General features: G+C 38.6%; 2 protein-coding genes across 12 annotated transcripts; one reads left to right on the top strand and one right to left on the bottom strand.

Moving 5' to 3' along the window:
* Window positions 1-66,409: 66,409 nt before the first annotated feature.
* Window positions 66,410-91,180, bottom strand: Tmem68 (transmembrane protein 68). Of its 8 annotated transcripts, none has more exons than XM_076924274.1 (8): window positions 91,038-91,144; window positions 85,512-85,581; window positions 84,613-85,001; window positions 79,482-79,646; window positions 75,677-75,870; window positions 71,237-71,297; window positions 68,933-69,072; window positions 66,410-67,736 (listed from the first exon to the last, which is right to left on the bottom strand). In XM_076924274.1, the coding sequence occupies exons 3-8, from the start codon at window positions 84,935-84,937 to the stop codon at window positions 67,632-67,634; spliced, it is 990 nt and encodes a 329-aa protein (XP_076780389.1). In that variant the 5' UTR covers window positions 84,938-85,001; window positions 85,512-85,581; window positions 91,038-91,144; the 3' UTR covers window positions 66,410-67,631. The 8 variants fall into 8 exon arrangements, with proteins under 8 accessions (XP_076780389.1, XP_076780391.1, XP_076780388.1 ...); XM_076924276.1 differs by lacking the exons at window positions 85,512-85,581; window positions 91,038-91,144 and adding exons at window positions 86,453-86,510; window positions 90,751-90,938; XM_076924273.1 differs by lacking the exon at window positions 91,038-91,144 and adding an exon at window positions 90,751-90,938.
* Window positions 91,181-91,184: 4 nt separating this feature from the next.
* Window positions 91,185-129,280, top strand: Tgs1 (trimethylguanosine synthase 1). Of its 4 annotated transcripts, none has more exons than XM_076924269.1 (13): window positions 91,185-91,475; window positions 96,928-96,992; window positions 98,440-98,597; window positions 98,864-99,677; window positions 102,628-102,745; window positions 104,797-104,883; window positions 107,182-107,356; window positions 109,135-109,432; window positions 111,896-112,051; window positions 115,293-115,436; window positions 117,090-117,306; window positions 118,227-118,305; window positions 126,491-129,280. In XM_076924269.1, exons 1-13 carry the CDS (start codon window positions 91,372-91,374, stop codon window positions 126,632-126,634), a joined length of 2,559 nt encoding a protein of 852 aa, XP_076780384.1. In that variant the 5' UTR covers window positions 91,185-91,371; the 3' UTR covers window positions 126,635-129,280. The 4 variants fall into 4 exon arrangements, 3 of the variants coding, with proteins under 3 accessions (XP_076780384.1, XP_076780383.1, XP_076780382.1); XM_076924268.1 differs by having other exon boundaries at window positions 96,907-96,992; window positions 111,899-112,051; XM_076924267.1 differs by having other exon boundaries at window positions 96,907-96,992.
* Window positions 129,281-144,179: the final 14,899 nt, after the last annotated feature.

The raw sequence follows: 144,179 nt of genomic DNA, 5'->3' as shown, positions 1-144,179 counted from the left end.
TTGTACCTCAGATGGATTTGTTTTGTCTTCTCTTCTCTCCATCTCTGTTTTCTGGCAGCCATAAGCTTTCCTCCAACAGACCTTTCTGCCATATAGTTCTTCTAGCTTTCCAGAGTCCTGAGAGCTGTGGAGCAAGCTGATTCAGGAAGTACCTGTCCAAAAGGCAGCAGAGAGGATGAGAGAAGCACTCACTGTGTTTCCTTTACTTGCCTATTTAAGATGTTGGTGTGTAGAATTAGTCTCATGTACATGCTAGGCAAGTACTCAGCACTCCAAGACCCTTGCTGTAGCTTTTGAGGGAGGAATGGGACATACAAGGTTAGCAGGGCAGGTTTGGGACTACATATTTTGAGTAATTTCCATGGATCTGAGTTCCAGGAATAATTCCTAATTTTTCAGTGCCTGACCTTGGGGTAGCCCAGGGCACTCAGATGGGTGTTCTGGACAAGGGCCTGAACAGTAGAGTGGGCTGGGCATAGACTGGGCTGTTCCAGCCCAACTGTTGACCAACTGTCAACAGCTGTTCCTTTCTGCTCCTTCTGAGACTTGGTGCACTTGTATCAAAGGTACCAGGCAATGGCCATTGCCCAATATCTGTTGGTTTAAATGTCAATGTGGCTCTAGGAATAGTTTTTGCTATTTCTAAGGTTACTTGGCCCTACAATGAAAGGTTACTCCCTTGATCAGTTAAGGCTGATGTGTCAGTTTAGTCTCCTTACCATCAGGGAACATGTTTCATGTATACCACAGGGTGCTCAAAACTGCAAATATTACAAATCCTGTGTGCCTGCTTCACTTTATATACAATTACTTATGATAAAATTTAGATATTAATCATGTTAAGATTGACCACAATAATTCACCATAAAGCATAATAATTATAACAATACACTGTAAAAAAAAAAAAAGTATGTCACTCTAGAGTCTAGTATCTGCCATGGTCAAATAGCTTTCACTACAGTTACACTAGGCACAGGGTGATTCATGCCCACAGCAGGATCAGCAGGCCAGTGAAAGATGCCAGCACACTCTTTAGAATAATGCAGTTTCAAACTTGTGAATTGTTTATTTCTGAAAAATGTGTGCTTAATATCTGTGGATTAGAGCTGACCTAAATCAATCAAATATGAAACTACAGCTAATTAGGTGTGGGGTGGGGACTATACTGAGAATGCAGAAAAAGAAGAAAATACAGTTAATTTGTTGTCAGTACCTTGTCTCTGAGGATAGCGTCTTGCCCTGACTTAACAATACCTTAGGTAATGGCATTCACCTGATCCTCAGTCTGAACTTTCACCACAGGTTTAATGGGCAGCTTTCTAAGGCAGAGAGTTAATCTTGCGAGACTAAGAATCTGCAAGATCACAGAGAATGGTGTGTGTGTGTGTGTGTGTGTGTGTGTGTGTGTGTGTGTGTGTGTGTGTGAGAATACCAGCACCATGAAGAGCAGTTAGGCACATTGGATCTCATGCAAACTTCCCACAGGAATCACAAGCCTGTGCAAGCCTCTGTGCCAGGAGCAGCATTGTAGAAAGCTTCCTTCCTGGAACAGGTTTCTTGTTTTTTAAGGAAAGAAATGTGACTTTCAATTGTCTGATGTGTCTTACTAAATGTTCCCTGACAAGCATGGGGACTATGATAAGTTCCCAGGTTTCCAAGCAGGGGCATAAACAAAAAGAACTGTCACCACCAAGGGTATCCATCTGTGCTCTCAGCCCAGAACTGCTGACAGAGGATTGGAGCTGGGCTCATCCTGCATGTAAGAATATGACTGGTAAAGCCCAGAAGTGAAGGATCTGTCTGCAACTCTGACTGTGACTCTCAAATTTTTCTTCTCACCCACACTTCTGGATAAAATCTCTGCCAAGATACACCACAGGCAATAAAGAATGAGCCCAAATTGTCACATGTGCCTTCCCTTCTAATTTATTACCTCAAAACCTGGAAAATCAAAAAGTAATAGTTAGAAGCAAATGATGATCGGACTCATTTATTTCTAACTGTAGATGTGACCCTTAACTTGCTTGGCCATCATCAGAAAGGAGGCATATAGAAGACAGAGCAGTTCCACCTGTGTGCAAACTGTACCCCAACTCAAACCTTGCTGGGGTTGTTACTCAGTGAAATTCTTAACATACACAATTGCATGTTGAACATAAAGACAAATTTTTAACTAATAGAATATCACTTTCCTCCCACATTCCTTCACTAAGTGTTATATACAGAGCGCTTACCCAGCACACATAAAGCCTTAAGTGTTAAGACATATGCAGAGTGCTTACTTAGCATGCTCAAAGCCTTAGGTACAATTTATAGCACCACATAAGCCAGTGTAGTAGTGTACACCTGTAATCTCAGCACTCAGGAGATGGAGGCAGGAGGATCAGAAGTTCAAGGATATCGTAGGCTATATGGTGATTCCAAGGTCACCCTGGGGTATTTGAGACCCTATCTCAAAAAATTAAATGAATGAATAAAAGTTAGAATTAAAAAACAAACATGCAAATATAAATATAAACTTCAGGGAAGTAATGTTGTTAGTATTTCACAGAACCCCACAGGTGCATTACAGCAACTGTATGTGACTCTTATTGTTGACCCTGATCAAACAAAATGCATTTACTCTCAATAGGGGAATTCACTAAACCAGCCAAAAAGGGTTTGTATGTAAACTTATGAAACAAAGAGAGTGAAATGGCTCAGATGATAAAGGTGCTTACATCCAAGCCTGATAACCTGACTTCAATTCCCAGGGCCTACATAATTGGAGAAAATCAACCCTATGAACTGCCCTCTGTGCCTGCACAGCATGTACACACACACACACACACACACACACACACACACACACACACAGAGTCAGGAGTCATAATGGGACAAGCTAATAACAGGTGATCATACTGAAATGGCCTGCCTTGAATTATTGAATAATCTGCGACAGGTGCTCCCTTATTCAGCAAGGCTGTAAAGGATTCGTTTTAGGAAAGATTCCTGCTATTAATATGCTTTTCCTATTATTATTAAACCTATATAACAATCACTAAGTAATAGCACGCCTCTTTGGAGCAGATCTCTGCAGATCCACAAAGATGCACTGTCTTGTAGTGATGCTATATAGACAAATAGATGACTTCTTAATTCTTAATGATAATCCTTATTCCTAAAATTATATCAATGATTATTAAACTCTTTTACACTGGGACCTTTTCTGATAGTCAAAACTGTGATGAGAACTCAGCCAGTCTCCCAAGTGTCACCAATTAATTGCTCTTAGCTAGTAACCAGACTTTCTCCTACTCAGAGCACATTCCAAGTTGTAAAACAACTAACCAAAGGTCATTAAGAGGGAACTAATGATTTATTATAGGTGCTAGAACAGAAGATAAAATATTGACTGGGTTTATCTATACAAAACTTCACTAATAACTCAGTTATGGTTTTAAACCTTCAGTGAACCTGTGGAGCTAGACAGGTGATGGATGTTTAGCCAGATAATTACTTCTAATGGATGTGCATATAAACATTCCGTGTTGTAAACTTCTATTTCAATTTATGATTTCATTTTTTGTGTGAACTTGTGATGAACTTTGCAACATGTGATCACATATTCTAAAAGATGTATAAATACTGAAGACAAAGAGAAGAGAATTCTCTATCTCTATCTCTATCTCTATCTCTATCTCTATCTCTCTCTATCTTTTCCTCCCCACTGCCCTGCCTAGGAGAATTTTTCCCTTACTAGAATTTTTTTCCTTTCCCCACTTAGAAGAATTTTTTCTTTTCCCCAGTTAGGCTCTTTCTGCTTTTCCCCTTAGCTTTCATAAGACACTTTTAACAACTTAGTAATAAATGTTATAACCACTTCTAAGTGTCTTTTTCTTCCTGTGACTTCCAACTAGCAGGTTGAAAGTTAGAGCCCAGCAGTGCCTGCTGAGATAGTACAAAGGCTATTTACTTAACCCTTTGCTGTTTTTAGGATGAGGTGCTAAGTGCCAGAAACTGTAGTTTCAGAGGATCACAGAAGGCAGGTCAGCTACAGTAGCAAAGTAACTTAGATTTAGATACGTAAACTTTTATTATACAGCAACCCTAAATATCTTGTAAGACAAAGTTTTACCATGAATCTTGTAAAGCCAAGCCTTACCTTCCACCAACGCTCTTCCATTGCCTCAGGAAGAACCGACAAGAAAGAAGAACTCTTCACTCCGGGGCTGGCCCCTGGCAACACACACTCATACACACAGAGGAGTGATTGACTAACAGTGTTGGACATAATGAGGCATGATGTTAATCTCAGCACTGTAGAAATAGAGATAGGGAAATTTCAAGTTTAAAGCCAATTGGAGCTAGAAAAGGAAAACAAGGAGGAAGAGGGGGAAGAGGAGGAAAAAGAGAAGGAAGAGGAAGAGGAGGAGGAGGAAGAGGAGGAGGAAGAGGAAGAAGAGGAAGAGGAGGAAGAGGAGGAATTAACTGATGAATAGATTGTAACAGGCTCAATCAAGAAAGAAAGAAAAGAAAACTGAGGATCGATAAACATGGAGCCTGGACAGTAAAGTCTTTTAAGTTGAAGATTTTATCTAGGACCATTAAATACACAGAAATTGCACTGGTGAACAAGAACATGCCTACCACCAGAGACCCTGCTTTTTCATGTAGGAGCAGAACTTCATCTCAACTCACAATATCCTGGAAAAGCACTTCCATTTTAAGAACCATTCAAAGAGTATTTAAAGCCTAAAGTCAAGCGCGATAGTCAGTTTGTAATCCTAGCACGTGGCAAATGGCAGCAACAGGGGAAAAAGTTCAAGGTCATCCTTAACCATATAGTGAGTTCAAGGCCAGTATAAGCTCTGTGAGACCCTGACTCAAAAACAGAAAGGACAACTAAGTGGTCTGCATTTCAGCCTCATCAACTGTAAAATAGGTATGATAGTGTAGCCTTCATAAGTTTGCTGCAAATATTAAGTTTAAAAAGTGCTATACTCAGAAAAGGTCAAGTATTGCTATTATCTTCTTCCTCATTTCTAAACCAGGAAACTTCTGGATTAATTCAGTTTATGGAATTATCGACGGCATGACTGACACAGTGCACCTTCCATTCGTGCCTCATCCTAGCCTGCAGATCCTGCAGATCCTGCAGATCAATAAATCAGCTTCCAAGCACACATACTAGAATCCTGTGAATGCTCATCTAACAGTTTTGTTTGCTTTGAAACATTAGTAAAACTATATGGAAACATTTAAAACTAAATGGAGGTTTGAGAAACATACACTCTATCAGCTTTTATATTGGCCTCTTTTCTGCTGCTATAAGAAAATACCTGAGGGCTGGAGAAGTGGCTCAGCTGAAAGGTTGGGTAATTACAGACGGTTTTTTTGGTGCGTTATTCTAGAGGCTACAAATGGGGAAAGGATTAGAAGGCAGGGTTGATCTGGTTCTCTTCATAATAGCCCATCTTCAAGATCAACCCATTTAGATTAATCTTGACTTCATGGTTTCTTAGAAATCTTACATTTCAACTCCTGTAATTTGAGAAACAAAGCCTCCACACATATTTAGCAGAACAACCCATACATTCATGTCCTAATCACTGCCACTGGGTGAAGTTAAAACCCTTGCCCTTATGTTGCTCTAATATCCCACTGTCTGGTGACAGATTCTGAAGACACGGGAGCAAGGGCTAGAGGAAAAGCAACCATATTTCCATCAGCCCTCATGACACTAGATATTTGATGAGATCATGTAACGGGGCTCCAGACCTTAGTAGATCTTGACACCTTAGCACTATTGAAGCCATGATGAATAAACCATTCAGGCTGTAAATCTGACTACCTGCCAAGACAAAACAAAGGCCTAGTGTATCAAATAGTTCTGGGAAAGTCTCTAAATGTACTAATCTTGCTTTTGGCATTTGTAATTCTGCTTCTGGCTAACTGTTCATGTTAACTGAAATATGTCAACATAGGACTTGGCTTTGAAGCTTAAAAGCTCACCTAAGAAAGATTCAAAGCTACACTGGGATCCCAAAACATCCAATGTAGTCACTGGCCAGCTAATAAAGACAGTCTAGAAGTTGTCTCTGGTGGACATTCCCCACAACAATCAGATGAAACTTTCCATAATTGCTTTCATTTTCAACTGCAGCTAAGGGTAGCCTATCACTTGATCCTAGCAGCAACCTTGTGGACACAGAGATGAAAGGGAGGCACTACCTTTTGTACAAAGAAAAACGTAAAACTCAGAGAAGTTAAAAGTCTTGCCTTTAACTGCACAGTTGTCTCACAGAGTAAAATTCAATATAAATTATTCTACCATAACTTCTTACAAAATAACATAAGGCTACATTTATACATGCACAACTTAGACATCTGCTTAACAGTGACTTTTTTCTTTCTTTTTTTTTTTGAGAAAACATTTCTCTTTCAATCACTTCTGATGTTAAAGTATTAATAAACAATAAAACATTATGTTGTTAAAAAGGAGAGAAATACATATTATGGTGAATGGGAGAGGGTATGCTGAACTCTTGAACCTACAAAGATTAGCTGACAGCAACAATAACTCCTATGGGACCAATATTTATGCAAGCAACACCTATTAAACGCTGTATAAACTGTAAGAACAACCACCTGAAAACACAGAAGAACAAATTAAGGAAGAGCATTCTTGAGACACTGAGTTTCCCGTTCCTATGGTTACAGCCTTGAGGAGGAGGGTCTAATACATACTGACCTGAAGACTAACAGAAATAAGATTATGAAGCAACTGAAAGGTGGAGAAATAAGCCTCTGAAAGGAGAGAGGAAGAGAAAGAAATTTCAATGTAAACATTCAACACCACCTACAACCTCTGAGTCACTTTTGCCCAGCACTAGCCCAGACTAAAGCAAAGCAAGCAGTCAGCACCCACACACTACACACAGGCTTCTGACCCAGACAGAGCTTAAGTGCTTGGAGAATAATAGCAGAACCCAGGAAACACATAAAAGACCATTCATGGTGGTATTCAAAACACACTCAGAACTGTTTGACATGCAGAGAAGGCCAGTGATGCATACTTAAAAGACAATGTCCACACACTAATTCTGAGATAATGTATAGGCAGGGTTAGTAAACAGGGGTTCCAAATCAGCCACAAACACTGTACTTGGAACACAGGAAAATATGTTCATTGTTGATGCAAAGAAAAAGTCTCTGCAGAGAAAAGGGAAAATACCAAAAAAAAAAAAAAAAAAAAAAAAAATTTAAAGGAACATTAGGCCTGAGAGTTTAATACTTGACATTTGAAATTCATTAGATAAACTTGAGAGGATTCAAAATGTCAAGAAATAAACAAGGACATAAAAATAGAAATCATTGACCTGTAAAACAAAGAGAGAAAGATACATTTAAAAGTACATGGAGCCACAGAGAACTGTGAGCCCTCCCGCGTCAGTGAAAAATGAAACTTCTCAGTACTTGAATGCACATAAAATTTTTTCAGGGTGACAACCTAAATCCTTCAATCACTTGAAATGAAAACATTGGGTGGCCTTGATAGATATAAGGCAAGACACTCACAAATCCCAGTAATACTAAGAAATTGAATCACAACGGCAAGATAAGCTTTGAGATGGACCTTCTTGGAGAAACACAAAACTTGAATTTAAACCAAAAAGCATCCTGAAAGATGTGGAATTAAAAGCCATTAATTTAAAAAGAGAAGCTGAATTACAAGAAAAAATACTAAGCCTCTATGGAAACTCCATAAAACTCATGGCCTGACAGTGGATGCTGGTTTCTGGCCAAGAACCAGTAACTTAATAAATCTGCAAGCTCAGCAATATGTATATCTCCAACCCACTCTTTATGAAAATATCTGCAATTTCAGGAAAGCAACTATGGAAAGATATTCTCAATGAACTACTTTATCCAGGTGTCAGTAGATATAATCAACATTTTATATATATATATATATATATATATATATATATATATATATATATATTAATTACATTTCTCTCTGTCCCTTTATTCTTTTTAAAAATATGTTAAACTATATTATTTTGTTTTTATTTAATGAGAGTTTGGTTAAATAAGTTTGTAATCAGTACTAAAATATCTGGGTAACTTAATTTTCAAAACAATAATTTTGTATTATTTATTTTATAAAATATGAAAATACTTAAAGGACATGTTATATATACCTGATGTTTATGATATATAATATGACATGAAATACAACAAAAGTAGTTGGCAATGTACTGTTTGAGGTGACTTTTCCCATGGAGAAGAACAGTCAACCTCTTCTGAATAAAATTTTACAGAAGAAATGTAAAATTTATGCATACTTGTATAACATTACATTGATTCCAACTTAAGATGCTTGGCCATTTCTTTTAAGTCTCCATACCTGTTCATCTGACAGGTACTCACACATAGGTAATGGGCAGTAACTGCTGAACAGGAGTAATGAAAGTACCTTGAACGTTCATTGAGAAATAGATCATAGATACTATTTCACAAGACAAGAGAAAGGTGAAAGTCCTGGTGGGAAGACACTAAGACACTCATAGATTAGTAGAAATAATATTGTGAAAATGACCAAAAGCAATGTACAGATTCATCATTATTTCAGTCTAAATTCCATGACACTGGCATTCTTTACAGAAACAGAAAGAAAAAAAAAAAAGAAAGAAAGGAGAAAGAAAAAAACCTTTATAAAATTTATAAAATCTTGAAGAACCAAAATCATCCTGAGTGAAAGAAATAATTAAAGAGACATTTCAAGCTATTTTGTATAACTATAGTAATAAAAATAGTATCATATGTGCTGGGGATGGCTCAGCAGATTAGAGCACTGGCTGCTCTTCCAGAGGACCTGAGTTTAATTCCCAGCAGCCCACAACTATCTGTAGCTCTAGTCTCATAGGATCTGACACTCCTCTTGCCTCAAAGGACACCAGCCACACACTGTGGTAAACAAACATACATCAGACAAAACTCTCATACACATAAAAATAAATAATTTTTTAAAATATCATACTAGCACAAAAACAGACATATAGACCAATGGCGCAAAATAGAAGAATTAAATAATATGGGTGACTTAGATAAATAAACATTTAATAAAATATGGAAGAACAAAGACCCATATGGATTTTTTAAAAGGGGAGTTTTTGAAAAAAATAATCAAGCAAAAAATTTGAGGTTGAAAAAAAGGACACGGCTACATTAATGAACTAAAATGGCTGATCTGTTTCACAACTGTTTAGACAAAGATGAGGGCAGAATTTCCCTCTTGGATAATCCTTCCAAATTCTTCTCCATTTAATTTTAAATGTGTGATAACAATTGATAAATAAAGACACAGCACAAAGTATGTGAACTACACGGACATACATAACTGAGTGTTTTTAGAACTAGTCAGTAGAATATCAACTCAGTCATTGTTACACTCAGGTCATTGTTACTTCTTCAGCACAGGACTACACCCTAGTAGGCTTCATAGATAAAGTGAAAACTTGTCTCAGAACTGATCAGTATTCTTCATCAGGTAATCAAAGTAAACAATAATAATAGATAAAGGTATCTTAAAGAAAAAAGTGAAGAAACCAAGTGTCATGTACATGGTCCTAATCAAAACAAAAACAAATTAGAAAGCATGTTGCCAAGTCCTGCCATGGAGAAGTGCTAACGGTATGCGTCTCCACCAATGCTGATGGGTGCTAGGCATAAATCTTGTTTGTATAATAATATACATAATTTACTTTATGTTCCTCCTTCAGAAAATATTCTCCCCGCCAAGGTCAATGACTATGATAATTAGAAACAGCTTGAGTACAGGAGGCGAGGATGTATACGTGTTCTTCAGCAAGGTGATGAACACTGTGATCTTCAGGACAGCCCTAAAAGTTGTAGGAAAGAACTCTGGAAACATGAGTTCAAGAATATATAATTTCTCACAATATGAATTGTGTGAGGGGCTTCGCTGACCTAAAAGAACAAAGGAGCTGCACTAAAGAGCCAGCTTGTCAGAAAGACACAAAGGCAGGCAGATTCCTGAGTTAAAGGTCATTGAAAACATATGATCTTTCTCCAGGATCTAGTCCAGTAAGTTGGTGAAATGAGAATAGATCATATGGAGTGAAGTAACCCAAACCCATAAAGAAAAAGAACACCCCATGTTCTCCCTACTAGATCCAAATCTTCAGATGGGAATATAGATCCTGTAGTAACTGCTGAAACCAGGAAAGAAAAAAGGGACCACTGTGGAGTGGGAGTTGAGGGGAGTCACAGAGAAGGTCATAGATGATTACAAATGATCTAATTGGGGAAATGAAGAAAAACAGAAGTCTCTAATTAGGGAGGAGACAGGAAAATTAAAACACTGAAAAATGCCTGAAAAATCATAAGAGATCATACTATTAACTATCTAACATAGTCGGGCTCCTGCCCCTAGCTGTGGAAGACTCTGGCTGCTCAGGTGTAGGACACACCAGTGAGAAGAACAGGTGATAGACCTATCTGGCAGTAGAACTGTCCCACAGCCTAAACTCAGTTCCCAAAGACCCATTCTACCACCTCCTCCTCCCACCACACCACCTACCTCACTGCTGGGCCCCTACCCTCAATTCTGACAGACTTTCCTGCTCAAGTACTGGCCACACCAGTCAGAAAAACAAATACAGGCCATACTACTCAGAACAGAGATCCCCTCTTGCACTAAAGGCTAAGCTATCAGCCAGTAGAAGCCCCCAGTGTGGTCAAAGATTCTCTAGTCATTCAGAGGTCACGATGGTCATTAGAAATCCAGGTCACAAAGGTCAGAAGACCAAAGAGGAAACAGAAACCAAAGAACAAATCACCCATCCAACAAAAACTCAGAAATCATCACCTAGACCTAGAATGATCTGAAACCTAGATTGCTAACCGCCGGTGTAAGAACACAATCAACAACAGTCAACAATATGGCACCACCAGAACCTATGACAGCAAGACCTGAATATTTCAGTCTGCTGAAGGACAACAAAATGGCCTTAAAAGCAAACTTTATGAAGATGATAGAGGTTCTCAAAGAGAAATGAAAAGGATCTTTTAAAGAAATCAAGAAAAAGACAAATTAAAAATTGGAGGAAATCAATAAATCCCTTAAAGAATGCCAAGAAAGCCAGGGAGGGAAGGAAACTGTTCAAAACCTGAAAATAAGCAACAAAGGCAACAAAGGGAATTTTGGAAAAGGAGAATCTAAATAAGCAAACAGGAACTACAGATGCAACCATCACAAACATTATAAGAGAAGGAAGAGAAAATCTCAGGCATTGAAAACTATGATAGAATTTATTTTTTCTATAATTATACTACAATTATAGTACATACATGTATATACTATATATACAGTACATACTATATTATATAATATATATAAATATATTACAATTTTGATATATACAATTATAGCTACAAAATAGATTTATCCTTGAAAAAAATGTTAAATCTAAAAAATTCCTAATATGAAACATCCAGGAAATCTGGGACAGTATGAAAAGACCAAACCTAAGAAAAATAGGAATAAAAGAAGGAGGAAGCCAGGCGGTGGTGGCACACGCCTTTAATCCCAGCATTTGGGAGGCAGAGGCAGGTGGATTTCTGAGTTCAAGGCCAGCCTGGTCTACAAAGTGAGTGCCAGGACAGCCAGGGCTATACAGAGAAACCCTGTCTGGAAAAAAACAAAGCAAAAAAAAAAAAAAAAAAAAGGAAGAAAATCACAGCTCAAACACCCAGAAAATATATTTAATAAAATCATAGAGAGAAAAAAAACTGTAACCTAAAGAATGATATACCTACAAAGGTACAAGAAGCTTACAGAACACCAAATAGATTGGACCAGAAGATATATCTTCCTCTCAGCTTTCATGAGGAATATACCTTTCCTTTCATAAAAGTTCCTCTCATGGAACTTTCTGAAAAACTGATCACATAATCACTCACAAAGCAAATAACCCCCTGCATCCTATCTATCAGATCATCATAGATTAAGGCTGGATATTAAGAACAACAGAGACAACATAAAGCTTACACACTCATGGAAACCAAACAACCCTCTACTGAATAAAGATGTGCCAAGATAGAAGTTAAAGTCTTCTTAGAATGAAACGAAAACAAATTACCAATTCACAACATACCCAAATCTATAGGGCCCAATGAAAGCAATACTAAGAGGAAAGTTCATAGTTCTTCCTAAAGAAATTAGGGTGATCTCATACTAGCAACTTTGAGGAGGGATAAATGTGATCCAAATATATTACCTGAATGGAAAAAATTTAAATAAAAAAGTTTGTATAGTGTGTACTTTAAAATATTTTTAAGAAAATATAGAAAGCAGACATCAAAATGTTAATGTAATATAAATAAGATATAGGAATATAAACCTTCAGTCTTATACAAGTTAGCAGCACAGAGAGCAAATAGCTTTTAAGAACTCAAAAATTAATTAAGACACCTAGACAAAAATAAAACAAATATTTCTAGAAAAAATGGAGAGGAAAATTTCTGGTGTTGTGTACAATACCATATCTCTCCCAATATCCAACCTAGCACATTGCCACTTAGAGAAAATCTCCCTCATCAGAGATCTACCCGCAAGTCAGAGATAAACAGGTAAATGAAGCGTGTACCTAAAGTCCAGGTTAGCCTGGAGACTGCCAGAAGGACTACATCTGTCTCACCTGATGGGGACCACTAATAGACCACCGACAGGCACTGGATGCACTGCTGATGGAACAAGCAGCTTTGCCTGGAAGCCGCTGAGCATCTACACTATGACCACAGCATGTTAGAATTGTAGTTCCTCAGGCTGACAGCAGGCAAAGCAACAGATTACAGGTTTCTAAAAGGAAGCAAAGGTAAGCTGCTTAAGGAATTAAAACTGGTGGAAAAAGGCACACTCAACCCTAGGAAAAACCTCATCTCGGGAAAGGCTAGAGGGATCCGAGAGTCTCCCGATAGGCTTGACGGGATGAAGTCTTTGCCCACAGGAAGTCATTCCATTCAGACTACTCACTGCTTATCTGTTTTCAAATAAACAAGTCTTAAAAGGAATCACAAGGGCGGGCACACACACACACACCAGGCATGAACAAACTGAGAAGACTGATGAAAAGATGGGGACTGTCAAAAGGAACGGATTAAATTCTGAAGACAAAAATCCACTGATGGAACAGAAAATTCACCAGTGAGTTCAACAGCAAACTAGACTTGGAAGAGTTAAACACCTATAGTTCATTTGAAATTGAATCAGAGGCAGAAAAGAAAACAAGAGAAAAGAGAATGAGGATCTAAGAGGAGCCTGATTTACACGTGAGGAGGTTGATTTACATATGTAAATGACATTCACTAAATTATGTGTGGCTCTGAATGACCCAAGGCTGTGTCAAGGCAGAACAGGGTTTGTTACCTGAACTTTGATATTTTAAAAGGAAAAATCAAAGGGTAAAAAAGAGGGCTTTTTTTTCCTTTTTGTTTTTGTTTATCTTTGTTTTTTCCCATTCTGTTACTCTTTTTTTCTATTTTTAAGATTACAATATAATTACATCATTTCTTCTTTTTCCTTCCTCCAACCCCTCCCATATTTATTTTCATGTTCTTTTCCTTATCCATGGCCTCCTTTTCACTGTGTGTGTGTGTGTGTGTGTGTGTGTGTGTGTGTGTGTGTGTGTGTGTATTCCTAAATATAATCTGCTTAGTCTGTATAATATTGGTCCTATGTATGTTGTCTGGGCTAACTATTGGGTATTGATTAGCCAATTGATGTGATCTTCCATAGAAGAGACTATTTCTGCTGCTCTGAGCATTCCTTAGATGCCTGTAGTTCTTTATACAGGGCTGAGGCCTCCCAGGCTTTCCCTGTCCACATCAGCATCTCTATTGATGTCCTTGTTCCTTGTTCAGTTCTTGTTTAGGCAGTCATGTTGGTGATACTTCATGGATGTAGTTTCTGACTTTACTGAGAGACAATCTTAAAAAACTCCCTGATCCTGTGGTTCTTATAATCTTTCTACCCCTTCTTCCACAATGGCCCCCAAGGTTTAGGTGTAGAAATTGTGTTGCAGGTTTATCGGTTGTAACTGTACTTCACAACTCTGCATTTTGAGCAGGTGTGGGTTCTGTTTTAATGGTCTCTCTTTGTTGGGAAGAGAAGTTTCCTGGAAGAGAGATGAGGAATATACTTATTTGTGAGGATAAGGACAAATATATAGGATATAATTAAAGATTATGTTGGTTCATTAAAGCAAAAGTTGTAGGCTCCTCTCCAAGACCCAGGGCATCACTAGCCCTGGGTAGTAAGTCCAATCAGAGGGCTGTTGGTTACTGCATGCCACTAGTATACCCGGAGGGTTATTGTGCCGTGCTAATCTTTGTTGTGGTCCATAGGTGCCATAGCTGTATTGGACTATCGGTGGTTTCCCTTCTATGGAAGCTTGCATGACACCTTCTGGTACCATGAAAAGTAATCCTCAAGAAGTAGACTTTCAAGTTAATTCCAGCTCAGGGGACTCTGACCTCTGTATCTAACGTGCATGGTATCTTCATGAATAGGAATTTCTCGTTGACCTCTTGGGAACAACTAAGGGTAATAGCAATAGGCTGTATGATTTGATGTCTCATGAATAGCTCTGACTAGAAATTCTAAAGAGGGCTTCTCATGAATGGAACTGGAGTTTTATGTTTGGTTGGTTGGTTGGGTGGGTGGGTGGGTGGGTGGGTGGGTGTTTTGTTTTTTGGTAATCTTTATCTCTTAGAGGGAGCAGTGACTGCCTAAGAAAAGTTCATTTTAAAAAATTATATATATATATATTATAAACTATATATATGAATGAACAGAACTATATAGTTTTTAAATAAATAATATGATCCTTATGGTTTTTTAGACATCCTTATTAAATGATATGACCATTATGGTTTTTCTTTTAAGACACCCTTGTTATTTTACCTTCCTTCCCCCACATCCCTCACTCTTCCCTAATGAGTATCCCTCCCCTTTCCCATTTCCCCAGTCAGATATCTTATAACCTGTGATTCCTGTCTTCATTGCCCATCAACCCTGCAGTCCCAGCAATGGTCCATTTTTAATTCCCTGCTTTCTGGAGTTACTGTGGATATGTATTCATAATGAAAGGTTTAGAGCTAGGAACTTCTGATGAGAGAGAACTCGTAATATCTTTTCTTTCTGGGATTGGATTACCTCACTCAATATGATCTTTGTTAGTTCCATCCATTTACCTGCAAAGTTCATGATTTCATTTTTCATTACAACTGAATAATTCCCCATAGTGTATATTACCATATTTTTATTAACCATTCTTCAGTTGAAAAACACTTTAGGGCATTTCCATTTCCTGTCTGTTGTACAAAGAGAAGAATGAGCATAGCTTAGCAAGTATCTGTGGTGTAAGATGTCAATTCTTTGAGCATATGCCACAGAATGGTATAGCTGAGTCATATGGTAGCATTTGAGGGCTCTCCACAGTGATTTCCATACTGGATACATCAGTTTGCCATCATAACAACAGTGAATTAGGGCTCTCTTCCTCTCAACCCCCCTCTAGTATTTATTGTCAGGTTTTTTTGTTGGTAGTGGTGGTTTTTTGTGGTAAAATGAAATTTCAAAATTTTTTTGATTTGCATTTCTATAATTTCTAAGAAAAATGAACTTTTTAAAGGTTTTCGTTGTTGTTGTTGTTTGCCATTTTTATTTCTTCATTTGGGAATTTCCCAGGACCATTTTTTAATGACTCAGCTTTTTAAAAAAAACTCTTTGTTCTTTATATATGCTAGATATTAATCCTCTCCCTTTCATGGGCTTCCTCTCCATCCAGTTGACTGTTTCTTTAGCTGCACAGAATCTTTAGTTTTATGATATCTTAATTGGCCTTAATTCTTGGACAAATGGAATCCTGTTCAGAAATTTTTTTTTCTATACCTCTATCATACAGAGAACTAATTATATTTTCTTCTAGTGGTTTCAGTGTTTCATGTTTAGGTTGTTGATCCTTTTAGAGTTAAGTTTTTGGGTAAGGTAATATATACAGGTCTAATTTAATTCTTCTGCACATGAACATCAGTTTTCCCAGTATCATTTTCTCCAGTATGTTTTTGTCAACTTTGTCAAATATTAAATGGCTAAAGATACATGTAGTCATGTTTAGTTCTTCTATTTTTTTCCATTCGTCTGTCTCTCGTCTTTTGTGCCAGTGCCATACTGTTCTTATTACTGTGGCTCTTTAATATAGCTTAAGATCTAGAATGATAATCTCTCCCACATTGTTCTTTCTACTCAGGATAGTAGTTTCTTGTGGTTCCTTGCAAATTTTAGGACAGTTTCTTTTCTGTTTCTGTGAATAATGGTATGAGTACTTTAGTTATGATTGCATGGAATCTATAAATAGCTTTAGGTGAAACTGCATATTTACAATATTAATTCCACCAATCCATGAGCATAGGATGTCTCTCCATTTTCTAATGGCTTTCTGTCTCTTTCTTCCGAGGTTTATCATTTTCACTGCAGTGGTTCTTCACTTTCTGGATTATCAACTAGACTATATCTGGAATTAAATATACATAAGCAGCTGGACACACAAGAGAGATTTTTTTTTTCTTGATTGAATCACTTAATATGCAGAGAGCCATGTTAAATCTGGAACTGTTGAGGTCACAAGACACACCCTAAATTTGGAACATGCTTTATAATGGAAACCTAAATAAAGACCATGGAAGAAGGAAGATTTTGCTTTGGGGCTGCTTGCCCTTATACTCTCTAGCAAGTCCATTCCTTCATTGGTATCAAAAACCACTTCTTGGTGATTCTTTCTAACCTATATTGAAGACCAGCTGACAAATCCAGGCTCCTGCACCAACAACTGTTGGATTCTTGAACTTTCCATTAGGACACACACAGGATTGAACTAGCTATAAGCTGCTCTAATAAATCTTCTTTGTGTGTTTCTATCAATTCTGCTACTCTAAAAAACATTGACTAATAAACTTGATGAGATTCATTCCTAGATTTTTAACTACTGTGAATGGGAGCATTTATGATACCCTTCTCTGTGTGTTTTGTGTTGGTGTATAGATAAGCTATTGATTTGTGCAAGTTGATTCTGTATTCTGCCATATTGCTGAACTTATTATCTCTAGAAGTTTTCTGGTACAGTCGTTGGGAATCTCTAATGTATACCTTCATGTTATCTACAAACAAGGATAACTTCAGATAGTACCTCTAGTACAATTCTGAAAAGGAGTGGGGATAGTGGACATCCCTCTTTCATTCCTGACTTCAGCTAAACTGCTTAAAGCTTTTCTCCATTAGGTTGATATTGGCTGTAGGTTTTTCATATACTGTTTTAATTGTGTTAAAGTATGCTTCCTCTAGCTCTACATTCTCTTAAACTTTTTTCATGAAGGTATGTTGGATTTTGTCACAGGCTTTTTCTGTATCTATTAAGATGAACTTGTAATTTTGTTTTTAAATCTATTTATGTGGGTTTTTAAATTTTTATTTATTTATTTTTTACGTTTATTGTCTTGCCTATGTTGGAACATCCCTACATTTCATGAATAACACTAACGAGAATGGTGAATAACCTTTTTGATATATGTCTGTTTTCGTTTGCAGTTCCTTTATTGAATACTTTTTATAGTATCTTAATCAAGGATATCAGCCTGTAGTTTTCTTGTGTTTTTACCTGGTTTTATTATTAGTGTGACGTTGGCATCAATAGAAAAAAATTTGAGAGTGTTTTTCCATTTAATTTTGGTTCTTTTTTATTTATTTTTTTTATTGGATATTTTACTTACATTTAAGACGCCATCCCCTTTCCCCATTTCCCCTCCCTAGAAAACCCCTATCTCATGCCCCCTTCTCCTTATGGCTTTCATATAATTTTTTAAATGTTAACCAAAGGCTTTATAAGTTTGGAAATGCTCAATATCAAACAAAAATGTAACCTAATACCCAACCTAGATATATCAACTACATTTGACTGGTGGAGACATGTGAACATCTGCCTCCATGTCTGGCCCCCTCTCTTTCTCTCTCATCGCCTAGGTCCTCCTCTCCTTCTCCTCCTCCTTTTCCTTACTCCTCCTCTTCCTCTCCATACTCCTCCAACCTTAGCTCCTTCTACATATCACCCTTCCTGTTAAAATAAAATTTTTCTCTCAAAATACAGTTAGAGCATAACTATACCAATTTATGTCAGTAAGGTGCAAGATAGATCTAATACCCAGTCCATCATTTTGTTGACTAAGCAGAACCTCTGTCATCTCTCCTAAATAAAAGACTTAGTTCTGAATCTGGCTTTTTTTTTTCTTGGCTTTAGAATAAATTTCAGCTGAAAACCATCCTCTCAAATCTTTTCTCTCAAAGTAAATAGCAAGGATTGGCTGTGAGACTATAAGTTTTCAACCCCATCAGAAACCCAGAATGACTGAGTTAACTGGAATTATGGGAAGCACAAAGCATAGCTTCTAAAACTTAGCCAATTTATAGACACTGCTGAACACCTGGACAGTCCCTATACTATAAAACACTGGAGCATCCGATCTTCAGCCTTCTGGCCCAGGATCATCTGACTGACCTAGTGATGCAGAATTGTTAAGGGCTGATTACTCTGTCTTGGCAGATATAATCAGTCAACTATTTCTACTACAAGTGTGTCCTTTTCAGGACAGTCTGTAGATAGAAAGAGGCAATTCTTGCCTAGTGGCTGTCTCACCACAACTGAAGTAACTCCAAAGATGCTCAATTTCTTCTTAGAATCCAAGACAGGAAGCTGTCAGGAGCAGACAGATCTCTAATCAAAATGAACATTAATACAGAAATGTTTGCAACCTCAATTCTGTGGATTTCTGATGTTTTGAAAACCAACTATCCATGTAAGGCAATCTGGAGTGTTGTCTGTTAACTCCTCTCAGCTATTTCTAAAGAAAACATAAAAAACAGCCTAACAATAAACTCCAAGCCATGAATTTGCTATAGGCCCTTAACTCACAGTCTAACCATCTCAAATCAGTTAAAAAAGTTAAAGGACTGGGTCTAAGCCTTGTATTCCTAAATGTGTTATACAAGCACAATGCCTATGAGAGTAACAATATTCGTCTCACTTTTATATCAATAAGAAGCTCATACCAATGAAAACCTTAAATTTGAAATTAAAATAAATTTTGTACCATTTAAGAAATTATAATTTCATCTTAATAACAATTAATCATATTTCTACCAATAGGTTATGGCTATGCAGTAAATCCTGGCTAATCATCCCTGTTCTAACAAAACCACTACTTTTCCCTAGAAAGACAGCCCAATATTAACCACCTTGGTCCCCAAGCCCAGAGAATAGGGGTGCCGACTCTTCATTAACTTCTTCAAGCTGATTATGGGTGTTGAGATATTAGAAGAGGGGTTGGGAAGAGTAAATTGGTAAGCCTCTGACACTGTGTCTTCACTGCATCCATCTGGAATTCCAGGACATCAGAGGTTTGAGCAGGTCTGCTCAGCTTGCCTGATGAGTAGATATACCAAGGCTATGTATTCTGCAATATACAATTCTCAAAACAAATTTTAGTATCAAGATAATTTTTTGTTTGAATTCTGGAATCTAGTCTTCTGGCAGCCTGCCTCTGTCATGTCTAATCCATATAATTCTGTGAGTTTCTATGAGGGTGTGCTCCCACCAACCTCCCATTTTCACCTTCCTGCTCTCAAATTTCCTAACATTAGGGAACCCAAACTTTCAGGTACCAAGGCTGTCCAGTTCCACTGATGCCTGGAAAGGCCACCCTCAACTACCTATACAAGTGGAGCCATGAGTCCCGCCTTTTGTGTTCTCGGGCTGGAGATTTTAGAATGGCTACTCCAGCTTGTTTCTTAGGACCATTTGCTTGAAAAATTGTTTTTCAGCCTTTTACTCTAAGGTAGAGTCTGTCTTTGCACTGAGGTGGTTTTCCTGTATGCAGCAAAATGCTGGGTCCTGTTTATGTATCCAGTCCATTAGTCTATGTCTTTTAATTTGGGAATTGAGTCCATTAAAATTAAGAGATATTAAGGAATAGTGATTGTTGTCTCCTATTATTTTTGTTATTAGAGGTGAAGTTATCTTTGTGTGGCTATCTTCTTTTGGATTTGTTGGAAGAGGGTTACTTTCTTGCTCTTTCTACAGGGTAATTTCCCTCCTTGTATTGGAGCTTTCCTGCTATTATCCTTTGTAATGCTGGGTTTGTCGAAAGATATTGTGTAAATTTGGTTTTGTCATGGAATATCTTGGTTTCTCCATCTATAGTAATTGAGAGTTTTGCTGGGTATAGTAGCCTGGGCTGGCATTTGTGTTCTCTTAGGGTCTGTATGACATCTCTTCAGCATCTTCTAGCTTTTATAGTATCTGGTGAGAAGTCTGGTGTAATTCTGATAGGTCTGCCTTTATATGTTACTTGGCCTTTTTCCCTTACTGCATTTAATATTCTTTCTTTGTTTTGTACACTTGGTGTTTTGATTATTATGTGACAGGAGGTATTTCTTTCCTGGTCTAGTCTATTTGGCGTTCTATAGGCTTCTTGTATGTTTATGGGCATCTTGTTCTTTAGATTAGGGAAGTTTTCTTCTATAATTTTGCTGAAGATATTTATTGGCCCTTTAAGTTGGGAATCTTCATTCTCATCTATACCTATTATCCCTAGGTTTGGTCTCCTTATTGTGTCCTGGATTTCCTGGATATTTTGTGTTAAGAATTTTTTGCATTTTACATTTTCTTTGACAGTTGTGTTGATATTTTCTATGGTATCTTCTGCACCTGAGATTCTCTCTTCTATCTCTTGTATTGTGTTGGTGATGCTTGTGTCTATGACTCCTGATTTCTTTCCTAGGTTTTCTATCTCCAGGATAGTCTCCCTTTGTGATTTCTTTAGTGTTTCTACTTCCATTTTTATGTCCTGGATGATTTTGTTCAATTCCTTCACCTCTTTGGTTGTGTTCTCTTGTAATTCTTTAAGGGATTTTTGTGTTTCCACTTTAAGGGCTTCTACCTGTTTACCTGTGTTCTCCTCAAATTCTTTGAGAGTGGTAATTATGTCCTTCTTAAAGTCCTCTATCATCATCATTAGAAGGGATTTTAAATCGGAATCATGCTTTCCTAGTAATACAGGGAATTCAGGACTTTCTTGTGTGGGAGAACTAGGTTCTAATGATGCCAAGTACCCTGGGTTGCTGATGCTTATGTTCTTGTGCTTGCCTTTTGCCATCTGTATCTTCTTAGTGCTTGCTACTTGCCTGGTCACTGACTGGAGCCTGTCTTTCCTATTATCTTGGTTGTATCAGAACTGTGTGGGGTGGGTGTAACTACTGGGATAAGAGCTGGGGCCCAAAATCTGTTCAGGTGCAAACAGGATACTGCTCTGGTTAGAGCTCTGGGAGTCCTGCTTCCCCTGTGTTCTTAGAGATTGGGGGCAGAGCTGCCGCCCAAGATCTGGTCAGTGCTCTGGCCCAGACTGAAAGGAACTAGTGCTCCAGGCCAGGAGTGACTTCCTGGGTCCTTGTGGGTTCCAGTTACTCTCTGTTTGGGGTGGACGTTGCTGTCTGCTTACCTAAGATATTGCCTGGGTTAGAGCTCCTTGGAGCCCTGCTTCCTCTGGGTTCTGTGTGATTGGGGGCAGAGCTGCTGTCTGGAATCTGCTCATTTCCTGGGCCCAGACCGGAAGCTCATTTTCTGTTTCTTTTGAAATGGTTTAAGAAGAAGTGGTTGGTTGTAGATCTTCTTTGAATGTCTAGTCGAATTCTGCTGTGACTACAATTTTATTACCTGGGAGGCATTTTATTACTATTTCAATTTCATCGTTTGTTATGGGTACTCTTCTTAGTCAAGGTTTCTATTGCTATGCAGAGAAAGTATGACCATATGTCAATTATTTAAAAAAAAAAAACATTTAATTGTGAGATTTAGCCCATTGTTATTATGCCAGGAAGTATGGTTGCACACAGACAGACATGGTGCTGAAGAAGGAGGTGAAAATTCTACATCCTGATCTGCAGGCAACAGGAAGAGAGAGACTCACTGGGCTTGCCTTGGGCATTTGAAACCCCCACCCCCACCTCCATTACAGACTTCCTCCTACAAAGCCACATCTACTCCAACAAGTCCACACCTCCTAACACTACTCCCTAACCATTCAAATAGGAGTCTATGGAAGCCATTCTTATGCCAACCACCACAGTCTCTTTAGGTCATGGATTTCTTGGTTTAGTTTTTGTGGTTTGGATAAATCTAGAAATTCATACATTTCTTTTAGCTTTTCTAGCTTTTTGGAATACATTTTTGTTTTTGTTTTGTTTTCTTCTTCTTTTTTTTTTTAATTCTTATTTTGTATATTTCTATTCTTTCTCCTGGTCCCCCCCCCCCCCGACGCCATACCTGATTATGTTCTCCCTTTTCCCCTACCCTTTTGATTGAAAATTTGAGGGAATTGACATTTAAAGTGACATTAAAATGCATGTGTTAATTATGGTCATCATGTTGATTTTTAGAGGTGCTGTGTTCTCAGTGTTATTTTGTGTTTTAATAAATTATGACTTTGTATTCTTTCCACAGTATCTCTGCTATGCTTATTCCTATCTTCAGCTCAAAATACTGCTCCCTGAATTTTCTTTATATTTACTCATTTGGATCTAATTTTTTAGTCTGTTTATATCATAAGAAGTTTTTCTTTCTCCTTCAGTATAGGCAGATAGTTTTCCTGGGTATATTAAGCTAGGCTGACCATCATATTCTTTTAAGACTTGGAACACATTTTTGCAGGCTCCTCTGGTTTTCAAAGATTCCATTGAGAAATCAGCCATTATTCTGACAGTCTTCCCCATATATTTATTTGACTCACATTTTTTTATCTTGCAGCTTCCAATATACTTTCTTTGTTTTGTACAGACAATGTTTTATCTATGTTTTGTTGTGGAAATTTTCTTTTCTACTTTTGTTCAGGGAGATTCACCAAGCTAGACCCTATCTTAATTCTTGGAGAAGAATATGGGAAATTTGACTATGTAAGCTGGTTGGAAGCAGAGCAGAATGGATCTGTGGGTAGTTGCAAGTAGGGCAACCTGGTGATTGTCAGACCACCTGCACTGCCAACCTCTGGGTATCTAAACCAAAAGATTGGCTGCAGTATATGCAGGAATGGCCAGATTAGGCTGGAGTACCTGTGGAACCTAGGCTAGACCTAGCAGGCTGGGTAGAAGATGTGGATCTGGAGAATTTACCTGGCTAGAAAATTTACCTGGAAGAGACATGAGAAGTCTAGCTGTGTGAGATGGTTGGAAGAGATCTGCGTGGTTTGCATCTTTTTTTCTTTTGTTCTTTCTTGCTTGCTTTCTTTCTTTGTTACTGTGTTACTATCCTATTCTATTATGTCCCTCAGAATTGAGAGCAAAGGTGAAAAGAGACTTTAAAGCACCCATCAGTCACTGTGTAAGAGGACAATTATTACTCTCTTTGGGAACCTAATGTTTTCTAGTATAACTTAGTCCTGAATTTAGAGCAACACTTTGCCAAAAGTACCATGATTTATTTTTTTCTATATCAAAGAATGTCAAGGTTTAAAGTTAACAAAATAAGTCCTCAGTGGCATACACATGCTCCTTCTACTAAATTAAGCCCCTGATCAATGTGTCAGACTTTCTTTTTGTTTTCTGTAATCCCAATGTTCATCTCTATTTACTGCCCCAAGCATTTGTAGCTACGGTACTGCAGCAATGAAGAACTTCAAACTAATAATCTGCATCTCCAGATGTGGCTAGTTTGTATTCTTTATAATCCAAGGAATTGACACATAAAACCCTGAACCAAGATGAAGTCACTGGAGTAACAACATGAGCAGTGCTTGACCTTTTCTTGGTGCGTGTTGCTCCGGGAAAGTCATAATCAGTTTGGAAGTAAGGTGATCAGCTCTTGTAGTTAAATAGCTCATCACTGAGTCTGTGGGACTCTTGGGCTTAAATCTAAAGTCTGCTTCTTCCCAATTTTTTTATTTCAAGAGTTACTTACCTCTTACATATTGTCTTAGTTTAGGTTTTATTGCTGTGAAGAGACACTATAGTGAAGGCAACTCTTACAAAAAAAAAAAAAAAACATTTAATTGGGGCTGGCTTATAATTTCAGAGGTTTAGTCCATTGTCTTCATGGTGGGGAATGTGACAGCATGCAGGTAGACATGGTGCTGGAGGAACAGAGAGTTCTACATCTTGACCTGAAGGCAGCTGGGGGACACTATCTTCCACAGGCAGCCAGGAGGAGACCATCATCTGCTCTGGGGAGAGCCTGAACATAGGAGAAGACTTCAAAGCCTACACCTTCCTCCACCATGACATTCTTTCTTCAACAAGGCCACATCTACTCCAGCAAGGCCACACCTCCTAATAGTGCCACTTTCCATGGGGAAGCATTCAAACAGTCTATGGGGGCCAACCCTATTCAAACCACCACACATACATAAGCCTATGACATTTCTCTCATCTATAGAAGAGAAATATGAACATGTCACACTAACTCTAATATAGGGATTTAATACAATCATACATGTTAAGCTGTTGTTATTATGCCTAGAACATAGAACAAGTTTTCAATAAATCATAGCATTGCTGTAATTATTGCTAATTCATCATCACCATTATCATTATCCAGATAGCAGTTCCCCACTGTATCCACAGATGACATACGCTGATGGAGTGATGGAGAGATCATCTTGTATTCATACCTAGGCAGCCGTTGAACTCCTTATTTGAGAGTCAAAAAGACTATCCTTGGGGTCACCTATAACTGTCCTCTCTTCTCACAATCTGTCACAGCTCCTAACTTATGAAGACTTACAGACTCTACCTCCCTCCAGGGTTCTTTCTCTTCAGGTAGCCCTAATAGAAGACTCCACACTCACCTTCCAATCATGACCACCTCTTAATATTTTCAATCTTCTTCCTCAATCAAATACTAACCACTCCCTATCCCATTCCTGCACTGAAACTTTAGAACTATTGCCTCATCTTCACACGTACAGGAGGACACATTGCCTCAAGCTATCTATACCTGGTATACAGATGCCAGGTCCTTTCTATATGAAGGGGCCAGAAAAGCTAGCTATGCCATAGTGTCAGACGCCAAGGTGGTAGAGGTATAGGCCCTTCCTGCTCACACCACTAATCAACAGGCTAAACTAATAGCCTTTACCTGTGTCTTCCAACTGGCACAGGGACAATCCCTCAACATCTACACAGATTCCAAATATGCTTTCCATATCCTCCTGTCTCATGCTGCTATCTGGAAGGAGTGTGGGTTACTTACCACAAAAGGAGGGTCAGTAACTAATCCAAACCAAATTATGGCCATACTAAAGGACTCCCATCTCCCAACAGCTATTGGGATTGTCCACTGCAGATCTCACCAGACAAATGACTCTATTGTCTCTGAGGGAAACAACCAAGCTGACGAGGCAGCTAGAGCTGAACTCTTAGGGGCTTAGACTCGTTTCACCCTTCCCAGGACATTCTTACACTACAACCCACATCCCCTCTCTCACCCCCTGACACTCATCAAACTCTGTCCTATCTTTACCAACACTTTCATCTTAACAGCCAAGCATTGTCTTATTTTGTTAAGACCCACCTACAGCCTACTCCTGAGGACTTAAGTTTCTCAAAATCTATCACTGTTTCTTGCAAAATCTGTCAGACGTCAGACTCCAACTCAAGGTATTGTAGCACCCCTTTTCATACCCATCAGGCTAGAGGTTCCCTTCCTGGACCTGACTGGCAACTTGACTTTACCCACATGCCCACTGTCAAACATGCCAAGTACTTCCTGGTCTTGGTGGACACCTTTTCAGGCTGGGTGGAGGCATTCCCACAACTAACAAAAAGGCTCAGACAGTCTCTGATCTCCTCCTCTAAGAGATCATCCCCTGATTGGGTGTCCCAGACTCCCTCCAGTCAGATAATGGTCCTGAATTTACTTGAATTTATTCTCTCAAATTCTATCTAAGACCCTAAACATCCCCTGGCATTTTCATATTCCCTACCACCCTCAATCTTCAGGTAAGATGTAAAGAATTAACCATTCTTTAAAAACAACTCTTGCTAAGCTGTCTCAGAAACTTCACCTTGACTGGGTAAAACTCCTACCTCTGACTCTTTTCAGGCTAAGAGCTCTTCCTAGGTGACCTCTCCTCGTCTTACCCTTTGAACTCAATCCTAACTCCTGGTCTTTCACCTAAATGCTCTCCCCTCCCAGACCATCTAATCACCCCATTATTTTGCCACCTCCAATCTCTCCCATGGAACTTTGCTGACCACCATCTACTGCAGCCACACACTGTCTCCTATCCACTGCCTGTCAACATTGGAGACCAAGTCCTTCTCTCTCCTCCAGATCATCGGTCCTTACCCCTCTCTCCAAAATGGCAGGGCCCTTTTAAGGTAATTCTCATGACCCTTACAGCTGCTAAACTCAAGGGATTCTCTTATTGGGTCTACCCGTCTCATCTCAAACCTTTCATCCTTCCACCTAAAACTGACTGTTTTTCATACACATCGACCCTAACAGGACTGTCTTCAAAAAGTGTCTGAAACCATACTTACTATCCAGAAACAGATAGATTCTTTGGCAGCTGTGGTGCTTCAAAACTAACAGGGGCTAGATGTCCTGACACCTAAGGAAGGTGGTCTTTGCCTGTTCCTCCAAGAAGAATGCTGTTTCTACGTCAACCAATCCAGAATAGTTAGAATTAAAATCCAGGAGCTACAATCAGACATTCAGAATTTTAGGGAACGTGAGGCCTCCAGTTCTGGGATTTTTGAAAACCTCATATGGTGGATACTCCCTTTCGTAACGCCTTTCCTAGTCATCTTCCTGGTGTTATTATTCACTCCCTGCCTCATTAATCTTGTTTCTACATTCCTACAACAACAAATACAAAAAAAAAAAAAAAATTCTAACCACACTATTAATCAGTTCCTGTTACAGGATTACCAGCCACTGTCCACAGAGGAACCTGATTCAAATGCTTATCAAGTGGAGCCCAATGGTGAAAGTCAGCTACACCCCAAAATTGACAATGCCCCTAGACAGCAAGAAGTACTTAAAGAGACACAGTGTCCCATTCCCCTTTCACCATCGGCTTCCCACTTCCCTTTATGATAATAAAAAGGGAGGTATGTTGGTATCAGGGTAGGCTCCAAACCCAGTGACATCACACCTAGGCAACAGTGACCCCCCACATCTACACATCCATTGCCAAGGCAACCACCACACATTCCCAGAATCCACTTGGCTCACCTTCTACTTTAACCTGCCAGAGGCTACATCACTATCCAAATAAATAGTCAGAACTCTCTGATATATCTCTCTCTCTTTCTCTCTCTCTCTCTCTCTCTCTCTCTCTCTCTCTCTCTCTCTCCCTTCTTCTTCGTAGCCACCTTCACCCTTTTCCCCAATAAACCTCACATGGAACTGTTTGGCCTGCTGAGATCTATCTGGACCAGAGCTGCCGCGCCTCAAATACAACATGTTCAGTTACCAAGATAACTGAAGAGGAATAGAAAAGCCACTGTTGTGCTAAAAACAGAAATCACTGTCCTGCAGGCATGGGAAAGCAAAGAAAAAATAACGCATCAGATATAGGAGTAGTTTACGTGGTCCGAGATATAGCCCAATAAGGGAATGCAAAGACAAAGCTAGGCATGGACAAGCCCGAGGGTCAGCAGCTTCTGTCTCCTCCTACTCCTATGTGTCTTGCTTATATTCTGATGGCTAAAATTATAAAGCAGGAGGTCTAGAGAATGGCTTTCAGGGCAGAGGACAAGCAAGGAGTGACCCAAATCTTCAGGAATGAGGATCTACCTAACAGCAGTGTCGTGAAGGAGGACTAAGGATGAGACATAAAGAAGGCAGATAGCTGGGGCCAAAGGGTCCACATAAGCCCATGACTTATTTGAGCAAGTTTTTCAAGTACAGCATCTTATCTACTATTTGTAGGGGGAGAATGGGCCAAGGCCGGCTAAGTCAGATAATATCAGCAAAGAGAGCACAAGATTTCTCAGACACACCTGCTGCCTTGGTACTGATGACCGTAGCCCTTCAGAGGAGGAAGCCAGGTTCCCAGAACTCAATCTAAAAAAATCTAAACTACTTTGGCACCCAGTCTCCAGCTCCACACTGGAGCTTGGAAAGTCTGTTCCTGGACAAGGACATAGAACTTACATTACATTTGTCCTTTTATCAGAGCCCCTGAGAAAGTCATAAGTCAGTCTTAGCTTTTAACAGGAATGATAAAATATTACTCTTCAGAAACAAATCTGCTCAGACACAGTGGCATTCCCATTTAAAACAGACAGGGATACAGGAGTAAAGATTAGGAGAAAAATGTATGAGTAGAGAGGTCTTTATGGGTGGTAGGATAGTGGTGGGCATTCTAAAAAATAAAAGAGACATTTAGAATCATTTGAAGACTGGGCCGATAACTCACCTGTTGGATCGTTAGGCAGTACGGAGAGTCTAGCTGATGCCAGGGACTACTAGTGCCCAGTTTACACAGAACACTCACTGCTGACCAGATCAGCAACATCAGCAGAGAATTGAAATGAACGTCTTTGATAGGAAATGCATAAAGAGTAGCAGGCGCTGACAGACATTGGATAGGTGCAGGATCCTTGAGCTCTTTGTGAAACAGAGCCAGGTATCAGGAGAAAGAGTTACGTGGCTGATGACATGCCAGTATGTAGAGCATGTGGGAGCCAAACATAGGGTGAAAGCAGCTCTTCTAGGCTACGGCTAGGACTGCAGAGTGGTCATTAGAGAAGAGTCTGAAAGCATGGAGGCAAAGAACCAGAAGTTAAAGAAGTGCCATCAGTTCCTACAGCACTCCATACTGTAGGACATACTGAGATGTAAATGCATGCACATTGCACAATGCACGATGCAATGGCTAATCAGGCAGACACCACACAGATTACAAACTGGAGGTCATCGACTTTTTCAGTGTTAGATCGTGCTATTTCTTCTCAATGTCATTATCTTTTTGAAAAGCTGGGTTTTCTGTAATTGGTGACAGCAAAATAACACCACGAGAAAGCAAATAAAAACAGGAAATGAGGACAGAGTTGAGTAATCAGATTTCAGTTTCAGAAAAGTAATGTGCCATAATACACAAGAATCTTTTTTCCTGCAAGAGACAAGCTTTTTAAATGATCTTATTAAGCAGGTGAGAGCTCTGCAGGAAAGCAGACAGAAACCACTGTGAGGTGACATAAATTAGCACCCAGCTGAACAAAACTGTGTGAGAACATTGGGAAGCAGGAGAAAGTGCTTCTGAGGAAACAGACAAAATCTAACACAGAGTGTGAAGGGCTGGCTGAAGTCTGTGGGAATGATTAACCAGTGACTTACAGATATGCACGTGCGGACACACAGAGGGGCGGGGGTGGGGGGGGGGGAGACAGAGAAAGGCAGAGAGAGACAGAGAGAAAGAGAGAGGCCTCTGGGGGACACTAAGACTGCTGCTAATGTTAAATCTGCTGCTTGTCCCTCTTGCACATGGCACTGAGCAAAACCAAATCAGGAAAACACAAAAGTTAAAAAGAAAAAAAAAAAAGGGGGGGGGGGAGACTCAGACTAACAGAATAGGTTAAAAGGAAATCTATTTTTGTTATCTCAAATAAAAGAAAGATGCTTCATTAGGATGAAGGATGGAAAGTTTTGCCAAGCAACTAAAAATAAGGCACAAGGTATCAGTGTCCTAATAACTGACAAAATAGGCTTCCAGCCAAAACTAGTAGAAAGAAAATGGAGGTCAGTTTATACTAAGGAACCAATTCTGGGCCGGAGAGCTCACCCAGTGGTTTAGAATCTGCAGTGTTCTGCTAGAGTCCCAAGTTTAATTCCCAGCATCAATGTCAGTGCTTTCAATTGCCTATAACTCTAGCTTTAAGGGAATCTCATATCTCTGGGCTCCTTGGGCACACACACTTATGTACATATACCTACACATAGATACATGCATATAATTAAAAATTAAATAATTAAAAAAAAAACCAACTCATCAACCAGTCATCTTATTCTAAACATATATGCATCAAACATAGGTACACGCAATGTCATAAACAAATACTACTATATATAAAGTCACAGATTGAGCCCAGAACAAAAAGAGGTGACCACAACACCCCATTATCACTCAGTGACAGATCGCCGTGGAGGGAGAGAGGGAGAGAGAGAGAGAGAGAGAGATCTGAGGTTAAATGGCATTGTAAATCAAAGGGACTTAACAGACATCTACAGAACATCCCACACAAATACATTAGAATTCTTTTCAACAGCCAATGGAGATTTTTTTTTTTTTAAATACAGATTGTATGAGGGGGCATAAGGAAAGTCTTAACTTATATAAAAAATAAAATATATTTCTTGTATTCTCTCTGACCACAATACAAGTAAGTAGCCATAGAAAATATAGAACATGTAAAAACCTGTGAAGATTGGACACACTGTTGGATAAAGAATGGGTTGTTGAAGAAATCAGGGGGAAAAAAAAAAAAAAAAACAACAGAGGGGAGTCTCAGTGGTTAAGAGCACTGGTTGCTCCTCCAGAGGACAGGATATGGGTTTGAACTGTCTGCAACTCCAGCTTGAGGGCATCTGATGCTCTCTTCTGGCATCTGCAGGCACTGCATGAATGTGATTACACATGCTGGCAAAATACTCATACACATAAAATAAGAATAAATAAATCTTTAAAAGAAATGAAGAAAAAGTTAAATTCCTAGCATTAAACGAAATTGGGAACATACCAAAATCTATGGACTATAAAGAAAACAATACCAATAAAGTTATAGCTTTAAGAGCCTACTTTGTAAACTCAGAAGAAAATCAAATATCTTAATAATACACCTTGAAGAATTTGGTAAAACAAGAATACATAAACCCTAAAATCTGTAGATAGAAATAAATAATTAAGGTAAGTGTAGAAAATAATGAAATGTGAGTACAAAAATAAATGAAGTTGAGTTGATTCTTTGCAAAGATAAACAAGATTGACTAACCCTTAGCCGAATTAATCCAAAGAAACTAACCTTGCAAAAACTAAATTAATATAATAGAGACAAAAATAAAGCATTACAACAGATAACAATGAAATTCAAAAAATCATTATGATAAATCTTAAACACATACTCTACTAAATTCTAAATTTAATTTCTTAATTTAAATTCTAAAAGGAATAAATGAAATTTTACATACATACAATGTACCAAAGTCAAACCAAGAAAGGATAAGCAGTTTAATTAAATCTGTAGAAAGCAATAAGATGAAGTTTGTGTTGTGTTATGAAATTTATGAAGCCAGTATTATCCTGATGCTAACTAAAAGACACAGTGAAAGGGGGGAGATACAAAGGAAGAAAGAAAGGAAGGTAGGTAGGAAGAAAGAAAATTATAGACCAATATTTCAGTTGAAAAATATGCAAAAAAAGCTCAACAAAATACCAGAAAACTGAACTTAATAACACATAAGAAAGATCATTCACCATGATTCAATTTCGCTTTATTCCAGAAAGTCAGGAGGGTTTCAACATACATAAATCAACAAATGTACGTAACAGGCATTGGGAGCATAAATCACATGATCTCAGTAGACACCAAAAAGAGGTTTTGACAAAGTGTAACATCTTTTCTTCATAAAAGTTTTGAAGAAAATGAGAATAAAGGAAACAGAGATCACCATAACAAGGTCATATACGACAACCTGCAGTCTACATTGTACTGAATGGGGGGGGGACCTCAAAACATTGCCAGTAAAATCAAGAACAAGACAAGAGTGTCCACTTTCTCTAGTCTTCTTCAATACAGTGCTGGTAATATTAGCTAAAGTAACATGTCAAGGGATGTAAATAAAAAAATACAAATAGAAAGAAATAAATATGTCCTTATTTGAAGATGATATTATTCTATACATAGGATACCCTAAAGACCACCAGAAAACTCTTAGAAATGATAAATACTTCCAGAAAAGTAGCAGGATACAAAATCAATATACAAAAATTCAGTAGCCTTCCTGTTTACCAACAAACACGCTAAAAAAGAAATTTAGAATCACAGAATTGTTTTTTTAATCCTAGACTCTATTTGGAAGAACAAAAGATCTAGGTTGTATTCCATAACAGCAAGAATAATAATTCTGCAGCCATTGCCACACCTGATTTCAAGCTACATGACAGAGCCATAGTTAGAAAACCATCATGGTATTGGCACAAAGACAAATGTGTAGATCAATTGAAAATAAAGGAAGATTCACATACAGATTCACATAGCTTTAGCCACATGAGTTTTGAGAAAGATGCCAAAAATACACACTTGATAAAAGATAGCCTCTTTTATTTTTTAAGGTGCTAGAAACACTAGATCTATAAATATCGAATACTGAAAGTATAGCCTTATTTCTTACCCTGCGTAAGTATGAACTCCATACAGATGAGGACCCTTATGTAAGACTGCAAAGTGTAAAGCAGCTAGAGGGAACACATGAAGAAATAAGTGTAGATATGACTTTTTAAAATAGAAACCTAGACATTAGAGAATAGAACCCAAAACCAACTCATAAAATTGCTAATCTACTGCACACCAAAGGAAGCTAGATATTCCAGTGAAAACACACCCACAGAAATCAAACAACATAGCATTAATATCTAGAGTACACAAAGAATTGGAAAAAAACTAAACAAGAAAACAAAAGAGCCAATAAAAGGGAGAGACGCCTATGAAACTGCATAGAGAATTCTTAAAAGAAAAAATACAGAGGACTGATAGATAATTTTCAAGGTGTTCAACAGCCTTAGCCATCGCAGAAAAGCAACTTAAAGCTACTTTGAGATTCCACCTCACCTTTGTCAGAATAACTATCATGACAACAAATGATGGCAAGGATGTGAGGAAAGAGACCCTAGCCACTGTTGGTGAGAGTGTCAGCAAGCACAGACACCACAGAAACCATGGTGTTCTCAAAAAACTAAAACCAGAACAACTATATGACCCAGTTGTACCACTCCTGAATACTGAATATATACCGAAAGGACTCTAGATCCTGCTACAGAGATACCTCACATCCGTATTCACTACACATCCGTATTCACTACTTCCCTATTAGCAAAATTGTTGTGGAATGAAATTATACTAACAGGGGAAAAACTCAATGAATTTCTACTAAAATCAAGAAGAAGGCAAGAGTGTCCACTTTCTTTATTCTTCAATATGGTATTGGAAGTCTTAGCTAGAGTAATATGACAAGATGTAAATGAAAGGATTAAAAATAGGAGCGAAAGAAATCCAAATATCCTTATTCAGAAATAGAAACAGGAGGTGAATTCATACCTGGTACTTTAAGCCTGGTCTAAGTCTGTGGCTGAAGAGGCACTAGTGGTAAACTCCTCCATGTTAAACATTCTATGCCCATTGAACTACCTTCTGAATACTTATGTTTAGTCCCATACACTAGTGCTTTCTGTTTTAGTCAATGAAAATTCTTTCTATTTTGGACAGTGATTAATGTGGACTCTTACTTGGTCAGAGCAAAGAAAATAAATGACTGTTGAATTCTGAGCCCTAAATCAGGCATCTGTATCATCCTTCCCAAGGCTTGAGCAACGCCATGAATGAAGGGGATGGAGATAATGTGAGAAGCAGAAGAAAGAGGGGAGTGTTGTGCAGCAGTCTTCCAGGAGTGGCATGGCTTGCATTCTTGAGATCACAGCAGCTATGACTGCCTAAACAACACCTGTACAAGATTGGGTCTGTCAATATTTCAGATGGATAAAGAAAACTGCCACAATGCCCTTCCTTTCCTCCCCTGAGGCTTTATAGGCAGCTAATGCTTGTATGGTCAATGTTCTTATAAATAACTCCTCTCCTTATAAATAACTGCTCATGTAAGAAAGCTTAGTTTAACTCATTTGGGCTACACACACACACACACACACACACACACACCATGAAAGTAGCAGGAGGACTCAGTGTGAAGTGGAAAAGGGTCAACAAAGGTTGGGAGAGGGACAAAACAAAGTAACTGGGAGTATGAACAAAATGCATTAAACAACATGTATGATAATCATCATTATATATGATTGATACTTGCTAATAAAAATTTAATTATTAACATGTGCTTCTTTATCATTTATACTTAATAGTTTGTCGAATGGTTCCTTAGTTTAGGTATGAATACTCTTACATATGTAGATACTTAATAACTGGCATCATCAACTATCTCTACTGAGTTAGGAGGTCCCATGAAAATTTACTAAAGGTCCTTAACCTAAGAAAGTTCAAGGATTGCACAGCTGTTTTCAGCTCTATTGAAAAGGAAAGTTTGTTCCTTTAAACAACTGAGATGTAAAAATGAATGCCCACATTAAAAATAAATAAATAAATCTGGCCACATATGCAAAAAAAAAAAAAATTTATCCTGAAATCAATCAAAGATCTGAAAATCAGAGTAGAAACTATAAACTTCCTAGAAAACAGACAAGAAGAAAGTTTCATAGCATTGGATTTACAAGCCATACACCACCCACTGACACAGCACAAAACACAGACCTTACTTCACAGTGGTGAGTAAAAGAAAGGCTGGAAGGTAGTTCAGCCACTACAATCACATGCTGCTCTTGCAAAGCACTTAGGTTCAGTTTCCAGTACCCTCACTGCAGTTTACCACTGTTCATGAGGATCTGATTGTCTCTCCTGGCCTCTGCTGGCAGCAAACACATACAGGGATACACATGCAGGCAACACACTCACCTAATAAAATAAAAATAAATAAATCTCTTTTTAATGATGAATAAAATAACACAGATCAAAAAAGACATCATACACATGCTAGCTATCCTTTAATCCAAACACTTGGAATGCTGAAACAGGGGATCGTAAGTTTGAGACCAGTCTAGGGCCAATCTAACACTACATAGAGAGTTAGGATAGCCTGAGCTATTTAGCAAGACCCTGTCTCAAAGACATACAAAAAAAAAAAAAAAAAAAAAAGACAGTCAGAAGGAAAGAGAAAGGAAGAGAGAAAAAGAGAAAAATAAAAAAGAAAGGAGGGAGAAAAAAAACAAATTATTTGCAAATCAAATCATCTTGTAAGGAGTTGACATTTAAACTATATAAAGAACATGACCAAGCTACACCGCTCTTGGAATATACCCAAAGAATTTTATATCTTACTACACTGACACTATTCATTCATGTTCATTGCTATTATATTCACAATTGTCGGGAAATAGAAACAGCTTATATGCTCATCAACTGATGAATGAATAATGAAATTGTGATGCATTTACATAATGAAATATTATTCAGCTGCTAAGAACCAATAAAGTTATAAAATTCACAGGTAATTAAATAGAGCTGTAAACAACCACACTAAGTGAAATAGCCCAGACATAGAAAGTATTACATGTTTTCTCTCATTTCTGGGTATTAGTGTAAAATCTTTAGATATATATGTTCCATTTGAATTACCCACTGTAGTCAGGAACTTACTCAAGGACCATTGAGGGTAGGGGCGGATAAGGAAAGGCAGCTAGAACACAGGAGTTCAACGGTTTAAAGAAGAACAATGGGAAAAGAAAGGTTTAATTGGTGGTGTCGGGGATAGGACTGCAAGGTAGAAGACAGAATGTGGGGAAGGATAGCAAAAAAATCTTGAGGAACCTATACAGAAACCCATTACTATAGAAGTTTCATAAAATATGTATATATACATATGAATACACCAACCAAACACTATATATATGGATATTTCTCCAAAAATTATATACAAATAGCCAAAAAGTGCATGAAGAGACACTCATCATCACTAGGCACTGGGAAAATATAATTCAAACTACAAGATTCTGCTCCATATCTATTAGGGTGGCAATTTTTCAGAAACATGATACGTGTGAAACAGGTAAGAAAAATATGTGCCAGATTCATTGCTGTTAAAAATAAAATGATGTACCACTGCAGAAGACACAGTGGTTTTTCAAAACACTAAGTTACCATATAACTCAGTGGTTCCTTTTCTAGCCAAATACCCAGAATACTAGAAAGCAAAGACTTAGACATGTTTTTGTACAGCGTGTTCATAACAGCATTGGTTATAGTAGCTAAAAGATGACAATAACCTATGCATCCAAGCATATAAGATATAGGTATATGGGATATTGCTCATCTCTAAAGAGCTATGAAATTCTGGCATGTTACAGTAGGAATAAACCTTATAAGACTATGCTAAGTGAAACAAATCACAGAAAACATACATATTTTTCATAATTTTATGAAGGTACAGAGAGTTGGATCCTTATAGAAAGAAAATAGAAGAATACAGTTAGAGGATTGGGGAGGGCAGAAGACAGATCTCTTGTTTAATAGGCACAGAGTTTCATTTGAGGATGATGGGAATGTTCTGGAAATAGATAGAGGTGGTAGTGACCACACTGTGAGCACTTAACACACCTGACTGTACACTGGGTGGGTCAGAATAGTATACTTTTTTCCCCACAATAATATTTTCCTTGAAAAGCCATAAGCTTTTAGCCACCATCATAGTAAAAACTGATTCAAGCAACAGTCATCAGTAAAGACAAAGACCAGTGGATAAAAGTTCAGTGAAGAGGAGAAGCTCTCAGTGCCAAGGTGAGCTGCAACAGCGACATAATTCATTTTCATGCTTACTATAGGGGACATCAGGTCACAGTATGGCAGAGACGGGGAGGGGCTTCAGTCCTGCCTGGACACCGGGAGACAGTAACAACAAAGAAGGGGGCAAAGCGTAGGATCCCCGTTTCACTTTTCACCTAGATGTTTATAGTGGATTCGGGCAGCACCAAGTAAGTCCAGGAAACACATAAGGAATCTTGCGACACGTTGTGTCACATCAATAACATCATTGGTATTAGAAAGCAGGAAAAGGAGATGGGAGAATACATAGTTAAACAACATGACTTGGGAGGATAAGGGAAAATAAATTTTTTTAGAAGATGGCAGGACATGGTTTTCCTTTGACACTATCTTTTCTTTGTAACACTTCTTTGGTGTTACAGTTCCCTGTCTGTATTGTCACTCTGCTTTACAGACAGAACTTTGAGAGGCAGCATGCCACCATGGCGTACTACTCCATTTCAGTCTTGAACATTTGTGAATTAGCTGTGCACTGCTCGGTTCCTTATAGTGGTTATTCACATGAGTTCTGCAAAACCAGCTCAATTGTGTCGTAGAATGACTAACAGATACCTCTTTATCACATTTCCTGATGGCAGAACTAATCAATATAACTCAACTCTTCCTAAGTTCGACTCACAGAAAGCTCGATGCACTGCACTGTAGAGAGTGCTCTGGATCACTGTGACCCTGAACGTTGATCTTTAGGAAAATTGAGTTGCGTTGATTTATGGCCAGGGAAAAGCATTTTTAACTGATTCTAATTTCCTCACTAGCAGGGCTTGTTGTTTGAGATGTATGTACTTTAGCACACTTTATTAATCAATTAAATTGCTTCTTATATGAATTCCGTCAAAAATTTAGCACAATAAAATGTTTTAATTCTCCCTATGCTTTGTTTATTCATTTATCTATTAACTGTGTACAATTTGGTGATTATCTTAGAACCAAGGATACAGTGGCCTGTAAAATAATAGATATTGATACTGGTAATTAATAGTGATAAGATGCAGTATTCATCTAGTGTGTGTTGTATTAAGAATGTAAGTTGCTGAAGAAACAAGGGGCAGGCTCAACTAGGTCAGCTCTAGAAAGCAGGCTGTTAGCCACTGACTTCTCTGTGGTGCTTCTGGGACTGCAAATATTTCTGTGAAATAGATAGATTCCTATCCTTGCAAGAAAGTAGAGATGACTACCATGGTAAAAAAAAAAAAAAAAAAAAAAAAAAAAAAAAAAAAAAAACCACCTGCTACAACCAAAGAGTATTGTTAATGTGAGAAAATATCATACTGAAACCCACTGTTTTGTGCAATTAACATTTACTAATAAAAGTAGATTCATGTGGCTAAAACCTAATAGTGGAGGTAAAAGAGAGAACAGTGATGAGTCACAGAGTGACTTGTGACCTCTTCCCTCAGGACCTTATCCTGGTTCAGTCACACGTATTGTTACCAAGTGAGACATTCATGCATGTTCTCATTTCCTTGCATATTTGCATAATCTTAATTTAACATTTCAGTCTTTTAGTTACAAATTGAAAATTATTAAAATGATTTCCCTATTTTGGGGGAAGGCAGGACTTGAGAAAAGTCTTGCTGAATATCTCGACCTGGTCTGCCATTTGCTATGTCTCAAATCAGCAATCCTCCTGCCTCTGCCTTCTGAGCTGCTCGACTGTCAACATACAGGTGCTCCTCATGATGAGGTTATAACCTATATGTCTATCGTACATTGAAATAACTGTAAGTTTGAATTGCATTTACACCTAACCCAGTCTCACTATTTGCAACACAATGCACTGGAATCTCAACAGTTGGTTCATTTTCAAGATGGGATTCCCTTTGTGGTTCACTGCTGCCACCTAGTGTCAGGAGAGAGTATCAAGCCTGGGAAATGATCAAAATTAAAAATGTGAAGTATAGTTTTAATTGAATGCATATTGTTTTCATGCTATCGTAGAGTCAAAAATGACCTATGTAGACAATTAAGTAGCAAAGTAGCTTGGGTGACTAGTTTTTTATTAAACTTTCTAATTCCTCTTCTTAGTAGAACCCTTCTGTGCAAAAACGTTTACTCATTTTGCAGTTTGAGTAAGAAGGAGATGGAAGCATCTCAGCTATTTGTATGATAGGCACAACCCGCTTTGTACACCACCCTTTGCCACTGGCCCCATGTTGTCACCTTTGCTACTAAGAACCATGCTTCCACCCTCCGGGGCAGTTTCCTCAAAGCCACTAGCTTTCAACGGAGATCTATTGCATCAGAATTTAAAACATTATGAAGACACAGGATAGTGGTCCAGATGCTTTTAGATGAACTAAGAAAAGGAGTTTGCATAGAGAGACGATTCTCAGCATCTTCTGTTATGTCAACTCTGTGCCCATCTTGAATGGTCAAAAGCAGCCACATTTACTGTTTTGTTTCCTTAAGCTTTGCTTTCTGTGTTACTAAGTCCTTTTCTTTATTCATCAGAGAATTTGCCACTTTAACCTGATGGGGAAGAAAAGGCATGTGAACCACAATGGCCTTCTTTTCAGCAGTACCTGTAAGTCAGAGTCCATGGAGAAACACAAGCAAGGAAGCAAACCATGCTAATATAGCACTCAGAGTAAGAGCTAAGGCACAGCTCAATGGCAGAGCATCTGACTAGCATCACCGGGAACAGGGTTCTGTCTTCAGTCCAAAAATAACAAAGCAAGAGGAAAGAAAAGGGGGAAAGAAAAGAAGAAGCCTTGCACAATGAATGAACAATCATTTTCAAAATCTGAAGCCTCGATATGTATGTCAGGACTAGTTTTGGGATTTTGATAACAGTGGCTTCAAAGTATCATGAGTTTATTGTCATTCCCTTTCCAAGAAGCCTATGTCTGGGCCTTTGAATTATGACTCTTTGCTGATCCCAGAATGGGACTACAGTTCACAATCGGGCTTAAGGTTTAACCATTTAATTGTAGTCCTTAGGAAGAGGGGCAGACAGATTGCTGTAACTCACTGTCTTTGTCTTACTCTGGGGAAGAGCAAGCACAGGATGTTACTCAAGTACAGGATGTCCTTGAATTCTGTCTGGGATAAAACTGGAAAGGATAGGTGTCCAGTCTAGTTCTTAATCCAAGATTCAGAGATTTACCAAAAACCAAAGTCGGCTGTCAAGAGGCGATGTGGGGATTGGGTGCAAATGAGAAAGAACTGCTGTCAGCAATGCTAGTGGAAACTTTTTTTTAACAGACAGAGGAGCAGATCCTGGAAAGAAGAACCCTATGCAAGAACCAAGATCAAAACAAGCATGGGATATACACCTAAAGTCCCAACTACTTTGAAAGTTAAGGCAGGAGGATATCTTAAGTTCATGAATTGGAGGTCAGGCTGAGCCACATAGCATGAACCCTATCTCCAAAAGAGAAAAAAACTTGCATGCTCACAGCCTTGATTTGTTCAGAACTCCTTCCTTGGAGATGGTCTTTGTTTTTATATAGATGTAAAATTAAATAGGAGTTCTTAGGGCAGGAATATTTTGGGTTTGGTTAAAATAATTTTCCAACTGAAATCTTACCTAACAGATTTCTAAAATGCAAAAGTGAAACATGCTTCATAACAGGTTGATGTAATGGTACCCAAAGAGAAATCACTGTCTCTGTGCATCACCCTCTGTAAACGTGTGAAATATACAATTGGACTGTCTTGCCTCTCTCCTCACACACTCACAAACAGATTCAAATACACATGCTTACAAATAAGACAGCTGTCCTCTAGAGGGTTCATTTCCCAAACTAGGACCTGGCCCCTACTAGCATCTTGAAACTCAAATAGATAGTTTTTCAACACACCACCTGATTTAACACCTCTAATAGAAGAATGATGTTTTATAAAATACATATTCTTAAACCCTTTAGTTTGTGAAACAAGCCACTCAGTAACTCGCTTAGCAGTCATCTCTATCAGGAGTTTTACAAAAGGAGCTTGCAGGTAAACTCTAAGTACCAAGCGAGTGAGTCAGACCTGAACAACAGACAGGAAAATTCTCACTTCTGAGTGTGGCAGTCCTAACAGACACAAATTTCACTGACAGTCTTGGAGGATAGAAATGCCACAAAGTCAGCAAAGAATTCAGAAGTTATCAATCATACAACTGTGAGGACATGCTTTAAAATACTGAACTCAAGCTCCAATGCCCTGTCTGCGGCAACAAGCCATCCACCCCACTGCCCAACATGGGGCCCACACAAAAGGCTGCCGTTGCTGAGTACCCCCCACCCCCAGTAGATCAAGATATACTGGGCACAAGGAGACAGAAGCTTTTGCAGGTGATAAAAGTTTCCACAAGAAATATGTCTGTCCTCATGTGTCAGTTATGCCGTCACATTAAATATTTATATGGCTATGCCTTCTTGGTGTGAATTGTTGGACTTATATCAGATGATGACTCTGGAATCAAACAGGCAGCAGAAATATGTAAAAGTTTTGATAGATCAAGAACTGAAAGATGGCATTCCACTTAACAGTTATTTGGGGAGGTATCTTTATTTATACACTGTTCTCAACACCCAGCAAAAACGATGACATCACTGTATTCACTAGCAGACCTCCACTTTGGGCTTCATTTTTTTTCAGGGTTCTATCAATATCTCTGATAGATGTATTTCTAGTCTCTTGTGCCATGGAGATTGTGATATTTTACTTCCCCTAAAATTTGTTTCTTTTAGTCTTGCGAAACTAAAAGCACTGGCAAAATCGCCTGTGTAATTTTCAAAACCTATGAAGGCTCATGTCAGCAGGAAATGATGGACGTGAGCAATTTGATGATAAACTCCTACCTCTGACTGATTGACCTCACTAAGAGGCCTGTGTTCGCACCATCACTGTAGCAGAATATAAACTTTTCCTGTACCTGATCTTACCCTGCCTGATGTTCACAGTGTTTAATGATTTACAAATACATACCAATGATACAGACTAAATGATTATATCCATCATAGAAAACCTGTGATCTTTTTAAGTTTCCATACATATATTTGTATTATACAACCCAGAATAGAGTAGTTTAAAGTAAGTGAAGGGCAGCACCGACCTTCTTTTTCTCAAATTAATTCAGAAAAAGTAAAATACCACAAGCAGAGTCTTATTACATCATCTGAAAATTACTAGTATGCTCAGTGAAACGTTGTTCAGGTCTAAACAAGCTGTTAAGATGTAAAACACATTAATGCTGTGAGTTAGACTATAGTTTTACTCCAAAATCATTTAGTCACTATTCAGTGTCCATATTTTTATATGTGTATCCACATATGTGACTGTAACATATAAGAATTAGATGGTATTACATTATCCCTAATACTACAGACAATGCTTTTGTAAGTTATCAAAAAAACAGTACTATCAATTTTCAATTAGTGAACCTTTTTATCTGGGCACTGGGCTTTTTTTTCCTTCTATTTATTTATTCTTCTCCTCTCAAGAAACAACAACCAAAATCAATGTTCTTTATTAATTTTCCACAGAAGACCAATATTACCTCTCTGACATAAAAACTTGTCAATATGTACTATAATTTGACATTCTGAATCACAGACATGTGGTATTTCCAATCTAGGTGCTATAAAAGAGAAACCAAACAATACTTAAGCTTACATATTTCAAATAACTGCATCTTAGTCCAACCTTAGGCTGTAGAGTTATCAGGATTGTCAGTCCTGGAAATAATTTTGTGGTTTTATTTTTCTTTAAAAAACAAAAAAAAATGATGTGATGAAGGGGTAAATGATAACTTGGCATGTTCAGAAATACTTGTGACTGATTTTAAAATATAATTTCTTAAATATAGCAGAGTTTAAGTTAGCATTTTTGTACATGTGTTATTGTTGAAACCAAATACTGTTCAAGATTAGTAATCAAAAAATTTTGTTTTGTTTTGTTTTTATCTGATAACAAACTAATTTGAAATTAGTTTCCTGTGCAAACATTAAAATAGAAACAATTTTTAGTTGTGAACCTTTGGTTGTGAGCCTAGCCTTTAACAGCTGAGCCATCTCTCTGGATAGCCCAGAGCCCTAGACTACAACCAAACATGACTGGCCAAATACAAAAAGTCAATGAAATGATTACTAATAATATTCTGCTGTACTCGTAGACCAGAGCCTAGCATAATCGTCACCACAGAGGGTTCATCTGGCAACTAACTGATAGGAGCAGACACAGAGACCCATGGCCAAACATTAGGCAGAGATCAGACAATCTGGAAGAAGATGGGGAGAAAAGATTGTATGAGCTGGAGGAGTCATTTTAACACAAAAACACAGCCACCAGAATTAACTGAGCAGGGCTCATTGGGCTCACAGAGACTGAATCAACCATCAGGGAGCCTGTATGGGTCTGGGTTACATTCTAAGAAAATATGGTATGGTTGTGTAGCTTGGTGTTCTTCTGGGACTCTTAACAGTAGGAGCAGGGGTTGTCTCTAAATCTTTTGCCTGTTCTTGCTTCCTACCAGGTTGACTCACCCAGTGTACCTAGTCTCATTGTAACTTGTTATGCCATATTCGGTTGATATGGCAAAAAAGGCCTGATCTGTTTTGAAGGGAAATGGGCCAGTGGATCTGGGGAGAGAGGAGGTGGTGGGGAAGGGCTGGGAGATGTGGGGAGGAGGAATCTGCACTTGGAATGTAATACATGAAAGACGAATAAATTTTAAAGATTATTTTTAAAAAGAAAAGAATGAAGTAATTTGATTTTAAGTTGTCAAAGTATCCAGAATACTGGTAAAACTTATGAAAATAAATGCATGTGGGTAGCCGACAGCAGGCAGATATCATCCTTGCAGCCATCTTGAGCCATATACCCTGAGAAGAGACTTGATTACAATAGCCTACAACAGCTGAGCACACTCTGATAACATCTTGTTTTAGAAACCCAGGATCTTCCCTTGGGTGTGTGAGACTTAAGGGCGTGACTTAGAGATCAGATCTAGAGACAAGGCCTAAGGGCATGACTTAAAGGTGTGACCTAAAGGCGTGGCTTAGAAGTGAGACATATAAAAGGCGAGAGGCAGACAGAAGAGTTCAGTACAACTTAGGAGTAGGAATTAGGCATTGAGGAAGAAGACACTTGGACTAGAGAAGTCAGAAGAAATGATTATTAAGTATTATGCACTTGTAGTAGGCACTTGAGACTAGGAACTTGGAACTTGGAGGCACTAGAGACTAGGAACTAGGGACTAGGAACTCAAGACTTGGGACTTGGATTAGGAAGAGAGACTGAAGAATAAATGGGATTGAATCACACTCTGTCTCGTCTCCATTCTTTAAGTCCATCCTCACTCTCTCTCTTGCTGAACCCTGACCCACAGACCAGAGCAGTTTGAGGCACTGTGGGCTCTAACAATTTAGCCCCCAAGGCTTTTGGCAGTGCAGGTTCCAACATTGACAGAATGGTCCGAGACATTTGGACCCCAAACGTGGGATAGAGCAGTTCTCAACATTTCTGGCCCCCAAGCGTGGGGCAGCTCGGGCCACAACAAATGCATGTTTAATAAAAACTGATTAGAATTCTTATACATATAGTGTAGTTACCACAGAGTTGAGTATGTAACAAAAACTATTGTTATTTCTTAATTGTTGATCGTCTTGATGTTTTTCAATTGACCACAACCATGCTAAGAGGCATCTTTATAAAGAGGTGCTAACTAGCATGGAAATCTCTTGGTATGGAGAGAAACAGGATGTGAATAATGAAGCCATATGCTTATTTCTGGATTGAAAACAATTTCAACCAGTCAATTACAGTTTTGCTTTATTTCAAATAACATAAACTTCAGTTATACAGTTTACTATACCTGTAAAGTCCTATTTTGGGGCAAGAAATATCCTACTGAATTCTTATGCTATAATCTGAGAAAATGTAGCATTTTGCACTGTTTCAATCAATGTCAAATGAAGTTTAATTATGGTTTCCCTGGGGAGCTAACTACTGAACTCACAACATCACCAACAATGGCTAAGAGACCACATTGCTAAGGAAAAACCTCAGTCTTTACATGGAACTATTAATTAAAACAACAATTAATTAGTTAATTAAAACAACAATGTTGTGTTTTAGTTAGCATAGAAATTCTTACATTGTTAGGCAGGAGGACAGAGGTGATCTAAAAGCAATAGCTCCAGGATGTAGGTTAAATTAGAGCTACACCTAAAATCACTAGTCCTATAATCAATACTTCACTAACAAGACATCATACCACATGGGCTCTCCACCATGGCCCATAGCTGTGCTGAGTCTGCAGCAGTGTCAGGCTCTTCTAATGAGACCCATTCATAACTGTCTCCCCACACTTCAGTGAGTGCCTTGGTTACCAGAAGCCAGACCTACCTTGTAAATTATACAAGACCTCTGAAACTTTTCTAGAAGCCTGGACATGCTGTAAGTTTCAATGATCAACATTGTCAATGGTCAACATCTGAGGACATCTGGAATTAAATTAGAGGCCTAGCCTACATTTCACTTATCCCCACCAGACCCCCATCCTCACACGACAATCACTGGCCATTGTGCCATGAGGTAATACTGCAGTATCTCACAGCATGTCACATGGTAAGAAAGATGACCAGGTCTGTGTTCACAGCTGCTAAGAGAAGCACCTCCACCTCCGTGCTGGAGCAGATTGTGCTACATGCTGCCTCCCAGTATGACAGCCTGACACTGGCTGGCTATTTACTGAATCTGAGATCATCAACCATACACTTTTCTAAACTAACTAACAAGACAGAACCCAGATTCAGCAGTAGCAGTGGTGGGAATGTCATACATAGAACTTGTAGAGTTCAACTCTTTGCTAACAAGCTATTTAACCTCTTTGGACTTTGTGGCTCCCTCTATGTTAATACAACACTAGGGTGACGACTAAGGCATAAAACTGAAAGCACTTAGCCCTGCACCAACTATACACAAGATACTGAATTTTAAAAAAAGTTAGTCTTCTTTGGGCCTCCCAGCAAAGACAGCCAATTGGTTAACTCTACCACTGAGATCTGCTGGCTTGAGCAACAGACCATAAGATAGTAGGCTTGGCATCAAATCAGGCATGAGACAACATAACAAAGCAAAACTCTAGTGCAGGATGAAGAGGGCCACCAATCTGTTTACTAACTTGGATTAAGCTCAAAAAAAGATTTGCACTGAGTCTGTAGAGATATCAAAACTTAAAAAGGACAAAACTGATAAAATATGTTAATAATTACAATTATATTAACAAAATAAAAATTTCAGCATATTGAATGAGTCAGAGATCAACTTAGAATGAAAAAAATGAAATAAAGAATATAAAATTTAATCAGAGTTAAGGTAAAATATTTATGTTAAACTGGGTGTGTTCATGTGGAGAGAGAGAGAGAGAGAGAGAGAGAGAGAGAGAGAGAGAGAGAGAGAGAAACCAATAATAGGTAAAATTTACTGAGCAAGCCCTACACTTGGCTCTTTAATAATACTTCATGCAACTTCTTGCTGGGGCAGACTCAAAGCTGATCTGCTCACGGGAAGACACCACATTCAGACCCATTCCAGAGGATCTGCTGCACTCAGAGCAGTTGGTAAGAATGCTCACCTCATGACCCAAAGTCCCAGAGCTGCAGCTGGGAGACCAGCAGCACACTAGGGACCCATCACACACCAAAACCCCACCCTCCCAAATACCACTCTCCTTCAACCCCCTCCGCCTGGCCCTTCCTTCAGGGACAGGCTCATAGCTGGTCTGCTCCTAGGAAGACACCATATTCAGACCCAGAAAAAAGGATCTGCTTCACTCAGAGCAATTGAGAATCCACTGCACGCAGAGCACTTGACTCCTGGATGGTTTGCTCCCAGGAAGACACCATACCCTGACCCATTGGCACGGATTCCTTCCATTATGAGCCAGTGTATTGAGCAGACCTTGAGCACTACCTCTGCAACCAATCTCACAATATCCAGAGGAAGCTGGACTCCCAGGAGCTCTAACACCCCCAAGATCATAGAGAAACCTGGACTCTCAGGAGATCTAACATAACCAGGCCCATAGGATTACAGGATCCCAAAGGCAGCCTGACTCCCAGGAGCTTTGACACCCAGGATCACTGGATCACAGAGAGAGCTAGACTCTGAGGATCTCTGACATAACCAACATAACAGGAGACATAAGCTCCAGTCAGAGACAGTGAGTGCAGGTAGCACTAGAGATAACCAGATGGCTAAAAGCAAGCGTAAGAATGTAAGCAACAGAAACCCAGGTTATGTGGCATCGTCAGACCCCAATTATCCCATTATAGCAAGTTCTGGATAGTCCATCAAACAGAAAAGGCAAGATTCAGATTTAAAATCATTTCTCATGATGATGATAGAGGAATTTAAGGACATAAATAACTCCCTTAAAGAAATACAGGAGAACACAGGTAAACAGGTAGAAGTCCTTAAAGAGGAAACACAAAAACCCTTCAAGGAATTACAAGAGAACACAACAAAACAGGTGAAGGAATTGAACAAAACCATCCAAGATATAAAAATGGAAGTAGAAACCATCAAGAAATCACAAAGGGAGACTACCCTGGAGATAGAAAACCTAGAAAAGAGATCAGAAGTCATTGATGCAAGCATCACCAACAGAATACATGAGATAAAAGAGAAAATCACAGGTACAGAAGATACCATAAAAAACATTAAAACAACTGTCAAAAAATGCAAAATGCAAAAAGGTCCTAACACAAAACATCGAGGAAATCCAGGATACAATGAGAAGACCAAACTTAAGGATAATAGGTATAGAAGAGAGAGAAGATTCCCAATTTAAAGGGCCAGTAAATATCTTCAACAAAATTATTGAAAAAAAACTTCCCTAACCTAAAGAAAGAGATGCCCATGAACATACAAGAAGCTTACAGAACTCCAAATAGATGAGACTAATAAAGAAATTCCTCTCATCAAATAATAATCAAAACGCCAAATGCACAAAACAAAGAAAGAATATTAAGAGCAGTAAGGGAAAAAGGTCAAGCAACTTATAAAGGCAGACCTATCAGAATTACACCAGACTTCTCACCAGAGACTATGAAAGCCAGAAGATCCTGGACAGATGTCATACAGACCCTAAGAGAACACAAATGCCAGCCCAGGCTAATATACCCAGGAAAACACTCAATTGCCATGGATAGATAAACCAAGATATTCCATAAAAAAACAAATTTACACGATATCTTTCCACAAATCCAGCACTACAAAGGATAATAAATGGAAAATTCCAACACAAGGAGAGAAACTACACCCTATATAAGGCAAGAAAGTAATCTTCTTCCAATGAACTCAAAAGAAAATAGCCACACAAACATAATTCCAACTCTAATAACAAAAATAACAGGAAGCAACTTTCACTTTTCCTTAATATCTCTTAGCATCAGTGGACTCAATTTCCCAATAAAAAGACATAGACTAATGGATTGAATATGTAAACAGGAACCAGAATTTTGCTGCATACAGGAAACACACTTTAGTGACAAAGACAGACTACCTCAGAATAAAAGGCTGGAACAAAAATTTCCAAGCAAATGGTCCCAAGAAACAAGCTGAAGTAGCCATTTTACTATCAAATACAATAGACTTTCCACTAAAAGTTATCAAAAAAAAAAAAAAAGATGAGGAAGTACACTTCATACTCATCAAAGGAAAAATCTATCAAGATGAACATTCAAATTCTGAACATCTATGCTCCAAATGCAAGGGCACCCACATTCATAAAAGAAACTTTACTAAAATTCCAAGCACACATTGCACCTCAGACAATAATAGTGGGGGACTTAAATTCCCCACTCTCAGCAATGGACAAATCATGGAAACAGAAACTAAGCAAAGATACAGTGAAACTAATAGAAGTTATGAACTAAATGGATTTAACAGATATATATCTATAGAACATTTCATCCTAAAACAAAGAAATATACCTTCTTCTCAGAACCTCACGGTACCTTCTCCAAAATTCACTATATACTTGGTCACAAAACAGCCTCACCAGATACAAGAATATTGAAATAACCCCATGCATCCAATCAGATCACCACAGAATAAGGCTGGTCTTTAATAACAACATAAACAACAGAAAGCCCACATACAGGTGGAAATTAAATAACACTCTATTCAATATTAACTTGGTCAAGGAAAAAAGAAAGAAAAAAATTAAAGACTTTTTAGAATTTAATGAAAATGAAGGCACATCATACCAAAACTTATGAAACACAATGGAAGCAGTGCAAAGAGGAAAACTCATAGCTCTAAGTGCCTACAAAAAGAAATTGGAGAGAGCATACACTACCAACTTGACAGCACACCTGAAAGCTCTAGAACAAAAAGAAGCAAGTGCACCCAAGAGGAGTAGATGGCAGAAAATAATCAAACTCAGGGCTGAAATCAACCAAGTAGAAACAAAAAGAACTAGACAAAGAATCAACAAAACCAGAAGCTGGTTGAGAAAATCAACAAGATAGATAAACCCTTAGCCAGACTAACCAGAGGGCACAGAGACAGTATCCAAATTAATAAAATCAGAACTGAAAAACAGAAACTGAGGAAATTCAAAATATCATTAGATCCTACTACAAAATACTATACTCAACAAAACTGGAAAATCTGGATGAAATGGATAATTTTCAACACAGATACCAGGTACCAATGTTAAATCAAGATCAGCTAAACCACCTAAGCAATCCCATAACCCCTAAAGAAAAAGCAGCAGTCATTAAAAGTGTCCCCACCAAAAAAAAAAACAAAAAACAAAAAAAACAAAAAAAAAACAAAAAAAAAACAAACAAAAAAAAAAAAAGGATCAGATGGTGTTAGTGCAGAATTCTATCAGACCTTCCAAGAAGACCTAATATCAATTCTCTTTAAATTATTCCACAAAATAGAAACAGAAGGAACACTACCCAATTCATTCTATGAAGCCACAATTACGCTCATACCTAAGCCACAAAAAGACCCAACAAAGAAAGAGAACTTCAGACCAATCTCCTTTATGAATATTGATACAGAAATAAAATTCTTGCAAACCGAATCCAAGAACATATCAATAGAATCATTCATCATGATCAAGTAGGCTTTATCCCAGGAATGTAGGGATGGTTCAATATTCAGAAATCCATCAACATAATCCACTATATAAATAAACTCCAAAAAAAAATAAACCATGATCATCTTACTAGATGCTGAGAAAACATTTGACAAAATTCAACACCCCTTCATGGTAAAAGTCTTGGAACGATCAGGAATTCAAGACCATACCTAAACATAGTAAAAGCAATATACAGCAAACCAGTAGCCAACATCAAACTAAATGGTGAGAAACTTGAAGCAATCCCACTAAAATCAGGGACTAGACAAGGCTGCCCACTCTCTCCCTACCTATTCAATATAGTACTTGAAGTCTTAGCCAGAGCAATTAGATGACAAAAGGAGATCAAAGGGATACAAATTAGGAAGAAGTCAAAATTTCACTATTTGCAGATTATATGATAGTATACTTAAGTGACCCCAAAATTCCCACCAGAGAACTCCTAAACCTGATAAACAACTTCAGTAAAGTAGCTGGATATAAAATTAACTCAAACAAATCAGTAGCCTTCCTCTACTCAAATGATAAACAAACTGAGAAAGAAATTAGGGAAATGACACCCTTCACAATAGTCACAAATAAGATAAAATACCATGGTGTGAATCTAACCAAGCAAGTAAAATAAAAGATCTGTATGACAAGAACTTCAACTCTCCAAGAAAAGAAATCAAAGAAAATCTCAGTAGATGGAACAATCTCCCATGCTCATAGATTGGCAGGATTAATATAGTAAAAATGTCCATCTTGCCAAAAGCAATCTACAGATTCAGTGCAATCCCCATCAAAATTCCAACTCAATTCTTCATAGAGATAGAAACAGCAATTCTCAAATTCATTTGGAATAAACAAAAACCCAAAATAGTGAAAACTATTCTCAACAATAAAAGAACCTCTGGGGGAATCGCCATCCCCGACCTCAAGCTGTACTGCAGAGCCATAGTGATAAAAACTGGTATTGGTACGGTGACAGGCAGGTAGATCAGTGGAATAGAATTGAAGACCCATAAATCAACCCACACTCCTATGGTCACTTGATCTTTGACAAAGAAGCTAAAACCATCCAGCGGAAAAAAGCCAGCATTTTTAACTAATGGTGCCGGTTCAACTGGAGGTCAGCATGTTGAAGAAAGCCAATTGACCCATTTTTATCTCCTTGTACAAAGCTCAGGTCCAAATGGATCAAGGACCTCTACATAAAACCAGATACACTGAAACTAATAGAAGAGAAAATGGGGTAAAGCCTTGAACACATGAGCACAGGGGAAAAGTTCCTGAACAGAACACCAATGGCTTCTGTTCTAAGATCAAGAATTGACAAATGGGACCTCATAAAATTGCAAAGCTGCTGTAAGGCAAAAGACACTGTTAATAAAAACAAAATGGCAACCAACATATTGGGAAAAGATCTTTACCAATCCTACATCCGATAGAGGGCTAATATCCAATATATACAAAGAACTCAAGAAATTATACTCCAGACAACCAAATAACCCTATTAAAAATGGGGTACAGAATTAAACAAAGAATACTCAACTGAGGAAACTCAAATGATCAAAAAGCACCTAAAGAAATGTTCAACATCCTTAGTCATCAGGGAAATGCAAATCAAAACAACCCTGAGATTCCATCTCACACCAGTCAGAATGGCTAAGATCAAAAACTCAGGTGATAGCGGATGCTAGCGAGGATGTGGCGAGGATGTCCATTGCTGGTGGGACTGCAAGCTGGTACAACCACTCTGGAAATCAGTCTGGAGGTTCCTCAGGAAACTGGAGATATTATTACCTTATAGTATTACCTTAGTACCCAGCTATATCACTCCTGGGCATATACCCGAAAGATGCTCCAATATATAACAAGGACACATGCTCCACTATGTTCATAGCAGCCTTAAAGATAATAGCCAAAAGCTGGAAAGAACCCAGATGTCCTTCAGCAGAGGAATGGATATAGAAAATTTGGTACATTTACACAATGGAGGACTACTCAGCTATTAAAAACAATGAATTCATGAAATTCTTAGACAAATGGATAGAACTAGAAAATATCATCCTGAGTGAGGTAACCCAATCACAAAAGAACACACATGGTGTTCACTCACTGATTATTGGATATTAGCCCAGAAGCTTGAAATACCCAAGATTGAACTCACAGACCACATGAAGCTCATGAAGAAAGAAGACCAAAGTGTGGGTGCTTTGGCCCTTCTTACGAGTAACAAAATGCTCACGGAAGCAAATATGAAGACAAAGTGTGGAGCAAAGACTGGAAGAGAGGCCGTCTGAAGACTGCCCTACCTGGGGATCCATCCCATGTACAGTCACTAAATGCAGGCACTGTTGAGGATGCCAGGAAGTTCATGCTGACCGGAACCTGATATACCTGACTCCTGTGAGGCTCTGTCAGAGGTGGATGCTGGCAGCTAACCATTGAACTGATCACAGGGTCTCCAATGGAAGAGGTAGAGAGAAGATTGAAGGAGCTGAAGGGGCTTCCAGCCCCATTGGAGGAGTGACAATATCAACCAACCAGAGATACCAGGGTTTAAACCACCTGCCTGGGAACAAGCTTGGAGGGACCCATGGCTCCAGCTGTATATATAGTGGAGGATGGCCTTGTCAGGTATTGGTGGGAGAGGAGGTCCTTGGTCCCGTAAAGACTAGATGCCCCAGTTGTGGGGGGATTCGAGGGCAGGGAGGGAGGAGTGGGTCAATGGGTGCGGGCACATCCTCACAGAAGTAACAGGAGGGGAGACAGGATAAGGGGTTTCTGGGGCAGGGGAAATACGGAAAGGGGATAAGTGTGAATGGGAAAGTATGCTTTATGTTGTCCTCATGGTACTGAATTTTGCAGGCACAAAAGCCATTGAGGACAGACACCGTGTGGCCAGATCAGAATCCCTACAAGGAGGCCTTAAAAAGCCATTGCATGAAATGGGTAAAGGGAAGGTTGGGGGACTATGAGATATCTGCCAAGAATAGCCACAGGTGTGGAGTGGATGCAACTGGCTCAAGAGGGCCTTTATGTGCAACAGGTAACAGAGCTTGATGGTCAGGGCCACCCAAAAGTGTCGGCGCCCTAATGATGCAACAAGAACTCCAGATATGGGAGCTGGAGCCACAAGATGATTTGTTACTGTTGTTTTGTTTTGTTTGGTTTGGTTTGGTTTTTGCTTTTTTTCCATTTTGTGTTGTTTCATTTTGTTTTTCCAGTCTTGCTTTGGCCCTGTATTTCCCTGGCTATCATCTGTTCTTCCTTTGGGAATAAGAATGTTCATTGTGTGTCATTATATGTACTTTGATTTTTTTTTCTTTTTTCTTTTCTTTTAATTTTGGAGCTCACAGTTAAAAGATTGTCTAAATCTCAAAAACAGACAAACTTAACTAACAAACAATTTAGTACTCACACTTTTGAACTGTTGGAACTTTTAGATATGAACTACATGCTTTCCACTGGGGATGGGATGTTATGACTATCAACTGTGTCTGCTCATCAGGTTGGTAATACGAGGGTATTTTAATAGCTCATCTGGATTAAAATCCCTCAAAATATGTCTGTGAGAGAACTTCTGAAGATTTAATGGAGATGGGAGACTCTATCCAGATTGTGGGTGGTGTTCCAGGGACTAGAAACTTTAAGCAAGGACAGAATATAAGGAAGTGGGGAACAGCAGATTGTGTCTTGTTCTGTTTCACGACCATGAAGACAGTAGAAGCAACTGTTTCACACTTCTGACCTCCTTCTGGGTCGGACTCTGCTCTCAAACTTCAAGCCAAAATAATCCTTTCCTTCTGTACATGGCTTCTGTCAGACACTTTGTCAGAGCAAAGAGAAAATAATCTAACACATCCCCATAAGGAGAATGCAGAAGTGTGTCTCAGAGGACAGCTATCTGTTTGTACACATCCTGCAGGAGGAACACTTTTCCATCTTCAGCACAACTGTTAGAAGTGGAAACACAACCTGACCTTCCTTTTTTTTTCTTTTCTTTTATGAGAAAAAAGACAATCACGTTTTCAGAAAACAAAACAACATAAAAATAATAGTAAGAAAAAAAACAGGGTGAGAAAGTTGGAGGTTCCTTAACAGTAAAATCCCTAGGCAACTGGCAGATGCTAAAAACCTGTTAGAAAACAAAGACCAGACCTCTCAGAATGCTTCACACGCAAACTTCCAAGATGTATAAGCTCAAATTAGAAAGCACATATCTCAAAAAAAAAAAAAATAATAATATATGAGCCTCAGCCTTACCAGTGTTGGATCAGGCAGTGCATTGGGTGGCATTCCAAGCACTGCCAGGTGTTTGTATCTTTGGCCTATGCAAAAGAATATACTTCTTCCCTCCATTACCTGGGATGCCAGGCTGAAATATTTTCAGACTGAGCTAAATGTCCTCTCAAGGGTAAAATTGAACCAATTCATAAGTACTAGGGTAGAGCAATAAGAACACAGCAGAACCAGACTCTGAAAAAGAATGATGTCACAGCTCAGTCGGAAGGAAGGGGATAAGAAGGAGAGAAGAGGAGGAGAGAAAGATGAGGAGGAAGAGGAGAAAGGAGGAAGAAGAGAATGGAGGAAGAGGAGAAAGGAGGAAGAGGAGAAAGGTGGAAGAGAAGGAGACCAAGAAAAGGAGGGATGGAGAAGAATAAGAAGGAGGAGGAAGAAAGAAGGAAAAAAAAGGAGATGGAGAAGGTAGCTCTTTTTCAGGTGTTGGGCTGGGGTGGGGGTGGGGAGGACTCAGCAAAGTAATTCCAGTAAACAAATGGTAATATGGAATCTGTAAACTCAATGGATATATCAAGGAGCAATATAAAACGTCACTAAAAGTAGATGACACATAAAGAACACTACTCAAAATGAGAGAAATGAAGACAGAAAATAAAAAATGGAAATGAGTCACACAGACAGCCAAATCACAAGGTCTCTAACTCAGATCTGCTCTTTTGTAGAAGGCCAACAATAAGGAGAAAAGGGTTCAGTCAGATTCATGAAGGTGTTGTTTTAGTCTAAGAAGTGACTAGAGAAATGAGATTAAGGACTATAAAACAGGGTAGAATTTTTTAAATTAAATTGATTAATATATATTATATATTATACATATCATATTAATATATAGATGTAGATATAGATGATATCAATATAGATAGGTATAGATATAGATGGCCCAGCAAGTATATCAGCATCTTTTTTTTTCATTAAAATAATGAAATAATGCTAGAGAGATGGTTCAGTAGGTAAAGACACATAACACCAAGCCTGATGATCCGAGATCAGTTCCCCAGGACCCAAATGGTGGAAGGAGAGCCAACCTCCCTAAGTTGTTTACTGACCTCCACACATAGGCCATGGTAAGTACACACACACACACACACACACACACACATATACATACATACATACATACATACATACATACATACATTATATATATACAAAAATAAATGAACTGAAATATACCAATTATCTAAATATATTTTCAGACAATTATTTTCTAATTATTTTATAATGTTGCTTACAAGAAACACATGAAAATTCAAGGATACAAATAACTGTATGTTAAAAAAATAGAAAGTAAAGTAAACATTAACCAAAAGAAAGCTACTTTGGGTATACCAGTAACAAATTCCATTTTATGGGAAGAAATGCCACTTAAGATCATGAGTGATATTCTATGATAAAATTATTAGTTCCTCAGGAAAGTATGAAATCCTCAAAGCATGTGAACTTACAACATAATTTCTGGGGCTTGAGAGACGGTTCAGTGCTTAAAAGTATTTACTGTCCTTGCAGAGATTCAGCTCTCAGCACTCACATGGTGGCTCACAATCATCTATAATCCCATTTCCAAATCAGATGCCCTCTTTTGACCTTTCTGGACTCCTGTATGCACATGTGGTACACATAAGCTTACATAGGCAATATGTACAAAATATTGATATACATATTAAATAAATAAAATATAATATACATATTAAATCCCTTTTAAAATATAACTTTCAAATATGTTAGGAAAATGGAGAAAAATGAGAAGTTAAAAAGTCCACTTAACATACAAGAGATACAAATAGCAGTTACGAAAGTTGAACTTAATGACATATACATACAACAAACACTTTCTTTGGAAATGCTCATGGAACATATACCAGACTACTCTACAAACTTAAGATGAGTTAAAAAAATTCTCCTACATTCCCTGATCACAGAGTAATTGAGCTACATACCAACTGCAAACAAAAAATAATCAAATTAATTTAAATTCTTGGAAACTAAGCAATGCATTTCAGTTACCCTCCCAGTGGTAAAGGAAACAAAAATAAGAGATACTTTCATTTGAATGTTTTTAAAGGCTGATTTGGGAGCTGGTAAGTCTCCATGGTAGAACTCATGCTTGGCTTTAAAGAGGTTTTCAGAAAAAAAAAAAGAATTTAATGCATATAAGAAAAAGGAAAGGCTAAAGTGTGATGATTTGAATAGGAACGACTCCCATATACTCATGTGTTTGAATGCTTGACCCATAGGGAATGGCATTATTAAGAGGTGTGGCCTTGTTGGTGGAAGTGTGTCACTGTGGAGGCAGGCTCTGAGGTCTTCTATGCTCAAGCTAGGCCTAGTGAGACAGTCTCTCCCTGATGTCTTCAGATCAAGATAAAGAACTCTCAGCTCCTTCTCCAGCACCATGTGTGACTGCCATCTCACCATAACAATATGAAATAAACTTCTAAAATTGTAGCCAGCCCCAATTAAATGCTTTCCTTTTTAACAGTTGTGGGAGTCATGTTGTCATGGTGCCTCTTCGTAGTAATAGTAACCCTAAGACACTAAGTAACAATCCAAGGGTCTAACATAAGACAGTATAAAGGAACTGTCTTTTTTAAAGCCACAAAAATAGAGGTGAGAACAAAAACTACTGAAGCAAGAAATACAAAGAAAGTGGACAGCAGCAACAAAACCAGAAACACTGAAAAGAACAATGAAAACCTCAGTTTTGTTTGAGGACACCTGATAGAACACAGCCTAATACCTGTTTTTTGAACACCTATTTGCGTATGATCTATGAGCCAAGAGTGGTTTTTATAATTCTATTTATTTTATTATTCATGTTTGTGTATGGGTCGGTGTTTTCATGGTTTGCATGTGTGCACCAAGGCCAGAAAAGAGTGTCAGAACGCTAGGAGCTGGTGTTTATAAACTTCCTGATATAGGAGCCAAGATCCAAATCTCTTATAGGATATTAAGCACTCTTAACAACTCCAACATCTCTCTCTCTCTCTCTCTCTCTCTCTCTCTCTTTCTCTTGCTAGTTTTCACATTTTATAATATTTGGAGAAAAGTAATCAGAAGAAAATATTTTGGGGCATAAGACATTCTGGAGTTTCCAGTTATTTTTGTTTTACTTGAGATAGGCTCTTGCTATTTAGCTGTTGCTAAACTGGTATTTGGCTTGTAGCCCAGGCTAGCCTTGAATTTGCTCCAAACCTTCTAGCTCATCTCCCAAGGGCTGGGATTACAGGTGTGCACACCACCAAGCTCCCCAAATTTTTTAAACTCATGAGACACAGCAATACCCAAGTACAAAATACACAGGTTTTTTTTATTGTTTGTTAGTTTGTTTGTTTGTTTGAGACAAACAAAAAAAAGAAAGCTTTTCTCTACAAAGCTTTCTTAGGCTTTCCAACTTACTCTGTAGACCAGGCTGGCCTTGAACTCACGGAGATCTGCCTCTCGAGGTGCTGGGACTAAAGGTGTGTGCCACCACCGCCTGCTTGACCATAATACACATTTTTAAACTACCTGATGATTAAACACTTGAGAATGAAAAATACATGTCCCAAAAGTCTATAGAGTTTGAAACCCACTATATCCGGTAGGAATAGTTTGCAACTAACAGTATCTAGAATTTATTACTATAAAGAAATGCATTGACCCTAAATAAAGGTAGGGAACCCTGTTCTGTGGTATCAAGACAAAAACCAGAGGGAAAAAAAGAACGGACACAGCCAGACATTCACAGGTACAATGGAAATACATAGACTATTATTCTCAACCACAAAAGAGAATGTCTCCATACAAAGCCTGCAGAACAGAAACAACTACATGAAAATAAATCGGAAACTTCAGAGAAACAAATTTCTTGATATATATCAAATATCAAAATTTACCAAGAAAAAAAAAAAAAAAAAAACAGAATCTTACCAAGAAGAAAACAAACACATCTATTACAGAAAACAAAGTTGCCACAAAGAAAACTCTAAGAGCAGACAGCCCAACTAATGATTTCCTCCACTTTTTAAAGAGAGAAATACCTCGAAAGTAGAGAAAGGGCTCGTTTTTATTAGTTCTATGAAGCTAAAATAACATTGATTAAAATCTGAAAAAAAAGTAAAATTCAAGCCAGATGAACACATATGGCCATCACACTTGGTTATGTTTCACTGTTTTAAAATGTTAAAGACTAAAAGAAAAGAACAAAGGTCCTTTAAGCAATGAATATACACATCTCCAGGGTGAAGAGCACAATGAATGAAATACCCAGCTCACATTAGGAAAGAGGAAATGAGACAGCAAGCAGATGGCTGCTGTGGAGAATGCAATGGGATGGCAAACACCAAAGAAATGCACCTCAGATATTGAACTAACATCTAAAATAATACCACACAGCCACCCAGAATCCCAAAGGAGCTGCAGAACCACGCGGCAGTGTGACATCTGGGTGTCACCTTGTGCAATACAAAAGGCTTAAGGCTTCCTATTGATTCTCTCGTTCTAAATAATAATCCAAGAGATTCCCAGCAGTACATTATTGATTTGAGAATAAACTAGAACTGCAAATAAGAACACACATTCCTCATTAAGTTCTGTGCATATTCAAGGAAGTTGAAGAGCAATCTTTAAGGGCAAAAATAAGAAGAGACAGAGAAACGCACACGGTATTTTGAAATAATAATCCTGGACTGCAAGGACTAATAACAAGAGTGCAGTCAGTCCAAGGTTGAATGACAGTTTCTAGGCAAATGCCTTCACAGAAATTGTGTGTGTGTGTGTGTGTGTGTGTGTGTGTGTGTGTGTGTGTGTTTGTATAGATCTATTGGCTTTTATGAAAGGCTATGGTTCTGGTAGAGTCTTTTGTGATAGTAACTATCAGTCAATTATGCACGAAAACCCTTCCTTTTTATTTTAATTGTTCTACTAATTTATGTACATGAAGGGAGGAGAAAGGGAGGGAGGAAAGAAGGGAGGGATTCAGAGACAGACAGACAGACACACACACACACACACACACACACACACACGTACACACGTACACACACACACACGTACACAGAGGCACATATGCAGAGAGAGAGAGGCTATGTAGTTGACATGAAAACCAAATCATTATGTAGACTAGTTTAGCCTTAAACTTCTAGTGATTTAGTTTTATGTTAGCATAAACCACTCTTATTTTGATAATGTTTATAGTTCTTTCAAACATGCTAACACTAGCTGGCATCATCTCTGAAAATTTAAAAATTAAGTAAAATCAATAATATATGCTTTTATAATATTTATTCAATATAAGAAATCAAAACTTTTCATAACACTAAATTTCACAATAATTATCTGGCTAAGACAACAAAAGCACAGAACAAACTAGAAAGAAATATTAAATTGGATCTCACCAAGTTAAGAAAAACCCTGAAACATCAAAGTACACTATAAAGAAAATAAAAAGACTCAGAAAAAGGTATTTACAAATCATGTCTGATAGATTAATTTTCTGACTACTTAAGGAATTCTGGGCTAGTGAGATGGCTCAATGGGTAAAGTATCTGTCACACAAATGTGGACCTGAGTTTATAAAGGCTGGCTGTGCCAGTGTACCTCTGTAATTCCCTACTTTCCCTAATTCTACTTTCTACTGCAAAACCGAAGGCAGAGAGCAGACATTCCATAAGCTGTTACAACAAACACCTGAGGTCGTCCTCTGATCTCCACATGAGGCATGCCTGCAATCACACATGCACACGTGCACACACACACACAAACAGTGGGTGGTATTCTATAAACTAAGAAGACCAGATGATGATGATGGTGGTGGTGATGGTCGTCGTGGTGGTGGTGGTGGTGGTGATGATGTTGCTAACTGTTCAAAAGTAAAGTGTACAAAACCCCACACTCAGGAGGATTAGATACAAGTAATAAGAGAACTTGGGGGAGGAGGGGCTTTGTAGGGTTCTTAGTCTCATAGAAAGAACTCAAATAGAATTTCAAGGATGATTATTTTAGTTTAAAATAAAAACTCCAAAACAACATTGTTGTAAATCTCAGCAACTTCCTCTCAGCATGGAGAAGAAGAAAGTCATGTGGTTTGAGTTAAGCATGCATGATGGTCCACTACACAGTGGTCAACCAGCTTCATGGCACAGAGAGGAGCTCAGAGGAAGGAAGGAAGGAAGGAAGGAAGGAAGGAAGGAAGGAAGGAAGGAAGGAGGGAGGGAGGGAGGGAGGGAGGGAGGGAGGGAGGAGGGGGGAGGGGGGAGGGAGGGAGGGAGGGAGGCAGGCAGGCAGGCAGGCAGGCCGGGCAAAGTATTAGAGGGAAAAATAAAGGAAAAAAAACATATTTAGGCTAGCACCTGAGAGGAACAGAAAAGAAAATGTTACAACCAATTCAGGACACAGAAAGGTGAGCAGACACACAGAACTTCATAGTGTCTTGTAGGGATTGCCTTAGGAGACTTCTGGGAAAGAAAAATGCATTGACTCAATAAAGGAGTAATTGTTTTTCCTATCTATTTGGCATGGCATATCCTGATGGGTGGTCCCTCGACCAGATGATAGACCAAATTTTTATATATATTTATATGTGTATGTACACACACACACACACACAATCAAGATAGATGTCCTCTTTACATATCTAGAAACAGACCCCACAGGAACAGCACACAAAACCAAGTAACTTCCTTTAGCTGTCAGAACTTTCATTCCCTCTGAGAATTCACCTATTCAGCCACTGTTTTCCCTGCAATATATTTTTCATTATTAGATCTTTTCTAACTCTTCTGGTCTAAAAAATACCATGTCTCTGTGTGTACAAGTATGTCTGCATATCTCTTTGTGTATGTTCACATGAGGACATCAAAAGACAACTGGAGGTGCCAAGCGTCAAAAACCATCTACCTTGCTTCCTGAGACAGGATCTCACACTGGCCTGGGGTTCACTGACTCAGCTAGGCTAACTGACCAGTGACACCCGGGGACCTACATGTCTCCATCTCCTCAGTGCTGGGATTATATCCACGCATCACCATATATTACTTTTGTACCTGGGTCCTGGGGATTAAATTCTGGTCCTCATGCTTTTGTGATAAGCAATTTATCGATTGAACTATCTCCCCAGTTCAATTTTCCTTTTTAAGCCCTTTACTTCTAAGTTTCTTTTCTATTGTTTAAAAAACAAAACAAAACAAAAAACACCATGACAAAGGCAAAGCATTTAATTTGGGCTCACAGTTCCAGAAGGTTAAAGTTCATGACCTTCAGTGTGGGGAGCATGACAGTAGGTGCACGTGTGGCATGGCTTTGGAGGAGTTGAGAGTTGATATCTCCAGCCACAAGCAGAGGGTAGACAGGTAACTGGGACTGGTGTGGCCTTTTGAAACTTTGAAGTTCATCCATAGAAACACATTTTCTTCACAAGGTTACACACCTCCTAATCCTTCCCAAACAGTTCCAACAAATAAGAAACAAGCATTCAAATATGTGAGCCTACGGGGGAAATTCTCATTCAAACCACACCTTCTTCTCCCCCAAACTGTAGCTTGCACCATGTACATGCTAAACAAGCTCTCTACCACTGAGTTATATCCTCCATCTTCTGCCAAGTCGTTTTATCCCCATGCCATCATCCTGTCACCATTGTTCCAGGAACAACAGTAGTAATTTAAAAGAATTAAAGGCAGAGGCACATCTAGCAATATTCACACATATTATTCAGTCACTGAAAGGCCAAAACTATCCAAATGTCCACCAACAGATGAATAAGATGTGGGATACACATACAATGGAGGATTTAACCATAAGAGGACAATGAAATTTAACATGCCATAACAGGAATGAAGATTCTCATGCTACAGGAAAAAAATGCACATTTATATACCTGTCTACATATTTACACATACACACAAACATATACATATTTGTTAGTTGGGGTTTGTTTGGTGTGTGTGTGTGTGTGTGTGTGTGTGTGTGTGTGTGTGTGTGTGTTTTCATTTGGGGTGCAGGGGCTAATGTAAACTACTCTATTTCTTGTTCCTCTTGCCTCAACCTCTCGGATGAGGTCCTGGGATTACAGGTGGGTGCCACCATGTCTATCTCCTTTTTAGTCACTAAAGATTTCCTAAAGTGCAAGGAATGCCTCTTGCATGTTAATGAGATTACTAGTGGCACAGGATATACAATGAGTTTCAGGAAGACAGCTGGTTATGAAAAGAATAATCACAAGAGTAAAGGATTAGCATTCTCATCTGCCCCAACCTCAGTAGATACACAGGGTTGTAAGAAGATTCCAATCACCTATGACTTATGACTCAATGATTTAATGAATTGTTCCATCATGAAGCCTGGGAGGATCCAGACTTTGTGTAGACATGGGTATACCGGATGGGTAGTACACCGAGAGGACTTGCAGGCTCTGCAACCCCATTCTCATAGCATACTCTTCCATTTGGACAATTTCCTGCATTGCTTCCTTTATAATGGAATTAGTATAGCTATGTCCTGAGTTTTGTGAGCAGCTTTAGAAGAGCTGTGAAACTTTAAGTGAGCTATTGGACAGGCAAAGGCAAGGGTAGTCTATCACAATTGTTGCTGGCATCTAAGTGGAATTAGTCTTTAAGAGAATGAACCATCATAAGGTAAGGTCTGTACTCACCTTAATGTTTGAAGACCACCAAGTTGTTTTTAGGATGTACTTGTGTCTTAGTGTTTCTATTGCTGTGATAAAACACCAAGACCAAAAGCAATGTGTGCAAAAGAGGGTTTATTTCACCTTAGACCTTGTAGTCCATAATGGAGGGAAATTAGGATAGGAGCTCACATTGGGTAGGAATCTGAAGTCAGGAGCCAAGCAGAGGCCTGCTTACTGGCTTGCTCCTCTCAAGGCTTGCTTAGCCTGCTTTCTCAAAACATCCAGAACCACTTACCCAGAGGTGGCACCACCTCCTGTGGGATGGGCCACCCACATCAATCATTAATCAATAGCCCACAAGCTTTCCCACGCAACAAACTGGTAAGGGCATTTTCTCAACTAAGGTCCTTCTTCCTATATGTCTCTAGCCTGTGTCGAGTTCACATAAAAAGTAGCCAGCACAGTATCAGGAGAAACACCAAGCACCAACGCAAAGTAAAATAAGTAAGACACAAAAGGACAACAGACTGATACTGTTTATCTGAGGTATGCAGAGTAGAGAAATATATTCAGACAGAAGGTAGAAATGGTGCTTGGGCCGAGCACGGGTACAGGGGTTGAGGGACGGACAGCTGATTTTCAGTCATTAAAATAAACCTTCAGCATTTCATCTGAGATGACAAAAGTTCTGGAACATGATCAATAGTGATGGTCCCATACTGTGTGAATGTACTTAACAACAGTGAGTAACATTGGAAGTGATCAAACAATAAACCTGATATGTGTATTTTACAAGAAGAAAACAAAACATTTTTTGAGAAATGATCATTATAGTGTCAATCAAATGGATTAGAAGGTAAGGACACTTTTGGCACGCCTCACTGACCATTCTAATCCTTAGAACCAATGTGGTAGGAGAGAATCAACTCCCACGGGAAGTCCTCTGACCTCCACATGCATGTTGTGTGGCCCAGGCATATAAACACACACAGTAAACAATCAAACAAGCAAATGTGTAGCATGTTATTGTGCACTGTGTAAAGAGTATCCTTGTATTATTAAATGCTGATCACCTCCCATCCCCTGGCCCGCCCAATTATCTGTTGCAATCTGAACATTGCATTGTGTAAACACTGCTCCCCATTTATTCTCCGAATTGTCAATACAAGCTCGTCAGCCAATGGCTGAGCCAAAGAGAGACTAGGGTTAGACTTCTGATCCCAGCCAGGACAAAGAGAAAGGAAGATTCACCACAAGGAGGGTCCGGGAGACACTATGAGAACACAGCTGGAGCAGAGAGACCCAGATCAATACTAAAATGAAAGTATCTTGAAGATTTGGGCTGGGAGGTAGCAGATTATTTTAGAGAATTAAAATAGATTAATACTGCTCAGCTATTGTGCCATAAAGTTTGATTAAATAAATCTTACAGTCTCTGACTCATTAACTTGGGAGCTAGCCAGGATACAGAACAGTCACTTTTAAAATTGCACTAATGCAAATGTAAAGAAAACTTAACATCATATATACAAATGTAGAAACATGTCCCACCAACCACAGCCATCCCTTCAGTACACGGCATGCAAGCTTCAGAAGGCCTCCATTCAAACAGCTTAAATGTTTATGCATAACTCTTTGATGAATCCCTTGTCCAAGCTCCAGATAGTCTTTCTAAACTGCCAACTGCTAAGTACAGAATACAACTAGAAAACTACACTCTTAAAACCCCAGACTGACAATTCATCTAAACAAGAATTAAAGGATGATAAACTGGTAACTTAAAGTTTAGTGAAGGTCAGAGATACAGACGCTTTCAAGGTTATCTGTCCATATACTTACTGATTAAGAGGACAAAAATAACTTTGGAGCAAGAACTATGTTCATTGTCTTAACTGACCAGTTAACTACCATTACAAATAACACAAATCAACATGACCTCATGTGATGTGCTGGTAAAAGTTGTATCATTAAAGTCTTAAGTCTGGATCACACATCCTGAATCAAATCATGATAAAGTATCAAGATAAAAATTAAGGGCTTAACAAGGAAACAAGCATTCCCTCCATTCTAAATTCTTAGTATAATTAAAGATAACACAGGACTGAAAAATCACACCATATTACAGAAGACTAATGAGGCAGGAAAACTGCAGCGTTCAAGTCTCCTGTGGAGGTTGAAGCATGAAATCTGATGCAACCACTACTGTGAAAAAGTAATGAACTTTGAATTCTTAATATTAATTTCTTTACTGTGTATATGTGTGGGTATACAGAAGCCACAGTAAACACATATGGTCAGAGAATGAATTCCAGGGTTTTTTTTTTTTCCTTCCACCATGTGGGTCCCAGGGATTGAATACAGGCTTGGTGGCAAGTACCTTTTCCTGCTGTGGTTTAAATGTTTGGCCCCACAGATTCCTGTGTTTCAATGTTTGGCCACAGTGAGTGACACTATTAAGAGGTGTGGCCTTACTGGAGCAAGTATAACCTTGATGGAGGAAACTGGTCTTTGTGTAGGTGGGTTTTGAGGTATCCTATGCTCAGGCTCTGCCCAGTGTGAAATCAGAGTCTCTTTCTGCTGCTTCAGATGAAGATGTAGAACTCTCAGCTCTTCTAGCATCAAGTCTTACTGCAAGATGCCATTCTTCCCACCACAATGATAATGAACTAAACCTCAAAAACTGTACACTATCCTAAACTAAATACTTGCCTTTATAAGAGTTGCCTTGGTCACAGTATCTCTTCACAGCAATAAAATCTAAACTAAGATGCCTGCTAAGCCATCTTGACAATCCATGAAAACTAATGTATGATCTGTACATAAAAGTTGATAAAAATTGATACAATTTCCTTATTGATTGCTCATTGTTCAGGAGCAAAAAAAAAAAAAAAAAAAAAAAAAAAAAAAAAAAAAAAAAAAAAAAAAAAAAAAAAAAAAGAAAAGAAAAGAAAGAAAACCAAACAACCAAACCAACCCCTAGATATGCATGTGGATGAGAAAAGGAGCCTGTGAAAGTAACAGAACAAAGTGACATGCTAACAATTGCTGACTGGACTATGGGTGGAAGACAGGGGGTACTTCTACTATGAGTGCAATATTGAAAAGTTTACGATTCTTTTTTCTAAATAGATGGTTTTAAAAGATAGTCTAAAACTTCTTTCTGCACAGCAGACCAGAGTTAAGTTTCCAAAATCCCTTCATGTTGGCACCGGGTCTTAAGTTCAAGCAGCACAGAGACAAAGGTATCGATCAGAATGGGATTCTGACACTGAGAGTACCAGGGACCTATGATCATTTGAAAGAGAACAGTAATACTTAAACACTTGAAAAATGACTACTTTTTCAACATTAGCAACAAATGGCACTCTTTCTTCAATATTTAGAACCAACTAATTCTCCAAAAATAGTTTTCTTGTTCACTTTATAGTCTTTTATTCATTCATTTTGGAAATACTTAACAGCTTTGAACCAAGTAAAATTCCCTAATGGAGGGGGTGACAGAAAATTAAATCCTTTCTCTGAAATTGTCCCTGATATACGCTTACTACATAGGAAGCATACTATGTATTTATTGTGGTTAAAAGAAATGAATGACAAATATGGAGAGAATTTTGAAGAATATCAAGAATATCATTTTAAAACTATGTCTCACACACAATTTTACCAGACAAGGAGATTCAATTCAGCTTTATTTTCACATCATTTTTATATACATTATACATATATAAATATACACTTGTTGTTAAAAAGTCCATATAAAACCCAAGTACTACAAAGCCGGAAGTAGATATACTGCAGTGAATTGATGATACTTTGATGTTTAAATACTTTTAAAATAAGTTTTCAAGAAGACAACATATCAAAACAATTACATTTTTAGAGGGCTCCATGTTTACAGAAATTCATCATTCAAGTACATTTTATTGAAATAATAACCAAGGGACTAGCTGCAAAGCACAGAAAGTGAGCCCTGATACTGAGGGAAGACCATAGCTTCCTTAGTTTGTTATTCCTCAGCTTAGAATTAGCTTCTACCACGAACCAGAGCATGCCCATGATTTTATCTTTACACCATAAAACACTGTGCTGACAACTCATCCTATAAATTTACTTAGATACTTGTTTAAAATAAATACTAAACAATTCAGTTAATAAATAATACAAATAACAATGATTTGATTTATAAAATAGTACATCTCTTTAAATGTGCTTGGCAACTGGACATCATACCTGAAGAAGTAGCTGAAACATCCAATGGACAAAACATGTACATAACTCCTAAAGGATTCAGGAATCAATTCAATTACATATTTCGCACTACAGATATCTATCAGATATATCAGATATGGATATATCACAGTAGATAGAAGCAACTTAAAATAATGTTCATCACCACAGTATTATCATGCTTAACATAAATCATTGAGGTGCAAAAGCGATCCACAACTTACCAGCAGTTGTGAGTGGAATGAAGCACAGTTACATAAAGGCATCACTCATCTAAATTAAGCAAGTGCTATACCCTAACACATATATCTCTTACTATCATATTGGCACAACAGACACAGCCATAAGAAGTATAATTTAGTAAAGTCTGCCTAACCTAAACTGCTGATATCAGGAAAGACTTAACTCTAAGATTCTGTGCGTATAAAGATTGCAAATGCAACATGATTATTTTCTGAGTCAAGCAAGTGATGAGTTACTTATTAAATTTGACACAACTGATTGAAGGGATAGGATTAACCATATAAAGTTTAAGTTCTAAAGAAAAATGTTCATTACTATGATGTTTTAAAAACACTATTATACAATCTACAAAAATTTAAAAGGCAGTACCACAGATGCAAACTTGTCGTACAAACACATTAAACTGTCTGCTAATCAGCCTTCTGCCCTTTATGAAAGCGGTCCAGCAGAGCACTCCTAATGTTCCCCGGGATCCTCTGGTGCTTGTCAATCAAAGCTTGAACAGCATTTTTGGTCTATTTAGGAAACAAAAGGAAAGCCACTATTGGTTCATCTTTGGTTCAGATCATCTTGTAGGATTCATGCAATACTACATGCGGAAGCACTTCTCTCCCCACCCACGTCTCACAGGACACTACCTGTGTTTTCTTCTAGCAATGTTAGCATTTCAGGTTTCAGAGCCTTGTCAGGGGCTTAGTAAAGGGAGAAATAGGAAGATGGTGTTCAGTGGGGATAAACCCAGTTTTTCATGGTAAAAATCTTCAAAATATCTTTTGTTCAACAACATGGATGTGTTTAGCAGAACTGAACTGTAAGTTTGCCTATTTTTGTTTTGTTTCATCTTGTTTTGATTAAGACAGGGTTTCACTATGTAAACCAGGTTGGCTACAAATTCCCAGCGATCCGCTCACCCCTTCTCCCAGAGGATTAATGGCACATTAATGGTGCATCACCACGCCCAGCAATTCTACATATTTTCTACCACAATTCAAAATGTTATAAATGAATCCCACTAATGTAGTATATAAAGAGTGGTATAAAAGTTATAATCAAAACACAAACACACACGACATGTGGTTCAGTGGTAGAGCACTTGCCTAGCATGAGCCAGGCCCTGGCTTTGATAGCAGTATGACAAAACAGCAACTACAGAGGCCTATACACATCCTACTCTCTAGGCTATTCAACAACACAGTGTTTATGGCTCTTTTTTCATTGTTTTAGACTCTCTCAAATCTTAAATCTAAGCTGAGTAGTCTTTTCTCATTCTTATGATTCTTCGTCTCTTTACAAGATTACTGATTACTCCAACATTTAAAAAATCCTCACTACCCAAATGATGTTTCCTTGCCTGTCTACCTTGTAAACTTTAAAGCCACTACAACAACTATACAATACCTGACTTCTAAGTCTTTAGCATCTGTTCTGGCTTTTTTCCTTAACCCTAGTTCTTAAATTAAAAATTCAGATATAAAAAGATATTTCTAGATTTCCTACAAATGCCAATAAATCTATCCTGGGCTTCTAAACACTAATTGTGTATAATATACGCCCATCCAACTCATGTCAGCAAAAATGTCACCAGGTCAAATCTTTCCAATGGGGCAAATCCACTCTTTGATCATTTCTCACATATAATACGTAAACAGTGAAACTTCAAATAATTTAAAACAAAATCTGGCCTAAGACTAAGAAAGAAAACACAAATTACCTTCTCAGCTAATTCTTCTGCTGTTACCTTTGGGTCATATGGAATGGGATCACCTAAGAAGGTCCGCAGCTTTACAGGAAAGCCTCCATACATTGGAGCAAATGGATAGCGGAATTTTTCATAAAGCCACTTAAATAATCCTGTTTTAAAGTAAGCAAAATCATTTTTATTCGTATGCTATGCATATAACTGTAAACTTTCTAAGTAATTACATAAGACTTGCAGGAAGGTGGCGAAAATATCAACTCTTTGCAATTTCTGTATGTGTGTGTGTGTGTATGTGTGTGTGTATGTGTGTGTGTATGTGTGTGTGTATGTGTGCCTGTGTGTGTGTGTGTGTAGGTGTATGTGTGTAAGTGTGTGTGTGTGTACGTGAGTAGGTTTCGGAGTGGGGGGACATGGACACTGAATCCAGTACCTGCTCTATGCTAGGCAAGTGCTCTTCCACTGAGCTACATAACTAGCACAGCAGTTCTTAAAAGGAAGCTTCTCATCAGTTGTAACACACTGGTGCAGTGTGATCATTAAGGGTGAACCCTAGAGACTGCTGAAGGGACACACAACAATTTCCTGTGCTTCGCTCTCATTTTTTATAAATCCAAAAAGAAAAGAAAAACCAAATTGATTTGTTGAAAGGCCAAGTAACAGTAACATGTTAAAAATGTAGGACTATTAAAAGACTAACAACCCGTTACTATTACTGCTCAACAGAGGCTAATGAGTGCCAGCAAGAGCGGGAAGCTGAGATGTTTAGGGATGCATAGCAAGTGATGTACATGTACAACAAAGACAAGAGAAGACTCTCTGCAGACACCACGCACTGGCCTACTATACACAACTGGGTTTCAAACTCAGCAGGAATGAATTTAAATGTATTAAAAATAAGTAAGTGGAGAAGATTAAAAAACAAAAACTGCATCAATAGAATCCAAAAAGGTAAGTTTCATGAAATACGTAGTTACATATTGAAAACACTGATTACATAGAAAAACACAAAATTTAATATCACAACCAAAGCAACACTCACAAATATGAGTTAGCCAGGTGTGGTGATGCACACCTATTATTCCAGCACTGGTGAGGAGGTGGACAGAAGTAGGTGGATCTCTGTGAGGTCAAGGACAGACTAGTCTACATAACAAGTTCCAAAGCAGCCAGGGTCACAACAGTGAGCCTCTGCCTTAAAAGTAAATGAATGAACGAATGAATATATGTTAAAATAAAAAAAAGACACTTAATTTAGGGACACTGAACTTTAAAATTAAGTAAAATTGAAAAGCAGCCAATAAAATCTTGAAAATAACATAATAAAAAACAAACAGAATTTCTGTAATAACTTGATTTGCTATTATGAAAAAGAATAACAGAAAATTAAACTTCCAAAGTTAAATATAAAAAAGAGTTAAAACAATAGGAATTGAAGGCTTGCCAAAGGGTTTCTATGTGGATAGGAACAGCAACAGTTACATAAAATATAGTCAAGTGAACTAATAGATAAATCACAGGGAGAAAACATGCTGAATGTTCCAAACTAAGAGACATAAAAAAATACATCCTAATTTTTATCCCTATACTATATTAAAAGTGAATTTTTAATTAGTAATCTAACCACAGATAAAGGAACTTACTGTAAAATAACAGGATAAACCAAAGCAAATGACATCTCCATCTTCTGTGATGCCAACCTTAGTTCACCATGTAAGTCATCCTACCTTAAAGCTAATTTCCTTAGTTGATAGTACATAAAAGTGTTCTAAATCTTATCAACACAATATATTAGATGAATCACTTTTAAGTTTTAAAAAGCCCATTCAAATAAATTTTAGTATGTATAGAATACTCTTAACAAAAACAGTATCTCCCTGGAACTCAGGAGGCTGAAACATGAAAATTACAAAATTGAGGCCAGTCTGGCTACATAATAACACAGTCTCAATGCCCAGTCCCTACAAAATAATAACCGCCATTACTTAGAGCCAATTATCCCTAGAGTTTATATAGAACAGTATCAAAATATTCATTTCTAAAATTAATTATTCAAAAGTCACCAGGAATAATATTGCATGCCTTTAACCCCAGCACTCAAGAGGCAGAATCAGACAGAGGCAGAGGCAGAGGGATCTCTGAATTTGGGACCAGCCTGGTCTATACAGTAAGTTCTAGGACAGCCAGAACTACACAATGAGACCCTGTCTCAAAACAAAAACAAATACGAAAAAATCAAAAGTTTACCTAATAGGGTTTAAAACCCCAAATGTTTTATGTATTACACTATAATTAAAAACCATATGAATGAGAACTTACTTGTTCCTCCAAGTGATCTAAATCCTTCTCGAATATTTTGTGTAAACATAGGAATAATGGGCTAAAGAAAAGAATTTGAATTAAAAAGTAAATAAATAAATCCACTTAATGTCTCCATTGAGTCACTAAGGCAACTTTTTTGAGGGGAACATTTGAAATCCTAAAACCAGATTTTAACACTAAAGGCATATATATGTAAGGTGGTGTGATTTATCAGACTAAATTTGACTTGATCATTTATGAAAATATAAACTGAAATGGCTATCCTCTATATTTCATCTACCAATTTTCCTTATAGATAAACCCTAGAAACTCAAAGATTATTGTATTCATTGACTTCATTAAATGAAATGAATATGGTAAATTAGTTTTACTAGTTCCTAAATAATGTGCTCATTGAAGAAGCTACGAGACAAAGGCACTTTGAAGGGGTATGCTGGTTACTGAGAATGACCCCTCTAAACTCATACATTTGAATTCTCAGTCCCCAGATGGTAGAACCACTTGGGAAGAATTAGGAGGTGGGGCCTTGTTGGAGGAGGTGTGTCACTGATGGCAGACTCTGAGGTTTCAAAAGCCCACACCAGTCTCAGCTCTCTCTGCCTCCAGCTCCTGGATCAGATGTGAACTCTCCCTGCCATGATGGTTATGGACTGTAACCCTCAGGAATTGAGTGCAAAATTAAGTGCTTTCTTTTATAAGCTATCTTTATCATGGCATTTAGTGACAGAAACAGAAAAGTAACTAAGACAAATGGAAATTTTATATAAATTAAATGATAGGTTTCAGCATGGAATCAGTAACTCATAAAAAAGTTTATAAATTAATGAATTTAGATAACAAGTTTATAAGGTGTTCCATGAACATCAATGGTTAAATGTGATATTTAATAATAGAAATGTTAGGTAAGTGTCATAAAATAATGAAATATTATAAAATATAATATAGGAAGGTTATGGTGTTATAAACAGTATATAAAATATATCAAATATATAAAATATATCAAAATTGAATAAAACACTTTCATATATAAACAAATATACTGAATGAAATGTTTTAAATAGATAAAACTATATGTATGTATGTGTACACACATTCATGAGGTTTCACATTATTTACAGAACAATATACCTTTACAAGCAGGGTTTTAGATAATGATGGTCTACGTGTTTTCAATTCAGTTTTAGAGACTAGAAATCACAAGGATAAACTTAATAAAACATATCCTCACATTGAACTAGTAATCTACTACTAGCCGTCTACTACACTCAGGGACACCTAATAATACCATTTCCTTCACTGCTGTATGCCTTGCCAGGAAAGTTCCTGGAATGGATGAGATAAAAGATAGTTATGGATGAACTAACAAGACAATGGATACAGAACAGGAAGACTTCTAATGAAATATGCTCTGTAAATACAGAGGCCAGAAACAGGCAGCAGTAGTCTCAACACTAGAGAAGCAGACAAAGCTGTCAAGTGAAGAATGTAAAATTTGATGAGGTTAATTCATGAAACTACTATATGAAGATGATAATGGACACTAATTTTTTGGTAAAAAAAAAAAAAAAAAAAAAACACCTACTATCTAAGACATTACAAGTTTTGTAAAGTAAAATGGATAGAATTCTACTGTTTTAAAAGTTTCATTCCCACAACTCAGCACTCAGAATACACAAAAGGACCAAAAAAAAGCCTTTCAGCTCACAGATATACTGTGTCCTTGAGTGCAACTGCTGGCCATGTCTACAGACCAGCATGATTCCAAAACCCTGTATTAAAGTGTGCACGTCATCAAGATGATTAGGTTCCACTCTGCTTAAAAAGCTAAACTTCTGGAGCAGAACATTCTAGAAGCCACTTCATAGAAGAAAGCCTGCCCTAGCTGGCTCAGTCTTTCATATTGTAATCTGAACCTACAGTTTTTAAGTGCATCAAGCTTTCATTCTTGAAGATACACACTAGCAAGATGTATGCACATGTGTATAATTGCACAATATGCGCCCACATATATGTATTCTTGGGGCATCAGTTTAGCATAGGCTTAGACTCCTATTTCTGTTACTAGAAATATAGAAAATACTAAACAAGTTGCTTATCAAACCTAAGCCTCACTTTCTTCACATGAAGAGTAAAACAGTAATTACCTTTATCTCAAAGTTTTATGGATAAAGTATAATAATGCAAATAAATAATTGCTAAATACAATGTTCCTTTCTTTACATTTGTTGTTTGTTTTTAATTAAATAAACTAATTTTTCTTCAACCATATGTAAAGCTACCTAAACAGAATCTTTAGGAATTCACAAAATAAAGAACGGTATTTGGTACATATAAAAGTCTGTCCCTTCCAAATGACCTTTACATATTTTCTGGTAATATTTTATGAACTACAATTCGACTCCCCTTTTAGTTCCTTTTAGTATGTCTAGTTTAGTTTCTCTGCCTAGTCTCCTCATTTATAAAATTAGAGCAGTGGTCCTCAATTTTCCTAACACTGTGATCCTTTAATACAGTTCCTAATGTTGTAATGAGCCCCAGCCATAAAATTATTTTCACTGCACTTCATAATTGTAATGTTGCTACTGAATTGTAAGGTAAACATCTTTGTTTTCTGATGGCCTCAGGCAATCCACAGGTTGAGAACCACTGCATTGGAATATTACTCATGTAATGTAATATTGTCATATGAAGCCCTGAGACAAACCTCAAAAGTGCTGCACACTAGTTATCAGACTTATAATGTGATTAGTAAATTCATGGCATTAAAATTTTGTATTTAATTTAAATGTATAGAAGGCTATTTCTCAATTTTTTGGAATTTTATTTTAAAAAATTTAATTAAATTATCTAGATTATCTTAAAAAGTTACCAAGAAATTCAAGAATCTGAATTCTTATTCTTTTGAATTCAAGTTCTTTTGTCCTTTCTCTTTGTTAGGTGTCCCAAGCAACATCCTCCTTAAAACTACAAACATAAGAATGAACAATTAAGATTCCATGATAAACTAATAAGATTCAAAGTTGTTTTTATTATCTTTATCTGAAATATAAAAACAAATCTTTCAAACTATAAACTTACAGAAAATGAGTCAATGCTTTGTTTTAGATTACAATTTTAGTTATTCTTACATTAAATTATTACACTGACTACTCTTAATTTTGCACAGCTACATGCAGCCTTTTGTATACAATTATTACTCACAATCTACAGTTCTGATTTCTACATCTGTACTTAGAAAACTCTTGAAAAATAGGTAAAATGCGTTATTAGTCAGTTTTCTTTATTACTAAAACAAAAGTGCAGATTAAAAAGCTTTTTTCTGAGTTAAGTAATCTATGATTAAGACAAAAAAATCAATTCAACAAATACTTAAATCCTACTCAAAGTAGATAATGCACTAAAGATTTAAATATAAAATTCCTGTACTTAAAGAACTTATAATCTTTACTCTTTTAACACATATATTTTAAAAGTTAGGAAGTAGATTAATTTAACTAGGAACCCATATTATAGCACTATAACAATTTCTTCTAGGAGTCACATATAAGAATATGCATAGGTACCAGAGACAAAAGAACCACTGAGGTTTTTAGAGAATTCTGTTTAACAGTAAAGTTGTAATTCAAACATAAAAATATCCATTCCTCTTTAGATATTATTCTTTGGTTAGAATGAGCTACCCACAAGCTTTCTGTTTTATTCAACAGTCTATATTTAAATGATGCACAGTAAAACCAAAGATGCACACTGCTCTCTAATGACAGCAACCTGAACTCTGAAAGTGACTGCAGCTGACTCAACCTGTAAGTTTGGAGAAAAGAACAAGAGTCCAACAAGGGACAGCAATGTTCTTAGGACATAATTGAGAACAAGAGACTAAGAAATACTTTTCAAAGGCAAAAAAACAAACAAACAAAACACATTAACCATCAAAAGCACATTCTTAACAGTTGGTCTAGGAAGAACAATTAACTACATTGGATCTCCCAAGTATGTTTAATTTTACTGATGAATTCATTTGAAAAGTGCTGTAAATATTTATTACACTGTCCACTTCTTATCCTTATATTATAAAATAGCTAACCACATTTCATGAAAAATGACATTAGTCACATGGTACATGACACACCAACTCATTCACGTCAAGGTTACCAAAGGTTTAAAATACATAGAATGAGCTGATTATATCATTAAAATAAAAAAAATAAAAAAAAAGAGTATCTGAAATAATGGTGGGGCTATGTATAGAACTACGAATCTCATAAAGAGGAAAGTGGAATTTACAACTGAGAAACAAAACCTTGTTGGATACTTGCCAAGTTTCAAACATGCTTACACATTGTTATAAGAATCTGGTTTCATATACTCTGGCTCACTTTTTAAGCATTTCTTTGAAATTCAAGTAAGCTTTGCTTGAATAATTATTTGATGACTCACCACTTTTGCATCAATTGCAACCTGAGCAAAGCCTTTACGATTACCCCATATGATGTTGTAGGTTTCATCACTAAGTAAGGCTTCTCGAACCCCGCCTGGTGATATAGCTAACAAGTGACCACTCCTCAGGATTTCAACGCATTTTTCTCTTGGTCCATGAAGAGCACAAAATACATCAAGTAATAAACTGAACCCTGTAAAAAACATATTCACAAAGATATATCTTGATCTTGTCCAATTCTTTCAGAGCAAAACTCATGACCTATGCAATCTACTACCCATACTTTTTATAAACTTTAAGTCAATAGCTCTTAAAGCATAAGACCTGTTTGACTTATGAAATAATATATATCTTACTGATCATCTACTATTAATTACTTCCTGACTAATTACCTCCTTACTAGGGCTACTTTATATTTTTTAACTCTTAATTAAAACTCAAAACTATCATGAAAAATCTCATGAAAAGTGAGGAGTCTTCCCCCCATCTTACAAATGACAAAACTTGGGCTTAAAGTAGGTAACATGTTCAAAGTCACACAACAAAGGTTCCCACTGCACTATGTCCAATCCCACGTCCCTTTAACTGAATTTCAAGCCACATATGTTCTCATGTATGTTAAAACAATCACAGATGACTTCTCATCAGCAACCAAAAACCTAATCTCCCACTAACCCTATGACAAAGAACCACCTGAGACAATGTAAATCCAACTATGTTAAGCCATACCAAAAATTAGCTAAGACTATAATCAAATCTATTGAAATAAAAAAATTAAATGATGCTAATCCTACAATTAAAATTTTATAACAGCAGCAAATATCATTGACAGTTTCTAACCAACTGAGAAAGGTAATTTAACTCAAGAAAAGCTAAGTCCAAATCTTAATATTATTAAGTGTTTCAAACTGTGGTTACTCTTGCATGAAAGACATCCTGTCAATAAAGAAATACTTTAATAAAAATCCTACAGTGGAACTGTATGTGATTGTCAGTGTACATGTTTTCCTGCTTGAGACAGAGAATGTGGATAGTTCGTGCAATTGGACAGACTAACATAGCTTCCCATTGCCTTAAAGAGGTGAAATAACATTTTAACTGTCATTAAGATTTAAATAATGCTTACTCTGCACCTAAACCTCACTTACTTAATTAGATTTACTCTCAGAGTAAATGGAAGGGAGGGTCCATAAATTACAAAATTTCTCTCTTGCACAAAAAATTATAAAATGACTAAAGGTAAATCAGTGTCAAAATATGGTATGAGCATAAAGGAAAAAGTATTTTGAAAAACCTAAAAACATTTCTTACTTGTGAAAAGAAAAAGCTAAAACCAAACCTGTGTTCCATAAGAGAACAATAGTTAGGAAAACACTTGGGCCACATTATAACTGTTCTTGGTTGTGGGGTAGATCAGTGCATGACTGCCTGGCTAGCATGTGGAAGGCCCTGGGTGTAATCTCCAGAACCTGACAGAGGTAGGAAGCATTGTAAGATAGTAATGCTTACATTAACTCTTTAGGAGAAACAAAACCTGCAAAATTGTTTGTAAATGTGTGAAAATATTATTTTAAAAAATCAAAATAACTACTTATGATAAGATTATGATATCTTTTTGTTCCCCATCTACAGAAAGCCATCATGTTCTTTCTAAAAGAAAGCCTTACATCTGATCTAACATATACACATAAAACAGATGCTTTAACATATACTAAAGCACTAACCATATGTATAGAAGGCACTGGAGTAGACTGTTCCTTAGCTCACTGCTGAGTTTGAGTCTGGTTCCTGGGCCAGCTTTGCTTTTATTACTCCAGGGAACATACTATCAACTCTCCTGGCTGGTTTCTACTGATTTAGTGATGAAAGAAAGTAAGATTTATTCTCAGTAATTTCATTCAATGGTTTTTTTAAAAATAACTATTTTATCTTAAACAATTTAAACTTTTTAAAAAGATATAAAGTCATGATGAACACTATTCAATCTCAGGATCTTAGGTCTATGAGGCAAATCACACACTGGAAGAGAAGTGTGTGTACACATACTCTTTAAGGTAGTGTAGACAAAGATACCATGTGTATTTTTTCTCCACTTTTAATTTGCTATTAAACTTTAACAGCATTAAAAAAGAAAAATATAAAAACTTAACTACCTTATATACAAAACTATGTATCATTTTTTTAAAGTTCTACTTAAAAGTTCAAGATTTGGGTTAGGGCTACAGTTCAAGGTCAGAGCACTTGCTTAGTACTCTATCTCTAGTATCACAGTAAACAAACTTTAAGAGTTAAGACTGCTGTTGGGTAGGCTGCCTCAACTTGGTATCCTGAGGCAGAAGGATTACTTTAGACTGTAAGCTGAAAGCCAGTCTGGGTAACTTGGCAAGATCCTGTCTCAATTTTTAAGAGATTACTTTAGATTGGATCCATGTCAAGGGGAGGCTCCCAAGGCCTGACACTATCACTGATGCTTTGGTGTGCTTACAGACAGGAGCCTAGCATGGCTGCCCTCAGAGAGGCCCAACAATGAGTTGAGTCAGATGCAAATACTTACGCCTAACCAAAGGACAGAACCTGGGACCCCTGGGGTTGAATTAGGGAAAGGCTGGAAGAAGCAGAGGAGAAGGGCAACCTTAGAGGAAGACCAGCAGTTTCAACAGACCTGTAAGCCCAGGATCTCTCAGACACTGAGCCACCAACCAGGCAGCATACACTGGCTGATACAGATACACATACACAACAGAAGACTGCCTCGTCTGGCCTCAGTGAAAGGAGATGCACATAACCCTCCAGACTTGAGGCCCCAGGAAGTAGGGAGGTCTGGTGGGGTAGGGGTGGGTATGGAGACATCCTCTTGGGGCCGGGGGAGGAAGGAAAGAGGGAGGGGGAGGAATGAGATGAGGAACAGTCAGAGGGTAGACCAGGAAGAGGATATCAACTAGATTGTAAAAAAATTTAAATAATTATAAATAAGAAAGAAAGAAAGAAAGAAAGAAAGAAAGAAAGAAAGAAAGAAAGAAAATGCTGACTAAAGTTCCATTAATAAAGAAAATGAAATAGGACTGGAGGGCTATAGCTCAGTGGGAGAGCATTTGCCTAATGAGTTCATTCCTAGGATTTAATCCCCAGTACTATCAAAAGAAAAAGGGAAAAGGAGGAAGAGGAGGAGGAGGAACAAGGAGGAGAGCAGAACGGAGACCAAGAAGGAGAAGGAGGAAAGGGGAGGAGAAGAAAGGAGGAAAAAGGAAGACAGAGAACAATTAAAGCCAAGGGAGGGAGGGAGGTAAGGAAGGAGGAGGGAGTATAGCTAGAGCCAGCAGTGGTGGCCACACCTAGAAAGCCAAGACTCTGAAAAGCTAAGGCAGGGGATTACCCACTCAAGGTGAGTTTGGGCAATAGAGCCAGACTGGTTTTGTTGTTGTTGTTGTTGTTTTTCTTTTTTTTTTTTTTCTTTTCTTTCTTTTTTTTTTTTTTAAGATTTTTCGAGACAGGGTTTCTCTGTATAGCCCTGGCTGTCCTGGAACTCACTCTGTAGACCAGGCTGGCCTCGAACTCAGAAATCTGCCTGCCTCTGCCTCACAAGTGCTGGGATTAAAGACGTGTGCCACCACTGCCTGGCCGGACTGTCTTTAAAACAAACAAAAAGTAGGTGACACTTTTGGGTACTTTTTAAAAAAAAAGTATTACTTAAATTAGATAATTAGATGTTTTTCAAATTTGTTATCCTAAAGAGGCAAACACTTTTTAAATAATACTAAAGAGAGACTACCACATAATTTGATCACTACACACAATCAAGTTTACCTGGGATTTTAAAGACAAAGTGGTCAGCTACTACTCGGCAAGTTCTGCCTTTGTGGATAAAAATTTTAGCCATGAAGTAGTAAAAGTCTATGGGAATAGCTCCATGATAAAAAATTATAAGTGCTGGTCCTTCTGGTATCTTTTCCATCCCATGAACTTCATAACCTGTTTGAAAGACAAGTTGCAGACAAATAAAATACATAACATAAAACCTGTCTTTGCCTCCCCGGTCCCGTCTCCTCTCCATAGTTCTGCCCCCTTTCCCTTCCTTTTAGATATAGTAGTTTGGTTCTACAGTCATACAGGACAGAATAAACAAGGCACATGATTGGAGACGTGGCAGAATGGTGCTGGGAGTCCAGGAAGGTCAGGTCTGGCCCAGGACTGGGAGTCAAAGCCAGAGCAGAGTTGTGAGAACAGTACTCAAGCAGGAGAAAGTGTAGCCTTCAGCGATGGGTGGCTGGGGAAGAGGAAAGCAGCCAAGGGTAGATAGAACAAGCACAGGGATGGGGACAGAATCCAGCCCAACATTGGGCTGGCACAAGAAGCTGGAGCCAAGTGTGGAGAAAGGGATCATCTAGGTGCCTAGGGTAGGCTGCCTGAGCAGCTGACAACAACCAGCCTCCCTAGACTCAAGGCTTTACATACTTCTCTCTTACAAAAATCATTTGCCACCTAGTTGCGAATGCAACTACATTTTCTTGCTGATGTGTATTTAGCTTAAGTAGGCTCCTACTGTGAATACACTTAGGAATCTTATCTGGCCAACAGTGTACCTCAGGGTCTACGATACACACACGGAGTGATTATTGCAGTTCAGCTATCACACATGCTTTTTTACTTTTTGAAAAACATAAAATGTCCATTGAGGATTTTCATTATATTAATTTTCAAGGGAAACAAATGTTGAGAACAGCTTTTAAGAGTGTCATTCCAATTTTCCCGGAAGGATGCTTTTTTAAAAACCTGAGTGAGAAGTTTGAGCTAAAAGCCTGCTAGCCACTTGAGGGCAGAGACTCCATCCACTCATTACCAACCAAACCAAAGTGACTTATTTAAAAATTAGTGTTTCTTTGTATTTTATAGAACAATCACAGAATAGTTTTTAAAAAAATCATAGGGTATATATGATCGGAGGGTAAATTGTATAATATAAAATACTGAATAGATGCTGGCATAGGGATATTTTTGAGCAGTAAAAACCTTATAAATAAATAAAACCTGTTCAGTATCGGGTAACTAAACAAATTGCTAAACATTTATGAGAAGGATTAATAGCATGTAAAGTCTTAATTTGGCCACACATATACAAATGATAAATAAACCAAAATTTTAACAAAGTTCATATGCATGGTAAGTTTTAGGCACCTTTTTCTTTTTCTTTTTATAATGATCTTTTTTTTAAGTTCTGAAGTTTAAAAAGCACACATTAAATTTGGTAAAACAAAATCAAAATATAGACACAAATAACTTTTTTATGTCACAAGCTCAACTTTTTAAAAAGTACCACTTATCCAGACAAAATATTTTAACATAATAAAACATTAAAGCATGAGCCTCTGAACCATAAATACATATCTAAAACTACCTTGGAATTCCAATATAAAATAGTACTTAAATTTACCTCTATTGTCTTAAATTCAAATTGCTTTATATATATTACTTTGAAATTTAAGCAATGCATATGTTGGTGGACAATGTAAATTCCTAACAAGTATCACAAATGTCAGTAAGTGTCACTGTTTTAAAGACCACCAAAGTGCAAGGATAATGCTTTGTATAAATGTTTTAGATACGACGGCGCAGCACCTTGAGACATGCACTGGCCTGGAGGGATGTAATGAGCAAACATTAAGAATCCAAAGCATCCAAAGTGTGATTCCTGTTTGCAAGTCTCAACACCATGACTTGTGGCTCCGAGTCCCCAGTGCAGGACCGATGGGACATACAGTGTTGAGCAGGAGACTAGAACCATTTGTCAGAGACTACATCCTCTGACTGTACCTCTGAAATCACTTCTCTGAACCTGCTTCCTGAGGAGGAAAGTAGAAAAAGAACATAACGTTTATGTATCTTGAAGTAAGGTTTAAAGAAGTCAAGGCAAATGAAAATTTTTTTGACAGACAAAAAAAATTATATTTTGATATGAACATAGTGTTACCACACAAAACATAAGCCTGAAAAGCATATTAGTAGAGATGCATATCACCAAGTGTCTATTTCAAAGTCTGTCTTCTCACAAGGATTTCTGTGAGTTCAGGACCAGCTTGGTCTATATAGCAAGTTCCTAGGACTATACAGAGAGGTCCTATCTAAAAAAAAAAACACTTCTGCTCTGAAACCACTCTGAGGCTCAACAATAGTCTATAGAAATCTTTGCCAAATGCTGTTTTTCCTCAACAGTGTTTTGTTCCTCACCAATGCGCATGCTGAGGTTGAATTACTCAGTGCAGCAGTTATAAGAAATGAGATCTACTAAGAGGCTGCTCGATGATGGGGCAGCACCTTACGAATAGATTAAAACTCCCAGAAGCAAATTTTATTCCTTGGGAACTAAATTAGTTTTAAAAATAGGCTATTTGATTTTTTTTTTTTTTAAGACAGGACCCCATGACCCAGCAACTAAAACAGGCTATGTGACTACAGGAAGCTAAGAAGCTTCTTTAGAGCAAAGGAACTTCTAAAGCGAGAAAACATCCACAAACAGCACATTGGATGAGTCTGGCATCCAGAATATATAAGAGGCTCAAAGAAAGAAGACAACAAAACCAAACACTTTTAAATGGCCTAAAGAACAACAGCTCTCTTCCCTTCTTTTTTAATTTAATTTGTTTTAAATTTACTTGTTTTATGTGTATGAAGGTCTGTGTGGTTATTTGTATACGAAGTGTATACCTGAACTGGGATTATAAATCAATGACCCTGCAAGGTCTAAGTATATTTCTCAAAAATAGACATACAAATGGTCAACAAATAAGCAAAAAAAAAAAAAAAAAAAAAAATACATTTCACTAATTACCAGAAAAATGCATGTTGAAACCACAATAAAATATCACTCAGCAGAGTTATAGTGGCTATCGTCAAAAGACAACAGAGAGATGCAGAGGGATGGAGCTCGGGGGTAGGATGCTTTTACCAGTATGAATGAGGTCCTAGGTTTAATCCCAGGAGGTAGTGGGGAACCTCAAATGCTGGTCACAATGAAGAGGAATGGGAAACTGTAATTCAGTTCAGCCATTATAGAAAATAATATAGAAAATCTGAGGGCGAAAAAAACCAACAGAAGCATTGATACTAGAAAACCCAGCAATTCCTCTACTGGGTACACAGCCAAAGGAGCTGTTGCTACACAGAGATACAATAAACACTATAATGAGTAAAATAAGCCAAACACAAAGACAACAGCATGTTTTAAATCTTTAAATGAAAATGTATAAGATACATACTACAACAGTGGTCACTAGAGACTGGAAAAGGAGAACAGAGAGAAGGTGAAGGAACTGTTAGAGCCTAGGTGAGTGGGAGGGAAATAAAAGGATTGGGGCACAACACTAGCACATGAGGAAACATGTCGATGAATCCCAGGTCATCTAGCTAATGTGTTAGTGATGATTCTTTAAAACAGCAGGCTCTAGTAACATTGTGTTTTCTTTATGTTTTCTCTCTTTCTAGGTGCCTGCTTCCCTCCACATCTAGGCCATGCACAGAGCCACAGGACACTTTCACCAGGACCACAGAGGCACGTGCCATGCTCTTAGACTTTGAGAGTTATTTACAAATTATCCCATTTCAGGTATTCTAGTTTGAAAGCAAAATAGACTGAGGGACATCCGGCTCAAATCCTTGGCATTTCTGTATAGTCCAAACACATGTCACTTATAAATAAGGGACTGGTTGAAAAATTAAGTAAAAATTCAAGAGAACCACCAAGTCCTTGAAAACAGACAATCAGAGGTAATTTTCATGATAGCCACCAAGCATCAGCATCAGAGCCCCTCAAGCCATAAAGAAAGGGGACATTTCCTGCAGAGAAGCGTGTTGCCACCTCACTTAAATAGAAAGACACCCCAATTTTCTAGATGAATTAAACAAGTGGGTAAATGTCACAACTTATATTTAATGCTTACTATTTCAATATTTCACTCTTTTAAAAATGTCACAATGGTAGAATCAAATTTACTCTGAACAGAACAGAAATGGCAAGCACCTTTAATCCCAGCACATGGAAGGCAGACAAGCAGATCTCTGTGAGTTCAGAGCCAACAAAGAGTTCCAGGACAGCCAGGAATATGTCTCTAAGAAGTAAAATTAAAACGAAAAGACTTTTTCTAGCCAAACATGGTGGCATTTGCTATAATCCCAATAATATTCTGGAAGCCAAAGCAGGATTGTAAAGTCCAGGGTGGCTGGACTACATTTCCAAACCTTATCTCAAAAAACAAAACTAAGTGTGGCTGAAGAGACAGCTCTGCACACTTGCTGCTGCTGCACAGGACCAGAGCTCGGTTTCTGCCACCAATGTTAGGTGCTTGCAACAGTCTCTAACTCCAGCTCCATCTGACACATGCCTCTGGCCTCTACCAGCACTCAGACACAATCAATCAATCAATCAATCAATCTTTAAAACAAGAAAAAGCACTTTCTATGAAACAGAAAGAGAGGACCGCAAAGACAGGAAGAGGTCTAAAGGGGAAAGAAAGGAGGGAGCAAAGGGAAGCTATGGAATATATACATACATATATACATTTGTGAAACGGAAGCCGGACTGCTTAAAGAAGAGGAGCAGCAACAGGTTGAAATGGGAAGAAAAAAAGGAATGGGATAGCAAATAAAAACAAAATGACAGACATATGAAAACATCACAGTAAAAGCTGTGACTTAAGAAAACAAGAAGTCTTGACAGTTTTAATTCATTTCTATAGACGTCTTAAATATCAAACTTCATATTTTAGTTTATAGTAATGAAGAGTGCTTTATAACAGAAGCAAATATAGTTAGAAAAAAATCACTTAAAGACATACATGTCCGTTACATGTAAATATCCCTTCCAGTCTATTTTTCAGTAACTTCCCAGTCAATCAACAGTGTCAGTGCTACACACCAGGCCATGAGACGGCAGCACCCCACTTACCATGCCAAACCGCCGCGTGTCCGTCCCACAGAGTGGCCACTGTTTTCCTTGCACCATCCCACAAGTTATGGGAGTAGGCTTCTTTTAACACATTCTTCCTCTTATAAATATGGAGGAAAATAATAGTAAGGTAGAGAAGAAAGATGGTAAAGTATGGAAGTATTAAAAGTATCAGCGGGGTGAAAACCCACAAGAGATGGTTTGCAAAATTCAGATAGTCCTCCAATTGCTCCACGCCCAACCACTCTTCAAGCACATGAATCATACAGGTTAGGTAGGGCACAGAGTCCTCCCCTGCAGCACACGTTTGGTTGTTATCTATCATTTTCTTTAGATGAAAATCCAAAATTCTGTCTCTTTCTTCATTGCCTATGCTTTAAATTCAATGCCTGAAGGGAAAAGAAACACAGTTATTCTCTTTACAACCACAAAGTTAAAGTCTCTTTTGTATGGGCAGTCATCTTTAATACCAAAGATAAGTAGGGTTTTTTAATGTTTAACTGTGAGAATGATAAGGTTTTCTCTACAATCATGAAAAAAATATTGGGTTTAGCTTTTGAAATAACTTGAGGAAAAAGCTGATACAGAATAAAATTGCCACTCAAACTTGTAATCTAACCTGTATCTTCCATGGACCATGCTCAACATTTTACTCTTAACATTTATTCCTTAATAAAGGAAAACATTAGTGTCTGCTTCAGTAAGGCACTCCAGAGATTTAGGAAATAATAGCATACATACAGATATTTTCTTTTATAGAGAAACTGGTTTACATAAGAGCTTATCTGCTCTTTTGACATTATAGAATTTTAAAATGCACTTTTTATCTTACCGTCACTAAAATTTGTTAAAACATTAATGAATGAAAGCACGGCTATGAAAATATTGAATGAACTTACTCCCTAAAATAATTACTTGGCTTGCCAGAAATTATACAAATATCTTGTCTCTAGCTTCAAGGTATGTACTCTGAAAACACAGTAAACAAATGAAATATATTATTAAAACAAAAAAAAATCATTAGTACCTTAAGTTTACATTTCCATGAAATAATGGCAGGAGATCAACACAAATGTCTGACAAATAATGACAGCCCTAGGCGTGTCCCAAGTCACACTCAGGCTACCCTGCACAGTTTCTATTAAGGTCCACCCAGGAAACTGTTTTACTGCAGCTATAAAATATTTGATCTATAAGAAGGAGTATAAAGATAGGATGTCTAAATGTCTGTCACTTCCTACTAACTACTACTAACAAGCTACAAGTCAAACGTCAAATATGACATTTGATTATACGACTGTATTATCCTTAGGACATAATTAGCTACGTAAGATTCCCTTCTTTCATTCATATGTTCACTGCTTCGAAGTCTGATCTAGAGACTCTTTAACCATCACTTCATATTACATAATGTTAAGATGCCATCTCAAAGTCTTTGTGACAGATTCAGGAAAGGAATAAATAAAAGAGAGAATAAACCAGACTCTCACCTCAGAACAATTATATGGTATCTTGTTACCAAGATTATCTTGCTGATTAGCTTTGTAACAGTGCACATACTTTGACTAATAGAGGACTAGGTCTGACTTCCTTGTAATGAATAGCATTTCTCTGTGGCAGCACTGGGTAACACAGTAGATGTTAAACTCCTCAACCTGCACTTTATTATATCACTGCATTGGTTACTCTTCCCATCACTAAAAGTTCTGTTAAAATATAAACAACTGAAAGCATAGCTTCAAAAATATTGCATAAACTCTCTCTCTAATGTACTCATCACTACCATCAAATACCCGACAAATAAGGCAGTTGACAATAAGAAGAGTTGACTTTGACTCACAGTTCAAAGGAAATCAGAAATAATTGCAAGAAGTTATGAAAGCACAGAAGACTTGGTCCTGTGGCAACAAACAGGAAGCAAAGGAAGAGGAATACCCGTGAGCACCATGGTTTCTGCTGTCCTCCTTTTTATTCAGTACCACGCCAACCCCTTCAAAATAGCCTCTCAGACACAGCCAATGGGGTACTTCACTAATGTACTAGGTGTTTCTTAATCAAATCAAAATTAAAAGTTGATAATAAAATCAAAAGCTGTATAAAATTTAATCATTATACTAATAAATCCACCATAAGAGTTAAACCATAATTTACCAACATTTGATCATTTAAAATTCAATACACCAAAATTTAGTGCTGGTAGTTCCTGAAGAAGCTAAACATATGTTACCATATTACCCAACAAATCTACTACTACATGCGACAAGACTAAGGACACACCATTCACACAAAAGCTTGTGTACTAGTAGCAGAATCATTCAAAATAGTTGAAAAGTGGATAGATTTAGATGCCCACCAAACTGATCAGTAGATAGAAATGATATAACTATATAATACAGCACCACTCAGTCAGAGAGCATAGACCTGCTACAACATGGGTGAACCTGGAAAATAGCATAATAAATTAAATTAAAAATGACAAATGGCCAGGCAGTACATGTCCACTGTCATACCTAAAGTAAGCTAATCCAAAAAGTTAGGGAAATTAGTGCTTTCCAGAGCTGGGGAACGTGAAAGAGAACTGCACAGTGTAAAATGGTACATGTTACTGTGAACTGTATCTCAAAAATTGTTAAAGTATTTAAACACTGCTAATAAATAAAATGTTTAAACTTTCATATAGGTTAAAGAAAATTGCCTAGGCCCAATAATGGTTTGAAACTTGGGCTGTTACTGTTTAAGGCACTGACCCCAATAGTCTAGACTTATTTATAATAAGTTTTATCATCTTTTGACTTTATAGCTTTCTTTACTACCTCCTCAGAGACGTTAGTAGCAGAATTACAGTAGTCTCTCTTACCCACAAAGTGTACATTCTAGGACCCAGGTAGATAGCTAAAACTAAGGAAAGGACCAAGTTCTACACAGGTTAAGTAAGTACTTGTCAACCCCGAAACCCAAGCTGCTACAAAACAGAAAAAATCTGAATATCACCAAGTAGAAAATTCCACATTTAAATTCACAACCTCATATAGTAAGTCACAGTGAAAACTGCAGATATATATGTATATGTATATATACATATATATGTATATCTGTGTATATATACATATATATCTGTGTGCATATATATGTATATACATGTGTATATATACATATATATACGTATATACATGTGTATATATACATATATAGAGAGAGGTATATATATATATATATATATATATATATATATATACACATACACATGTATAATCTCCAGCTATGAGCACGGAGTACATACAAAACCTAAATGAGATGAAGACACCTAGGAATATCTTTAACAAAGAAAGAGAATAATAAAGATAAATAATAAATAAAGAATAAAGAAAGAGAATAATAAGATATTTCACAGAAATAGAAAACTACATTCACAGAATTAGAAAAATCCCCAAACTCATATGAAGACAAAAAAGATTTGAAATGACCAAAGCAACCCTAAGCACCAGGAATAATGCTGAAGGCATTAACCCTATCTGCCTTCAATATAACCAGAACATGGAACTAACATAAAAATAGACATGCAGACCAATAAAACCAAACAAAGTATAAAAATAAATGCTCATATTTACAGCCAATTTCTTTTAAATAAAGGCAGTAATATTAGACTTTGCACTTTAAAGTATTAGAAGAAAATACATGGAAAAAGCTATGCCCCCCCCCCAAAGCACAAACATCCAAAGCAATAAATATATATATATATATAAATAATTAATTAATAAAAACCTATTAATCAGATTTATTTCTAGACTGTACTAAGTAGTCAAAAGGTTTAACAAGAAAAGCCCAAATAATCTCATTTTAAAAAGGGCTTGAATAGCCACTCCTTGGGAGATTATACAAATGGTCAACAAACATGAGAAATAGATAACAATACTGTTGTAGCTCCTCTTAACTGTCAGTTTACAGGTTTAGAACCACCTAAGAGACAAATCTATGAATGTCTGTGAGGACTGTTTGTTGGTTGGTTGGTTTTTGGTGTTTTTTGTTAACGGAGGTAGAAAGACTCACCCTAACTTTGGGTGGTACTCTCTTGCTCTCATACATGGAAGCTAATCTCAAAGATAAAGAAGAGTGGGTCAGGACAAGTGCAAAGGATACAGAGAGACTGATTTAGTGGGTGTCGGGCATAAACAAAAGGAACTTTAACTTTTAAAGCACAGTAGGAAAACTGGTTCACAAAATGAGTGTCTTCAGGCAGTGGTGGTGCACACCTTTAATCCCAGCACTTGAGAGGCAGAGGCAGGCGGATTTCTGAGTTCAAGGCCAGCCTGGTCTACAGAGTGAGTTCCAGGACAGCCAGGGCTACACAGAGAAACCCTATCTCAATAATAATAATAATAATAATAATAATAATAATAATAATATTTTAAAAATGAGTGTTTTAGTTAGGGTTTTACTGCTGTGAACAGACACCATGACCAAGGCAAGTCTTATAAAGGACAACATTTAATTGGAGCTAGCTTACAGGTTCAGAGGTTCAGCCCATTATCATCAAGGTGGGAGTACGGCAGCATCTAGCCAGACATGGTGCAGGCAGAACTGAGGGTTCTACATCTTCATCTGAAGGCTGCCAGTGGAAGACTGACTTCCAGACAACTAGGATGAGGGTCTTAAGCCCACACCCACAGTGACACACCTACTCCGAAAAGGCCACACCTCCTAATAGTGCCACTCTCTGGGCCAAGCACATACAAACCATCACAGTGAGTATCCAAAAACAGCTAATAAAGAACATTTCCAATGCCCCAACACATAGAAACGGTAAGTCTGTAGTGAGAAATAAAAATATCATTTCCTTCAATCTCCTCATGAATACACACTATATACATGCATTGAAATGCTGCACGGGTATCCCAGAAATAGGTACAATTATTACATGCAATTGGTATTTTTTTTTAATTTTAAAATATTTTTTATTACCTGACCCTGTGGGGAGGGTGCATGAGCACATGCTATGGCTGTTCATGTGGAGGTAGAGGAAAACTTTCATGCATGAGTGAATGTTTTGTGGCAAACACCTTTAAGCAATCAGCCTTCTCCCCAACACCCAGGTGTCACTTTATTAATAAAAAGAAAACAAACACATAACAACAACAAAAGCACCCTGTAAGTTCAAGCTTCTTTCTCCAGGTTCTAATGCACATTACCTTTCAAAAGATTTTTGTTTTTCAATATAAAAATGCTCTCCTACTTTTGGCTAAAGTCCCCCACTCTTTTAGTTACTACTGTTCTATTGTATCATAGTCTAACTCTAGTCACTCACTCAATTAATGCTGTAATACATTTATTTATTATTTATTTATTTTTAAGACAGCATCTGTATGGACTTGACTTGCTTTGCAGACTAAGCTGGCCTTGATCTCAGAGAGATCGGTCTGCCTCTGCCTCCCAAGTCTGAGATTAAAGGTGTATGCCACCATGCCTACCTACAATTCACATCTAGACTCGTGTATCTACAACTGCAGTATTCTTTCCTTTCATAACTCCTAAATTTAATACATATTTGACCTCAAAAAAAGCATTATAAAGAACGTAGAGATAAACATTTTCTTTAAAAATTAAAGTATTTCCATCGATTCACAAACGTGGCCCAAATACAAATATGTATCTGAATTTCAGCTCACTTCTTATACAGCCCATAAAAAGTACCAACGAACACAAACCAAGTCTTCAAATGATGCAAAAACCTTCAAGCATGAGCTTGTTTTGTTTTTGACGAAACTGTTCGCCAGTCTCAAACAGCACCTAGTGGTGAATATCTTTTTTTTTCCAAACACAGCAATTCTGCAAGTGTTCTATGTCCAACTTATGCCCTATTATTTCTCACTAAATGTTTAATAGATTACAAAACCCAGCGATCGCGACAACGCAGCATCTACAGGATCTAGACCAACTCGAATCTGCACAAATATAAAAGTTTGCAAGCGCTGTTTCCTTTGATCCTCTCCGGAGCCTCGAGGGATAGTTACTGCTACTCAGCCCTTTTTTATAGGTGATCAGACGCTGTTCATTGAGGCCAACTCACTTGCCAAGTCACATACGTACTAGCCTAAACCAGTATTCCAAACCCTGCTCAATCAGCTCACCAACAGTTCTAACCTGTCCCAGTGGCCTCTCACTTTTCCCTCCAGTTCCATCAGGCTCGCGGAACTGGGCCGTCATGAAACAAGCGAAATGCCTAGCTTCAGACGAAAAGCTGCGGCGGGCAGTTCCAAGAGCGGAGAGAGATGGGGACGCTGAGAACTTGTAGGTGACGGGCGTGGCAAGAGCCGGACTCGCAAGACCGGACGGCGCAGGCGCAGACACCGGGAACCAGCTTGCCTTTCCGCTCCCGGCCCCGCGACCTGAACACCACGAATGCCACCGGCTGGAACAGCCCGACGCACCTGACAAGGAAGTCACAGGAAATCAGATTACCCAAGCGACGTCGGCAGCCAGTCCGCGGCTGAGCCGGGAGAGGCGGACACTCAGGTAGTGCCGGCTTCCTTTAAACACCTGAGAGGAAGAAGCCCGAGCCGCATTAAGTGTTGGACCGTCCGTCGCCCCGCCCCTTCCGGTATCCGCCGTCGCTGCTTCCTGTGGCGCCCTGGCGGGCTCCGGGCTCGAGCGTCCCCAGGCGCGTTCCGCTCCTCTGCCCGCGCGGGTTACGCCTCTCAGTCTCCAGCAACAGAGCAGAGGCCCGGCCCCACAGCCGACACGAGAGCTAACCCGGATTGCGAAATGTGTTGCGAGAAGTGGAACCACGTGGCTGAAATGCTACTCTTCATTGAAGACCGCGAGGAGGAGTATAAGATCCTTTGCCTCTGCTCCCGGGCATTTGTAGAGTAAGTTTCGACGGTCCTCTCACTTTTAATCCTTGATTAGGAATGTGGGTGACCCTGAGATCGAATGAGGCTTTCCTGAAAACCAGACGATCTGCTTCTAGGGCAGACTGATGTCTAAAAACACTGGAATCCCCGCGGGCGTGAAGAAATGTCCTCCTACTGAGGTTACTAAAGGGAAAATTAATATAATTTTGATTTTTAAAATGAGGTACCGTAGATGTGTTATTTCGTGTTTACATAAATGAAGGGCCGTACTCGCTTAGCAGCGCATATGCATAAATGAAGGGCCGATCTCAAGGTTGAGTGAGTCGGGCGAGGTGGCCCAGGCGCTTCACTGGCAGAAGCAGAAGGGTCACAAGTTCGAAACTATCCAGAGCTACACCAATAAGATGGAGATGTGAAGTGTAAACTAATAAAAATAGCATGATGAGATGAAGGATCAAAATAGAGCTCTATTTTCAGACTTTAACCCTTTCCAACAAAAATTTACGTATCTGAAACTTCTAATCATTTGAGATAAAAAGGCTTAACTGTTTACAGCAAGTTTAGAAACATCTCTGTTTGGGGGAAAGGTTTGTTTCATGTTGAAAACTTGCCTGAATGGAAAGAACCTTCTGGTAGAAAAAGCACTGACAAATTTTAAATTTAAGTTGAAGGTATTCTTTTTCCTTATGTACTTGAAGGAAGATAATCTGAGAGTTCCTCAAAAAAGAAGTAAAACACCATGTTAAATTTAATTTAAAAAAAAAGCACTAACATCATTTGCACCGGTTCTGCTGGTTCAAACTTGGAACAGTCCTCTGAGGGGTAGTGAGGATGATTATAAGACACAAAGGAAGAGTCAGAGAAAAAGGTTAGAAATCCAGAGGGCTGCAGGTCTATACCACACCGGCCCCAAATGTAATTCTCACAGCCTTAATACACCTTACATTATTGTCACAAAGTCACAAACTAGCAGAGACAATGGCTGGCATAGGTTGGATCTCTATTCCCATCCGGAGGCCTCCCTGTTCCTTCCACCAAGATTAATAGAACTTTCAGCCCCTCGCCTTGAGCCTCAGTTGTAGTTCCTGGTTCCATGTGTCAGCAGGCCAGGAAATCTGCCAGCCAGCAAACCCTGACCTGCCTAGACTCTGCCTGACAGGCAGGCTTTCACAGAAGCAGGCAGAAATGGCTCTGGACGCTCACTATAGTCAGGTGTGCATTTACTTTGGTGAAGTTCTGTTTTCTGCTCCTATTCGATGTGCTAATAGGTAATGGAATATAAGACAGAACCAGGCTGCACTGAATTTACCTTCTAAGCAAAGGAGATCAATATTTCACTAAGATCGCTGTTTGCACAATTACTCAGTTACTCAGTGTGGCGCTTTGATAGCAATCTGTGGCAGGATAGACAGTGAAAATTATGAGGTCTTGGGAGGGGAAGGAACTCCTCCATTCAGAATCTTCTTGAAGTTCCTTTTTGGCTAAGAGAATGCCAGTATCCTTAACAGAATTTGATGTAAAGATGGCCTGAGTGAAAACAACATTACTTTTATTTAGAAATAGTTTGAATAAGTATTAAAATAGGCTGGTGCAAATGCCCATGCCTTTAATCCCAGCACTCAGGAAGAGGGAGGCAGAGGCAGGCTGATCTCTGAGTTCAAGGCCAGCCTGGTCTTCAAATCAAGTCTAGGACAGTCAGGGCTCTGTTACACAGAGAAAGCCTATTTCAAAAAGAAAAAAAAAAAAAAAGTTGGACTAAAGCAGTGAGATGACTCTGTGAGTAAAGGCATTTACCACCAATACTAAGGACCTGGATTTGATCCTCGAGGTCCACATAGTGGAAGAAGAGAACCAACCCCAAAGACTTTAAGATGTGGTCTTACCAAGTGACTGGCTGGCCTGAAACTCACTATGTAGACCAGGACGGTTTCTGTGAGTACAGAGCTCTGCCTGTCTCTAGCTCCTGACACTAGGATTAAAGGTGTGTGCCACCACATTCTGCCATATATATTTGTTTGTTTTTTAAAAGAATGCTAAAATAACAATTAGCCATGCTTAAACATAAGCTTTTGTAGTCTTACTGGTTCCCAGATATGAACCTGAAATTTTCTGGAAATGGCCTCAAGACTAAAATTTGTTTACAGTAAAAACGTCTTAATTTCCCTAGACCATTATCAGTTGAAGATGTGATCTCTCAGCTTCTTGTTCTAGTTGCCAGCTGCCATGTCTCCCCTACCGTTATGGACTTTCCCTCTGGAACTGTAAGCCAAATAAAGTCTTCCATAGTTGCTCTTTCATGGTCATGGTGTTTTATCATAGCAACAGAAAGTAATTAGGGCAGAAGTTGGTTCCAGAAAATGGGATGTTGTTGTGAAGAACCTGGCCATGTTGGGGTATGGTTGTGGTTTGGTTTGGTTTTTGTGGGTTTTAAAGGAATGTGGAAGAGTTTAGACTAGAAAAGAGGTTGGATGCTATAAGCAGAGCTTAGCAGGCTATTTAATAAGAAGCTGGAAGATAGAAGTGCTGAGAATAAGACAGACTATAGAGTCCCAGCTCAAGACGGGGAGAAAACTTTCATGCTAACTCATCCATTCCTGTGCTATTCTGGCAAAATCTAGCTGTTTTCTATTCGTGTCCTGAGAACTTGCCTGAGGTTAAAGTATTATGGGAGGGGAGTGTGGACAAACTGTAGACTTGAAATCTATCACTGCATAATTATACTAGTAAAACTTTAGAAGAAAAAAATTAAAATTCAGCAAGTTTACTAGTGAATCTCTATAGCACTAATTAAGTAAAAGTAATAAAACCCCAGACAAGAAAACTTGAAGCAGAAGAATGAAGTGATATTACTTTGCCTCAGCTATCACATTAGCATTTTTTAAAAATTTATCTGTAGTAGTGTGAATGATGGTTTATAGAAAAAAACACTCAAAACTTTCTGTAAGAAAGAGATAATATAGCTCTGATTAAGGAGATAGCAGTGGATTGTAGGCCAGCATAGGCTGTTTAGCAAGACTGTCACAAAACAATTTTTAAAATTAAAGACAGCAATAGAAAAGTGGAAGAAAGGAAAAAAGATATAAGAGGTTTTGGGGGATTGGCTGGAGGAGTAAAGTAAAGACAACATACACAGGAGAGGAGTGAGGCACTTCTTTATTGCTACTTTTCACTGAAAGCAGGATCACTGGCGAGTAAAGAGCTTTATGTGGGGGCAGTGACGTGAGTTTCATCAGTTTAATTTTACTTTTATTTCGTAGGAGTCTGAAGTACATAAGACTAGATGATACAAATTGAATAGATTGGTTTAGGACCTTCAAGAAGTTTGTGCTGGTCTTAAAAATCTAAGCTATTCATCAGAATACAGCACATCTATACCATGAATATAAATTAGTGTCTTAGAATAAAACACAGGATATGCTGAATTAGTAGTTACTGTTTTTGTAATAAAGTTGCTTGTGATATAAAATGCATGCTTTAATTATCTTTTTTATATAAACCATTTTAAGTAATTTAAATAGTTTGCAGAGAATAACAAAAAGCTAAGGAGTTGTCTTAGTTGGTAAAGTGCTTATATGTGAGACCTGAGTCCAATACCCAGAATCCACCAGAAAAGGGCTGGACATGGTAGCCCATTCTTGTTCTCTTTGTACTCAGAAGGCAGAACTCACTGGTGAGCCATCCTGGAGCACTTGGAGAGATCTAGACCACTAACAGACTGTCTCAAGAAGAGACTAGACAGTGCCTGGGGAGTGACTCCTTAGTTTATCGAGAGTTAGAATCCCATTGCTGTTGTTACTACTGCTTTTCATGCTGTCTTTAATGTTCAGTGGGAGACCTTTTGGGGTTGTTCTTCTAGCCCGTCTAAGATTTCTCACATTGCCTTGTAGGATAACGAAGACTTATCTTTCTAGACTCACTTCTCCAAGAGCATCTTGGTTCTTTTAGTAGATAATAACTCATTTCAAGCTCTTCTGTTGCTGTGATGAAAATATGCTGAAGAAAGGGTATATTCTAGCTCAGTTCCAGGTTATAGTCCATCAAAGCAGACAAGCCACAGCAGCGGGAGCTTGAGGGAGTGGGTCAGATTCAGAGTCCCCAAGTCAGGGAGTGATGCCACCCCTGTGGGTAGGTAGGTCTCCTATATCAGTTAATGCAATTAAGATAATCTCTTACAAACATTCTCTTAGCTGTTTCTTTCAAGGTAAAATCTGAATTGTGTTAGATTGACAATTAATGTTAACCATCCTAGAACTTTAAAACCAAAAGCTGTGCATTTGTTGTTCCTGTGTCTTCTCAGTAAACAGGTCTGCAGTGTCCATATGAACCATAGTACAAGTAGGAAATGGGTATTTGCATGTATGTATGTAGTCAACATTTTAAACTACTTCCACACTTAATGTGTACTTAATGCATAGAGTGAGTATGTAATACTGAACTGTTATGTAAAGACCTCCTTTCTTCCACATTCCATTTCCTTACTCGTTCATTGTAAGCATAATGGTAACTATATTGACCCTGCCTCTACCTGATAACTCAGTGTCCATGTATTTGGGTGCTGATAGACAAAACAGTGATGCTTGTGTGTGGCTCCCACTCCTTCCCTTGCCCATGGTCCCTGTGTTCCTGGTGAATAGTGGGACTAGTGATTATGTGGCCAGAGCACATTTACACTTCTGTCTCCTTCCTGTTCACTGTTTTGTGGGTATCCATCTACTTTATGTTTCATAAAGTATCCCTTCAAAAACAGGATAGATTAAGCACACAGGAATTTTATTTTGTGAAGTTTGTTATAAGGTCACCAGAAATTTAGTGTTAGGCATGGTGGCTCATGCCTATAATCCTAGTAGTCGGGATACTGAAGTGAGGCAGTCAAGTTCAAGGTCAGGGTGGATACAAGGAGGTAGTTTTACCTACAATATGTAGTATGCTTTTATTAAATGTTCTGTAAGTGTATTTTAGTAATGAAATTTCTAATGATGGTAATTAATATACAGAAGAAAGGTTGAGTGAGAACATCATTATTCAACCTTTATACAGACTATGGCTATTTTGTCTACTATGCTTACATATTTCCTGTTTACAGGTGAATTACAGTATATATGTAGCTTTATATGTGGTGAGCTCAGGCTTTCCACTATTGGAATATATTCAGATGTTAGCAAAAATTTAGAAATTACCTAGTTGGTTGTGTGTAACAAAGAGAACCAGATTCCCCACCCCCAATGTCCAGGAGAAATTCCACTTAATTTTAATGATTAGCAATGATAAGCACTATCATGTGTCAAGAAATGCTATTTTATATGTGTTAGCAATTTTTACAACTCCAGGGGAAACATCATATAGGTGGGAACGGGTTGCTTCTCTTTCTTAACCTTTATATAGCTAATTGATTCAGCATTAACTCTTACTTCTTTCCAGGTTTATAGTTCAACTTATTCCAATGTAGATTATTTATTTTGCTTCACAGGGATCGAAAATTGTACAACTTGGGATTAAAAGGCTACTATGTCAAAAGCAGTGGCAATAATGCAGGTAATGTAGAGTAAGGTGCATATTCCTTTTTGATAAGAATTAACTGTACTACCAAATTTATGTATGTAATTTATGATAATGTGCCCTACTTGCTGGCATAAATGGTAAATAATCCTATAATCTGTCTCTCACGTACACATACACACACACATGCATGCATGCACGCACACGGGTGTTCTTCTAGAATTGCTATCAAAATTTATCTTTTCTTTTTCTGATTTTCCTGTTGTGTGCTGGCTTGGCTTAGTCTTCCATTCCTTCCTGATTTGTAGCCATTAGCCTGGAGTTTGAAACTTTTTTAAAATCTTTTTTTTATTGATATTGTTATTTTGCCTGCATGTTTGTAAGTGTACTACAAGCATACAGTGCCCAGAGAGGGCATCTTGAGGGGATCATGAATGTTGGGAGTACCCAGAAGAGGATATCGGATGGATCCCGTAGAGCTTACAGACGATTATGAGTCACCATGTGGGTGCTGGGAATCCAACCCTGACCTCGCTGGAAGATGAGCCAGTCCGATGAGCCATCTCTGCAGCCTAAGTTTAAAGTTTTAAAAAGTAAAAAGCATGAAGTCTCTCTGTCAGATTTTTATAGTAAAGGTATAATTAGGATGGATCCCGCGTAGGCTGCACACTTTTGCCTGAAGTAATAAGACACTACAATCCCATCTGAGCTACCATACCAAATAAAAAACAGAATTTTCAGTGTTATGACTTCACTTTATACTCTCTCAGACTGCCCTACCCTTTATCGTTCCACATAAAACTTTCTCCAAATGACAGAACTGCAGCATAGAGTTTAACCAAAGACAACCCCAATAAAGTCGATCATAACTGCCTTCAAAATACTTTAATTTTCTCAAAGATAGGATCGGCTAAGGTTTCATAGTGTACTGTATAAATAGGGATTCTGTAGGCTCTAGGCACCTACTGAACCTGAGAAGCTGTGTTACCCATGAGAGGACCACAAAATTAGTTGATTTGTCTTCCTCAGCCTATGCTCACTTGAGCTTTATAATGTCATTGGATGGAGTAGTAAGTGGGTTGCCCTTCACTATTTAGGTGGGTGTCTTTTCCTCATCGAAGAGCCTCTGGTAGAATTTCATACATGTGGTTTCTTTATCCATGTCTGTTTCTGTTGCCTGAATCATGAACTGGAGTGGTGTTTGTTTTTTCACTGAGGAATGAGGGGTGTGTGTGTGTGTGTGTGTGTGTGTGTGTGTGTGAGAGAGAGAGAGAGAGAGAGAGAGAGAGAGAGAGAGAGAGAGAGAGAGAGAGATCACATTACCACCTATTCCTTTGATTTTAAAATATACAACAATAACATTAGTACGAGTATAGGCAAGTCATGTAAGAGTTCTGGATCTCAGGCTCTTCTTTAAAATGAGGATAAGAAGACCTGCCTTTGCATTTTTCTCTATAATGAAGCTAACAAATGCTGTCTGTAGGAGACCAAGTTACAGAAGAAGAGGAAGATGGTCATTCCAATGGCACTGCAGAATCACATAGCCCAGATGAAAGTGACCTTGACTCTGAGGCCAAACTCATGAGAAGTATGGGATTACCAATTCAGTTTGGTAGAATGTCTACACATGAGAATTTTGAGGTATGGGTCTACTCTTACTATTTCTATTTCTTGTTTTTTATAAAACAGTGTAGTCAATTGGGTTCATTCATAGTTAGAACACTTTACTCATATATAAAATAGCTAAAGTGCAAGTTGGAATTTGTCCCACATGTAACTTTTTTTCTGTTGAGTACTTGTGAGAATCACCTTTTGCTTATTAAAGACCCATGCTGGGAGTTTGGGTGTAGTTTTGGTTGTGGTAATCTTCAAATAGACTCAACCTTGTTACCATTTGTCTTATGTAGGTGTCTATGAATGCAAGAAATAAAGCTAAAGTGAAGCAGAAAAGAAGAAAACACCGGAAGCGGTATTTAGATGAAATGGTGCAGGAATCTTGGAGAAATGACTGTGAAGAAGATGATCTTGTAGTCTCAGATGATCCATCTTCAGTTGAACACTGTGAGAACAACAGAGCCTGTGCAATTCAAAGCAAACCAGATACTGAAACAGAAAACCTTCCTGTTGAAAATACACTGGCACCAAAGCTAGAGGTCACAGAGAATTGGGAAAAGTACTGGAATGAATATGGAGAGGGGCTGTTGTGGCAAAGCTGGCAGGAAAAATATCCAGATCAGACACTGTCTTCTGAACCTTGGAACCTTCCTGATACAAAGGAAGAATGGGAGCAGCATTACAGTCAGCTTTATTGGTATTATTTGGAACAATTTCGGTATTGGGAAGCTCAGGGCTGGACTTTCGCTGCCTCACAAAACTGTGATGAAGATGTTTGCACATCTCACATAGAGGTTGACCAGAATGCTGAGGCCAGCATGAGAGTAGATGGAACGACTTTTTCATCTTCACCTAACACAATTGAGAATGAAAGCCCTGGCTCAAATGATAATGACCACAATGAAATTATTACTGGGATTAAAACTATAACTCTGACTGCAGAGGAAGTAGAGCAGACCTGGTTAGTTTCCTCTGAACACTGTGACAAGCAGCTCAGTGGAATCGCCGGGAAAGAGTGCCCTGCCTCTGGAGGAAGTAGCACCTGTAATGGAACACCCAAGGAAAGTAACATATCCGAGAACAGAAGCTCCAGCCAACCAGCTCAAGGTAGTATTATCCAGACTTAGTCTGTCAGGTAATGGTTCTCAGTCTGCTTAACACATTAATACTTAATGAGTGTTCTATCCCATCTTAATTTCATATCACAAATAGTATGTTAATTGCCCATCTATATTAATAAGATTTGAATTGCATCCTCAAAAATACTTTTTTTTGTACCTCTGTAGCCAGTAAAGGCAAACCTGAAACTCTTGGGAAGTCTAATTTACAGCGAACTTGCAACTTCCAGTTTTTCAGAACAAATGAATTAGAATTAGAAGTAAGCATTTGACAGGCAAATGAGTTGCTTATCTTAGATTACTAATCTAATTTAGGAATTTGAGGTTGTATTAAGCCACAACTACATAACCAGGCTGGAATTTATGATCCTCCTGCCTCAGCCTCTCCAGTCCTAGAATTGTTACAGTTGTGAACCAATCCTGACCCCAAGATTGCAGAGTTTTTTTGGCTTTCTCATTTCTCTGAGCTACTACATTCTCAATTCCTTTCTGTGTTGATACTTATCCTTTCTTATCTGTTTTTATATTAAATTTCTGTTCTCCATATTCCTGGTGCATCTGTCTTGGGTTTTTTTTTTTTTTTAAACTGTTGTTTTCCTGAAATAAAATACAACTTTGTGTTACTGACAAAACCATCTGAAGGGAGGGAGTTTATTTTGTCTTTCAGTTGAAGGTTTGGACCCCATGACAGGGAGTTTAAGGCAGCAGGTCCTTGAAGTAGCTGGTCTTACTTCAGCTGCAGTCAGGAAGAGACGTGAGCAATGCATGCTCATTCTTAGCTCATACTGTTTATGCAGTCTACGCCCAAGCCCAGAAAATGGTGCCACCCACCTTTTAGGGTACTGTTCTCTTACGACAGATAACTTATTCAAGAAAATACCCCTAAGGTGTCCTTGGAGGCCTGTCTCCTACATGATCCTGTTCCATGGACAGTGGACACTGACCGTCACAGCTTCTCTACTTAGTAAACAAAGTTTGTAACATACTGGTCAGTGTATTAGGCTGCATTCTGCCATATTTTACTCCTTTCATTCTCTTCCCCAGTTATACTTTCTTTCCTTTTCCAAACACAGTAAAGCGTCTTCGTCATTGCCGTCTGTTGTCTGCCCCATGTTGCTGGTTGGTTTTAATTTGCTCCTTTGAACTGTCTCTTCAGAATCATGAGGATTTGAGGTCTTAGCACTCTTTCATTTTCCCATTAAGATCAAAGTATGAAATCTGTGTCACATTTCTACTTGCCTGTGATTTCTACGCTTTGTCACTGATACTCTTCAGTCTGTACCTGTTTGCTCTCCTAGAGGCAGTAGGACCAGGGAGAATGGCTCCAGTACATGAGGTGGACTAAAGGCTCATGCACTAGCCAACTTTATTCAGAGCCTCAGATAATTTATACTCTGAGGGATATGAAGAGTTGGCCGAGTAGCGTGTACAGTCACAAGTACAAGCCACACTTGGCAAAAAACAAATAACAATAGCCAGCTGTAATGAATAATCTGAAGTAAACTCACTCCTATCCACTGCACCAGGGAAGAGCATGGAAACACATTCCAAGAACAATTCTGTTTTTTGAAGAAACTGAGGTCACAAGATTCTTTGTCTTGTTTTCTCACAAGCACTCAGAATTCTTACAAACTCACTTCTTGCAACATGTTCTGACATATTGCTACTGTTCACCTGTTGTTTGCAAACAGCATCTCAAATGTTCAATTTTACCAGTACTCAAAAGCCAGATGTTGGGGGTGAAAGCCTGCTAGCTCAGAGAGGCAGAGAAAGTAACCATCTGACCTTCCTCCTCAGCTGATGTCCCAAAAGGAAGTTCTTCTGCTCCATGTCATTTCAAAAACCCTTCAGACTCAGTGTCTCACCCTTCTAATTCGTGTGTTTACCCATCCTCTTGGTTCCCTCTTATCTGTATGGTTTTTTCCCAGTGTTCGCTTCTTGTCAACTGGTTGTTCTGCCTCTTAACTTATGGTTAACTTCATTTAATCCTGTTTGCAATAAACAGAAAGCTCTTAAAGGTATGTGCTAGGGCTGAGCCACACCACAACTAGTAACATATTTTTCCAGTATTTCTCAGGGTTTATAGTGTGAGCAAATATCCACAACATACACCTTAAGAAATTGCCTTGCCAGAGTCAGTGAGGTGGCTCAGCAGGTGAAGTCACTTGCCTGACAAGCTGAGTTTTATCTCCAGAAACCATACAACCTCAACACACCAGTCATGTCCTCCTCCTACACACAGACACACACACACACACACACACACACACACACACACCCTACAAAGATTAATTGATTTAAAAGAAAAAAGAATGTACCTGCCAAGAGTTAGCAGTTAGCAAAAAGGAAATGTTGTGCCCTGTGGTATACTTTGCATAGATCTGGACAAACTAGCTTTATTTTGCTTTTAAACCACAGTTGTGCTTCAGTTACCTAGGAGGTGAGGTTCTGAGAAGTTTATTATCAGGTGGTTTCACTGCTGTGCATTCATCAGAGGACACTGAAATTAGAACAGTGAGTTGTGATGAGACTGGGCTGGAGAGATGGCTCAGAGGTTAAGAGCAATGACTCCTCTTCCTGCGGTCCTGCCTGAGTTTAATTCCCAGCAAACACATGGTGGCTCACAACCATCTGTAATGTTATCCAATTACAGATGTGTCTGAAGAGAGCAGCAGTGTACTCACATACATAAAATAAATAAATCTTTAAAAAAAAAAAAATCTCGAGACCACTGTTGAGTGTTCAAATGTGCAGTTCCATCTTTGACCAAAACAAAAGAGCATGTGATTATATGATCAGACCCTGAAACCTTAAATCTTACAGGCATAGCACATAAAATAATAGAAGAGTTGCCAGGCCTCAGGGAAAAGTACATTGTTCTCTCTCTCTCTCTCTCTCTCTCTCTCTCTCTCTCTCTCTCTCTCTCTTTCTCTCTTTAGAGTTGCAGGAGTCTTCAGGAACAAATCCACATAAACATAAACCATACCATAACGGGGCTGATGGAGATGAGAGTGAAGATGACCCGCCTGAGCATAAGGCCAGCAAAGTGAAGAAAAGGTAAGCTGCACGTTACCTTACCTGGCAGCACCATTCTATAGTAAAAGGGGGTCTGTCAGTAAGACCTTTGGACCCAGAGGCCCAATTCTGCTCCTCATAAATTCTAAGTAAATATCTTAGTTCTTCATTTTCTGAGACTGTTAAAATGACAGGAACTGTCACATAGTATAGAACACTATCAAGGAAGTGCGTAACATTCAGCCCACCCCACACATGTAGTTGAATTTCTTGTGTGTGTGTGGGGGGGGGGGGGTGTGGTGTGTGTGTGGTGTGTGTATGTGTTAAGCTGCTTTTGAAATAGACTTCAATCAAATGCTTTTGCTGAATGCATAGTATTGGTGAGACAAAGATAAGTTCTTTACTTTGGTACTTCCTAAATTTAGAGTGAAGGTCAACTCTACCCAAGACAGTCCTCTTTCTGTTTACCGCCTATACAGTACAATGTACAATAATGACAAGTCAAATGTGTCCCAAGTACTGATACTCTAGATAATTAGGAAAGAATAGAGCATTACAGAATTGGAGCATTGGGTGAGCATATTTCTTTATATGTTCCACATAAGATTTTGCTTTTCCTTTCATTTAGCAACTAGAAAAATGAAAAGCAAACAGAAGTCTGAGTAGCTTAGTCATAAACGCATGCCACTGCTGTGTTGGCTATCCATGGGAACCTTCTTATTAGTTGCCCCATTAGTCGCTACAGTCACTACACGTTCCCTAGAAGTACAAGGATGTGTGCTGATATATTCCTAGGATTTAGTATGTACTCGTTAAAGTTTTTATAGAGTTTGGCTTACTTAGAAAGAGAAACTTTATAAGAGTTATTTCTTCCTATATTCTGTTTGATGCAGTGGAGCAAATAAATAATCAGGGTTCTTAAAGGTAACCTGTTTAAGGCACTTGTCACTTCTGAGATGAGATATCTGACAAAAACCGCTTATGGAAAGGGGCTTATTTGGACCCCTAGCTTGAACTTACGTTCCCATCATGGCAGGGAAAGCATGTCAGAGGAAGCAACTCAGGGCTTTGACTGTGAGCACGAGAGGCAGCTGATAACTGTGCATCAGGACGGAATGAGAGCTAAGAAGTATCTTGCTGTTTTCTAAGATTCTTAGTCTGTCTGGGGTGCCATTGGGGTAATTCTTTTCCCTGTTGAACTTATAAGAAAACACTCGCAAACATAGGCAGAGGAGTGTTTTCTAGGTGTTCTAAGTCTGGTCAAGTTCAGTTGGTGGATTTTCCTGGGTTACCTGCCACCTGTATCACAGTCCTGAGGGTAATACATAAGGTGCCCGAAGAGGCCAAAAATAGGCACTGGAGTTTCAGGTGGTTGTGAGCTGCTCAGTATGGGTGCTGGGAAGCAAACACGGGGCTTCTGAAAGAGTTTTCAGTTCTCTTAACCTCTAAGCCATCTCTTTAGCCCCCATACTTTATTTTTCTTAATAACAGTTTTTCTATAAAAATGTTTTGGTCTGATTGGTTCTCTTTTTTTTGGGGGGGGGGGGGGGAGCTCTAGAGAAATCATTCCAGAAAATTAAGTTCAGGCTCCAGCCGAGATTACATAGATAAATACATAGATAAATATTTACACCATCTTCAGGAATAGAGGTAGAATACTTAGAGGATTTAAGACTTGGGGACTATAGCGATAGCTCAGTGGTTAAGATCACTTGTTGCTGTTCCAGAGGGGCTGAGTTAGGTACTAAACACCCATGTCGGACAGCACACAACCACTTGTAACTCCAGCTCCATAGAATCTGAGGTCTTCATTCTGGCCTTCACTGGCATACCTGTATTCACATACCCATACACATATATAGATAGATACACATACATACATACATTTTAACTTAAAATCTTTAAATAAAAGAATATGAATGCTTGTTAGTTTCAAACACTGCTAAGTACATTAAGTTATCCAAAAAATACTGGTTAAAGTACTTTTCCCTCCATGCTTTCTGGTTTGTGTGATGCTGTTCATGCTGAAAGTCATGGCTGACTACTGTTTTCTTCTTTTGTTGTTTTTTGTCTTGTTTTTATTTTTATTTTAGCCATGAATTGGACATTGATGAAAACCCAGATTCCGAAGTTGATGACAATGGTTTTCTTCTAGGATTCAAGCATGGCTCAGGACAAAAGTAATTATTCATAAGGGTTATCACCTTCTTGAAATGCTAATAACTTCAACTACTTAAATCTCTTTGGCATTCAAATAGATAATATGTAAGATCAGTATTTAATACTGTTGCAAATAATACAATTAACACACCAGCTTCTCTTGTTAGTAAGACTTAACAGTAGAAGTTGTACTGTATATTTGATGTATTCTCTGTACTAATTCAGTTGCACTTAGTAGCAACCAAATGTTATTCCAGTCTATTATATAGATATAGCAGCTGTAGGTTATATACATTTTGACCTAGTCCAGATCACATCTCACAGACAGAGGGTTTAAGCTCAGATCTTAGAGCTTCAAATGATGGTTCCCACCTGGCATCTCATGGTGCTACCTCTTTCTTCTTCTAAAGACTAGAGAACAGACCATGGAGCAAAGATGTCATGAAAATTCAAATGTTTCACAACTAGGTACATAGATTACCCCTTATTTGTTTATAAGTCACTAATGCAGCCTGCATAGGGCACAGCTTGCTTTCCTCAGCAATAATGCCATATATTTCCTTTCTTGTTGACACACACATACAGTGTTTACCTAGCCCTTTCAGTGAAAGTTTGTATTAAATCTCCATCCTCACTAACAATATCTAGGTTGTTTCCTAAGATCTAAGCATGGTGTCTATTTTGCATGCATCCCATTAGTTCTTTCCTCCTCCTTGATGGGGAAGTCCATACTTTGTAGATAAGGAGATAGCAAAAATCGTTCAACCATTTGCCTTTTAAATGGCCTTTGGATTTTTTTTTTTTTTTCTGTATTTTCCTAGTATACATAAAGCTGCTGTGAACATTTGTGTGTAGAAATCTAAATATTCTCTGGAATTAAATGCCCAAAGGTTAAAGAGAAATATGAATAAGTAGCTATTTATGGAAGACTAGCTTCCATCTCATGATGGGAAGACTGAACCGAGTAACTAAAACAGCCTCAACATGTACCGTTCAGTCAGTTTATCCCATTCTTTACATTTTTATGTTTCTGTGAGTTCAGACTCAATGTCTTAGTAACCCATACCTTAGGAAATTAAATAAGCTGTGCATCATGAACTTAGCAGGAAAAGAAAATGAGAAGAGCCTCATGATTAATGTGTAAAGTACATGCTTATAATTTAAATCTTATAATGGCTTCTAAAGTCACCTGCTTAGGGACTTCAGTCAGTAGTAGTTTGTATAGGCACTTTAGGCTGAAAAGGATAGAGAGGATAGAGTTTAAAGTATATATAAAAGCTGTTTACGTTGTTGGCAGCATTGATTTTATGTAAGCTGTTACCGGCTCTTGGTAGTATATACTCATGGAGGTAAATTTCATTGTTTGGAATTTAACTTACGTTTTTTCTATTTAGAAATAGAATTTTACTTAAAGAGAAAGATAGGGTTTATTATTATTGTTGTTGTTGTTGTTGTTCTTGTAACATGAGTCAAAGAAGACATTCTTGGGGGGCTTGGAAACTTTGTGATAGACAGAAACTCAGGGGATCAGATCAGATTTGCTCTACACTAGACATCCAGCAACTATTCTTAACATTAATTTGATGATGGCCCTATGTGTATAAGGTTATGTCATCACTCTGAGAAAAAATTACCCCAGCAAGGAAGTATGCTTTTGTTTTGGTTTTGCTAGTCCTCTTTATAGCACTGTGCTACAGAATTTTTACTTTCTAATCTACATTAGAAATGTATTTTAGTTTTGATGCCATACTTGTAATGCTAGCATTCAGGAATTTGAGGCAGGAAAATAAAGGATTTAAGGCAAACCTGGGCTGTATGGTATAAGCCTGTCTCAGACAGAAAAAAATAGCCTTATTAGACTCACCACCGGTGTTTCTCATTTGGTTTGGGGGTTTTTTGTGGGAGAGGGAGGTGGTGGTGTTTGGTTTTTTGGAGTTTTGGTTTGGAGGTTTTGGTTTTTTGTTTTGTTTTTGTTTTGTTTTGTTTTGTTTTGTTTTTGTTTTGTTTTGTTTTGTTTTGTTGAGACAGGGTTTCCCTGTGTAGCGTCTAGCCTCAGACTCAGAGATTTGCCTTCATGTTTGCTTTTAATTTGTCTTAAAGATTAAGTGATAAATTCTTCTGCAGTTAGTATATGATTTCATCATTTGCAAAATTTATTAGGATTAAATGGTAGCTATAACTAGCAAATACTAGTAAAAAGTGTTATTTAGGGATTGGGGGCGGTTGTTGGTTTTTAGGGTTTTTTGGGTTTTTGCTGTTGTTTTTTTCTATACAAGAAATTTTTTAACATGTGAATCATTTCTTTTGGTCTGATCCAGATATGGTGGAATTCCAAATTTCAGTCGTCGACAGGTCAGGTATCTAGAGAAGAATGTGAAATACAAGTCAAAGTACCTAGATATGCGCAAGCGGATGACTGTGAAGAACAAGCACATCCTATTCACCGAGGAGTCAGGGAAACCCTTTATCAAGAAGAGTAAAGTACGGAGTAAGGTGTGCACAGACTGGCCTTCAGTTAAGACAGAGTCACAGTTTAGAACTTAGCTCTTTAAAGTTGTGTTTAAATGGGAAGTTCCACCCTTCAAGATTGAAGGATACATCAAATGGTTTTCTACTGGCTTTACAAAGTTATATATTATATAAACTAGGTTTGAGGAACAGGGAAGGAAATTGAAGTAATATGAAAAAAAGGAGGGTTTGAAAACTAAAAAGTTAAGATCATCTAAGAAGGTACATCAGTCAGTTAGATTGATTTGCCCATGTAGTACAGATAAGGACAGGGGGAATTTTCTTACCTGTTTCACACGAAGTAGGATTCCAGTATAGATTCAGCTGTGGTTTTAACTACAAGCCTGTATTCTGAGCTCATCCAAAGACTGATCACACTTTGAAGTAATAGGCTTGACCCAAGAATGTAAAATATAAACCTGGTTTATAGATTCACACTGTAACCTGACCCCTCTTGGTCTTTGCTATCAAGAATAGGAAACAAATGTATTTGAGCATCATGTGATTAGGCAAGTTATCCTTCTACTGAGGATGGTGCATTTCTGATCAAAGCCTTCCTATAGTTGATGTTGCCACCAGTTCCCTTAAAGACAGTCAGCACAGTATCAGAGGTCTGAAAGACTTTGTTGTATCCTCAGATGCTTTCTAACTTCAGCATTCTTGCAAAGCATGCTATATTTCTCTCTCTCTCTCTCTCTCTCTCTCTCTCTCTCTCTCTCATGCTATCTCTCTCTCATGCTATATTTCTCTCTCTCTCTCTCTCTCTCTCTCTCTCTCTCTCTCTCTCTCTCTCGTGTGTGTGTGTGTGTTTCAGATTGGTCAAGGCTGGTGATATTTTTAATGAGTATTTTAGTGACCCTTTTTATATCTGAAATAGACTGCCTGGTATCAGTCCTTTAAGACTTTGTAATGTATTGGGAGTAATAATTCCCATACATTTCACCTATAGATGATGATAGAAACAGCTGTATATAGTAGCTGCTGTGACCTTAGTTCTCTTGGGTGTGGATAGGTGGCATTTTCTCCTCAGTGTGAGCTTTTGTGTATCATTTATCTCCATTCTCTGAAAGTTATTTATTATTAAGATCATAAAGACCTGATATAGAGACGGTTCATGGTACAGAAAATGCAAGGAGGTAACTCATCCAACCTTGGGCTGCTGTTACATCTTAACAAATTACCTGATTTTGTTAGGGTTTAATTCTGTCAGCTTTGCTATTCTTACTTATTCTGTCAAAGATAGCTCTAACTTGCATTGTGTTTTGTTTTTAGATCTATTTATGTTTATTTGTGAGTTTTGTGTGTGTGTGTGTGTGTGTGTGTGTGTGTGTGTGTGTGTGTATGTATGTATGTATGTATGTATGTATGCCTGATACTTGTGTAGACTAGAAGACATCAGGTCTCCTGGGATGGAACAGTTGTAAGTGTCATATGGGTGCTAGGTACAGAACCCAAGTCCTATCTGCTGAGCTATCTCTGCACTCCTCATCCATCTTTCCTGCACCTTCTGATTTTATTTTAAAGACAAATTGGCATTCTGTTGATGCCATGTAACTTCTTTTAAAAGAATTCTTAATAAAGTCATAGGATGTGCCCCTAAATTCCATAGAGCCCAGAATTACTTGTAGCTTGTTTGATACAGTGCACTTCTCCAAGCTAATAATTATGATGGCTTGTTAATCAAGTCACAAATAGTAAAAGGTGAGAAGATTTTATTGTCTTTATACTTAATTGATGTTTGTTATGGTATCTTAAAATTTCAGGTGGAAAAATTCCTAAAATGGGTTAATGAACCAGTAGATGAGACATCACAGGAGTCTCTTTCTCACAACAAAATGCAAGACACTTGCACAAGCAGTGACTCAGAGGAACAAGACATGTCCCTGGAAAAAGCTGATGACCTGGTAGAGACCAGAGATCCAGAACCTGAAAAATGTCAGACCATCTCTTCAGCCAGTGAACTTGAAGCAGAGAAGAGTGAAGGAGGCTCCTTAGTAGCAACTGTTCCAGCGAACTGTTCAACTGAAGAAATACCAAACTCTCCCTGTGCAGAAACAGAAGGTAGGGATCAACGTGCTTCACTTGTGTTCACACATGGCTAGCATTTCTGCCTCTGGACAGTGGGAGTGAGCTTATGGCTGGGACTCAGCACTGTGACTGTCCCTCACTTTTCCTTAATCCAGCTGGATGAAATTAAGATAAACATTATTTATGTGGATCTGAGTCTCTGCTGCCTCTCTGTTCCTGGATGACAGTGGCATGTCCTTCTTAAAATTAGTGAAGCACACATTTTCTTCTTGATAGTTGTTTTTTTAATGGTTTGAAGGGTTGTGATAGAATATTAACAAAATACATTTACAGTAGTTGGCGCTAATAAATGTGAAAACTTAACATTTTTAGTGGCCAAATTTCTTTTATTAATAAAGATGAAAGTATTTGATGGAAGACTGCAGGTAAACATTTTTACTTAGTTCTTTTTGCGAACTGTTTCACGTTTGTCCTTCTGAAGCAGCAGTGTCTATTACAGTCCTCCTTGCCTTTTAAGGTTAATAAGAGTAGCCTAGTCTCTTAGTTATGGTTACTGTTACATTGATGAAACACCATAACTAAAAGGTAAGATGGGGAGGAAAGAGTTTATTTATTTGCCTTATATATCCTGAATCATGGTCATTTGAGGGAAGCCAAGGCAGGAATGAGGAAAAAGAATGCAGAGACCATGAAGGAGTGTTGCTTACTGGATGGCACAGCTTGCTTTCTTACAGCATGCAGAACTACCAACCCAGGGTAGCACCACCCACCATGGGGTGGGTCCTCTCACATTATTCAGTTACTAAGAAAATAACCTACATACAGGCTTGCCTACAGCCCCATCTTAGGCAGGCATTTTTCAGGTGACACTCCCTCCTCTGAAGTGACTCCAGCTTGTGTCAAGTTGACGTAAAACTGTCCAGCACAGTTGGCTGAGTTGATTCCTTTTCCTTTGTGTAGGCACACATGTACCTGAGTCTCCTGTCACCTATCTCCTGCCTTTTTACACTGTAGACTTTGAGTGTTTTTGTGGTTTCTTTATTACCAGTGTTGTAACAGCTGATATTCATGTGCTACTTGGGTGCTGGGGTGGGTGAAAACACTACTTTTCTCTCAACACTTTTGGCTATTTGCAATGACCTGATGGGCAGATTAGGACATAGTAGTTTGTTAACTGTAATCTTGTTTGTATTCTGTGGCAACTCTCTTCATCTATAAGCATTGATGCATGGCTGCATCTAATCCTCTGGAGACTGAAACCTAATAATCAATTAATAATGTGGTTTTCTAAATAATTATTGACTGGAACTTGACCATACTTCTGAGACACCTTGTATTCTCTAGAGTTATATGGCCAGGTCCAGAACTTAATGAGCCTTGGAAAGATGTTGTCTTAAAATGAAAAGAGCCTTAAGATGAAATGTGACCCTGCTGACACATTTTCAACCTCAGCTTCTCAGGAGTCTAAAAGCAGGAGGACCACAAGTTCAGTACTATCCTGGACAAATTAAATTATCTAGACCCTGTCAATGGATGGATGGTTGGATGGATGGATGGATGGATGGATGGATGGATGGATGGATGCATAGACAGACAGGCAGGCAGACAGAAATTTTAAGAAAAATGATTGGGGATATAGCTCAGTAAAAAATAAAATGATTGAGGTTATAGCTCAGTAATTCAGTGTTTGTCTACCACAAGGTTCTAAGTTCAATTTCCCAGGACTACAACAACAAAAGAAGAAGTAAAGAAAAATGTTTACATTTCTGTAATTCACCAACCAAAACAGTGTTGTGGCTGTCAACAATTTTTAAACCTGTATTAGTGCTTTTGGTATATAGGTTGGGTATCATGTATCTGACATGGTGGGGACCAGATGTGTTTTAGAATTCTGGTTTTAGAAGGTTTCAGATGTATAGTCCTTACCTCCCATCAGTGCTGTAAATGAAGTTAGTAAAGTACTATGCATTCGGCATCTGTTCCTTTTGTAGGAATAAAATTAGATCTTAGAGTCTGGAGAGATGGCTCAACAGTTAAAGAGCAGGCTGCTTCATCCAGAAGACATGGGTTCAATTATTACCACCCATCTGGCAGCTCACAACTGCCGTAACTCCAGCTCCGGGGGTTCCAGTACTGTCCCACAGATAGACATTCGGGCAAATCACCAATGCACATAAATAAAAAGAAATAGAAAGAAAGAGCGGGGGAGGAAGGAAGGAAGAAAAAAGAAAAGAATAGAAATTATCCAATAAATGCCAGGGAAGATGTGGCAACAGAGACCAATATCCATACAGGCAGTTTTCTTAAGCTAATAAATGGCAGCCAGGCTGTGATCTGAAGTAGTAGTACTGTCTTGCTCTGTGATTCTCAGCGTGTGTCACTGCACATGTTCTGCTATAGTCCGAAATGGTGATTATTTGATAATCTCCATTAGTTTAGTGGAACTTAGTTCCATTCTCTTTTCATGATCAGCATCTGTATTATATCTTATTTTAGTAGAAATAAAGAAGAAGAAAAACAAGAAGAAAAACAAGAACAAAAAGATAAATGGTCCACCACCTGAAATAGCTTCTGTTCCAGAGCTGGCAAAATACTGGGCCCAGAGATATAGGCTCTTCTCTCGCTTTGATGATGGGATCAAATTGGACAAAGGTAAATAAGATACAGATGTATTGTTTAGCTTTATTTAGAAACCACTGTAGATTTTCAGGAAAGTTGTAAAAAAATTTTTTATATCCTTTTTACTTGCATTCAATTATTTCCAACATTTATAATTTGATGCTGTGTGTGTTGTCTTTTTCTGATCTAGTTACATATGCAATGCCACTCCCAGTTATTTAGGATACATTTTTTTTTTAAGATTTATTAATTTTATTTATATGAATACACTGTAGCTGTCAGACGCACCAGAAGAGGGCATTGGATCCCATTACAGGTGGTTGTGAGCCACCATGTGGGTGCTGGGAATTGAACTCAGGACCTCTGGAAGAGCAGTCAGTGCTCTTAACCTCTGAGCCATCTCTCCAGCCCCTAGGATACATTTTCTAAGAACAAGGAATTTTGCTATAGTAATAATAATGAAGACCTGGGATTAGTCCCTACTATGAGAAGAAAATAAAACAAAGATAGTAAGTTATCTCTGCAACCCATATGCTGTGATAAAGCAGTGTGTTGTGCATTTAGTTGTCAAGTTTTCTTAGCTTACTGTAATCTGTAGTGGTTCCTCAGACTCTCATGAGGCTTCACTTGAGCCAGGCAGGTACTCTCCTACTTGAGGCACTCCTCCAACATGATGTTGACATCTCTCAAGGAATGGTGTTTCGTTGTCCTGTAGAGTATCACTCAACTACATGTATACGACCATCTATGTTTTAATTTCAGGTTTAACTGATTATTTGTAGCAACTTGTAAAGGTAACAGAAGTATGGAGGTCATTACAAAGAGCATCTGATGAAGATATACCTAATGCAGGTATATCTGCATATCTAATTATACCTAATGCAGGTATATCTGCGTATCTAATTAGACCTAATGCAGGTATATCTGCGTATCTAATTATACCTAATGCAGGTATATCTGCGTATCTAATTAGACCTAATGCAGGTATATCTGCATATCTAATTATATCTAATGCAGGTATATCTGCGTATCTAATTAGACCTAATGCAGGTATATCTGCATATCTAATTATATCTAATGCAGGTATATCTGCGTATCTAATTAGACCTAATGCAGGTATATCTGCGTATCTAATTATATCTAATGCAGGTATATCTGCGTATCTAATTAGACCTAATGCAGGTATATCTGCGTATCTAATTAGACCTAATGCAGGTATATCTGCGTATCTAATTATACCTAATGCAGGTATATCTGCGTATCTAATTAGACCTAATGCAGGTATATCTGCGTATCTAATTAGACCTAATGCAGGTATATCTGCGTATCTAATTAGACCTAATGCAGGTATATCTGCATATCTAATTAGACCTAATGCAGGTATATCTGCGTATCTAATTAGACCTAATGCAGGTATATCTGCATATCTAATTAGACCTAATGCAGGTATATCTGCGTATCTAATTAGACCTAATGCAGGTATATCTGCGTATCTAATTAGACCTAATGCAGGTATATCTGTGTATCTAATTAGACCTAATGCAGGTATATCTGCGTATCTAATTAGACCTAATGCAGGTATATCTGTGTATCTAATTAGACCTAATGCAGGTATATCTGTGTATCTAATTAGACCTAATGCAGGTATATCTGCATATCTAATTAGACCTAATGCAGGTATATCTGCGTATCTAATTAGACCTAATGCAGGTATATCTGCGTATCTAATTAGACCTAATGCAGGTATATCTGCATATCTAATTAGACCTAATGCAGGTATATCTGCATATCTAATTAGACCTAATGCAGGTATATCTGCGTATCTAATTAGACCTAATGCAGGTATATCTGCATATCTAATTATACCTAATGCAGGTATATCTACGTATCTAATTGCACTGTTTTCTTGCACACTAGAAGAATCAGATTTCATTTCAGTAAGATAAGGGGGATTGCTGGGAATTGAGCTCTAAACCTCTGGAAGAACAGCCAGTGCTCTTAACCACTGAGCCTTCTCTTCAGGTTCGTGTCCTCCCACCATCCATGATCGTAAAAGAATTTAATCTCGGAGACTGACGCTTATTTTCATATTGAGACTAACTAAATATCTCTTTTAACTATCACAATCAGGTCTTGATGTGTTGAGGACTTTAAGTGATTCTATGCTGCCTGTATAATTTGTAATTTAGTGAGTGCTATAGAAAGTACATGGGAATTTATTGGAGAAAATATAACTGGGAAAAAATATAAAAATCCTCACTGGAATTTAACCTTCTTCAAGTAATGAAGAGCCATTTAAAGTTTAGTGAGTAGTGAGGACAGGAACACTCACCCATCATTGTTTTCAAAGAAACTTCTTTCTGAGAAATGCAGGTTCTTTCCAATAGAAAGGGAGGGTAGTATTTTCTTCCCTCCAGGTAAGTGTAACTTCGTTCCAGAACATGGCAAGGGTTCCACTATTTCTTCTATGCTAAAGCAGCCTCCTAGTCACTGGCTACTGCTCTTTGCTTTTTCTGACATTTAAAAACATGTAAATTTGGCATGCACACCATGGACAGACATACGTTTCATATATTTCCCAGAGTTCTCCAGGTGTAGGTTGCAAAACTATTTTCCAGAATTCCTCTCAGATGTCTCACTTTCTAATCCTCCCTCAGCTTACTGGCCGTCAGATTTTTATTGAAAGGTGATGCTTTTATGCAGTGCACAAGAGATTATCCCCACATAAAAAAAAAACTTTGAAAACATGTAAATGTTCCCAAAGTGTCAATAAAAACTGAGTCATTACCTGTCCATTATGAACAAAATAATTGAGAAAGACCATAGTATGGGAAACAGCTAGCCAGTTAGAACTTGCCAATTCCCAAAGCTGATAAGCAGTAATTAGTGCTGCAAACAGAAAAAATATAGTTGTATATGATTACTATACATGTAAGTAATAAATGTGGAGAATATTGTCCAAATGAATTAGAAATGAGCAACCTTGTAGGGCCTTTCTCCAAAGCGAGGCAATTTGCATTCTTACGTGTACATCTGTGTGGGTGTACCTGAGTGTGGAGAAGAGGGCAGTAGATCCGATAAAGCTCAAGTTAGAGGTGATTATGACCTGATGTGGACATGGAACCAACAGGTCCCTTACAAGAACGATACAGACTTATAACTGAGCTCGCAATCACTAAGCCATCTCTCTGTTTTTTTAATTTGTGCAATGTTTTCTTTTTCATGCTTGGATTCTTGGAATCACACAGTTTACAAAACTGCTCTCCCTTTACAGAGGGCTGGTTCTCAGTCACTCCTGAGAAGATCGCCGAGCACATTGCTGGCCGGGTCAGTCAGTCCTTCACATGTGACATTGTAGTAGATGCTTTCTGTGGAGTTGGAGGAAATACCATTCAGTTTGCCTTAACAGGGAAAAGAGGTAATTTAGTCATTTATGGCCGAGAACTGTTTTATTTCCAATTCATGCAGAGAATGTGTTTACTTTTGTTCATATCTTTGATGAGATTTAACATATAGTTGATAATCTTATACCAAATATTTAAAGCTATAGCTTGCTGTGTTTATTAATCTTACATAATATGGTTAGCAAGTACTTCATATGTATTTATTTAGCCAACTGTCATAAATTATGTCTTTTACTATCTTAATTTCACAGATAAATGGAGACATAAAAATCTAAAGTAATTGCACAGGATTTTACAGACATACCTACTAATCTCTGGTGCCAAGATTCTAGCGGTCTATAAAAACAGTAATGCATAGTGCTTCTTAGAATCAAAGGGTAATGGATAGGGAGAAGAAGCTGTATCTCTGACTCAGTAGCTTTATGACTTTTGACATAACAGTGAAGAACACATTGAATTCACAGTCTTTAGATACTTTTCAGCTATAAAATCCCAGAATTCCAAAAATTCTGACTGTTGGGACCAGTGAGGTAACTCAGTGAACAAGGGCTTTTGCCACAACACACATAAATAAATAAGTAAACAAATGCAATTAAAAATTAGTGGAGGACTGGAGAGATGGCTCGGCCATTAAAGGCTAAGCTCACGACTAAAAATAAAAGTCAATGGATTGTTCTCATGGAATACAGTGATGTGCACAAGTACTTGGGAGACAAGGAGGAAAGTTGCAAACTTGAGACTGGAATGAGCTATAGACACCATATCCCTCCCATTTTGTCATAAGACAGTGGTTAAACTATCTGTACCTTGATAAAGCAAGTCTGAAAATTTTCTGTAAATATGAAAAGAACATGCATACCCTAGATTAGTTTCTTAATTGGAAAGGCTTGTTGCCGGGGTTTATATAGCTTGTCACACATTTGGGAAAGAAGATGTATAATGTGTCCTAAAGGAAGGCTAGTGCCATGTTCTTACTGTCAACTACCTCTGTAGCAGCAGTTCTCAGCCTGTGGGCCGAGACCCCAAAGGGGTCAATCACATAACCTGCATAACAGATATTTACATTATAATTCATAATAGCAAAGTTACAGTTATGAAATAGCAACAAAGTGTTATAGTTGGGGTCACCACAGCATGCAGAACTGGTTTAAAGGATTGCTGCATTTGGAAGGTTGAGAACCGCTGCTCTGGCCTTAGCGTCATTTTGTCTTCCACCTTTACAGATTGCTAGACCCTGAGAAGAAAAGGAAACAAGTAGCTAACACTGCCTCTTCCTGGTGCTGTGGTGACATGGCCTTTACCCTGACAGTGTCAGGGACTAGGAACATTGAATCATTTTAAGGAAATTGATCTTTTCTGAAAGCTGGCATTTAGATTTACATGCAAGTAGTAGCATATGTAAGCATTCAGTGCTCCAACTGTGCATAGCTGCTGCCAGCCTCTCCCTCAACAGCCGTTTACACTTTGGGTGGTGACCAGACAAAACAATATGGAAGCCTGTTCTTTAGATAATATTTTCTTCGTACAACTGTATATGAGCCTTTTTAAATTAATTTTAACTAAAATTATATTTGTGTGTGTGTAGCTATGTGTCTCTGAAGTCTTTTTTTTTTTAAGATGTTTTATTCAGAAACCATCTCATTGTCAACTTTCTTTTCTATTTTCAGTGATTGCCATTGATATCGACCCTGTTAAAATTGATCTTGCTCGGAATAATGCTGAAGTTTATGGAGTAGCTGATAAGATAGAGTTTATCTGTGGAGATTTCCTGCTCTTGGCTCCATGTTTAAAGGCTGACGTTGTGTTCCTAAGTCCACCTTGGGGGGGTCCAGATTATGCTACTGCAGAGACCTTCGACATCAGGACAATGATGTCTCCTGATGGATATCCTTTGCAAGTCCTAATAGTATAAGTAAATGCTTGCAGAGAGGAAAGGGGTGGCTGTGTGTGTGTGTGTGTGTGTGTGTGTGTGTGTGTGTGTGTGTGTGTGTGTGTCTGTGTGTCTGTGTCTGTGTGTCTGCCTGCGCGCGTGCGGCAGTATAGAGAAAAAGTATAAGCTAGTCACATTTGGTAAATTACATTGTATTTTACACAAAAAACAGTGTACAGCCTTCCAACTAGCTCAACTATTAAAGACACTTGCTGCATACCTGGCAACCTGAAACTGAGTCCCAGAACCCATATAAAGGTACAAGAAGAGAGTTATCCTCTGATACACCCAGGAGCCACATGTACACACACTGTAGTAATAATAGTAATAACAAAAACTTTACAAACAACTGTAAAAATTATGTGTTGGGTGATCATAGGTGTACTATCTATAGATGTATATAGGCCTTTGTTACTATTTAATTTTGCTGTTATAAAGCAAGAGATCTGTCATAGCTCCTGAGGAATGGAGAAAAGAAAGTGGTTTCCTAGGGTTTTATGAAATGGGTTGACAGGGTGCCTGCTGATTCATAATACAGATGCTGCCCAGCCAGATTCCCAAGATGCAGGTCTGCTGCTACAGAACCTGCCTTGAGCATAACTAGATGGATTTATTATTTAGAATTAGTAGAAACTAAAAGTTTCTTCAAAACCTCAGGTCTGTGGATAGTGATCTTCAACTCACAGTGCCGTATACTAAAGCAGCTACATTGTTTCACTATCAGGGTGCTGTGGCTAGATTCCTAATCATGTATCTAATTTTTTTTATTTAAATATGTACCTTTTTGTTGTTTACAAAAAGTACTTGGGTAGTGACAAGTAATGAACATCTCTTTACTCAGAAACTTAACTTCTTATCCTTAACTATTCTTCACCTTTGAAATTTTCAGGCTTTCTCAGAAGATCACTAATAATATTGTTTATTTTCTTCCAAGAAATGCTGATGTTGACCAGGTAAGCCATTACTGAGGAAATCCTTTACACCTCTACTTAACTGTTAGAAAAAAAAATGGGCAGAAAAGTATACAGGGTAATTTCCTGACCAGAGAACCTGCTGTGAGAAGTCCCTAACTGGTGTTTTACATCCCTCCACCACCACAGCTCCTGAGAAGGAGATGCAAATGATATCACTAGGGTTTTATGAAGATGGATTAACAGGATGACCACTGATGTCATGTTACAGATGCTGCATGGCAGCCATCCAAGTCACGCCTTTCTGTATTTTGGACAATAGTAACCCAGCTAAAGAAACAAGATCTTAGGAAGGTATAGTGGTTCGTAATTCCAGCACTAGGGCAGAAACAGGAGGATCCCTAAGAGTACTGGAGAGAAAAAAAGAAGGAGACAAGTGGGCTTCAGCTTGACCAGGAACAGTTTCACTGTCCTCACTGTCTCTGTCCTTTTACTGAGCACCTGTCTACCTCATGTGGGCCCTCTGTGTATTTAGTGTGTTAGACTTGGCTTTTTCCTTCCAAGTCTCCTCAGTCTGTCCCTTCAACTCATGTATATTCATTCCTTATAAATAAGTTTATATATTTTACCTGTGGTTTCTCTGTCTTATCTAAGAGTTTCATAGTTTTAGTTGAATAGATGTCTCCAACCACTGATCCACTAAGAATAATGCTGACCTACGAAGAAAAATTCTCTGGTATATTTTCTGAAATGAGAACCAAGCATAAATTTTTTTTAGCTTTCCAAATAGTTCTATTGTGCTCCATAGTTGAGATTCTCTGGGTTAATAAAGCGTACATGAAACGCTAAGCAGTACTGTGCATCTGAGCAACTAAAACTATTAACCCATAAAAGAGCCTCTTAAATGATACTTCTAAGCAGTAAATACTTACCTAAATTCAGTTTATTAGAATTTTTTGAAATGGAAAATTAGAGCCTTACTAGTTTCTAAATGTTAGAATTAATGAAAGATCATATCAAGATATTCAAATTTAAACAAACGGTAGAAATATATTTTAAAACTATATTCATGTGGTGAACATGGTAAAGTCATTCCAGCCGTTGGCTTACTCCAGCCCCAGGAACCAACCAGAAACATAAAGGAGAGCTAAAGGAAGGGTTGGTGAACAGCCTTAAGACTGTGGAACTTGAACACAGACCTTCCCTCCTTCTAAAATGACCGCCACATTGCAGATGTGCACGGTACGGCAGCTGCATGGATAGTGCCCCTGGGGTTCATAAGAAGAGTCTTCTGCCCATTTTATTGCATTATTCCAACACTTTAGAATTTGCATGTGAGGTTATTAGCCTAATTTGCTAAAGAAGTTTAGTGATTTGCCTGGCCATTCTGCCACACAGTGGTAGAGTCAGCACCTTAGCAACTTGCTGCGTCCCATGGGTGGAATGTTTACTGCTGAGAAAAACAAAATTCACCAGATACCTCAGTATGCTCACCATGAGATTGGGGGTGATGATTAGAAACTGAAGTGACAGGGTGAGCAAAAGGATTTATATCAAAGAATTTCTGAGGTTTTTAGAATATCTCAGCAGGTAAAGATAACTTGCAGCCTAGCCTGACAACCTGAGTTTAGGGTTTTGGGTTTTTTTTTTTTTGGTGGTGGTGGTGGTGGTGGTGGTGGGTTGTTGTTGGTGGTGGTGGTGGTGGTGGTTTGTTGTTGTTGTTGTTGTTGTTGTTGTTTGGCAAACAAATGAGAGTATTCAGGCTTGAGCCTGGGCCAAAAACCTTTCTGATGCAACAGGATAGGAGAGTGGCCCCAAGTTATCCTCTTGACTACCACATGTATATCATGGTCCATGTGCCCTCACACAAATAATGATTAATGTACTTTAAATTTGAAAACCTGTAAATCAGTTCAGATCATTTCTGTTTGATTTAATTAAAAAAAAAAAAAAAAAGACAATTGAGTGGAAGCAAGTACAGAAGACTATTTCTGGGCCTCACCTGCCATAGTTTTCTCTTCTTCTGGTTGCTGGAACCAGGTATCTAGATCAGCTATTCTTGTGCAAATAGAGAATTGTGGCTGCTTGATAATGCTTTATTAGCCGTCTTGTCTTTCAATTTAAATTCATCAAGCCCTCTGTCTTGTGAATTTTCTGCTGGACAACTGGAGCAGTGTTGTGCATCTCTGCACTACATATGTGCCTCTCCAGAAAGACGCTGGAACTGAAGGGCTTCAAAAAAAAAAAAAAAAAAAATGAGGATTCCCAATTGCTGGATCTGTTATACATTGTGTAAGTTGTTAAACTCAAGAACAGCCTTATTCTGTCTAGGATCAGGTTGTGGTAGCTAGTAAGGGACAAAGCTGGAAAGCTGTCACCACTCACCTAGAGATCAAAGATTTGTTTAAGTGTAGAAATCTCAATCCTGTTTATCATGTGCAGGAAAATGGAGCTGATTAAGTTTGGATGTTGTCTAGTTATCCACAGATAAAATGTTTTCTTCTTTGATTCCCCCCTGTTTCTGGTCTTATCAATATATGTAACAAAGGGACAGTCAGGACTAGTGAGGAAGGCCCAGGCTTGGCCCTTCTGCCTAAGGATTCTGACCTGAAAATGAAGGTACTTGTCATGGTCACCTATATCACTAGCTTCTTTGGTAATTCTAGATATCAAACCCAAGCCTCAAGTACAGATTTTTTTTATAGTAGTTCATTTATAAAAGTTAGTGTTTGATTTTTTTTTTTTTTTTTTTTCTCAAGACAGGGTTTCTCTGTGTAGCCCTGGCTGTCCTGGAACTCACTCTGTAGACCAGGCTGTCCTCGAACTCAGAAATCCTGCCTCTGCTTCCCAGAGTTGATATTAAAGGAATGTGCCAACATGGCCTGGCTAGAAGCCACATGTTAGTATAGAAATTTAGTGAATAAATTTTTTTACACACACACACACACACAAAAAAAATTAGCTTGCTTTTTGCTTTTGTGTTTGTCCTTAAAACTTGTCAGAATTAGAATGGTGGGAACCGGGGAGATGGTTCATTTGGCAAACAAAGGAATACACCTGCTGTTGACCTCTGGCCTCTCACTCATGTCCCACTTGGATCTGAGTGCCATATAAACACCTAGACTAGACTTCCTAGGTCCTTTGTGTCTTCTGCCTCTAGAGGGAGCAGTGATGCCAGAAAAATGATAAGGAAATTGCTTGGTGTGAAGCGTAGATGAAATGAACTGCAGTGGGAAGTCACTTTTTTTTTAAGAGAAAATATATCTGTGAAGTTTTTAAAATGAAAAGAGAAATTGTTCATGTAGGAGATGACGCTCATTGATTTTGTAGCCAGGAAAATAATTTTTCTGAGTTTTCTGTTTCCTTGACCTCGTTCCCTTTTTCTTGTGGATCCTTTTCTATCCAAACACTCGCTATAAAACCAGAACTAATTTGTTCAAAACATCTTTTTGTGAGAGGCTTTGTAGAAATAGTTATCTATCAGAAATTGCTACCTACAGAAATAGGAATCTATCAAAACCACACACACTCAGGGACTTGGGTTTGATGCAGAGAAACAGCTTGAGTTGTGTCTTGCTGCTGCCTCCTGTTCCTTGCTAGTCTCCTTCATGTCTCTCCCTTAACGGTCTAGAGTCCGGACAGTACTAGCTTTGGAGTCGCCATACTTTGCAAACATGAAAACTTCTTGTAAGAAGTAAACCTATGTAGTAGAGAGGGGTGCCTCTCAATGTCTTAGTCTTTTAATGGGAGCTGCACGCAACAGGTGCAGATACCACTTATGTTTGAAATCCTTGTGCGTGGGTTCTTATAACATGAATAGATCTTACCAGGCATGAGATAATGAGAGCAGGCCTTCCAGTCCCTGTGATGTAGTAACTCCTTGTCCTCATTTGCTTTCAAAACTACACAAAACGGTAACTCCAGAGCCTGCGGCACTTGACTCTTCAGTTCAGATTATGCGCTTAGATCAAGTTCATGCTGGTGCATGTAATGGGGTGACACTGAGCAGTCCTTACGACTGTGTTAAAGTAAGCATGGGGGTTGGAGAGGGGGCCTAGCAACTAAGAGCACTGGCTGCTCTTTAGAGAATGGGCTTTAGTTCCCAGTGCCCACATGCTCATAACGTGGTATATATAATAACACCCTCTTCTGGCCTCTGCAGACACGGCACATGTGTGTCTACACATATGCAAACACAGACATTCATGCAGAATATTCATCTGTATACATAAAAATCAGATGCACCTGTAGCCATGCACCGGACAGCTCCTGACCGCTCTCTAGGATAGGTCCACCCTCCATGGCTCTTTTAGATGTATATCCTGATAATGCCTATTTTATTTTAAACATCTATATTCTTTTTGGCTTTTAAAGTTCCTTCTATAGGAGGCTGAAAGTACAGATAAGTGGTAGATTATATTAGTATATATAAGGCCCTGGGTTCCATTCGCAGTATTAAAGCTAAATTCTATTCCATATGTAATTCAGGGAATGGGTGGCTGCTAACCACTGAGCCATATCTTCAGCCCCTGTAGCTTATGTTCGTTGGTTTATAGGTAGGAAGGTAGACAGGTAATAAATAAGGATGTTATTAAAATACTCCTAAGGCTTGTTGTTTGTTTTGTTTAAGTCTGTCTGAATGTAGGAAATGTAGATGGATGTGACATACAGAAGCCAGAAGACGGCATCAGATCCCTTAGAACTTAAGTTACAGATGTGAGGGTTCATTTATAAAAGTTAGTGTTTGGTATTTTTTTTCTTTTTTCCTTTTTTTTCTTTTCTTTCAAGACAGGGTTTCTCTGTGTAGCCCTGGCTGTCCTGGAACTCACTCTGTAGACCAGGTTGGCCTCGAACTCAGAAATCCGCCTGCCTCTGCCTCCCAAGTGCTGGGATTAAAAGCATGTGCCACCACTGCCCGGCCTAGAATTTGATTTTTAAATCTTCTGTCTTAACAGTTATTTTCAGTTTGATCTTTTTTCTCATTTCTCCTTCCCTAGTATTGCCTCAAGTACGATTTCAGCAATGAAAACCCAGTCCTTAGTTCTAGTTCTTGTGCAGATGAACTGTTAATGTTTTTAAGTGTACACGAGAGTGACAGGAAAGGGCAGAGAGTACACGCATATGAGCAGATGCCTGTGGAGGCCAGGAGAGAACATCAGATCCTTTGGAGCTGGAGTTACAGGTGGTTGTGAGTCGCTCAGTCTGTGTGCTGGGAACTAGACTAAGCGCCTTGGTATTGCTTCGGATGAGGCTGACATTCAGGTGATGTGCCAGAAGCAGGAGTGTAGTCTTGTTCATTCGCCACCTTCCATCCTCCTCCCCATCTTGCCTGCCTTTACTGTACATTCTCTCAGTTTTTTACACTTTAGGAAGTAGGTAGCATTTGTCAGTTAAACCTGCTAGTGAAAAAAGAAGGGCAACTCAAACTGGTATCATTAGTTTGCTTAAAGCATAGTATTTATTTATAAATTGAGTTCATGACTCATTTAACTTTTAATGTATATGTGGTTGAAAAAGAAAGATATTCTGAGGTTCAAAATTGTTTTAATCAGAACACTTGAAAAGAGTATGTTAAGTTAGATTTTCTTTCTCTCTGCTGGGTAGGTTAATTTTCCCATACTGTGCCTGCATATAGACGCGGTGCTGGGAACACACCTGAGTTACGTGTATAGACTCGGTGCTGGGAACACACCTGAGTTACGTGTATAGACACAGTGCTGGGAACACACCTGAGTTACGTGTATAGACGCAGTGCTGGGAACACACCTGAGTTGCGTGTATAGACGCAGTGCTGGGAACACACCTGAGTTGAGTGTATAGACGCAGTGCTGGGAACACACCTGAGTTGCGTGTTCATGAGCATTCCTGAAGGCAGATACTGTGTTTGGCTCTGTCTTGTGCTGCACTCTACTCCCATAACAAAAATTGATATTACTCGATTAGTAATTGCTGGGTGATTTATGAACTCTTGCTTTTAACTAGTCCATAGTTCCCTCATGTAAGAACCCTGAAAATTTCAGAGAAGGAAAAGTGCTCCGTAATGGTGAGATTACTATTTATGGTTACAAGAAATAATAATTAGTTTAGTCTCTTTAATTTTGGAGGGAGGGTTGAAAATGTAACTATCTTGATTGAATAACGTGTGCGTGTGTGTGTGTGTGTGTGTGTGTGTGTGTGTGTGTGTGTGTAAGTGCACGCACGCACACATGTATTCTCATGCACTCACACCCGGGCTTTCTGGGGTGTGGCCCTGGAGCTCCTGGAGACTCTTTGGTGTCCATCTAGCTCCATTTCTGAAATACTATAGATGCTGCACTGTTACACCCTGATTCTCAGGCCAGTTCTGGTAGAATCCAGATCACCAAACACATGCAGCAAATACTTTTCCCCACAGAACCCTGTGGCCAGTTGTTTTTGTTTTTTTTTTGTTTGTTTGTTTGTTTTTGTTTTTTGGTTTGTTTTTGTTGTTGTCGTTGTTTTTTGGGGGGGGGCGGGGGGAGTCGGTTAATCATAGCCATGTTGACCTGGAGCTCACAACATTCCTCCTTTCTCAGCCTCCTACAGATTAGGATTAGGATTGTAGTTATGCACCACCACACCTGGCTTTGTTTTTCTTTCAAGAACATTTCATACAGATCTGGAGATGCAGCTCAATGGTAGAGTGTTTGCCTAGCATATGTACAGCTCGGAATTCTATCCGCAGGACCACAGTGGTTATGAAGGAAGGTGTGTATCATAGAATGACCTGTTTCCTCCCTATTTTTACATCTGACTTCTTTTCTAACAGGAAGGTGAAATTATAACTTTAAAGTATGCTCACTAGTAAAATGTAGTCATTTTTCTTAACCTCCACCAAGTGTCTGTGGTGTATAATGTGCTGAGATCAGTTTCTGTCAGCCTTTGAATCCAGACTAAACTGAGAACCTTTCCTTACAAAATATATAACTTGAGTTTTGCCAATGGCAGCTAACAGGGCATAGTTTATACCTGCTCACAGAACTTGGGGCTTCCCTTCTACCACTTTGACTCCTGTCTGGGCCTGTCTACTTTATTCCTCATTTCCTGAATTTTACCAAATTTGGTAATCTGATCTACGATAAATAAGACTATGTTAGAAGGTCAGTAAATCTCTTAAAATGTTGGGTACTGGATGAAAATGAACTTAACCTGTATAAGACCTTAGAGTTCTTATTTGCTGGTTTGAAATGTCACAAAGGCCAGTGCAAGTGTTGTCAAAGCAGAAGGCTCCTTAGCAACTAATTATTCCTATTGGGCAGTTATTTGATTGGCATTTTCATACTAACTCTGAAAGAGGGAATGCTTTTAGCTCCTTGAGTCAATAGCTATATTTTGTAGACCTCAGACTCACTGATACAGACACAAACATAAATATATTTAAGATTCAAAATAACACAAAAGAACAATGGGCAAAGGAAATAATTAAAGATAGAGACAACAAAAGAGATAATTAGAAAAGTATCATCTCTATTGAAAACCCAGTATGCATTGTTGAGCAATTGAGAGAGTAGAATGAAGATGGTGACATGAACAAGTAAAGAGTAGGTGATGGTACTCAGTATCGAAGGTGCCTGCCACCAAGCCTGGTGACCTAAGTTCAGTTCCTGGGAACCACTTGGTGGAATAAGGAGAGACCTGACCCACACAAGTTGGCATCTGGCCTCCACATACAAAGAAAACAACTAAATCATAATAATTTTTTTAAAATGAGCTTCTAAGGAAAGTGCGTTCTTAAATGTCTGTCCTAAATAATTGCAGTTTTCATCCATTTTCTCTTCCTCCGGATCTTTAGTTTGTGGCATTGGAGAGATGGCATCTTTAGAATGGCATAGCATAGTCATATGACTTATATCAGAGGAGTCCAAAAGAAGTGTTTCTACTAAAATGTACTGTATTAATGCGTAATTTGCCAGGTTCCAGTGAATGAGATGCTTCTTTATATGAAGTACTTACATAAATTGTTTTCTCTTACTGATGGTATAGATTAGGGGAGGGGGCCTGTTTTGAAAATCATGTTTGTGCTGACCATGGTGGTAGATTACATTAATCTTAGGAGGCAGAGGCAAGTTATGAGTTTGTGGACAACCTCGTCTACATAGGGATTTGGCCAGCCAGAGCTATTTAATTAGACCATGCCAAAAGGAAGGAAAGGAGGGTGGGGAGAGAGAAATCCTACGCATGTGCATGACTTCTGTGGTTTTCCTGGCAGGTGGCATCGTTGGCTGGAATTGGAGGGCAAGTGGAAATAGAACAGAACTTTCTTAACAAGAAGTTAAAGACAATCACTGCATATTTTGGTGATCTGATCAGAAGACCAGCACCTCTGAAGACCACTTCTGAAACAGAAGTATGATACTGTAAAGCACAGAGAGATCATGTGGAGTGAGGACGGACAGGAGGAGAGTTTTCCTAGGCTCCTTGATACTGTGTGCACATGTGATGGAAAGAAACCTCTTGAGTTTTAAAGAATGCTAATGAAGTCGTTTGAGATCTTCTGGTAATGCTAAGTGATCTGTGCTCTCTACTTTAAAACAGCCTCAGGGAAGGGGGCCTGGTCATGAGGTCAAGCTCATGCTGTGCTGCATAACCATTCAGTTCAAGGCTGGCCTGAGCTACAGGAGATCTTGCCTCAAAAGAAATCATAAAGAGTCTGGGCATGTCCCTGTGCTTACTGCATCTGTATTTGTGTATGTTCTCATTCTTTAACTGTTTTACGTTAACATCTTTGTGTCTGTATAAATAATTATTTTTTAAAATGCAAAAGAAAACAAAGCAGTTCCCCTCCACCCGCCCGTCCCTCCCTCTCTCCCTCCCTCCTGTACCTACACATTTAACCCCTATTGAAATAATGTTACCAATAAAACACCAATGGCTTCTGTTCTAAGATCAAGAATTGACAAATGAGACCTCATAAAATTGCAAAGTTTCTGTAAGGCAAAGGACACTGTCGATAGGACAAAACGGCAACCAACAGATTGGGAAAAGACCTTTACTAATCCCACATCTGTTAGAGGGCTGATATCCAATATATACAAAGAACTTAAGAAGTTAGACTTCAGAGAACCAAATAACCCTATTAGAAAGTGGAGAACAGAGCTAAACAAAGAATTCTCAACTGAGGAAACTCGAATGATCGAAAATCACCTAAAGAAATGTTCAACATCCTTAGTTATCAGGGAAATGCAAGTCAAAACAAGCCTGAGATTCCACCTCACACCAGTCAGAATGGCTAATATCAAAAATTTAGGTGACAGCAGATGTTGGCGAGGATGTGGAGAAAGAGGAATACTCCTCCATTACTGGTGGGATTGCTAGCTGGTGCAACTACTTTGGAAATCAGTCTGGAGGTTCCTCAGAAAATTGCATATGCCTAGTTATGCAACTCCTGGGCATATACCCAAAATATTCTCCAACATGTAATAAGGACACATGTTCCACTATGTTCATAGCAGCCATATTTATAATAGCCAAAAGCTGGAAAGAACCCAGATGTCCCTCAACAGAGTAATGGATACAGAAAATATGGTACATTTACACAATGGAGTATTACTTGGCTATTAAAAACAATGACTTAATGAAATTTTCAGGCAAATGGATAGAACTTGAAAATATCCTGAGTGAAGTAACCCAATCACAAAAGAACACACGTGGCATGTACTCACTGATCCATGGACATTAGCCCAAAAGTTCAGAATACCCAAGATTTAATTCACAGACCATATGAAGCCCAAGAAGGAAGACCAAAGTATGGATGCTTCAGTGCTTCTTAGAAGGGGGAAAAAATACAGGAGGAAATATGGAGACAGTGTGGAGCACAGACTAAAGGAAAGGCCATCTAGAGACTGCTGCACCTGGGGATTCATCCCATAATAGTCACCAAGCCTGGACACTATTGTGGACGCAGGGAAGTGCTTGCTGACAGGAATCTGATATTGCTGTCTCCTGAGAGGCTCTGCTAGAGCCTGACAAATACAGAGGCAGATGCTTGCAGCCAACAGTTGAACTGCACTTAACGATCCCTCATGGAAGAGTTGGAGAAGGAACTGAGGTGGTTTGCAGCCCCATAGGGGTAGCAACTGTCAACTGGCCAGACCCCCTAGAGCTCCTGGGGACTGGACCACCAACCAAAGAGTACACATCAAGGGACCCATGGCTCCAGCCATATATGTGGCAGAGAATGGCTTTGTTGGATGTCATTGGGAGGAGAGGCCCTTGGGCCTGATGCTGTTCAATGCTCCAGTGTAGGGAAATGCCAGAACTTGGGAAGGCAGGAGTGGGTGGGGGTCGGGGGAGCTCCCTCATAGAGGCAGGGGGAGTGTGGATGGGATGTGGTTTCCAAAGGGGAGACCTGAAAAGCGGGAAACATGAAATGTAAGTAAAATATCCAATTAAAAAATAAAACTCCCACCACTTTACCTACCTGTTATTCAACTATCTAAAGCTAATCACAGTTAACAGTGCTTTGCTTTTTAACTGTTTTCTTACATTTTTATTTTGTTTGTATGTGCAAGCATGCGTGTGTGTAGAGCCAGAGGACAACTTGCAGGGGGAGTCTATTCTCTACTTACACCATGTGGGTTCCTGGGAATCAAGTTACGGTCATCAGGCTTATAACCAGAGCCTTTATCTACTGAGCCACCCTGTTGGTCCCTTGTTAATAATTCTTCTGAAGAAAAGATTGCAGTATAGCAGTGTGCCCTGGTACACTTTTCTGTAATGCACTCACTTCATTCATTGTTGTCTATTTGTAGATACTTAATGTATATGAAATAAATGCTTTTTTATAATAAATAAAAACATATATATATATATATATATATATTCCCAACTGAGGGGCATTCAAGCTGTTTTTATGGCTTTATCATTACCAACTTATATACTGTCTTTCCTTACAATATTTGCTGTTTAACAAGTATTTCACTTGGTAAGTTTCTAGCTGTTAGACCACTGGGCTTTTGTACAAGACCAAATTGTTTCAATAAAGTTGAACTTCCTTTTAGGCTTGTTTCTCTCAAATTTTGTTTGATTTCTTTGCCTTAGCTACAATTTCTTTTTAAAGCTTTGTATGTATATGTGAGTGCTGTCTATAATGATACCCTGGGGAGCCAGAAGATAGTGTCAGATCTCCTGGAATAGGAATTACAAGTGCTTGTGAGTTCCTAAAATGTGTGGGTTCTTAACTCTGCAGCACACAACCTTACTTAGTCATCCCAAAGTCAGCATGAAATAATAGAATATAGAAGGTACCGTTCTGAAGTTTTGTTAAGACTCCCAGTTAAGATTGCAGTCTACAGTGTGCCTCCATGTGACCCAGTAAAGCAGAAAGAAATACCAGGTTAAGGTTAATAGACTGTCTTCCAAGGACAGAAACAAGGGAAGCCGTTCAGAAATGCACAGCAAGAGTGTGAGACAGATGGAAACTGTTGAAAAGCAGAACAGTGAACCAAAATGAGGAAAGCTGGGTTAGATACAGTTGCAGCTGCAGCATAGTTTAACATTAAGAAGGGTTTCCTAGGACTAAAAAGATGGCTCTGTGGTGAAGAGTGAGTACTGTTGTACACAAGACCTGAGTTCACTTCCCAGCACTGGAGTCAGGAAGTTCACAGCCACTGGAACTACTCAGAGATTTACTCAATTGCCATCTGGAGAGGAAACCCACTGTAAAACAACATGGGACAATCAACTTAGCATATCTGGATTCAACCGTTTGGCATCTCAAGGTGAGACAATACAGAGAGACATATGTAGAGCAAGAGTGCCTACACTTCAAAGAGCAGGGAGAGGTAGCCCACCAGTACCTGGAAGCAGACCTCATCAAATAATAAATGAAATGATAATAAAGAGTTCCGTAACCATGAGTGTGCTGGCAATGGACACAAGCTAGAGTCACTGGAGAGGAGGGAGCTTCAACCGAGAAAATGCCTTAATAAGATCAAGCTGTATACAGGCCTCTGGGATATTAGTGATTGATGTGAGAGGCCTCAGGCCATTGTGGCTGAGGCCACCCCTGGTCTGGTGGTCAAAGTAAAATGAACAAGGCAGTGAGCACTCCTCCATGGCTAAAGCATCACCTGCCTATGTTCCTCCTGCAATGCTTGCATTTCTGCTCTAATTCCCTTCAGCGATGGTGTGCAACGTGGCTGTGTAAGCTAAATAAACCTTTTCTTCCCAATTTGCTTTTGGTCATTGTGTATCATCATAGCAATAGTAATGCTAACGAGGACACTGGGCCAGAAGACTGCAGTAGACCAGTTTCTAGAGCCAGCTAACTTGCTGGCTCAGTGCTACTAAGTTTAAACTGCAAAGCCCCAGTGGCTTGGCGTCAAAGCTGCCTCCCAGCAGCAGGGTGATGAAGACTTGACAGATTAAGAAAACATCTCTGCCTGTCCGGATCTCTGATTTGCTGGCTTCCCCCACTCCCAATGCTTATGAGAACCAATCCCCAGCCACATCATTACCCACTCCAACAGAGTGAACTGGAGAGTACAGAAGAACCTCTCCAGAATGGAATGCAGAGCTGTGTGACCAGCAACAGCCCCTGGTATATAAAGAGAAAATACAGAACGAAGCTTACTCCAGCAGGCATTAGCCACCTGGCAAAACAAGCTTATCTATGGTATAAATCCTAGGAAGTTCAACTGACCTTTCACCCAACTCATATGTGTACCTGATAGTCTGCAGTTTTCAAAGACCAAGGGAAGAAGCCACTCCAACGTTTAATATTTTTCCCTTGTATTTCTCTGGTTGGTTGGTTGGGATTTTTTAAATTATACTTTTAGAAGTATTTTTACTTTTTTGGGTTGTTGAGGAGTTTTGTTTTATGTAGATGGGTATTTTCCTTACATGTATATATATGTGTCCTAATGAGTGCCAGGTACCTATCGTGGCTAGAAGAAGGCATCATATCCCCTAGAACTGGGCTTACAGACAGTGTTAGCCACATGTGGGTGCTGGGAATCAAACCCTCTGAGAGAAATCAGTGTTAGTGACCACAGAGCCATCTCTCCAGTGCCATATTTTTATGTTAATATTTCTTAAAACTTTTGGTTTACTTTTTTATTCTCCATGCCATTGATCTAGTTTTGTTTATATTGGGTAATCTTTATTTTTTTTTAATTTAATCTTTTTTTTTTTTTTTTTTTTTTTTTTTTTTTTTTTACAGTCCCGACTTTATCCCCTCCTGGTCCACCCTCTGACTGGTCCACATCCCATACCCCACCTCCCCACCCCCACCCCACCAGACCTCCCCACTTCCTAGGCCTCCAGTCTCTTGAGGGTTAGGTGTATCTTCTCTGTACTACCTTTATTTTCAAAAAAGTTTTATGCTTTTATATTCCTTTTTACATTTATGAATTTCCTTATTAGAAAATACTTTAGTTTTTTTCTAATATTTTTGCCTTGTCTCCTCAGTAACATTCTTCTTGATTTGTTATTTTTCCTTTTTACCCTTGTTTGTGCTGTAGTTTCCTCTGGTCCTATCCCTTTATTTCATTCATTTACTATTTTCATTTTTAACCTGATTAATGAATGTTTAATATTTTTTCACTTCATAGTACACTGTACATTTTTAGTCGTTGGTTTTGTGTTGACTTTACTTGATATTGAATGTATTCCTGTATCTAATGTAGTTTGATAGTTTTCTCAATGAATGGTACTGGAAACTAAGTCCTCCAGAGCAAGTGAGCCTCAGATAAAACCAGAAATTATATCCAAACTAGGAGATGCATAAATTACAAGCAAAAACCCAATAACGCCACTGAAGTAGCTCAGCAAATAAAAGCACTTCTCTGGTGTTCTTGTTTCTATGATAAAGCACTAGCCAAAACCAGCTTAGAGAAGAAAGGTTTATTTCATCTTACAACTCCCAGGTCAGTCTGTCACTGAGAGGAGTGAAGGCAGGCACTGAAACAGAGGCCATGACAAAATGCTCTTTCCTGCCTTTTAAAACCAGCCTTTTCTGCAGCTCAGGCCCACCTACCTAGGGATGCCACTGCTTACAGCTTGGGCCTCCCTACATTAATTAGCAATGAAGAAAATGCCTCACAGAGCAGTATGATAGCAATTCCTCAGTTGAATTTTCCTCTTCCCAGGTATGTCCAGTTGACAACTAAAGCTAACCATGAGACCACATGAGCTCAACAACCTGAGTTCAATCCCCGGAACCCACAGTGGAAAGGAGATAACCACTCTTCAAGGTTATTCTCTGACCTAACACCCACTGTGATATGCATACACACACACACTATGATGTGTAGGGGTGATATTTAGAAAACTGCGCCCTGTCCAGCTTGTTCCCAGGCAGCCTCCAAGTTCCCACTGCTTCTCAGCTCTGTGGGGCTCTGGCTAGCTAGATGCTCAGGTCCTGGCACCCAGGAGACGCCAGTGTGGGGGATTGGTGCATCCACAAAGCTTGGCTGAACCCCAGACAATATCTGTCATCCTTGCTGTACCCAGTAGAAATGAGACTCTTAAAGCTTAATGACTGGCTAAAGGATTTATATATCTAAAAATCTCAATCAACAAGTTGCCCACACAATTATAGTTGTTATCCAATATCTAACCTTTTGACAGAAGTTGCTACTCAGGACAGCTTTCTACCTATCTGTGGTTCTCCATGGCTGATAGCCTCCTTCTTCTCCTCCCCTTCCTCTCTTCCCTCCTCTTCCTCTTTTTCTCCCCTCCCCTTCCTCTCTTTCTCTCCCAGCTCCACCTCGTCCTCTACTGCCTGATCACCAAGCTCCACTGCAAACACAATGTAGCAGAATAAGTATCCTGCTACAATGATGTAAGAACAAAAAACTGTGGGGAAAAAAAACCTCGTGGGGGGGAGGGGGAGGAGGGGGAGGGAGGTCTGGTGGCAGGGTCCCAAGGCGGTCTGACATCAGGGTCCCGGTTGGGCTTCCCACACCACCGGTGGAGGAGAGTCCCCCATTCACGCAGCCACTGGCAGGTGGGCCAGCGGCTGCATCAGCAAGGTTCAGGGTTCCAAAGGCTGGGAACCTGGCAGCTACACGTGGAATCCGGTTTTCCAAAGCTTTTATTGTTCATGGCATGGTGAATGGGTATAGATGGCGTGCACTCCCCCCCCCCCAAAAAAAAAAGTCAGGGGGCCTGGCTTTTTATAGGGAAAGGGAAAAGGGGCGGGAATAACTTAATTAGCTATGCCCCTCGCCTTTAGATAACTCATAAATATTTTAATCTCTGGAGATGGAGACTTGCTAATCATGCCCTCTACCTGTGTGCTACGTGACTGAAGATCGCAGGTTAAATGGAGTTACTTCGTCCAAGGCCCAACAAAACAGTAACCATGAAAAGGCAATCATCAATTATTCTAGAAAAAGACCATAACTCCTCAGGTATGAAGTTCAAAGACATACAGGTAAAACACCAATAAAGATCTCAAAAGTTAACTAAGAAAAACGGCCAGTGACCCAATGATATTACAAGCAAGAAGATGATTAAAGAAGTGAGTCCAATACATGGGAACAAAAGCCTGTATCCAATGAGAAATTCAGCAAGGTGAAAAAGAAAAAAAAATGCGAATAAACTCAGCTACATAGGAGACAAAAGAAATTTAGATTATCTGGCAGGAAACTGTTGGAAATTAGGATCTCAGTAATTGCTCCTAATTTCTGGTAATTAAGTAAATACAGTGGGAAACACCAATAGACTGTCAAGCAGATTAAAGATCATCAGACGCATTGAGATCTATCTCGAGACTTCTCCAGTAACCACACACTGGAAATGCTTCACATAACTTGTGGTTTTGCTTGAATCAGAACTGTTTAGAGGGTCTGTGGGAAGGAACTGCAAGACAGCTTAAAAAAATAAGAGATTAGCACATGGAGGACAAATGCAAGGATATACTGCATTCTGACATCAAGTAAATGAGCCTAGTCATAACTTAGAGTACTGTAAGATAAGATTAAAATACCAAAGCTATAGGTAGAAGGAGCTGAGAGGAAGACAAGCCCAGGGCTGATAGGTCCTTTGTATGCAGAACCTTACTGCATACAAAGCTCAGCCCTCTAGCACTCGTGTTAAACATAGCCACAGGTGCCTGTGACCCCAGTTATTTTTGTGTAGAGAGAAAGACAGAGAAAAGCTAATCCTGGGAGTTCACAGCTACCCTGGAGCTTCAGAATCAGAGACTCATCTCAACATAATTAAAGAGGATGCCCCTCTGGCCTCCACATGTACACCCCTGCACACAAGTGCATATGTACTTGGGTACTCATGAACACATATAGCCGTGAACATTAAACTTACAGCACAGAGAATCCCTTCAGAGAAATTATGTGGGGAGGGGGGTCTTCCATCTCTGTGAAAACAATGGAGAAGAGGCATTTAGAACCCCAAACAACCCAATCAGAAAGAACTTCTCCAAGATACAATCAAGATGTCAAAACCACAGAGTCTGAAGAGTTGAGAAAGCTCACAGTTGAGAAAGCAATGCAGGCTATTCTTGCAGAGGACCCAAGTTTGGTTTCCAACAGCCAAGTCAGGTGGCTCCCAACCCCATAACTCCAGCTCCAGATTTGACACTCTTGTGGCCTCAAGCAACCAAACATGTGCACATACATTTTTTTAAAGATATTTTCTAAAAATACAAAGTAAAATGGCCTGGTGTGGTGGTGTACATCTTTAATCCCAGCCTTGGTAGGCAGGTGGATCTCTAAGTTCAAGGCCACCCTGGTCTACAAAGGAATATATATGTGTGTGTCTGTGTGTGTCTGTGTGTGTGTGTGTGTGTATACACACATATACATTGAAAGTAAAAAGAGCTATGAGTAAAGAAGTGATTCAAAGGCAGAAAGAGAGGAGAACAAGCAAAGGTAATAATATATGTGTCATGAAAGCAGAAGAGCGGATTATTTATGAAGGTACCAATATGGGCGACAGAGGGGGTGGGGGTGTGAATAACAGCAAATATGGTATTTATGTGGTTAGGTAATAATGTTAAAAAAAAATGTCACAGTGAAACCCAGATCCTTGTTGCTAACTAATAATAATTTTAAAAGAGTATACTTTTAATTATTATTATAAATTATATAAATGTATTGATTATATAAATAAAATTGAATTTAAAGGAGGAAGAATACATGTTGCTTAATTATTCAGCTAAGAAGTGCGTTCAGGGCTGAAAAGATGGCTCAGTAGTTAAGAGGACTAGCCACTCCCACTAAAGAATCTTATGGTGACTCATAACTGTAACTCTAGTTCCATAGTTTCAGTGCTCTCTTGTCCTCCATGGGCACACGCACGCACACACACACACACACACACACACACACACACGGTGCACATATGCACACACATGCAAAACACTCAGATAGTAAAATATGTCTTGACGCATCTCTAAATGGTATGTTAATAAAAACAAAAAATAAGTTCACATTTATTAAGTAGGCAGTTGTCAGTGGATCTCCATAGCCACTGTCCGTTGTTGTTCTGGCTAGGATGGACCTGGGGTAAACAAAACAAGTGGAGAGATTTTGAGTGGCTCTGTAAGGCCAGAAACATGGCTATTTGAGCAATTTACATTTGGTCATCTGTGCTTACATTCATGGCAGCCCTGGACTTTGTCTTCAGAACAAAACAAAACCATGATGCTTTTGCATCACAAAGCAGCTCTACTGAGAATGTCAACACTCTTCTCTTCAGGTGTTGTCTTTATGCTTGCTTTGCCTGAACTGCCGTTAAGGAGCAGATGTCTTTGTAATTTAATTTGAAACAGCAAATCTGTCAATATTCTCCATACTTCTTATACAGCGGTTTTGAATAATGCCTTTAATGTTCACCAGTAATTCTGCACAGAAACCCCAGCACTAGACAAGGTGACATGGGGGGGAAAAGCAGGTCGCAAAAACCTCCAGTTATTTTTAGCTTTTTGTCACGCCCTCTCATGCATGTGTGCCTTCCTACAGTATATGTTCTTGTTTGTCTTCCTGAACACGTGTCACAAATGTATGTAGAACAAGAAGCCTACCCAGAACTAAAGTGTTCCTGTGCACAGACCACATTGGGGGGAAAACTCATTTATAGACTTATCCATCATTAGTGCTTGGCAAGAAATGTCCTCCTCTATTGTGTGATGCTTGTTCAAATAAAAATTTAACGAGAAGGTAAATATGTAAAAATGGATTACAAATAAAACACTGAGCCAGCAAGAGCTGCTGATAAAGATATTTGCTGCCAACACTCCTGGATGCTGGGATTACTGCCTGAGGCTGCTACACCATTTTATATTAAGGGAACTAATCTTTCCCTTATTAATTTCCGTGATTAATTTGAAGTCTGGTGTGTGTGTGTGTGTGTGTGTCTGTGTGTGTGTGTGTGTGTGTGTGTGTGTGTGTGTGTGTCTGTGTGTCTGTGTGTGTGTCTGTTGTGTGAACAGTCATCCCACTAAAACATTTTAAATGGTGGTAATGGCTCTCAGTTGCTTCATGTTGCTTTTCTAAATAGGTTTTGATGTCCACAACCACTTGTATAATCTCATACCCATTAATTTCTACTCTTTTTTTATTGCATTTGTTAGGATGTTAGGAATCTTGTAATAATGAGCCTTTTTTCTTGCTTTTTACTATCTAAAATGGTTTTGGTGGTGGTGGTGGTGGTTTGGAGGAAGTTTTTATTTAGTGTATAAAATCTAAGTCACTTTAAAATTTTCAAATTATTTAATAATCTGCATAAACCCTACATATATCAAAATATATAGTTTTAATTCACTACTGTATTTTATGTAAGAAATGACTTTGCCTTATTCAGTTTATACTACTTTGGTTTGGCTCAGTTTGTTTTCTTTGCCTGGTTTTAGTAGCCAACTTAGACTGTTCTAGAAGAATGCCTTGACAGTCTTTCTTTTTTACTTTTATATTTAATGTATATGAATATTTGCCTGTATGTATGGATATACACTACATTCGTAGTGCCTGTCAAAAGAAAATGTCAAATCCCTCCAGATTGAAGTTACAGATGGTTGTATGCTGCTATGAGGATGCTGGAAATGGAACCAAGTCCTCTGTAAGTACAAAAAGTACTTTAAACAACTGAGCAGACTTTCAACTCCTGGTCTTTCATTTCCTAACCAGCCATATCTGTTCATTGAGCTCATGGTGCACTTCGGGGAGCTTGAAGTTCAAGGTCTTGTACCTTCTGGAGCAAGATCTTGTGACTGCAGTGGTTTGGTTTCACTCTGTGTTTTCTTGGATTTTAGAGGTTAGCCAGTCTTGCTGGGACACAGTTTCACCTCACACTCCTGGTTCTCCTGCTTCGGCCACATGCTACCATGCCCCACTGATTTTTTGGTTTGCATTTTTCATGTCTTCGTGAGTTTTTTTAAAATAATTTGTGATTCTTTCAAATATGCCCTATTGTGTTTTGTTTTTTTATGTCACTTTTGATTGAGTACTATAAAGTACATGATGATGATATTTTAACCCTTCTTTTAAACATTTCACTTTAGAATAATTTCTGACATAGAAAAGTACAGAAATAACATAAAATATTTGTGCCTATTTCCCTTGTCTTCCTAAATATTAGTAAATGTTAGCATCTTATGTCAAGCTACTCATAATGATACCTAGTGTCATCACCTACCATCAGAATGTTGTCACATCATCTTGGCTTTACATATGGAAGGAGGAGTACCCAGGCCTGTGGGGAATTCAAAGAGTGACCTGGGGAGGGAGGAGAACGAATGAAGGGACAAGAGATACAAAGAAGAAGCTCAAGTTTTGATCAAGTGCTTAAACATTAATTTCAGGCGACAGGTTATAAAGACATGGCAAAACAGGAAGTTTAGGTAAGGATTATTGCTTAAGGCTATCCCACTATCTTATCCTTATTGCCTAAGATCATCCCACTGTCAAAACCCCAGGAAATACCAGACGTTCTTTAAGTTCCTGGGACCTGAGACCATGAACAACGTCCTTTCTTAACCTTGTTTGACTAAGCTTTTCAGAACAGCAGGTAATTTCATGAGGTTCTCTTAGAACAGCAGGTAATTTCATGGGTTTGGCTCCCAGCAGAGAGGGTGGTGGTGAGATCCACCATAGCACCTGCTCTTCCCACAGCCTATATTCCAAGCTCTACTCAATATTTTAAGTCAAATGTTTTTTTTTTTTAATGCTAGCCTTAATTAGTAACTGTGGTGGTTTGTATATGCTTGGCCCAAGGAGAGGCACTGTTGGGAGTTGTGGCCTTGTTGGAGTAAGTGTGGCCTTGTGGGTGTGTACTTTAATACCCTTGTTCTAGCAGCCTTGCAGCCCGTATTCTGCTAGCAGCCTTCAGATAAAGATGTAGATCTCTTAGCTCCTCCTGTACCATGCCTGCCTGGATGGTGCCATGTTCTTGCCTTGATGATAATGGACTGAGCCTTTGAACCTGTAAGTCAGCCCCTTATAAATGTTGTCCTTACAAGAGTTGCCTTGGTCATGGTGTCTGTTCACAGCAGTAAAACCCTAAGGCAGTACCAGATTATTAAATATCACACAAAAGGAAAAAAATCACTATTTTTTAAAAATATTTGTGTGTATATCTTACTTTGGGTAGAAAGCAGTGGATTGGATGATGGATGAGGAAGCTGAACTTTTTCCAATCCAGGAGCTAGGAAGTGTGATGTGATATTCTGTCTACCATAGAAGAAAAAAAATCTTAGGCAGAGCAGGAGTTTTCAAGGTCAACAAATTGGTATGACATTCCAGGGCAGAAATGAGACTTTGCATAGTACAGAAGCAAAAGAAAGGCACAATGTTTAGGTAGCAGTTCATCAGACACTAAAGTTTGCCTAAACCGGATTCTAGGCCAACAGTCTCACTGTATTCACCCAGTCGCTTCATTTAGTGCAGCCCACAGATCGTGGTCAGAAACAAAAAATATATATAGAGAGAGTGTAAAGTAATCTGTTTTGTCCAGCAATCCCACTGTATCAATGTAGTTATGTAATATTTAGAACATGTTATCTGTGGCATAGTAAACATGTTTGTGTTAGCTACTGCGTTAGATATGAGAACAACTAAGAGTCTACTCGCTATTATCATTTCAAAGCAGTGATATGTGGAATAATATTGCAAGAACAGTACAGAAAATGTCTAAATGCCTGTTAATGTAAACCCCCAAATGCTAGCTAGAGCCATACTTTTTGTTGAATATCTTATCTTTGCTTATAGACTGCCTAAATTCTCTCCATGAGCCTCTTAGAGGCCTGCAAAGTATGTGGAGTCCCTCCTCGGGACAGGCTTTCTAACACTGAATACAACCAGATCTGAGGTATGGAGGTGGACAGAGACCCTGTTCACAGTGAAAACTAAGGAAGTCGGGGATTGGGAATGTGAGAGAGAATAGGAGGAAAAGATTGTAGGAGACAGCCAAGCTATCATCAGCTTTGTGTGTCCCACACATCCTTCCTAACCCAATGTCACATCTTCCCAAATGTGTAAAGCAAAGCTGTCTTCTAAGCAAGAGAACCAGCACTGTATTACTGCTACAACTCTGAATGAGTGTAACTGTGTTACACTACATCTCTAAATGAGTAGAGCACTGTCTAACTGTGTCACTCTACATCTCTGAATGAGTAGAGCACTGTGTAACTGTCTACAGCTCTGAATGAGTAGGGTGCTGTGTAACTGAGATGCCTGATAAAACATTCAAGAATATTGAACTGAACGGGAATCATCTGGGTTTGTGCTTTCCAGTAGAATATAAGGCAAACCACAGATTTCCTGATAAAAATGTAACAAAGGATATAGGCTGGTCTGCCAAGCAGGAGGAACTAAATTTGAGCCCCCAGAACTCAGGTTTCAAAAAACAACAACCAAAAAAAAAAAAAAAAAAAAAAAAAAGAAAAAAGCCAGGTGTGGTAGTGCACACCTGTAGCCTCAGCCCTGAGAGGCAGACAGACAGATGGCCTAGCCTACCTGAAGAGCTCCAAATCAATGAGAATCTTCATCTCAAAATAAAGTAAGCATCTTTCCTGAGGAACTACCCATCGTCCTCCAGTCTACACACAAACACATGCACACACATGCTGATAATAAATTACATTATTTTTTAAAAATGAATATATTTTATTACCAGAAAGATCATTTCAATATGTATCCAAAACAAATAGCTTTGTTCCTCTCTTTCTTCTTCATTTATTTTTCTTTTTTAAGACAGGGTCTCTGCACACACCACTGGCAGACCTTGAACATACTATGTCAACCAGACTAGCCTTGAACTCAAAAAGATCCACCTGCTTCTGCCTCCAAACCTGGAGTGATGGTTCATGACTTTAATCACTATATAGTAAATTTTAGGCCAAGCAGGGCTACCTAATGAGACCCTGTTTCAAAACCAAACAAAAAAACAAAAACAAAACAACCAACCAAAACAAACAAACAAACAAAAAGAAACATGAGGACTGATCTACAAGACAGACCACATTCTGGATGGCAAAGCTGAGCTCAGAGTTAAAGGCCTGAAGCTCCATGGTGATTTTCCTCTTTTCAGTAGTCTCACTATATACCCTAGACTAGTCTAGAACTCACAGTGTTCCTCTCTCTGACTCCCAAGTGCATACAACACCATCCTGGCTACTTTGTTTTTGCTTCTTAGGTATCTGCTGCTTGTCTGAAACTGACAATACATCTAATTTGTATCCACTACCATTTAGTTACTCATGTATTCCTTGCTAAAGGCTCCCATACAGACATCTGAAGAACAACTCCAATAACAAAACCACTTCTTGGCACAGGACAGCCTTTGCTACATTACACTACAGCAGTGGTTCTCAACCTTCTTAATGCTGCGACCCTTTAATAGATTTCCTCACACTGTGGTGACCTCCAACCATAAAGTATTTTGTTGCTACTTCATAGCTGTACTTTGCTCCTGTTATGAATCATAATGTAAATAACTTACATGCAGGATATTTGATATGTGACCCTTGTTGAGAACCACTGCACTGAGTGTTGTAATTGAGTGTTACACTGAGTAGAGTAATGGTCATTTAAATTCCACTCTTAGGTAAGTGGGTGCCACTAGGCTATAGATCAGAAGTAAAACACTAAGCTCACATTCTATAGCACAGACAAGGAAATTTAAGTTGTCCTTCCACACAAGAACATGGAAACCAGTCCTTGACAGTATGTCGAGAGTTTGAGAAATCCTAAATTAGGTTTGTGACAGCCCTCGATTTATTCCACTTTAGCTGCCCCAGTCTTGTAAACCCATGGTTCTTTCCCATACTTAAAGAACAGTATGCCTGGTGTGTAAAATAGTAAGTATATTGCTAGAGGTTGTGTTAAACTGTTGCAACTATGTCATTGAGGGCCTTGACTAGCATGTGTTTACTGCGCTCTGGTCTCTCAGGTTATCTCTGGAGCTTGACACACCAGAACTAGTGGAGTCCGAAGCCCCTGACAGGCCCACTTCTTCCCAGGCCACACAGCAAGGGCTACAGAATTGCTTGATTCTATTTCATTTAAATTGATTTTCTTTACATTATCTTTCTAATAAATACACTGAAATACTTAAATAGTCACTTTCACAAAGAAATGCTAGTATGCAAGTAAGAAATGTTTTTTTTCTTCTCCCTAAATTAATATACATTAAATGTATAGTCTTATCAAGCATTGCTAAGCCTTCGGGTTCACAGTTCCAATGAAAACAACCTTCAAATGTCAGTTTGTATCTCCCGATGAGCAGTTTAAGAATTGTCATATCCAGGGCTAGCCTGTTGAAATAGAAACAGTTTTCTTGGCCAGGGGCTATCCTGTTATCAGTTCATCCTGTCAAAGCAAAGCAATAAACGAAAGCTTGGAGACCTATGGACAGCTTGCCTGCAGCTCAAGAAACCAAGTAAGTACCTGGCATTCCACACATCGCTTGTAGCCCAGGCAGCAGCTGTGCAATACTCTGCGCCTCTGGTGTGTTGTTTGAGTTGAGTGCCAGCTGTCAGTTCCTAATGCTCCTTTGGTCACTGACTTGATCAACCTATCCTGTCTACTTGGCCTTTGCCCTCAATCCAGTGTGATTCACTGCCCTTGTGTCTAACTCCTGAAAACCCATCCTAAGCAAGTATTTAGAGTGAAATGGATGCATATATCTGAAGATATTCAACATATATAAGGCAATCTTGAAAGCCAAAAGATTCCCTGAGGAAGACTGGCCAAGTATATAATCTCCAGTCATTGTATCAGTGTATGGATATTTTGTATTGTGACCATTGAGACTGTGAAAGCACAACTGTTTACAATGTGAACAGTTTCTAAGAATCTTCCTTATTCTGTGGTACTTATGGCACTATTGGCTCTTTTTAAGGAATTGGATTCATCTTCATGGTTGATTGATGTCCACCCAGCCTCTCCAGAGCCAGTACATCTGAACTGTCCTGTGGATAGCTTGTTCAACCTTGAGCGCCTAAGACAGCCAAAGGAGTTGAAGAGGTTCCTCCAAGTTCTAGTCCAGAACTACAGCCCTTGGGGCAGTTTTTTTCTATCTGTGCCTCACTGCACAAACATGGATACCGATGCCAGAAAATATGTCTTTCCTTGGGGTGGACCCATGCACTTGCCTTGGAGAAAATGTAAACCAGTTTGGCACTATCACAGTTCATCTCTCCAGAACTGAACTTTTCGAAAAAGCTTTTTACGTTTGATGTTCTTTTGCTCTTATGATTTCTTTTGGGCTCCTTGTTAATATTATTTTGAGACAATGTTTCACTATGTAGGCTGTCTTGGACTGGCCTCACACTTATGTAAGGGTTCAAAAATCACGGATGAAAGACCCCAGACTCATACAGCATGCAAAACCAGAGCGTTTATTCTGCAGAAACAACCAGCATGCAGAGGTTAGCCATTCTCTAAAATGGTGATGCCAGACAAAGGCACACAGGTCTTCTTATAGGGAACCAGGTGAACTCTCTAGAAGGATTAGGTAATCTAACATTTCACTGGTGTGTGCTAGGGGTTCATGGATGGCCAGTGGTCTGCATTCATTCTGAAATAAGATATTTTCCCATTTTTGTGGCTATCCCTAGGCTGTTCTTTGGGATGAGGTTTTGTGATCTTGTTCTGGATTTTATGATCTGTTCCTAGACCTGGTATCTTATGACAGTTTCTAGGACTTAAGGTCCATTCCTGAAGCTGGTGCCTGATGGCCTTTTTTTGAAATCAGGGCTGGTCCTTAAATGGAAACAGATGGAGGTTTGTGTTGTCCTTTCACTTCCAGAGATCCACTTGTCCCTGCCCCTGCCCCTGCCCCTGCCCCTGCCCCTGCCCCTGCCCCTGCCCCTGCCCCTGCCCCTGCCCCTGCCCCTGCCCCTGCCCCTGCCCCTGCCCCTGCCCCTGCCCCTGCCCCTGCCCCTGCCCCTGCCCCTGCCTCCTATGTGCTGGGATTAAAGGTGTGTGCCACACACCCAGCATTGAGCTTTTAGAACTGGAGTTTTGCTCTCCAGTCCGAGCATAATAAAACTGAGTGTGTGGACAGTCTTTGCACTGTCAGAAGATACTCACAGGTGCTTCTTAGAAACACTATTAAGAAGGGATTCGAATGTAATTTAGAATCTCACAGTTGCTTCTCTTTTCTTGTATCATTTTGTATCACTTAACAAAATGTCTTTTAATATTCTCCTACTAGGTCTTAACTGAGAAGAGACACCACAAACACGGCAACTCTTATTAAAGAAAGCATTTAATTGGGGCTGGCTTACAGTTTCAGAGGCTTAGTCCATTATCATCTTGTCAAGAACATAAGTACCATACTTCTTCCCATAAGGCCACACCTTCTAATCCTTTTCAAATAGTACCTACTCCTGAAGCCTAAGCATTCAAATGTATGAGCCTATGGGGCCATTCTTATTCAAACAACCACAGTCTCCAGAGTAAGTGAATGGTTCCTAACCAGTAAGCAGCCTG

Source organism: Arvicanthis niloticus, chromosome 25 (assembly GCF_011762505.2).
Source record: "Arvicanthis niloticus isolate mArvNil1 chromosome 25, mArvNil1.pat.X, whole genome shotgun sequence".
NCBI classification, from domain to species: domain Eukaryota; kingdom Metazoa; phylum Chordata; class Mammalia; order Rodentia; family Muridae; genus Arvicanthis; species Arvicanthis niloticus.
The sequence above is the reverse complement of the archived record's forward strand: the minus strand, read 5'-3'. Positions and strand labels throughout refer to the sequence as shown.

What these genes read in the sequence shown, in the direction of transcription:
- Tmem68 (XM_076924277.1), bottom strand. Translation starts at nt 84,937, where the DNA reads ATGATAGATAACAACCAAACGTGTGCTGCAGGGGAGGACTCTGTGCCC. An exon ending in ACACGCGGCGGTTTGGCATG is followed by an intron (nt 79,647 to 84,612) that starts GTAAGTGGGGTG and finishes TCTTTCAAACAG; the next exon opens with GTTATGAAGTTCATGGGATG. An exon ending in CAGAAGAATTAGCTGAGAAG is followed by an intron (nt 67,737 to 68,932) that starts GTAATTTGTGTT and finishes TTTCCTAAATAG; the next exon opens with ACCAAAAATGCTGTTCAAGC.
- Tgs1 (XM_076924267.1), top strand. Translation starts at nt 91,372, where the DNA reads ATGTGTTGCGAGAAGTGGAACCACGTGGCTGAAATGCTACTCTTCATT. An exon ending in AAGCATGGCTCAGGACAAAA is followed by an intron (nt 104,884 to 107,181) that starts GTAATTATTCAT and finishes GGTCTGATCCAG; the next exon opens with ATATGGTGGAATTCCAAATT. An exon ending in ACAATGATGTCTCCTGATGG is followed by an intron (nt 117,307 to 118,226) that starts ATATCCTTTGCA and finishes ACTATTCTTCAC; the next exon opens with CTTTGAAATTTTCAGGCTTT.